Source organism: Mustela putorius, unplaced genomic scaffold (assembly GCF_011764305.1).
Source record: "Mustela putorius furo isolate JIRA1106 unplaced genomic scaffold, ASM1176430v1.1 tig00003875_pilon_pilon_pilon, whole genome shotgun sequence".
NCBI lineage: Eukaryota > Metazoa > Chordata > Mammalia > Carnivora > Mustelidae > Mustela > Mustela putorius.
This window is the reverse complement of record NW_025422026.1, coordinates 1,641,126-1,742,606: the sequence shown is the minus strand read 5'-3', so window position 1 is coordinate 1,742,606 and position 101,481 is coordinate 1,641,126. Positions and strand designations below refer to the sequence as shown.

Sequence of the window (101,481 nt, the reverse complement as noted above, 5' to 3'; positions counted from 1 at the left end):
CTACGATTTCCTGACAAATGACCTGGTCAGGTTTGGCTGATCTGGGGGGGATGTGGGCGGACGGCACTGCGTCCTGCTGTAGGTCCATGGGCTAGCGGGGTATTCTGCCTGGGACCAGCGGATGGGCGAGGCCTTCTCGCGCCTGGGGTGGTGGGGCACAGGAGGACTAGCAGAAAAGAGCAAGGACGTTTGAAGGTCAAACTCAGAACTGATATCTTTTTATGTCAGACAACGTACTCCTAGCCAAGACAAGTCACACGACCACCTCCAAAGTCAAGGGCGGGAGAAGGGCACCCCAACCCGGAAGAGTCATGGCACAGTTGTGGGCACGGGGAGGCGTGCTACGGTACCCAGCTCACTCCGTTCCCCCCGACCACCAAAGAAACCAGTCCTGTTAAAATTAGGACTCTAGGAAGAGCAGAGACCAATAATAAAACACGTGATAATAAACCTATGAAATGGGTAGTTAGGTTTAAAAAAATCCCATTAACGTGGGCATTAAGTTAATGCAAACATTACGTACCCACCCCCGCAAGGAGGTTGTAGGAAGAAAAGCTGTTAAGGCTACCGCCATCTAAAAGCCCAGATTATTCCAAGAAAATAGAGTGTTGAATGGGGACAGGAGGAGAGATTTAAAGGCATATTAAATTTCTTGCTTTACTTAGGGAGAGGAGAGTTATTTTTCATTTCAGTAGAGAAACAATTTCAAATTTATGTTTTTTCCTTAAAGGTAATAACTAGTGTAGTCGAGCAAGACCTATAGCTTCTAAAACACGGAAGGGAAGAAGCAGCAGGAGGAAGATTCGCAGCATCACAAAGAATGATTGGGGAAAGTTGGGGAAGCGTAAGGACCTAAGCCCAGAGAGTCCCCGCAAGTGCACACGGAGGGTGGCCCGCTCGGGGCTCAGGGCGCCAACCCCCTAGGTCCAGCACTGCCTCCCTGACCAGGTGCTGCTCTGGGGACCCCAAGGTGTCAGAGTAATGAGTCTGCAAGTTACGGACTAATTAATTCTGCAGCGAGAAAGAGGCAGAGGTGGAACCTGACGTCTCAGCCCTTACGAAAGCGCCGTTTGGAATCGCAGACTTGGGACCCTTGTACGAACTAACCCTGGGCCTGCTTCTCGGGCGCTGTGAGGAAACAGACTCCCAGGTGCCTGGGGGCTCGTCGGTGAAGCCTCTGCCTTCGGCTCAGGCCATGATCCCGGGGTCCTGGGATTAAGTCCCACATAGGGCTCCCTGCCCAGTAGGGAGCCTGCTTCCGCCTCTACTCCCGCTTGTGCCTTCTCCTGCTCTGTCTCTCTGTCAAATAAATAAATAAAATCTAAAAGAAAAAGGAAAACAGACTCCCAGGGCCGGTTATAAACAATGACAAATGGTAACAACCAGCCCAGCTCCGGGTCCCGTCTACTTTACATCATGGAGACTTCCCGAGGGTCCCCTCTGGCCCATCTGTCCACTGCCAGCCCCCAGCCCCAGTAAACTCCAAATTCCCGGAAGGCAGGGTCACCGATGACTATATTCGTTCACTGTTGCATCTCCAGACGTAGACACGGAGCCTGGCCCGTGACAGGCACCAGACGCGCGTGTGTGTGGGCTCCATGGACGACCTTGCCTGGTGGGGACAGGGGAGAGGAAGACATTCTCCAACCAGCAGGGGTTTGGAAGTGGGAGACGGGCTCCAGAGCAGAGGTGGGGGGCCAGGAGCAGGAGGAGGACACTCAGCCCCTCCTGTGAGGCAGAAGAGCAGAGCACGTGGGTGCCCTGCAGGTTGGTGTTTGCAAGGGGAGGCTGTCCCCGGGAAGCTCCGTATGACCTTCAGAATAATACTTGGACCTCAGCATCTGCAAGTGACATGGGACTCGGGTCCCCTGCGGTCAGAGGACCGCAGTCCGGAGGGACTCGTCCGTCCCACTGAGCACGCGCACAAGGACTCCTGCGGACGCACACGCGTCTGGGAGTCCAGCGCCCAGCGTGTCCCCCGCTTGCCCCCACCCCCACCGCAGGTCACACTCCACAAGGCCTCACGGGACGAGTTAAGACAGGGCATCGCTCTGTGCCAAACCCCTCCTCCCCCTGCCAGGACGAGAGACTGCTGGTCCTGTTTGTGCGCGGAGGTGAGAGCGCGGCCTGGGGCCCCCGCCGGGCCCCCCGGGGCTGCCGTGGCCCCCCGGGGCTGCTGTGGCCCACGGAGCAGGGCACAGTGGGAGAGGCTGGAGACGCGTCGTGTCCCGGATCTGAGACTTGAATCAACGGGGCCCATATGGGCAGGAAATTATTTTTTAAATGGCTGAAATGTCTAATTTCCATAACCTGCATTTCTCATTCACATTTGCGCGCGGGGGCGTTGGATGAGCCCGGGAAGAGTTGGCGACTCATTCATGAAAGGCGCTCAGGCCTCCCGCTGAGAAGGGGTCCACCCAGGCGTCCAATAAAATATTTTTTAAAAAGAGTTTTGCTTCCTGGCGCATCACAGAGCTGGTTTTACTAACCAAACCTTCGGACCAACCATGTCTCCCTCTGCCCCCCGCGACGGCCTCTCGCCGTGTCTGTGGGGGGTCCTGTGCGGGTGCCGGCAGCTCCCCGCAGGCGCTGATTCCTGGGGGAGGGGAGACGGAGGAGGTGTTCGGCCTCCGTGCACCCCAGCCCCTGAGACAGTCCGACTCCCCTGCCCCCCGCCCCAGCACCAAGCCGCGGGTGTCTACTGGATCGTCTCTGGAGGAGGCAGGAAGGGCTTGCAGGGCCCCCAGCCACGTGGCCTCACCGTGGGCAAAGATCACTAAAAGTAAACTTGGCCAAAACGTGACCATATACGCTCCTGCGTTTGAAAACTCACTGGAGTGACTCGCGTGTACAAAGACAAGCCTCTCCCTTCACGCTCGCTGGGGTGTCCACGGCCCGCACAGCCCCGTGCCCTGACGAAGGGGACTTCCCGGCTTGGAGCCCCTCCGCCCCTCCTGCTCCCCACGGCCGGTCGGTGGTCTCCGCAGCCGGGCAGAGCACCCCGTGGACTGGGTCAGAGGACAGGCGTCGGGTTTGTGCCGCTTCCCCAGCAGCCGCGCAGATGACCGTGGGACAGAAGTGTGGCAGCCTGTGTCCCTGTGCCGTGTGCCGGACGCGGGCTCCCCAGAAGCAGACTTGGGGCAGGGGTGTGTGTGTGTGACATGTAGCAGGGGAGACTGGACTGCGGGCCTGATGGGCCTCTGGGGCAGCAGGGGGGGGTCTGAGGCGCATCCCCGTGCTAGGGACAGTCCCCACGTGCCCCTGACAGACACAGAGGTGCCTTGTTACAATGTCCTCTCTCCAAGCCAAGTCCCTTCCTCAGCAAGGTGGTCTCACCCCGGCCCTCCCCGGGCGGAGGGAGAGTCTGACGGATCTTCCAGAATGTGCTCTTTGTCCCACGCTCCTTCGCCGAGGGCCAAGCCAACTCCTCGGGCCTCGGTCCCCAAGACTGGGGACAGAGCGTGTCCCACGGGACACACAGGGCTTGCCTGTGCCATTGGGTAGTGGAGAGGGGTCTGGTGGGCAGCACCTCCGAAACCCCTCCAGCCCACGGAGCATAAGGGAGTACAGAGGGAGACGAGGCCGGGGATCAGTTCACAGCATCCGTAGGCTTAGCTGAACCCCCAGGCCTCAGGAAGGGCAGAGCCACCTCGATGTCAATGGCCTTGGCCCCGGAAGCCTGTGATCCTCTCAATGTCACTGCCATGGACAGACCCTGCCTGCATGTCTCTGAGCCTCAAAGTCCCAGACGCTCCCACGGAGGGTCAGGGGTGACCAACACACCCATCCATGGGTGGCCGGGACTGGTCGTGGACCCACAGAGCCCTGGGATGTTTCTCCAGGGAGAAGGGCCATGAGCCAGGCCACCTGCCACACGGTGTCGACGAGTGAAGGGGCAGTGATGACTCGTCTCTGGGACCACGGAGGTTGAATCAGGTTTCATTGCCCGGGAGGCCTTGCCAGTTGGGCCATGGCGGGTGGTGGGAAGCCTGAGACCAGGAAGTTACTCCGCTGCCTGAACACAGATGCCGTTAGAACCTCAGCTCGGCTTCCTGCCAATACGTGTCCTTGGTCACCGACAGAATGTCCCCCACCTCCTCCTGCTCCAAATCCACCCTCGGCATCCTGGCTGAGAGCCTCCGGCCCGGGAGGGCACGACTGTCCTGTGTCACCCGTGTCCTCAGGACACTCCCCAGGCCCCCCACATGCCCCTGTCCTCTGTGACGGTCGCCGGTCCCACCGCACACCGTGTCAGCCACACTGTCCTGCTTGCAGTTTCTGTTTGTCTCCATAGCCCTATCAAGACGGAATCTGGGGGCGCCTGGGTGGCTCAGTGGGTTAAAGTCTCTGCCTTCGGCTCGGGTCATGGTCTCGGGGTCCTGGGATCGAGTCCCGCTTCAGGCTCTCTGCTCAGCGGGGAGCCTGCTTCCTCCTCTCTCTCTGCCTGCCTCTCTGCCTACTTGTGATCTCTGTCTGCCAAATAAATAAATAAAATCTTAAGAAAAAAAAAAAGACGGACTCCGCCCGCCACCGCACTCACTTTTTCTTCGAGGTATAAAATCCGGTGTTCGTGTTCACGGAGCTGCACCCACCACCGGGTTTAAGTTCCGCGCAGCCTCATGGCCCCAGAGAGATCCCAGCCCTAGCGGCAGCCACTCCCAGCTCCCCCGTGCCCCCGGCTTCTGGAAACGACTCCTCCACTCCTGCCCCCACGACTCTCCTGCTCCGGATGTCTCCGCTCAGCGGACTCCTCGCATCTTCAGTGCGGCAGGACGTTTCCAGCGTTTCCGTGTGTCGCCGCGTGCATCGGGGTCGGCTTCCTTCCTGCGGCAGGATCCCGCGTCATCGTTCTCCGGCCGGGGGCGGACAGCGCTGCTCTGGACGCCCGTGCGTGAGTTTTGCAAGGACTTGTGTTTCCTGCGCTCCCTGGAGTGGAGCTCCCCGCTGCACGTCACCCCTGTGAACCACCTTGTGAGGAGCTGCCCAGGTGTTCATCGAAGTCCCTCCCGCAGTGCCAGGGCCCCCGTTTCGCCCCATCCTCCTGACCCTCCGCACCAGCTCCTTCTCCCGGGAGCCGTCCTGGTGGCTGTGGGGCCTCAGGTTTGCATTTCCCCCACGACGGATGCTGTCAAGCATCTCTTCACGTGCTTATCGTCCATCTGAAATACTGTCTTCAGAGACACCTGTTGCCCATTCTTTAATGGGGTTGTTTGTCCTTTTATTGTTGGGTCATGAGAGCTCTTTACATATTCTGGATACAAGTTCCTTATCCAGTGTAGGACTGGCAGAAAGGCCTGAAACTCTTCCTGAGAGACCGTGGCCAGCCGTGTGGCCAGCCCCCCCCCCCCGCCCCAGAGACCTGGTCCTCTCTCTGACACCTGCCGCTAACCCTGGTGTCTCTCACATGAAACAAAAGGCCTTGCAGATGGCGCTGATGAAGAGAGAGTGGTGTGTTCGCCTGTCCGAGGGAAGGATGAGCTCAGACATCAGCAGAGCGTGTACGCGGGGCTTGGGAGAATGTGGCGGGCAGCTGCCGCGCTGGTCTTCTGGGGACGGTCTGGCCCGGCACAGCTCCCCACCCTCCACCCCTCAGCCCGTACTGAGCCCACGGCCTGGGATGGACGGGAGGGATCGTCGCATCCCAGCATCCGCGAGCGATGCCTCCGGAGGGAATGAAGGGATTAGAGCGTCAGCCTTCCCGACGGCTGCAGGTAAAACCCTCCGGGTGCGATCACCCCCTTCAAAGTAATAATAATAATAATAATAATAATAGTGTCCAGAACTCCTCGGGCTACAAGCAAACACCATTCCAAAGGCTGAAACCAGGGAGGCTGCCATCAGAACGGCCTGAGGTCACTTTGGGGACGGGGGTGGGGGATGGGGGGGGCGGGCAGCAAAACCCTTTCTCTGGTCTCCCGTCCGTGTCTTAAAATTCCCTCCAATTAGTTCTGGGACAAAGAAAGGACACAATGGATTTCAGTGGGGTCCCGACGTGCCCCCTGCCCCCCTGCTGTGGCTCAAGCCCGGGGGTGGGGGGACCGTCTCGAAGCTTCCCGCAGGAGAAAGACGAGCTCTGAGGTGCCTTCTCAGAAGGTCACATCAACCACGCGCTGAAGAGCAGAACGAGGACGGGCGCCCGCAAATAACAAAGGCCGAGGCGAGGGGCCGTGCCGGCGAGGGTGACGGGGCGGAGGGCAGGTCCCGGGGCCGGGAGTCAGGTCTGTGGCGTGAGGACGCAGCGGGCCTCCCGAGCGACTCCCACATCGGACTGGGAAACCGGCGGGACGAGGAGGAGACACACGGGGAGGGGAGTGCGGAGGAGGGAGGCGGTGGGCTGGGCCCCGACGGCGGAGGCCGGGCCGCCCCGTGACGGGAGAGGGGGGCCCGCTGGTCAGGAGGGGCACGGTGATCCCGGAGGAGGGGGACACACCAGCCAACGTGTCACGTGTCTTGCAGGGCAGAGAATGTGGAGGCAGGGGAGGAGGGAGGGCCTGCGGACCCAACGTCTGTGTCTCCCCCAAATTCACGCGTTGCACCCCCATTCCCAATATGGCGGGACGGAGAGGTGGGACCTTGGGGGGTGACTCGGTTCGGATGAGGTCACGAGGGGGAGCCCTGCGCTGGGGTTTGTGCCCTCACGGGAGCAGGAGGAGACCGGAAAGCTTCCTCCTTCCGGCGCGCAAGAGCGGGGCGGCGAAGGGGCGGCCTGAAGCCAGATCGAGGTCCTCCCTGACCCCCGGAGGCCTCCGTCTCGGCCTGCAGCCTGCTTCCCGTGACAGATCCGCCCGGTCTCTGGGCTCCAGCTGTGGCATTGGGTACAGCAGCCCGAGCAGCCCAGGACAGAGGCCGCGCGGCCTGAGCCGAACGCAGGCATCAGGCAGGGAGGGGAAGGATATGTCCAGAGGCGCCCTTGGCATCCGGGGTCCCTCGGAGTCACCTCACCCTCGGGAGCTTTGTGGGGCTCTCGGGGCCCTGTGGAGGGGAAGCCCGACTCGACAAACAGGGGAGCGAGGGCAGCCTGCGACGGCCAGCGGAGACACGTTTGAAGGCCGGGGCAGGGCGGGAGAGAGGTCGCCGGAACCCGTCCAGGAGCTGGCAACGCCCTGCCTTGGGCTCCGCTTCTTGGCTGTCCAGAATTCCGTGCTTGGCTGTTAAACTTGACTTGATTCTGCGTCTGCCTCCCCGAGTGGCCCTTAGACGCCCATCAAACAGGGACAGCCGGCGTCCCTTCTGTGGGCGCCGCGTGGGGGAACTCATCCTGCTCTCTGCCATGTGGCCTGGCGCCGTGACGGCGAGCTCCCTGCAGCCCCAGGATGTGCAGGACGTGGGGCAAGTGGGGACAGGAACGCAGCGGGGCAGAGAGGGCCTGGCACCTTCCTCGGCGCGGCCGTGCCCCAGCGGCCTCAGCGGCCCTCCTGCCATTCCCAGGGATGCACTTGCCTCCTTGCCGGTCGAGGTGGTGGGACCTGAGGTCCTGCTCCACCGGCCCAGAACGTCCTTGGAAATGGTACCACCACCAGTGACCTTCACGGTCCCCAGGGCAGCAAAGACCATGACCCATTGCCACGTTCTTCTCCTTGGCAGCCGGCAGGACAGAGGACGGCACCCCGGGTCCGGGAGGGAGACAGACTTGACTCAGCCCTGACTCTGAGCTCGGGTCACACCCAGATGGAGTTGTCACTGGGGGACGGGTTCTCGGTGGACTGGAAGGACATGGCTCCACGCCACGTGTCGGTGCTAACCCTCCCCTGCCCCTCCCCACTCCCTGCTGAACCGGCAGCCGACGCACACCCCTTCACGAGACCGCCGGTCCCTGACATCAGAGGGTACCATCGGGAGGCGGGAGAAGCCTGGAGTCTCCCACGTTGTGAATCTTGGAGCGTACGACAGTCTACCTATTAGAAGGGTAAGTCAAAAGCAAATAGGTTGTGAGGGCAAGGGTTCTAGTAACGTGTTGCAGTTTTTAAGGAAAAATCAAGGCCAATGTGGCAAAATGTCTGTATTCATTCAACGAGTGGCAGGGGCTCAGGGTCTGTGATACCAAGCTCTGTACTTGCCTGAGATTGTTTTAAATGTTCTGATGCAGAAGGAAGAGGGTAGCGCAGTGCCAGATGGCAAGGAAGGGGGTAGGCGAGCCGAGGTATGAACTAACTGCCCTTGGTGGCTGGTTGCTGTCGGGAGGTCAGGGAGGCGTGAGTCAGGCTGTAGACCAGCCATGGTGTAGACCGTAGAAATCTGCCTTTGGTACAAGGATTGAGATGAGGAACCTGGGGGAAGTGGGCATGGGAGGGCGAACCTGTGGCTCATGGAGCCTCATTACCCGCCAAACCTTGCTGCTGTTCCAAAGGCAAAGCTCTGACAACCACCTCTCAGGAGTAATGTGTCTTCTCCTCTCTTCTGAACCCTGACCGCCCCCTCCCTCCTCACTCTGGAGCTTACCCTGGCCTCACTCTTCACAGAGAAGATAGAAAGCAGCAGAAGGCGCCCTCCTCGGCATTCACAAAGTGGCCCTTCTCGGCAGCCAGGCGGCACCTTTCCTCTGACAGGATAGGGGAGGTCAGCCCTCCTCCTGGACCCCACTCTCAGCGTCCCCAGGGCTCGAGAATCGGCCCTTATCCACACCAGCCCCGCTTCTCCCTGCTGTCCTACGAGCATCCAAACCGCTCAAGTCCCTTCCCTCTGGAAAACAATCACAAGCAGTAACAAAGTCCGGCAACGGCCAAAAGCGCGTCTGCCAACCCCACGTGCCGCATGCACCCCCGCCTTCTCTCCTCGCAAGTCCTCTGACCTTGGTCTGACCTCGGTCTCCCCCTCTCGTCCCCTCCTGCCTCCTCCTCGGCCAGTCTGAATCCCCTCCGTGCCCTCGGCCACCCACGTTCCCAGGAAGGTTACCCCAACCCTTGACACGGCCAAGTCCCAGGCTTGCTTTTCAGCCCTCATGGACGTGGTTTCTCGGCTTTCGATATGGGCTTCCATCCCGGAAGGAGCTTCCCTGGGTCAGGAAGCCACTTCTTCCCAGAGGCCCCGCCCCCTCACACGTCTGCGACTGCACTTCCCTCTTCCCAGCGGGGCCGTCCCCGTCTTGCGGGAGGTGAGAGCTGGTAGCCGCGGGTGGGTCCTCCGTCCTCCCGCCTCTGCTTTCTCCCAGGCAGTCCCAGATGCTGTACGACTTCCACTACCCACACATTTCGCGTTTCTTCGTCTGAGCTGGATTCCGCGTACCCAACCGTACTGCAAAATCTCCACTCGAACATCCCCAGACATCCCAGATTCGACACATGAAGTCCCGACCGATGATCGAGTGCCCCCCCACCAATCTGCTTCTCCCCTCAGCAAGTCCCTCACCCTCCAGCCCTACGCTGCCTCGTCCCGCGGCTCATCCTGAGCAACGTCCTGGACAGGGCTCTCTCCCCAGAGTCCTAAAACTAGCAAACTGCCAAGTCCCGTTAGCTCTACCCCCAAATGCGTCTAGCAGTCCCCCTCCCTCTGCGTCATGGGTCCCCACCCTGCCCTGGCCAGGCCCTGGTGGGCATTCACGCACCTGGAGGCCTTCCCCCCACGCTACTCTAAGATGCAAATCTGACCACATCCCTCCCTCCTGAGAACCATCCTCAGGCCAAACATCGCCTCTGAGGTCCTTCACATGCGACCTCTGCCCACCACTCTGGCCTCGCTTCCCGCCAGGCCCGGCCCTCCCCGGCTCTCTTCCGGTTCCTCCTCGGCATCCAGTTCCGTGTTACTTCAGGGACTTTGCACGTAGGCCCTCTTGGTCGGCTTCCCATTCTCCCGCCTTCCCCACCCCTGCTCCTGCTCTAAACCACAGCCCGTGCATCCCCTCCTGCAGGGAGCCTCCCCACTGCCCAGATCCACTCGGGTCTCCTCTCCTCGGGGACTTTGGCCTGATGTTTCCGGACTCTGGGCCTCCGTGTCCTGCATCATTTCCCACCCGCTCTGCTCGGCCCGGAAGTGGGGTGACCAGCGTGGCCGCCACGTGAGAACGGGCTGTGGACACCCCCAGCTGGGCCGGCCCACAGGCCCCGCCCCTCCCCTTGAGCCTCTGCTCTCAGGACTCGGTGGCCCCTCAGCCCTCCCCAAAATGCTAAAGGGGGATGGGCTGTCGCCGAAGTCTGCCCCCGCCAGCTGCCTTCCCGGCTCACCGAGAGCACGAATGAGCCCGGAGGTCCCGGCCCCGAGGAGCGGGGTGAGCGGGGGAGAAGGATGAGCTGCCCCGCAGTCGTGCTGCGTCATCTGGCAGGAGGCCGGGAGCCCGGAGCACACGCGTCAGCAGCGCCACAAGAGCCCAGAGCTCGATGCAGATGACAGCCAACAGCTGGGGATTTTCCAACAAGCTTTCCCTCAAAAGCCGCCTTGAAGCCCATCCAGGGACGGAGCGGGCAGTGCCAGGGCAGACAGGGTGCCCCGAGCACCACAGGCCCAGACCCGGTGGGGAAAAGGAGGCCAGGAAGAGAGAAGGGCGGGTCCAAGGTCATGGGCAGAACCCTGTCCAGGGCCTTCCACCCAGCCCGCCCCTGAGCCGGCCCCCTCGGGCTTTTCTGAGGGTCGTTGGGGGTCTCCTTCCTGGGTCTCCAAGGCAGTGAGCTGGGCTGGACTGGGATGTGGCCCATCAGGCAGAAGCTCCAGCTGCGCTTCCCCACAGTGGAGAACCATCCTGGGAGCCAGCGCCCCACGCCCAGCGCACGCAGCCGAGGCCACAGGCTCCCCTGCTCCGCAAGCCATCCGAGCATCCGTGTCCTAAACTTGGGCCGGTCGTTAAAGACGCAGGATCTAACCAAACCAAGCCCGGCCCACATGGACGGGCACCCCAGTGGAGAGAGACCACGGACATCCCAGTAGGCGTGTGCTCTGGCCGTGGGAGTAAACTGTAGCGGAGACAGAGGCAGAGGGACAGAGTTTCTCCTTTGCCCAGAATGATCACAGAAGTTAGCTGACATTTGAGCCAAAGAAGGAGAGAGAGAGAGAAGCTACTCGTGTTCAGATCTGGAGGAGAGCAGTTAGAAAGTACAGAGACGCAGGGACAGGGGTGACCGGGGATGTCGGGGCAGGAGAAGCCTGGGGGGTGGGGAGCGGGAAGGACTCTGGAGAGGGACCAGCTGATCTCCTGGCACTTGTCACTCATCAAAAGACCTTGGGTTTCACGCTGAGCGAAATGGAAAACCACTGGAGATGTTCAGGCAAAGCAGGAGTCAGGTTTTAAAGGGACAGCTCCGGCCGCCGTGGGGAGGAGTGGTCCAAGGGTTCAGTCACGTTCTTTACAGATGGGGCAACTTCATGAAGCAGGAGTTGTACATGGAGACTCCCAGAAAGAGCCTTAAAACGGACTGCAGGACAGGGGGCGCCTGGGTGGCTCCGTGGGTTAAGCGACTTTGGCTCAGGTCCTGATCTCAGGGTCCTGGGATCGAGCCCTGCATCGGGCTCCATGCTGGTGTGGAGTCTGCTTGAGGTTCCCTCTGCCCCTCCTCCTCCCCCCCCCACCCCCCGACGGACACATGCTCTCTCCCTTAAAAAAACAAATAAGTAAAAATTTTTAAAAACTGCAAGCTCGAAATGGAGTTGAAGCCCGCGGCTGACACCTCCCCACACGGGGCAGGGCTGGCCTCTGTAGGTGGGCTCCCTCGGGGGCTCAAGAGAAGGCCGTGGCGGACCCAGGAACCTGCCTGGGACTCTGACCAGCATGACCTCAAGACGCGGCCTCCCCAGCGCGGGGCTGAAAACACTCTGGGGTGCTCACGCTACCAATGGCTTAAGGACTGAAAAAATCAAAAAAAAATTAAACTGGCTCTTGTACTCCGGGGTCCTCTTGGTGAATATCCCCCTGACAGAAAGTGCCCCCTGTTCAGCCAGCACCCACCCCAAGCCGGGTTAGAGCCAGAGACTCTGGAAATATTTTCTCTGAGCTGTCCCTTTGCGAACTTCACCCCTGAAGTAAAGGATCCCTGGACCACCAGCGGGAACTGGGGGTCAGGGAGCTATATGGCCGCTTTGTGATGCCATCGGAGATGTGCGGCAAGCCCCTGGGGACAGATTCTAGGCCCCTGGTGGCATCCCTGGGGCACCAGCTGGTGCCAATGGGGACATCTCCAAGCAGGGAAGAGAGAACAGAGGTAGGGTCGGTGCACCCGCACCTTCCGTCCCTATCACCGAGAAAGCAGGCTGCCCCGTTCGTTGGCAGCAGGGTTCAATGTCCAAGTCGGGTGCACGTGAGTGACGCTTAACTAATTCTGTTGAAATCAACTGTTTGGAAGTTTCAAAGTGAGAGGGGAGGTTCCACCATTACAAACTCTGACCGCAGTCGGACCCCCTTCCCCGGGCTCTGCACGGCTTTGCTCCCAGCAGACACGGAGCAGGAGCGGGTGGGCAACGTCCTCTCTTCAAGGGTTAACAGCAGGGCTGAGCCCCCGAGAGACGCTGTGCTGCGTGGCTCACATTTTATGCTGCGCTGGCCCCTGTCACAGCCCCGCGAGGACTGTCCTCTGTGCTACGATGGGGAAGACGTCCCACGCTGCGACTCGGCCACGGCGGAGTAAAAATCCGAACTCAGGGCTTGTCTGACTCCGAGCCCAGCGTTCCTTCCTGTGCCCCCCAGTGGCCCCCAGCGGCCCCCAGTGGCCCCTTAAGCCCTTTTCCGGCATCACACGGAACTCATGCAAGGACCGCTGGGGTCAAGATGGGTGCAGCTCTCTGCTTAGTGTTCCTGTGCCTTCTTCCTTGGGGGGAGACGTGGCAGAACATGTCACCCCTGCCCGTGCCATCAGTGGCTGGGGGGATCGATCCCATATCTGGCTAGGACACCCCATGCGCTGGTGGTGGGGGCGGGATCCCTGCTCTGGGGGAGCTTCCTCCCCACTGACCCCGGGCTCGGCCGTGTGACTTTGCCTGGCAAAGCCCAAGGCTTGCTGTCCTCGCCTTCCCGCTGCCACTAGGACCAAAACGCTCCATCCAGAAACTGCTTCTTCAGCCCCAAATGGGATTCGTGACCTGGAGCCGAGCCACAGCCTGTCCACGATGCGTGCACGGGGACGACACTTGTCCCCAGCTGAGCCGATGAAGCCCTGACTTCATCTTCAAGCTAAGGACCAAGAAAATGAATCTCTTTGGGTGACCAAAGCTGTTACGTGACGCTCAGGAGGCTGCCGTGTTTCTGCGGAGCGAGGAGCAGAGGAAGCCCGTGCCGCAGGGGAGAGGCGGGCACGGATGCCCCGAGAGGAGCAGAGGCAGGGAGGAGAGAGAAGTCTTGGACGCAATGCTCCCCGCAGCTGTGTAGGCTCACACGCGTCTCCGTCCCTTACGCGGCGCTGGTGGCCCTCCTCTGCTGGGATTCCTGGATTCTCTGACCCTTCTGGGGAATACGCCTTACTTCTCAAGCTGGCTTCGCTTGGATTTCTGTCCTCTGCAATGATAACGCTAACTTACCCATGTCATGGTGCAGCAGAGACACCGGGGCCCAGTAGGTGCACAGCATGTCCCCGGGCTCTCCGAGTCCTTTGTGACGGCACCTAGATTTGACCGGAGAGGTCCAAGGTCCACAGTGCCGCCCTCCTCGCTCAGCTAGGGGCCAGGCAGCCGGTGCCGGAGGGACGCCTGGGATTTTCCTGGCGGAGAACTGAGTCCTCAGCCAGGATCCGAGCTCCCAGAATTCTGACGGAGAGACAATGAGCTTGGGAAAACCCTAGAACTTCAAGATCCTGAAGGACTGGATCATAAGACAGGAAGACTTTGTTTTCTGGCTCTTCTCCCCCCACCCCGGATATTTCAGTCATACACGTTCATAATTTAAAAACCTGAGTCATTTAGAAAAGTATCAAGACGAAAGTAAAATATCATCAGAACGCCCATCAGTCAGAAAGAAAGCCGGCTAATACGTCAGTGACCATTCCTCCAGGCTTCCCTCTATGCCTCTACGCAGCCATAAGTAAGTATTTTCTATTTTACATAAGTGGGATCATACTAAACCTGATACAACAGATTCCATCAGCTGGGGCGGGGGTGGGGCTTATAAACAGCAGACATTGCTCTGGAGGCTGGAAGGTCCGAGATCAATGTGCCGGGCAAATTCTGTGTCCGGGGAAGACCAGCTTCCGGCTCACAGACGCATCCTCACGTGGCAGGAGGGTGACTGAGCTGTCCGGGGTCCCTTTCCTAAGGGCACAAATCCCACTCAGGAGGTCTCCACCCTCATGACCTGATCCCCTCCCAGAGGCCTCCCCTTCCAGTACCTTCCCATGATGGACTAGGTCCCAGCACAGGAACGTGGGGGACACAGATATTCAGCCTGTAGCAATGTGGTTTTGGAGACTTCCTTTTCCACTTAACACTGTGCCATGAACGTTTTCTGCGCCAACACCTACAAAGCCGTGTTGTCATTCTGAGGGACCATACAGTCTCCGATCCCATGGATGAGGTCACCGCGGCATGCCGTCCCTGGAGATCCCATCAGGTACCCGGCAGAGAACAGAGCTGACCTTGTGTTCCCTGATGACCAACTACTCTGTTGAAGTCCCCGTCCCCCGCTTCCAGCTGTGGGACCTCAGGCAAGTTGCCTCCCTTCTGTCCTGTCTTCCTGTAACACGGGGACACTCACAGTACCTTCCCACTCGGGGGAAGTGGGGCGTGGGACGGGTCTGTTTTGCTTTTGTGTCTGCAAGAGGTGCTTAGACCAATGCTTGAATCACAGTAAGTTTAGTCATTACGTCATTAGCCTCTCCCCCCATATGGATGTTTAGGTCCTTACGGACTTCTCCCTCTTCTACATCTTTGTGCAAAGTAAAAGCATTGACTTTATGCCTTCCGTCCACTCGTAACATTGTATCTTCAGATAAATTCATGATCGTGGATTTGTTGGGTGGATCTCTCAGCACATAGGGGCTCAGTTGCATGCTTGTTTTCAAACTGCTTTCTGGAAACACTGTGCTAACTGCCGCGTTCATCGTTCATCAACAGCGGGAGACAACGCCTGTTTCCCCCCCAAGCCCACACCGGCACCGAACTTTCTCGGTATCTTCAAATTTGCAGTCTAGTGGGGAAAAGCATCGCTTTCTGAGTGTCTTCTCAGCAGCAGGATGGTTCTTTTGTTCGTCTTTTGGACATTAGCATTTCCAGTTGCCTGCATCTCTGTTATTCCTTGCTCTAACGGGAAGGTCATATTTTATAATGATTATAAGCGATCTTTGTGAACTTTCTACCTTCAAATGTTTCTGTAATATCAGGGGTACCAGGGTACCGGTTTCCCTCCTACTCTTAGCCGCGTCCCCCAGTTAAACTTGACTCTCCTATAAATAAGGAACGGGACATACTTACACTAAAAAAATTATTTGTTGTCTACCTGAAATTCGAATTCAACGGGTGTTTGTATTTTCATTGGCTGAACTTAGCAATCCCATGTCATATACACAGTTTTTTTTTTTCAGTTTGTCACTTTTTAACTCTGCTCATGTTTCTTTTTTAAACAAAGACGTTTGTTCATGTATTTTATAATCCCAATAATCCTATTGCTCTTCTCCTTTATGGTTTCACAATATACACTAGAGAGTGTCTCACGATCCCGGCTTTGTGACAAATACTTACATCTATTTTTTGGCTTCAGTTTTTTTGCATTCGCTCTTTGATGGATTTGGGGATTTATTTTGCTCCAGAGACCCGGGTAGAAAATCGGCCCCTGCTAATCACCATCTAGTTATTGTTACTGGTTTGTTTTTTGTTTTTTGAAAATAATGTTTTTTTTGACATATTCAACCATCCCATCTGCTTGAAGTGTCCCCACAAACACCACTGCTGACTGGTCTCTTCCCCCTTCTGCGCTGAACTCTTGTTGGGCTGGGAACAGGCTGTTTTCAATACCGATGCTTTGTGAGAAGGCCGTGTGGGGGACAGAGGGCTGGCACAGATGCCGGCTCTGGAAGCAGGGTCCCTCGGGTCCCTGGTCCTCTACGGCTGGCTGCATGACGTCCCTATGACTTTTACCCTCGGGGCCTGCACTTCCTTACCTGAAAGTGGGAGCAAGACGCAGACGGCCTCACAGGGTTTCCGGGCACCCCTGGCAGGGGTGCGTGTGCTCGTGCTGGAGCAGTAAGACCGAGGGGCTCTGTGCTATTTATTAATCTCTCCATGCCTGCGTGTTCTCCCATCATCTCATCCAGCCCGGCCGGTTTCCCTCCTACTCTTAGCCTCGTCCCCCTGACTGTTGTCTACACTTCACCAGAGACCTAGAATCATCACCGCAAGTCGGAAAGAAAACCCCACTTGGCATCTGAAGGAGGTTGGGCCGAATGCATCAGGACCATGTGATAGGATGATGACGTTCACTTCTTCTGGGCCATGAGTAAGGACTGTGCCCCGGTAGACTCAAGTCTCCTCTAGTCCCCCAGTCAGGAGCAGGTGCTTTGTCTTACAGACTAGACCGTATTCCCTCATCGGCCTGCGTCCCAGAGACAGCGGGATTCTCCAGCTCCTCTCCCCACTGGCTGGCGAGCCCCCGAGCGCAATGCTACTGTGACACGTTTCCCTGACCGCGGGCCAGTTCCTTGGAAAGGCTACTGTTTCCATCTGCACTTTGGATTTTCCAGACGAACCATCCCATGCATTGCAAATACCGATCCCTTACCCTGCTTTCCAATTTTTAAAAAGGCAAAAAAAAAAAAGGGGGGGGGGGAGTTGGCTTTGCAAAGGCAGGATCAGGATCTGAGATTTTCACACCGTTTTTCTTCCCTTGTCTGATCGCATTGACCGGACTTCTCAAACCGGCCCGGTCTCGCTTCCAACTTCGATGAAAACGTTCGTCTCGCTCTTAAGCATAATGCAGGGGGAGGCTGCGAGAGGCCCCCGCGTCCCCGCCCAGCGAACACCCAAGGCAGCGCGTTGGAGGAGCCCTGAGATCGCCCGGCTCCGCGCACCTGCCAGGGACCCGCCGCCTGCTCCCCACCTCGGGCCCCCTCCCCGCGCCCTCGCCTGGACGCCCCCCACCCTGGCGGGAGCCCGGCGGGAGCCCGCCGACCCCCCGCGCCCCCCGACCTCCCGCCGCCTGCCACCCCCTCGCCTCGACGCCCCCTCCCCAGCGGGAGCCCTCTGCCACCCCCGCGCGCCCCCGTCTGCGCCCCCCGTCCCCGCCGGCCGCCCGCTCCCGCGCCCCCTCCCCGCGCGCCGGCGCCCCGCCCCCACCTCCCCCGGCGCCCCCCGCGGGCCAAGTTTCGCCCTGCGTTTCCGCTTGAACGGCATCCAGCTGCCTCGCCTTTAAAATGCCGGGGCGGCCGCGACTCCGCTCTCAGCCCCTGTCGGCGGCCGGGCCGGGCTCGCCGGCTCCTCCCGGGCGCTGACTCAGCCGCAGCCGCCCGCCGCCCCCGGAGCCGGGCCTGGACTGCGCCCCGCGCCCCCGCCCCGCAGCGGGCGCCCCGCCGGCCCGGGACCCGCGAGCGCACGGGACGGCTTCGCCAGGTAAGGAGCGCGGGGCTCCCCGGGACCCGCCGCAGCGGCGTCCGCGCCGCCGGCCGGGCCGTCCCCGCCGGGCCCCAAAGCCAGCCCGCCGGCCGCGAGCGCGGGTCCGCCCGCCGGGGTCCAGCCGCCGCCGCCGGAGCTGCCCGGGACCCCTCGCGCGGCCTCTGCGCCCGGGGCGCGCCGCGGTCGGCGGGCAGGGCGGGCCCGGGGCGCGGAGGCGGTGGAGCCGCGGCCGGCGAGGAGGCTGCGGGCTCGGGGCTCCTGAGTCGGGAGCTCGCGCGGAGCCGGGGCGCGCCCCCCACCCCCGGACCGAGCCGCCCCTTCCTCTGCATCCGGGCCTCGGCCCTCCGTTCCGGGGTGGGGAGCCGGAGGGGGTGTGCGTGGAGCTGGATCGAAGTTACAGACGCCTTCGCGTCAAGTTCTGTGTCCCTGCTCGGGGCTGACAGTCACAGCAAACAGACATTTCTCAGTGTGGCTGATGAAGGTCACAACTGATGTAACTTCGGGGAAAAGTTCTGTTGGTGGCAGCTTTTCTGAAATGCCAGGTCTCAGTCGGATTTTGTCCCGATCTACAACGAAAAGCCTGAGGCAATCTCTCAGATCTGTCCCGGGATCCGTGTGCCGAATGCCTCCGGGAGGTGTTTTGGGGAATGTAATATGGAACCGAATTCTGTAAGAGACTCTCTGTTGCCCACTGGGAAAGTTCTGGAAGGGAAAGACTGTCAGGAAGGACCAAAGGGACGCACCTTCTCCCTAGATTCTCAGGTCACGGTGTGGCTTCGGACCCAGAGAGAAGCCCCCCATGCAGGCCTGGCTGGGAACGGTTCTGCTCCCGCCCAGGTCTGCATCAGCGCCTTCCTTCTGTGGGTCTCCCTGGGCCTCCCTGGAGCCCAGCAGAGGACCCGAGTATCCGGCTCGGCCGGGCCATGCCCTCGAACTCTTTTATGTCACGCCTGCGTCCAGGGTCCGGTACTACACCTAGGGGCTGGGGGGCTCAAGCCTGCAAATCCTTCTGCCTCCTGAAGGCTCCCTCGAGAGGAACAGTACGAACCTGACGGTGGCCCTTGCCAGCCTGCAGAAAGACATCATAAAGCCACACATCCGAGCCTGTACAATGTGACTTACAAACTGGATTCGGGGCCAGGTTCCATGCTGGGGCGACTCCGCAGAAGACCCACTTTGAGGACCCACTAGGAGGGAGGTTGTGCGAGCAAACGCTTATCTCTGGGAACCTGCTCTGAAACCCGTAGCTTCACATTTGTCCGGAAGAGAAATCGAGGGCCAGCTGTTCATTTCTGAAGCGTAAATCTTTGCATGAATGTGCTCTTGTCCTGAACAATTAATTCCCAGTCATTTTTTTCTGGCCGTATTTATTATTTATGAACAATACGCAGGCAACGAATGCATGAGGTATAATGGGTCTCTGAAGTCAGATGAATTTGGAAGATTGTAGAGAACTTCTGCCCGTTACATATTTAAAGTATAAATTTACATTGAGCAAGGTCATGGTGAAATAGAAGCCTTTTTTTTCAATAGGAAGAACCTTAATTAGCCTGGAAAAAAAAAAAAAAGTAACTTGTCTGGATGTTCAGTGACTGCTTGTAAGTTGTGATGTAGAGAAAGGCTCATCTTTCCTGTTTGTTTCCTTCCTGGGCTAATGAGCGAGGCAGCCATTCCGAGTACACTGACTTGCTAGTTAATCTTTCTCCAACAAATATTTACACAACCAGATTGCACTATCATGGCACAGACTGAAAGGCTGTCGTCCTACAGTGGTTTGTGCACGGTATCTTTGAAATTCAACAGTGCTGCCATGATTGGAGTGGAAAATAAAGTGATAGCAAGGAAAGTGTCCTTAAATTCTCCTGTCCGGCCACGCTAGAAAGAACAGTGTTTATAAAATTGACAAGGTTCCAAGACTCTGAGACTAATACTTCCAGTAAGTTCTGGATTGAAGGAAGACCGTAATGGCTCTGAATGTTGGTGTCGAAGGCTCTGGAACGGGTCCATGTCAATGAATTGTTTAGATCACTGAGGTCCACGTGGGAACGTTAGAAGTGACGCTTCCAACTATTTTAATTGTTTGGGGAGAAAATATTCCTCAAGTGCATCCCATGTTCCTACAGTCAGAGAGCTGGCTCACGGGCATTCAGACATTTCCTGACGACTCCGAGTGGGCCCTGACTCTGGGCTTCGTTCTCCAGGGTCTGCAGGGAAGGATTCTTGAGCTCAGCACTTGCTCCCGGCTCTGCCTTGGTCAGATGACCGTGACAAGTTGCTCTAAAGCCCAGGAGGTCCAGTTTTGCAAGCGCTCGCCGCGGGCTGAGGGCTGTCAGGATGCTGCCGAGTTCCCGGGGCCGCAGTTCTTACCCTTGCTTTCCTGGGAGCAGAGAAGCAACTTCTCTGGGTAAGAAGTCGCCCAAGGTCGGCTCAGGGTAGGGGAGCTGGTATTCCTGACGGAGCTCCTGGGATTGTGAAGTCTGGGTCCTTCTCGCCTGTGCTGCCCCTGTCCTGGGGGAGGACATCCGTGACCGAGAGTCCGCACTCAACACCACCGAGTGCATTCGCCCGGAGCCGTGATTACCAGTTGCGCTTGGGAGGGGGATGTGTACAGAGGCTGCAGGCAGGGTCCCTCTCTAATCGTCTCTATCATGGCTGGCTGGTGCACGGGAGCTTCTAATTCCTTCTGAGACTCGGACTTCCCATTTGTAAACTGAGAACCCATTTGACTTCTTGGCCACGCTGTGGTGGGAAACATGGCTGAGGACATAGCACATAGTAGGCGTTTGATAAAGGAAGTCCCGTGAGCCGTCCCGTCCGCAGTCGGCCGCATCTTCGCCGTGGACATCAGAGCTCAGGGCAGGGTTCTCTGCATGCTCTTGAACACGTGCCCCGATGGCTGGACATTTCTGGACGGATCCTTGCTGTGCTCCCAAGATCAAGGATGTTTCAAGCCCTTCTAGGCAGAGCCCCTTCGGGGAACTTATTTCAAGGGAAACCTGGAAGGATACTGTCCTTGAGGGGAGGAGATGAGGTTGGGATTCCTAATCCCAGCATCCCCAGCCCACCGCTCACCCCCGGGGCCACACGCTTCCGCGGGGCCCCCGTGGCACAGAGGGGCTTGCACACCAACGAGCTCCCCGGAGGGCACCGGCTGCGCAGCCTCACCCCTGCAGTCCGGTCCTGGCCGGACGCCGCCCAGAACAGCTCTTGCCTCTCGCTTACGGTCCAGTCTGAAAACAGTACATGTGCCTCCCTGGCCCTCTCCTCGGGGCCCACACCGTCACCTTGACCTTCAAGTGTTCACCATCCCGAAGGCAAGGACAGGTGCAGCCGGTGCGTTCCTACTCAGACTAGAGCTCCTTCCGCTTCCCTGCTGAAAACCACTAAAGACCCCCTAAAGGAGTGTGCCCTGGGGCCTCAGTAGAAGGTCTCAAGGCACACATTTCATGTTTGGTTCATAGGACTACACTCTATTTTTATGTTCAACGTTTTAAAAAATCACTTATTTTTTAATTAAAAATTTGTGTTGTTCTACTCCAGAATTTGTCTTGGCTTAATATAAAGCAAGGCAGCCCAGGGACGCCTGGGTGGCTCAGCGGGTTAAACATCCAACTCTTGATTTTGGCCCAGGTCGGGATCTCAGGGTTGTGAGAGGGAGCCCGGCGTCTGGGTCTGTGTTGGGTGTGGAGCTCGCTTAAGATTCTCTCTCCCTCCGCCCCTCCCCAACCAGTGAAGGAAGGGGGGAGGAAAGAGGGAGGAAGCAGGGAGGGAAGCCCAGTAGCCCTCTGAGAGGCATGCCCTTGGCCTCTGGGCCACACTGCTGTCCCCTCAGTGGAGGCGTGCCCCAGGCAGGGAGGCCCAGCCCTTGGCCATCGGTCTTTCTTCTAAAAGATCCGTCTCCTTGTCCCTTGGCCCCACGGAACTCATGGACCCCAAAATGGCATTTCGTCCGTGTCCTTGGGATGGTGTGATGGCAGAGGTCCCCGAGCTCCCCGGAGACTGCGACAGGCTCAGAGAGACAGGAAGTTGTGCCTCTACCCCCACGGTCCAGGCCCGGGGCAGTGGGGACTGAACTGCGTTCTTTCCATGGGCATAAATCGTGCCATGCTCGAGTGGCCACAGTGAGTTGACCGGAGGTCGCAGTCACGCTGACATCTGTTTGCCGTCCAGCGGTTGGCACGTTGGCCGGGAAGTGGCCCGGGGACTGTTCGGCCTTTAAACCGTGCCCAGCACGCTCTGGCTCCCCTGACTTCTCCTTGGCGCGTGTGGGGCTCCCTGTGTTCTAGAAGACGGCAGATTGATGGTACCCATCTGTCACGCCTCCTTCCCTTGCCCGGAACAGCCTCTGCTCATCAATCATGAGGTTCTTTCCCACGGAGCCGGCATGGGGCCTCAGGGTCTTTCGCAACAATTGCCTGGAGTCGGCTTGTGACCTGGCTTTGAGCTGGGACTGGGGACCATGGGATGACGAGGGGACAGGTGCCCGCCTCTCACCTTTCCCCTTGGCCCCTCCGATAGCCATTGACGACGGTGCAGCTCTGACAACCGGGACACCGTATCAGCTTCCGGGTCCGCCCTAGCCCCGCACCCCAGGCTGGGGGCTGACACACAGGGACGGACCTGGTGACGGCGCTGGCAGCTACACATCCAGGATCGAGGGGTGGGCAGGGCCGGTTTCTTCTGAGCCCCCTCCTCGGTCTCTCTCTCCTGTCCTCACACGTCCCTCCTCGGGGCCCATCTGTGCCCGCCTCTCTTCTCATAGGGACCCCAGTCGGCCGTATGGGGTTGGGACTCGCCCGTCTGACTTCATGTTACCCTACTCACCTCTTTAAAAGACCCTTCTCCCAGGGGCGCCTCGGGGGCTCTGTCGGTGAAGCGTCTGACTCTTGATCTCGGCTCAGGTCTCCGTCTCAGGGTCATGAGTTCAAGCCGTGCGTCGGGCTCTAGGCTGGACGTGAGGCCGACTTAAAAAAAAAAACAATCAAAAACAGCAAACGGCCAGGCCCGTTTGGAGAGTGTGTTCTCCAGTACAGCCGCGCTCTGAGGTATGGGGTGGGGTCGAGCACCCCAGTACAGGGGGCGGGGGGACACCGTTAAGTCCGTGACAACAGCAGATGGAGAAGAACTTGAGCCTGGCCTGCTGGTTGCTGAGAGGGTGTGGTCCAGGCTGACACAGCAGTGAAGCCCCATGCCTGGGGACAGCCTGGGGACAGCTTGGGGACAGCCATAGTACCAAGTCCCTGGAAGGGACATCTATCAGTGGTTTGCCTCAGTAGTGTGGCCGTGCGGCTTCCAAGACGACCGTCCTCTCCTCCTGGAACAGTCCGTTCCCCATCCTATGAACGGATGCTTGAGAGACGCCCTTCCAGCTGTGGGCTGGACAGACGGACATCTGGACTCAACCCCCAGCGTGTGACCCAGGTCCCAGGGCAGTCACAGCGAGGGTCCCCCTTCCCTGCACGCCGGGTCAAAGGCTGCTGCATTCCTTCTTGGTGTCCACAAAAGAATAGAGAACCGTGGCCACTTTTGGTGGACTGAGCTTTGAAAATCCTGCTCTTCCCAGAGCCACATCTGCGGCAGAGCAGGGCCATTGCTGTCCGTGAGTGGGCACGCACAGGGACAGCTGACTCTCCTAAAATTGTCTTTGTGCTCGACAACGTGTCTGATTCCGAGAACGCTCCTCAGATGCTGGAAGTCTGCGTCCGTGTGGGGAGAGTGGATTTGCACAGTCTCAGGGCCAGACCGCCGCCCAGAACCGACTTCCTCCTCCTGCCGCTCGCCCCCCCACCCCCAAGACCACCCCCTTCGGAGCAGGTGTCCCCCACTGTGACTCTGAGGAGAGAGCCTCTCGCTGCTCCGAACACAAAGGCGCCCCTCTTGGAGGAGTCTCAGAAGCAGAGGTGGTGGGAGATGAGGTCTTCCCGCATGTGGCATGGGGCCGGGTGGTCAAGAATGACAGTGACCGGGAATCAGTACCTCAGCTGGCTAGAGTCACAGGTTACAGAAGCCTGGAGATACTCTGCCAGGGGCCACGAGGGCCTCTGCCTCCGGATCTTCACTGAGCCGCTCATGGCCATGGGACCCCCGAGAACCAGCCCCCGATGCTCCGAGCTCCGTGTTCTCCCAGGCGATGGACGTCCGAGTGCTAACCCCCTAAACCAGGGGGAGAGCTCACGGAGAATAGAGCCCGACCGGACGAGGCACCCTGAACTCGAGAGGCCGAGGCTGGGGAATGGCCAGCCCTGCCTGGAGAGAGGAGGCAGCCGGCGCACTTGCCGGGTTTAAAGGACGCCTCCCTGGACGGCCCCGCCAGCAGGACCCTGTCCCTCCGCGGCTCCGGAGGACGCACGTTAACCCCCCGCTTCCTCCCCTACGGGCCTCCTGGGACACGAGTAGTTCATCAGTTTGCCACGAGAGTCACGACGCAGCGGCCAGAGCCTCGCCGGCCTGTCTGCGCCGGCCCTGCGGCATCACAGGAGGACGCACTGTGACCCTGGGGACGGAGAGAAACCCGCTTCTGCGTGTGCTGCGATGGCATCTTTTAATGCTTCTTGTTTCCCCACCAGAAGCCCAGGATTGCTCCATTTTCCGCCAGTGCAGCGCAAGGTCCTCTCCATCCGCCTTTGATCTGTCGTGCGGTATTTTTGTCCCCTTTATTGAGAGTGGACTTTGGAATTAGAGACAGGTTGCTCCTTTGGAGGACAAAGATTTTAAGAGCTTAATAGCCAAGGGCTTTGGATTCAGGGCAAGAAGCGCCAGCCATCTATTTTTAAAGTGTCCTCCTCCCAGCAAAATATTTTTCTAATGATTCAAGTTATAGATGGACTTTGTAGAAGTTTCAGGAAATTCTGAAAAATGTTGCAGAAGGAAATGTCTCCTACCTACGACCCCAGGCACGCAACAAACCTTTCCATGCTTCCCGCAGGTTCTCCCCGCGCTGGACCATTTCTGGGGCGGCTGCCCAGCTGCTCGTCCTCCTCAGCGGACTCCGTGGGGATGAGACCCGGTGAATCATGGTCGCGGGAACACAGGAGGCTCGGGGGCGGCCGGAGGCAGAGAGGGTGCCCAGGGCTTGGGACAGCGGGCAGGATTGACGTGATGGGGGCCAGCAGGTGGCATTTCAGGTAGAGCAGGTGGCAGAAGGGAATCAGGAAGAAGTCGAGGAGCCTCGGGGTGGTTTTAAACACGCCTGTGGTCTCCTCACCCTCACCCCGCCACACGTGCCGTCCCCGGAGCCCCCGCCTGAGCCCGGCTGGAAGCTGCGGCCACCTCAGTGAGTGAAACGGGGCTGGAAGCGACGCTTCTGCCTTCCACATCCCAGGCTGGTCTCTCTCTGGGGACCCTCTGTGCTGCCCTGGAGTCTCCGTGCCCCGGGACAAAGCCCCACCGAGGCTCCCCACCGAGCCGTCACCCTCCAGATTCAGAAACAGCGAGAGTGGTTTTCGAATAAATCACGAGAGCCTGCCCAGGAGCAGGGTGTGTTTCCGTCTGGAGGGGAACATGAGACCCCACAGGCAGCGGGAGGCAGGCTGGGGGCAGAGCCTAGAAGGGCCTTGATGACCAGGGCCCGACCCGCAGGTGCTCGACCAGGCTCCTCCCGAAGAAGGGATACACTCACTTGCAGCGGCTGAAGATAGACTATCTTGTGGCCGGACGGAGACCTGGCTCCAAACCCAGGTTCCATTCTTTGATGTTGAAAATCAATATCTGAGAGACAAGAGAGAAAGCTTTCTGTATTCAGGGAGCTGGCCACCTGGGAAGACGGGGGACTGACGTCTCAAAGACCAACCTCCTGCCCAGGCAGAGCTGGCAGGTTTCAAAGGGGAAAGTGTGGGAAGAGGGAGGGGGCTACGAGCAGGGGAAGCAGGTGCTGGGGCCGTTAGTCGGGTGCCGACCTGACCCTGCACGGGCCTGACCCTGCACAGACTTGCTGGCATCCGGGCTGCTGTTTGGGAAAGTCTGGGTGCTCCCTGTGCAGGCCAGGGTCTACAGATCTCCAGGAGAGCAGGTGAACCTGCCGCAGACCAAGGCACTTAGTCGGGGAGCAAGGAGTGTCCGAGCTTGTGGCCGTCTGCCTTCAGCCCGCTGCAGTGCCATCAGCATCTCCGCGCTCTGCACGAGACTCCGGGAGGCCAGGGCCCTCCTCACCGCCCCTGCTCTGCCCCTGGGGAAACGGAGCCACAGGTTAAGCCAACCACCCAGGCTGCCGGCGAGTCAACAGGATTTGGGCTGGGATTCCAAGCCCCGCTCTCGGCCCTGAACCTCTCTCCCTGTCCACGGAGGCCGCTAGAATTCACCTGGCATTGTGGGGCTGCAGGTGTAGGGCCTGATCATGTGAGGACCCAGGCCTCAGGGCTCCCAGACCAGCAGCAGCAGAGCACCTGCTGGGAGCATAGCCCCCATCCCTGGGGTCACCGTCACCCGCCCTGCGGAGGGCGGCCTCATTCAGTCTGTCCGACAGCCACAACTGCGCAAAGTACCCGCCCACCTGACTCCCTCGGCGGGGGCCCTTCTGCCCCGACTCGGAGGGTCTGCCCCAGCCTCCCCACGGGCGATCTCCCCTCTTCCTGCAGTGGAGGCCTCTCTCTACGCCGCAGGTGCTCCAGAGAGTGGGGTCTGGCTGTGCTCAGCCCTCGTCTCAGCCGGGAGGCGGCATCTGCCAGCCCAGTTCCCACGGCCCACCCTGATCAGGCTGCCCCTCCCGACAGCTGCATTTATCAGGAATAATAAAAGGACGATCCTAACACGTGGGATTTCAACACTCCCTTCCCCAGGGGATCCCTGCTGTCCTGAACTCCGGCCTTTGCCGTAAATTCTCTGTCTCATCTGTTCCTTCGCTGGCCGGGCTCAGAGGAAAGACGACGTTAGCAGAGGATGAGAAGACGGCGTTAAGTTCAGCAGAAAACCAGCCGACGCTTCCGAGTACGCTAGACAAGGGAAGGCGGTTAATCACGGGGGGCGGGGGGCCCCTCTGTCTCCCACAGCCTTGGTGACGGGAACAGGACACCAGCCGGGTCCCTCTGGCAGGCTTTGCGCAAAGGCACCGAGAGGTGGCCCAGGAGCAGGGATGGCGGGGCCCGTGCATGGTGGCGGACGCCCCCGGGGCCCCACTGCCTCCTGCTCCCAGCAGGTGTGATGCGTCCCGAGCCTGCAGACCCACGGCTCTGTCCACTTGCGCGGACACGTTCGTACGCGTTCACCGCTCCACCGACGCCGTCCACCCCGAGAGAGGGAGGTCGCTGCCCCAGCCCGGGAAGAGGCACAAAGAACCCCAGTGACCGGCGAGCTGAGCTCTTTCTGAGACTGGGCGGCATCTTCCTGGCGCTCAGCCGGGAGGCACTATGAACACGTGGGGGCAAGGAGAGACACTTCTGTACCGGGAACTTGACGAGAAAAAAAGAAAAAAACTTGACAATAACGCCAAACCCCCTACGGCTCGGCACTACCCGCCTTGCCTGATTGAACAGCTCTGGCCTTGGGTGCCGGGCATTTGCCACAGCTGCCGTCCCCCATCCCAGGGACTCTGCCAGGACAATGTGCCACCCACCCCCGGCCCCCATCACTCACCCCCGAGTGGCTACGAAGACCTCCTTTCAAGGCTTCTCCAGAAAGCTCGCCGACATGACAGCGGGCACGGGATCGCCTGGCTGGTCACGCGTCTTGGTACGTCCTTGGACAGGGCTGACCTTGCACCCAGCAGGCCGGGCTTGCTCACCCCAGTCCCCAGCCACCAGCCGCAGAGGCCGCTCTCGAGGCTCCCGGGGCCCGGCCTCATTGCCGTGCTGACCTGTAGCCATCCGGGCGGTGAGGCCAGGGAGCAGGGCAGGTGCGGTCGGCCCAGCCTCCTTCCTGAGGAGGGGGCAGTGGTGGAGGCAAATCCAAGGATTGGCAGGTGGGGGCATGGATCATGTGACCGCAGATCGATGGGGCCAAGGCTCTTGACCTCCCCGTGTAGCCCGGGGACACGGGCTGGGACAGCACAATCAGTTGTGAGCACAGGCAGGCAGGCGACAGGGTGCGTGGGGAGGAACCAGGGGAACGACCCCCACGACCATCGGGGGTGGGGCACTGGCCGCCGACCCCGCGGCACCCGCCAAGCAGAGAGGGCGGCACTGGGCTCCCGGCTCTCACTGCCTCGCGGGAGCCGAAATGCCCAGTTGCACCTAATGGCTGCCAGGGGCCAAGCTTGAAAAATTAAAACAAAATCAAACTGTAAGTCAGTCTGTCAGCCAAAGGGAACATACCTGCCCAAGGCTGCCGGAGGACCCTGCGTTGTGAGCTCCGGAGGAGACGCTGCCGCGGCATCACTGTGTGGTGGCCTGGGAGGCCTGCTGGGAACACAGTCTGCCCCAGGGTTCTGAGGAGGACGAGCCAGAGGAGCCGCCCTGCCGGCCCCAGATTGCGGGGACCTGAGACCGTCTTCTACTCTGACTTCTCCCCCAGGCTCACAGGAGCCCCCCGCGGGCCCCGAGAGTTCCTTCAGGCTTTGCAGGAGCCCTGGGTGCCCCCACATCCAAGCCCGAAGACAAGGAGTGCAGGACGTCTCGGGGCCTGGAGCCACTTTGGGGCCCCTGCCTGCCTCCTGCTTCTCTGCAGAGGGGACAGGCCCTCTTCAGAGTGACCACGATGCGGTCAGAGCGCTCCGTCTGCTGGGCTGGAGGGGCTGGGCTGGTGCCGAGGACGGCATCTGGCCCGGGGGGTTGGGGTGCCCGCGGGGTCTCCCCCTGTGCAGGTCTGTTCAGCGCCCCCGCCCGCCCCAGGACGGAAGTCTGTCCTCACCGCGCACGTCCACGAACACCCACGTCCACAGGCAGAGACGCGGAGGCAACGGGGGCGGGTCCCTGCCTTCAAGGGGGGAAGAGGAGGGGGATGTGGGCTCCCAGCAGCTGAAGCCGGTCCGTGTTTGAGCACAGCACACGCTTGGCACCGAGGGTGACAACCCGATAGGGGGTCTTCAGATCCGAGGGGGTGACGTCTGAGCTTGACCCGAAGGGTTTCCTAAGAGGAGTGGACTCTCCCGGCAGAGGGTCTGCGTGAACAAAGGCCTGGAAGTGGGAAAAACCCCCGTAATGTCTTTGAGAAACAGGGAGACGATGGGAACATAACGCAGGGAGGGGAGGGGAGGGGCAGGAGGGCAGGGGAAGCGGGGGGGGGGGGACGGAGGGGAGAGGCGGGAGGGGGGGAGCAGAGGTTGACCCGTCTGCCTGGGGAGCCCAGGGCCTTGGGGAGTCTCCTCTGAAGACAGAAATGTGTTTCTGGCTAACCCCGCCCCCACCACCCCAAATCCACTCCAGGCCCTGGGGAGGGGGTGGGCAGGGGGCTACACGGGGGAGGCTTTCTCAGAAGCCCTCCCTGTGGACTGCTCCTGCCCGGGGCACTGGGGAGTGGGGCCCAGGGGCTGGGCTGCCCAGAGAGGACGGGTCCGCGCCCACCTGCCGTCCTCACCTTGGTTGCTGTTTCTGAAGCAGGGGTGCGTGACTTCCGTCCCAAGGCCTCGGCGAGGATGCGGCGAGCGTGCGCCGGGAGGCACGATGCCAGGGTAAAGGTCCTGGGCCCGGCAGCTGACGTTTGCCGTGTTTGGGTACTTCTCCCACCGGGGGTCTCGTCTCCCCAGCAGGACGCCCTCGGGGCCTGGCACCGAACAGGACAGAAAGGCAAAGGAAGCTGGCTCTCCCGGGACCTCTCATGTCCCAGGAGGTCCCAGTGCCTTGATTTCTGATCCCCACGCCGCCTGCTTCAGAACAGACGAGTCCCTCTTCAACGGCCGCTTGCGCTTCTGTTCCTCGCGCGCTTTTTGTTCCGTTCAAACATGACATTTGCCGCTGATTTGTGTATCTTGTACAAAGTGTCTCCAATAAGCAGAAGCATTTTAAAGAGTTCCAATCAACGCATCGGGGAACAAATCGGCGTCTAAAATCCCGTCCCCTTAACAGATGTCTGGGACTTCCAGAAGGGAGTCTTCGCGGGGGAACCTTGACGGCGCACAGCCATCCGGAGTGGATCTCGTCGCGTCGCCGGGAGAGTCTTGCATCGGGACGGGCGGCGGGTGTTGGCGGGGAATGTGACCCTCAGCGGATGGGCGGCTCTGTCCCACCGCAGAAGCTCACGGGTCAGCTTATGATGGGGTCCGAGCCGCGTCCACCTGGGTCGTCCGGCGGAACAGGCACAGCACGAGGAAGGTCTAGAGATGGAGAAACTAGTCCCCTCAGGGGGTAAAGGACAGGGCCAGACCCAAGCTTTGGGGCCCAAAGTGGGAAGCCTCCTTAACAAAGTGATACAAAATCATGAAAACAAAATGTGTCTTGTGAGGTCCGCTTGGTCCCCGTAACTGTCCGTGTAGCACGTCGGACCGTCAGGACACCAGTCAGACGCGCACCGAGGATGGGGCTGGACGTCTTCTGGCCGACGGGGCGGGGAGGTGGGGGGAGGGGCTGAAAGACGAGCCTGCCTTTCACTAGCGAACCGAGGGCCTGACCGTGAGCCTCCAAGCATATGAGGGCAATAAAGCGCATTCTTTTTTTTCTAGATTTTTTTTTTTTTAAGATTTTACTTATTTGAGAGGGAGCTGGACGTGGGACTCGATCCCAGGACCCCAGGATCGTGACCCGAGCTGAAGGCAGACGCTTCACCGACTGGGCCCCCCAGGCGCCCCCGGTAGAATGAATTCTGAAGAGCCAACAAGCCCGACAGACTTAGGTCTGAATCTTTCCTATGACCCGGCAGCCGGTGAAGCCCTCACTGCGGTCCGCGCCGAGACTAGTAGACGGTTGTGCGCTAACCACCTGGGATTCGGACAAAACTGGACACGAGAGATCTGTGCGTAGCCTCTCCGTGCAGAAGCAGCTGTGGCCCGCGGAACCGCCCCCTGAATCCAACCTAGATGTACTCCCGACTGAACTTTGTCTTGGCCTGGAGGGGGAGCGAGCCCAGAGGAGGGGAGGTGTCCCAGAGGAGCGGCTGGGCTTCGTCTGCAAAGCGCGCACTGTCGGAGCGCTCGCCTCTTACGGTCGTGGGAAGAACCCACTCGAATGAGGGGCCCTGAAACTCGAGCCCCTTTTGCTTTATGGTAAATACACCTCTGATGGGGGACCCAGAAGGTCTGGGAAGGCTTCCTGGAGGAAGTGGCAGGTGAGCCAGGCCTAAGAGACTTTGGTCAACGAGGGTGGGCCCTTTGAGTACAGTGGACAAAGGCTGGGGTGAGTCAGGAGCAGTGGGGAGTCGCGGCTGGGCTGTAGGGCCTCACAGAGCGGGGGAGGCCGGGAGGCCAGGACGGGCTGGGTCAAGGTGGTGATGAATGCCGGGCTGAAGGGCTGGGGACTAACATGGTCGTTTGGGATGGTTAGTCTGGCCGTGGGCCCCGGACAAAGAGGGGGACAGCGGGAGACATGGGGGCCTGGGCGCAGAGTGCTCGGGCCTGCGGAGAACCCAGAAGGACCGAGCTCCATGGGGGAGGGTGGTCGGAGGGACAGGCTCCAGGGCTGGGTTGCGGGAGAGGCACGTCGACGGTCAGGGACAGCTCTGAGGCCGTGTGCTGTCCCCGGGTCATGGCTCAGATCCTGAACGGGCGTCTCTTGAAGGAGAAGGCCCGATGAGAGCAAATACGTGGAGGGCAGGCTGGGAGGCAGCGGAGCTGCGTCTCGGAGCCCCGTCCCTGGGAGCAGCACACGTGTCCCACGGAGCGCCGGCCGGGGTGGACTCGGGGCTCCACGGGCCTGCGCTCCCGCAGCCGACACCCCGCTCTGCCGACACCACGGGCACGAGGAGACATGCCTGAGTTTCGGGGCACCGCACGGCGCGCACTGCCGGCTCTCGGATGATTGTCACCTCTCATGATTTCCGTTTGTTTCAACTATTTGCAAATGCTGAAACCACGCTTGTCTCGTGGGCCCCACGAGAAAAGGCAGTAGGACCTGTGGGAGCCCAGTGGGCACATCCCAGAAGGGCCAGGGTGGAGGGGGCTTCCCACGCAGCTGGACCCCAACCCTGTTCCGTACGACACTTTCCGGAACCGTCGTGCTGAGAGTGTGAATCTCCGGGACTCGGGATGGTTCCCAGCTGCTCGTCTGAGTATCCCCCTGCCCCCGATGCGTATGCTGAAATCCTAACCCCCAGGGGAGGGTGTGAGGCAGTAGGGTCCCTGCATAGGGTCAGTGCCCTGATAGGACCCCGCAGAGCTCCCTTGTGGCTTCCAACACATGAGGACGCAGGCGGTCTGCACCCCGGAACAGGGCCCTCGCTGGCACCCTGACCTCGGGTCCTCACCGCCACCCTATGGGGCCCCATTCTGCAGACAAGCAAGCTGAGGTTGGGAAGGTTGAGCCGTTGGCTGCAGGCCATCAGCGTGGAGGGGGCTGGCTGTGTGGGCAGCGCTGGAGGCTGGGGAGGGTCTGAGCTGCAGAGCTCCGCGGTAGTGACCCTGCGGGGCCAGGAGCGGGCCTCCCCGGACATCCCGGTGCAGATCCCAGTGCAAGACTGGTCCTCGGCCATGAGGTCTGGCTAAACTGGGAAACTGTCTCTTGGCTACTCCTGCAGCCCTCCCAGGGGGCGCTGCTGGGACGCCGAGCTCTCCGGCACGATTCCGGAGCCCTGCACAGGGCTCTACAGGGCCAGCTGTGCAGTGGTGGGGTGGGGGTTGGGAGGAAGGTTTGCGGCGCTCTAGATGAACCAGCACAGGGCCCCTTCCCCTGCCTCGCTGCCTCGCTGTGGCCCTCTGGAGAAGAGCAGGTGCGGGGCAAGGGGAAGACTGTGGTCGCCCAGCACAGAGAGGTCGTTAGACCGTCTCAGCCGCACACAGCGCCAGAGGGGCAGAGCATTACCCTGGCTCTGGGGCTGCCCCTCGGCCTGCTGCTCTCAGCACGTCCCTGCTCCCGCCTCGTTGGCGAGGACCCCAGTCAAGAAGCAGGTTCGAGTTCAGACCGACCCCTGGTGACCGCACACTGTGGGACTTCCAGGGGCTGGGAGACCATCCGTGCAGGGTTGTGACCAGGGGGACGTTTTGACAGGTGGTTCACCGAGACCCCTTCTAAGGAGCACGGCCGAAGGGCGGGGCCGCAGCTTTCTTCCCAGAGGCACAGCAGGAGGCCGTCTCCGCGCCTCGTCTCCTGCCCCAGTTCTCAGGCACCCGACCCTCATCCGGCCTCTAACTCAGCACATGGCTTCGTTTACAAAAACGTCCAGTGATTTCTCATCCCTGATCTCAGAGGAGCAGCCTCCCGCCTGTCAAGTCTCCAGAATGTGACCCTCCCCTCCGGAGGTCTGCCGAGGCACTAGGGTGACAAAGCCGGGGGTTCCTTGTCACCTGTGTTCGGCACGGTGCCCTGCCCACAAGGACCGAGCCTTCCAGGACAGTCTGTTCCTTCCGCGGCCCAGGACACCAGGTTCGGTGCCGGGCTCAAGGTCACTCAGCGTCTCTACGGCAGGCCGGCTCCTGCTCGCAGGGACACTCTTTTCCTCTGTCTCTGGGGATGAAGGAGGTAGCACGAAACCCTGCAGTGGGGACCCTATTCCTGAGCACTTGCAGAACCCACAGCCGGCCCTGTGGGTTCCTGACCAGCGTCTTCGCTTCTGCAGCCCAGTCCCGCAGCTTGGAGCAGCACAGCCTCTGCGGCTGCCTGCCTTGGAGGGACCATTAATTTCAGGGAGACTCATCGGTCTCGAGGACAGCCAAGCCCGTCCCTTGCAGCTCTCCCCTGCTGCTGTGAGTTACTGTGGGGGAAGCAAGCACGTAGGGCTCCCCCGAGCCCCGTGTAGCTGCAGATGCAGCTCCCAGCCCTCTGATCTCCCTTTGGGTGGAGGGCAGTGCCCCCAGGGGACTCGTCATTTGTGGGGCGGCCCCCTGTCAGAGGACACCAAGTCCTACTGTGTCATTGGCCATGTTCTGGGGAAGCCGGCACCGAGAGCCAGGTGGAGGTTTGTGGGCCAAAGACAGGAGCATCTCGTCCTTCTGCGGACAGCTTGGGGGACAGAGTCCTGGGGAGGGAAGCCATCAAAACAGAAAGAAATGCAATAGCCAGTTCTTCCACTGCCCGCTTACTCGGTGTCCGATGCTGGGCGTCTACTACGGGCCTCCGTCTTTGTTCTTTCTCAGATCCGGGAGGTGCGTGGGGACGGGACTACCCTGTGTTAAAGATACGGAGGCTGAAGTTCTGTCGCTCGTCTGGTGTCACATGGCGGAGCACGGTGGGAGCCTGGACACTGTGTCCCAGGACGTGCACTCCAGCACGTCCAGCTCTCCAGCCCTCCGGACGAGCGAGCTTTCTGATTTCACCTGGGCGGGTGCTGGGCAGCACGCGTGCCTGTGTCGTGGAAGGAGCTTCCTGCTGAGGCTTCTGGGTTGTATTTGGGGGAGGAGGGGGCGCAGGGAGCGGGCGCGGGTCCAGGGAATCCTGTGCCGGAGGCAGCTGCGAGGGCTTTCACAGGCTGGGAAGGCGGCTGGACAGAGTTGCCCACATGCCCTCCCCAGACTGCATTCCGTTGTTTGAAGAGGGTTGATTCTTTCCATGTAAAAACTCTGCTAGAGGCTCCTTGCCCCTGGGTTAGCAAAATGTGGAAGGTCAGTCATTACATTGGGGCACGAATGGAACTGTCATCAAATTAGAAGCATTAGCTCCGTTTCCTGGAAATGTCTCTGGCCACCTGTCTGGAGGAGAACAAGCAAACGAGAGCCTGGACCCTCCTAGATCTAGGGAGGGGGCGGGACCCAGGAGCCAGGCCCCGCCCCCCTGCTCCCGTAGCCCCGCCCACGAGCCCCCTCTTTCCCGCCACCATCTCAGCTCCCAGCCAGGGCACCTGGCTGCTGGCCAACTGTGCGTCTGGGCCTTTGATATCACGGTCAGATTTCACCATTCCTCCAGCCTGGCCGTTCCCACGCCCACCCCGCCCCCGTCCCTCCAGACAGAGGAACCCGCGCTCCCCAGTACCACCGCGGATCCCATGCCCAGGTCCCACTGCGGTCCCAAAACTCCACAGCATCCCATGCCTGACTGACTGGGAAGCCACGTAGCTCGGTAACCATGGCAACCACACGGTTCCTGCTTCCCCGGTGCCATGAATGGAAACCCTTTTCCAAAATTCAAATCGCACACAGGTATCCGCAGCTGCCGCTCTCCTCGTGCACAGAACTTTCTCTTGTAAGGTGGGGAATACTTTTACAAAGCGAGTGGGCCTTTCTCGTTCCTGTTCCTGGGTGTGTGACCTTCACCTCATTCATCCTAAGCACCAATCTGCCCGGCAGGAGATTAGAATGCTACAGGAAGCAGGCGGCAAGAAAGGCCATACTACTATTCAGGTCCTGACAATCAAAAATATGATTATGCAGCAGAATAATAGCCTTGCAACTCAGGCTATTTTCTTGAGAAGAGATTTTCCAAATTCCCTTATTTCCTTTTTTATTCAGCATATCACAAACCGACTTGGAGGTGTTGGCACATGAATCTCTCCCACGGAGCTTTGCCTCTGTCCTTACTGAGATACTAGCTGCATTCAACAAGGTAGCACTGGCCCAGGGGAAAGAAAAACAAGGCAGGATGAAAACGGCAGAGGGTGGTGAGAAAGAGAAAAGGTAGTGAGATGCGTGTCTTCCCATTTTTCTTCTAGCTGAGGCCTGAAGGAGCAAAATGCTTCAGACCCATTGAAGGGACAGTGCGGTCTGGGGTCCTTGCCCCTTAGGGATGAGAGAGCTTTGCTGGAGACTGTGTGGCAGACCTGGGGCAGTAGGGCTCAGACAATCACACAGTGATAACTGGTAACTACGCAAACAATGAAAACTACCCGCAGGTCACAGACGAAATCACAATGTAACTCAGAGACTGCGTTGAACTGCGGGTTGCAGCTAACTCAGTGCTAAAGGGCGGGGGTAGCTCTCAGCGCATTGGTGAGGAAAGAAGGCGGGTCCAGCATCAGCCATGTGTGCTGCCAACAGAACCAACCAGAAAAAGAAAGGCAAGTTAAACCCAAAGAAAACCAGAGGGAAAGAAGAGTCAAAGTGAGGGTAGAAATCAATTGAATCGAAAGTAAACACACAACCAAGCTGAGAGTTAGATTTTTGCAAGTATTGATGAAACCTATGAACTAGTGAAGAAAAGGAAAGAAAAGGAATGCAGATCGCCAACATCAGCAATTAGAAGACCGCATCACTTCAGATTCTTGGACATTAAAAACAGTCGGGGAGCAGCACCCACAACTTGATGGGGCCAGTTGGACTGTTTAGATGGAACGCACACATTTCTTTAAAACCTCTGTTCCCCAGAAGCCGTGGCGTCTGAGATCCAGGGAGGGGAGGCTCTGCCCTCTGAGGCTCCTGGCTTTCTCTGTAGCCCATGAGCCAGGCCCGTGGCGGGGACACGAGGGCGCAGGTGCTGCAGCCAGGAGAGCAGGTGAGAAGCCGTGTCAGTCACAGAACCAAAAGCAAACCCCGAGGCACACAGTCCCCAGCCTGTGCCAAGGAGCGCCATGGGGCGCATAGAACAGCAGACCAGTGACCTTGCCCTGGAGACCAGGGCACGGGGGCCACCGGCGCACCCGCGGGCGTCTTCCCCAGGACCCGGGGCACACCACCCATGTACACAATGTGTTTTCCCTCGGATTGCCTCATGGTGCTGGGATAAATCACTGGGTCAGATAAATTCCAAACCATATGTAACATTCAGAAAAAGATGACTTAAATCACAGGTAAAATAAAGACCCTGCGTTTTCTCTGCACGTCAGCGTCCCCGTGGGAATGATTGTCCATTTTGTTGTCTGGTTCCCAAGGGGACCACAGAAGTGTCCAAGTATGATTTCAGAAAGTTGGAATCTCAACTCTCATGAAAACACGTGGAGTGAACAGTGAGTTCTTTAATCCATGAACGACGGGACCATCGCCGTGGAAAATCAGCTCTAAGAGAGTTGGAAAAGGGACTCACTCTTTAAGAAAACCCTTGAGAGAGACGGCTCATTGACACGGGAACTTCTCGGTGTTCTATAGAGCAACGAAACTGTCACCTTGGGGGTGGCCTTTGCTGCCGGACAAAGTTCCCTGCCCTGCCGTTGGGAAGGAATAATATGAATTATTACTGGTTTCCTGCCAAGGCCTCTCAGCCCACCATGTGGAAGGAGAATGGAGAAGGGTTGTATTTTGGAAGCTTATTTGAGCCTCAGCAGAACGGTCTTGCCTTGAGATACAAATGCAAGAGAAACTATAAAGTCTGTGTAGGTATCACTCGTGTTTTTGTGCCCCTAACCTTCTCCCCCGATCAACCGAAAGCACATGACAACGGGACTGCAAACAGAATGGCCCGTTCAGCTTCTGACTTTGTTCGCCAAGTCGATACAGAATCCCTGGGGAGCAGAGGACGCCCTCACACCCTCTGATTTCCATTAGACTGTCGAGGTCACACAGTTCTTCCGTCCTATGGACAGGAGGGTCCCGCAGCCCCGTGTGCAGCCAGGGGCCAAGGCTGGAGGCCCCAGGACGGAAAGGGACTGTGAGGGAGAGCAGGGCTTCGCAGAATAGCCGGCTGGTTTCCCGTCTACATTTCTAATCTGTCCCGGACCCAGCCGTGGTCTTGTGCATGATCCGTGCTCAGCACGGACCGCGTGACTCAACCGTCTGCGTGCCGTTCTGAGGAGAGTCTGTTATCACCTTTGGATGTCACTGCAATGTCACCTCGCTATGAACGTTTCCTAGCACGGCCTCTGAACGCCCGTGCTTCTCCCGGCGTGAACCGGAAATTTCAAGGGCGGGCGTGGAGCACACGTGCAGAGGAAGCAGCGAACCGGATGGTCCCTCTGGCCCAGGAGACTTTGGGAAGGAGAAAGGGGACAAGGAGGCTGAGCGTGTCCGCGGACGGGCTCTCGGGTCCCAGCCTGTCCTCACCTCAGCCTAGGGGCTCTCAGAGCGCACGGTTACACATCAGGGACTTGGGAACACTGACCCAGGAGCTCACTGCTGGGGGTGACCTGAGGGAAGAGGCAGGACCCCACCGTGAGCCCACCCCTGGCCGGCACATGCAGGACAAGTAGCGCAGAGGGGGCAGGACGACAGGCTCCCGCTTCCGGCCGTCTATGCACCCAGACATCCCACGTGTCCCTGGACATGAACAGGACAGGGACGAAGGTCCAGCATTGGGAGAGAGGGGTTCCGCGGACAGACTCCTGGAAACAGGCAGAGGGCCGGCAGTCATCCTTTGGGGAACAGAAGCCGGGGAGGATCCTGAGGACCGTCGGGGCCGACCGCCAGGGATGTCTGCCAGGGGAGGCGGGAGCAGGCACGCCTTCACCTCTGGATCCAGGAACCGGCCACCGGCATCATCCCTGGGGACTGGGAAGTGGGACACGAATGCTGAACCTCGAAGCAGATGTTTTAACGTCGAAGGACGCTGTGGATTTACTTCCATCCGTCAGATCGGTGTCCAAAAAAGACATTTTTTTCTTGAAAACTTTTTTCTTTCATTCCTTCATTTATTCAGCTGTAATTAATGTAGTCGAATTAGTGTGAAGCGCGTGCTGTAATGATTTAGCAATTCTATACTTAACAACATGTTAAATGACATCATTCAGTTTACTTTTCTCGGTAATTACGCCTAGATTTCCCATGAAAACCTCAAGCAACCTCGAAGTCAGTGCCCCTCCCAGAGCAGTTCTCTTTTTTGGAAAAATACGTTCTGTAACAGGGATGACATCAACGTACCGAAGTGTCGGTAAACCCAGGCAGAATAAAAATTTTAATGCTGATCGATTTAGAAGATAAGTGTGAAACAGCGGAAAGTGGGAGCCGTGGTACAGGTAACCAATGCGGGGCCCCTCCTGCTCCCGGGGCGGGAGCCTCTGCAGGACACTGCATCTGCCCCAAGAAGCAGAGCACGTTTCCTCTACACGTCCAGGTTACCGTGTTTGTTTTGTTTTTGTAACATTAAGGAAGAAGCTGAAATTTAAAAGTCAGGGGAAACGTGTAGGAAAAGATGGACTGCACAAAACAGAGGTAAACTTTTTGAAGATTTTACTTCTTTATTTTTGAGAAAGAGAGAGACAGAGAGAGCACGCACAACAGGGGGGGAGGCCGGCAGAGGGAGAAGAAGCAGGCTCCCTGCTGAGCAGAGAGCCCGACGTGGGGCTCGATCCCAGGACCCTGAGATCATGACCTGAGCCGAAGGCAGAGGCTTAACCCCCTGAGCTCCCCAGGCGCCCGACAACCATATTCCAACCTTCTTTTTGCCTTCACTGGAGGTGTTCACTTGTTTCCCGCTAAAACATTCTTCAATCCTACCCCAAACACACTCATAAGACCTTGAGAGCATTGGGCATTGGAGAACCAACAAAGGGAGTTCAAGGTCTCTACCCTGAGCCCCGCACGGAGCTTCTGCTAATGCAGGACGTCTCCCCCAATCCTGCTGGAGTGGCTACAGTTGAGGACTTGTTTCCCATCTTACCGTGTTGGGGGGGGAGGGGGAGGGTTAATCTGCATCAGTCTCCGCCCTGACCATCCCTGCCTTGCGAGCCCCCTCCCGCCCCGGCACCAAGTGGACTCTGCTCCTACAGCAGCTGGCTCAGGGGCCAAACCAGGGCAGCGGTGGAAGGACCCATCAGCCACCAACCCAGACGCACCGGCTCCTCCATCCTCCGTCCCAACACCACGAGCAGTTAGAAGACATGGTCCTTAAATTAAAAAAAAAAAAGAAAGAAAGAAAAGAAAAGGCAGTGAGGGAACAGGAGGAAGAATGAAACGTTAGTGGATGTCCTCAGGAAGCCTGATTTATGAAGCAGAAGTACCACTTCATAACGGAAGAGCAAGCTACTCTCACCTGAGGACAGTATAAGAAGCGGGGAACGTCTTTGAAATTCAAAGGACGCTAGACAAACCAGAAGGGTTAACAGGGGCCATGAGGAACGGGGTCAACCCGGCTGGAAACCAGGTCACCAATGGAAAAGACCCCCCAGAGCAGCCTTCGGGGTCACTAGTGTGGAGCAAGGGATCACCTGCCGGACCGCCAGAGGCGCAGAGGACAGAGCCCCGAAGTCAGTATCCGTATAATAAAACCATGAAGGTAGAGTCCAGAGGATGTGGAAAGGAAAAAAGTAGGAAAAAATTTCTCAGAGCTGAAGAAAGGCTTGAACTTGAACTTGAGAGAGTAAATCTTCAAAGTCCTCATCACGAGAAAATAATTCTGCAGCTCTGTCTCGTGACAGATGCTCCGCTCGACAATTTGTGGTGACCGTTTTGCTATAGACAGACACCGGATCTCTGTTATACACTCAGTAAAAATGTTTTCTTACTTTTAAAAAAAGTGCCCAACTCAAGGAAAAGAATATGGAAAAAAAAGACACACTCATTAATAATCTTTTTGTAGAACCTTTCAAATGTTAGGAACAAAGGTTAAATCCTATAAAACTTCCGGACCAGAAATTAGCATATTTGTTGCCAACAATGGAAAGAAAAATTAGATGTCTCACTTCTTTGTTTTTTTAAATGGGCTCCATGCCCGGTGTGGAGCCCATCATGGGGCTTGAACTCACCACCCTGACCCCAAGACCTGAGCTGAGATCAAGGGTTGGGCACTTAACTGAGCCACCGAGGCGCCCCGAGGTGCCCCGAGGTGCCTCATTTCTAACCTTAAGTGCTACAATGTCAGACCGTAATCAAGCAGTGTCTTTAAAGTTCTGAGAAAGGACCCCCTTAAGCCTAGAAATCTGCGTTCAGCAAAACAACAGTCTGGGAAAGGCAAAAGACAGTTATTTGAGACATGCAGGAAACTTCAGTCGGTGCTCAGAGGAAATGAAGCCTCAGAGAACTAGAGCTCTGCCGCGTGCGCGGTCGGGACACGCAATGCTGTGAAGACACTGATGGTCTCCCGTGGACCCCGATGGGCCCGGTCCAGGGCGAAATCCCGGCGGGTGTATTTCTGTGCAAATCGATGAGCTGATTCCAACATTTACGCACGCAGGAACAGAACCAGGAAAATCCGAGACAATCTTGAGAACACGTTAGGAGAACGGACCCCAGCAGATTTCAAGACTCACGCTACAGTTGGCACGGAGAAAACGGTGTTGGTAAAAAGAAAAGAGGGTTTTTCTTAGACAACAGGCCAGAGGAGCGCCGGTACGGGCTGTCCTGGCCATCGACTGCTGTGTAATGGACCACCCCGATCTTGGCTTAAAACAGTAAACGTTTATTTTGTTCACGCAGATGGGGGTTACGTGGGGGCAACTAACAGCTAGTCAGGGGCTCTCAGTGGCCGAAGGCAGGGGGTGGCTGGGGCTGGGGTCCACGGGAAGCCGTCCTCGCCCACACGTGGGGCGCCGAAGCTGGGGAGGACGTGCTGACCGGGCAGGACCCCCAGGGTCTCCCGCGCCCTCCCCAGGGCTCCATCTCCCTGAAACCTGAAAGAGGCTGTGTTTTCTGGCCACAATGCAATGAAACTAAAAATTAATACATTTCTTAAAATAACTAAAAATTTCTAACTATCTAATCATTTTCGAGAAATCACACTTCCAGACAACCTTTAAATCAAAATAAAAACCAGAGACTATGTAAAAATCGATAGCAGTGAGGAAAACGATCTATAAAATCCACGAACCATAACACATTTTTCCATGCATGCAGCAAAAAATCGTATTCAAAAAATCCAGAGCTTTAAAAATTATCGTTATATTTCACAAGAAAGATTGGAAATGAATGTATCAAACTGTCGTCTTGTGAAGCTAAAAAAAGATCAACAAAAACTAAAAAAAGAGAACAAGGTAAGATAAAGGTGAAATCAGACCTAGAAATCCCATCGTTTTTATGATGAAAGATTAGATATATTCCCTTTGAAATAAGGAACAAGACAAGGGCGCCCATGGTCCCCCCCATAGTTGGCCATTTTGCTCACAATAAATTCGACAGAAGAGGAAAAGCAATCGTGTGCAAAGAAAGACACTGTTCCTGGCAGACACTGATTTTCTTTCTTTCTTTTTTTTTTTGTTTTTGTTTTAAAGACTTTATTTATTATTTTAGCAAGAGAGAGAGCAGGAGGAGGACCAGAGAGCGAGCGACAAGAGGGCTCTGAGCTGAGCTGAGCACGGAGCCCGAGGCGGGGCTCGATCTCACGACCCTGAGATCATGACCTGAGCTGTAATCAAGAGTCCGGCGCTTCACCGACTGAGCCCCCTGGGCGCCCTGACTGATTTTCTAAACAGAAGTCAAACGCATTATTAACAGAGCTCGGGAAGTCGGTGGGGTTTAAAATTCATATATAAAAAGTCTCTGCCGTTCATTTATGCAGAAGACGGCCAAACAGAAAATGCAAACAGGAACGCTATCGCAAACCACAGAGAACCAGGACTAGACAGACAGACAGACAGACAGCAGCCACAGGAAGGGAAGAGTGACGAGGGCACTGAAATGTAAATCCCTAAACAAGAATAAGTAAGATTCTTTGAGCAAATTAATAGACAAACCTCAAACTGGGGGGAAATTTTCTGAAGCACGAGACCAGGGAAGCGATGATTCTTAGAACAGGATGAAGTCCAAACAACAAACATGGATGAGACCCAAGACCCACAGGAAATAGAGCCCAGTGCAGGGTACGGACACCTGTTCCTACAGTAAGAATACAAGAACGGGGCACGGGCCTTCGTTAAAATATGTAATTGACTCTGTTTTGTTTATTTTTGAAAAAAGGTAAGGAACGTGGCAAAACGTCAATATTGGTTAAAGCTGGGCAGTACAGACATTCGTCCTAGTCTCTCTCTCATTTTCAGAGGGTGACCTGTTTCACAGAAAATAGCGACAGGGAGAAATGCCACAGATGGTAATGACTTAAAAAGGTAAAATATGCGTGAGGAGGGTAATGCATTGGGAAGCAGGAGGAATCACACAGTTGATCTGCAGCGTCAGTGATTGTTAAATACCAGCAAAGTGGAGACATTGTGGAAGTTCTAACCAAGAGAAAACACAGCTAAGTAATGCATACAATAAGAAATTAGCATAGGGACGCCTGGGTGGCTCAGTGGGTTAAGCCTCTGCCTTTGGCTCAGGTCATGATCTCAGGGTCCTGGGACCGAGCCCAGCATCGGGCTCTCTGCTCAGGGGGGAGCCTGCTTCCCCATCTCTTTGCCTGCTATTCTGCCTACTTGTGATCTCTGTCTAATAAATAAATAAAATATTTTTTTAAAAAGAAAGAAATTAGCAAATAATTGCAACTAAGAATGACACACAAAATAATAAGAGAATATTGTATACACTTTTGTGTCACTGGAGTTCAGAATGTACATAATAGGAACAATTTCTAAAAAAAAAATAATAAATTTCCCAAATTGCTGTAAGAAGAGGTAGAATATCTGAAAACACTCTCATTGAACAGTGTTGTTCATCTCCTGTTTCCCTGCAAAATGACCCCGGTCACGGGCTGAGTTCAAAACCCTTCTAAAAGGAGTGCCTGGGTGGCTCAGTGGGTTAAAGCCTCTGCCTTCGGCTCAGGTCATGATCTCGGGGTCCTGGGATCGAGCCCCGCATCGGGCTCCCTGCTCAGTGGGGATCCTGCTTCCTCCTCTCTCTCTGCTGCTCCCCTGCCTGTGCTCTTTCTCTCTTGCAAATAAATAAATAATAAAAAACTTAAGGACTAGATAATTCGTCTTCCTTGAGCCACTAAAGAGCACAGAATCACAAAGAAATCCCCCCAATGTGTGCTTAGAAGTCAGCACAACCTTGATGCAAAAGAATGTAACAGGACGGCACACGTGAAGGCGTCAGCGGGTCCCGTCTTACTCCGTAATGGTTGTAATCGCCCCAGATGAAACATTCACATTCAGATCCAGCCGTGTGTTAAAAGGGAAGTCAGCGAGTAGGATTTGTCCCAGGAAATGGATCTGGAGCAACGGGAAGGTGTCGGTTGGGAGACGGAGGAGGAGACACAGGTTCGCCTTGGGAAATCTGGAAATCCATGAGCATCCTGGGATTCGTAAAAATGACTCATTTTGTCACGTGTTTACTGTGTGTCGGGCCCCGCGTTAGCAGCCGCGTGTGCTTTCTCCAATCCCGACAACGACGTTTTGAGCCCCGTATCCTCATGCCCCCTTCTCCGTAGGAGGTACTAACGCTGAGAGATGGTAAGCCCTTTGTCCCGGCGACGGAGAAGATGCCCGCAGCTTGGTTAAGATTCTTCACCAGAAACCGGCAGCCAACGTCGTCGTCGTCGGACTAGGCTTCCAACCCACTGCCCGCGTGGATCTCCACCAGACCCCATCCTTGGCAGTCTGGTCTCATTTCCTGAGCTTTCTCCAGCTCCCCGAGGAGCTGTGCTACATGCAGCCCAGCTTATCACTGGCACGACCAAAACACAAGATGAGCTTTCTCCCCCGTGTCCTGGCATCGGAGCCCAGCTTCTGCCCCTGGAAGCAGCTCAAGGACACCAGAGAGCCCAGTTGGAGGTAGCATGATGACGTCAAGGCCCTCGCTGCCTCCACAAGTCGAGGGCTTGCGTCCCTATGAGGATCCTGGATCCCACTTGCCTCGCCGAGCTTCAGGCTTCCTAATTCTGAATACAGGCTCCGGACTGAGGGACCTCTGAAACCCTCACTTCTGATTCTGTATGAAGACGGAAGATCCAAGCCCAGGCTCCAGTGAGGGAGGGGTCTGCCGTCAGCCCCCCACCCCCACCCCGCTGGAGGATACGTGCGAGCTGGCCAGAAAGGGAATGTGAGTGTGTCCATCGTGGCTGGGACCAAACGAAGTGCATTCTTCGGAAAAGACCTCTCCTCCCTGGCTCTCAGAACTGCAGGCTTAGGTCCGTTCACCCTTCAAACACAGGAAATCGATCTGTGCAGCTTGCAAAGGGGACGTGCACTAATTTGGAGGAAATACTATGAAAAGAAAAGTGTCCCTTTTTGCCACACGCCTAACATATGCCAAGACAGCAGACATATGCTCCGTGGGTTGGCTGGAGCCCCAGCCCGGGGGAAGCGGGGTACAGCCTTCGGTTTCCCAATGATACAGACATTTACAAATGTCGTGTGGGTTCTGTCGCAGGGTAGTCGAAAGGGGGAAGTCAGCGTTTCTTCCTGGGACACGCACTGCCGGTGAGCAGACCCGGGGAGATGCCTGGGAGAGGCTGGCGTCCTGGCCAGGAGCCCGGGAGCCTCCGGAAGGGAAACGGATGGGGACTCTACCTACCTCCCTGTAAGATGCAATTAAACCTGCTTCAGTAGATCCCGGTTTCCCTAAATGATGCCCAGAGGAAGGAAGGAGGAATGAAGCCCCTGAAATAAAAACCTCATGGGGACAAGGGCATTAGGCTTGGGGGCAGGACCCTGCCCGGAGTTGGGTTCTCTTGAGAGAGGAGCGGCTCCAAACCCTGACGTTCAGGGAGCCCAGGTCAGTCCCGGTCCGGTCATCCCGGAGGCCGGCTCCTGCCCCGGGGCATGGCCCACCTGTGGGGGTGTCTAGGAACTCCTGGCAGAGCACTGAGGAATGCAGGGAAAGTCCCCTGAACGACAATGGAGGGGAACAGTCACCACGGACACTGGAGTAGACGCGCTGTGTCCACCGGCTGCCCCCTTGGTCATAAATAAGCACCTTGGGGACTTCGGAATCACAAGAAACACATGCCAAGGAGAGGGTCCCAGAGCTGGAGCCGGGAAGTATCCACAGGACATGTGTCGTCTGGTGGCCCCTGCCTACGTGACGAGAACGGATGCGTGCCAGGGAAGGAGGAGCGTGATGGTGCCCGCCAGGCTGCCCCCGGCTCTCCGGCCAGGAGCAGGTCCTCCCATCCAGGGGACCTCCAGGGCTCGCCGTGACGGTCGCGCTGGACCCCGCTCGGCTGCCGGACACCAGACCAGCTCACGCCAAGTCGACGCTCTCCACAAGCCTTCCCGGACGCCGTGTTCGGGCTTCCAGTCACACTCTGGGTCCGATGTGACCGTTCACATTCCAGAAAACATATCATTGAATTTTGTATGTACTTTCTTAGCTTTGGGTTTTTAAAATGAATCGGCGGAATCTCACAGAGCCCCGCCTGGACTCGTTAATCGATTTCCTTCCTCCCCGGGGCCGCGTCCCTGTCCTTGTTCCCGAAGATGATGCCGGCCCTTTTCTCTCTCTTCCTGGAATGAACCCACCAGGCGTTTGTCCAAGCTCAGACTATTCCAGAGAACCTTTGTTCATGATTTACTTTTAACTCTGCTGGTTTTCCGTTCTTGGGTATTATCCGTTTTTGCCCTTAATTTTATTGATCGCATCTTCTGGATTTTCTCGCTGCTGCGAGTGTCTCCGTGGGTTCCGCGTCGCTGTATTTCGTTGTGTTCAGTCGTGAAAAGTACACGTTTGCCCCGGAGGATGGGGGACAGCTGCCGCGCACCTCACCCCAGAACTCTCAATAGGCGGCATTCTCATTAGAATGATTTTCTAAATGTGCCGTAACTGCAGCTTAAATTTTTAATGAACTCGGATTTTTATTTTTCATGCGTTTTTTTTAAAAAATCAAGTGGCTTGTGGTTGGTTTGTTTGCTTAATTTGTTGTGGTCAGAGAATACAGCCTATAAAATTTCCACCTTTAAAAACACGCAGACAGTTTTCCTTGTAAATTTATATTAAGTCCGTTTTCGTCCATGCCCCGTGAACGTGTGAAAATAATGTGTATTCCCTGAAGGCAGGGAATAGGTCCACTCGGCTTCTCAATCACACCCTCCAGATATTCCGTGTCGTTCTCCCGGTGCCGGCTTTCAGTGATCAGACACACACCCGTTCCTTCCCCATCAACAGTAAAGTAGTATTTACCGACGTTGCCCAAACAATGTAAAAAATGCATCGTGTTCTGATTTCCTTCCACCGCTACCCTACTCCTTTTCATTGAACTACTGTGGAATTCTGGCTGCACGTTGTATTTTTAAAGCCTTTGTGTTTTCATAACTTCTGTTTCAGATTTCAACGTTTGCGTTGTTTTGTATTTGTCCTGATTGTGCTGTAGACGATCGCCTTATTGGTCTTCTCCTCCGTCTGACTCCCTCCCCCCAATTCCTCCCTCTGATCATTTCACGGTGGCCGCGATGACTTTCCAAGCAATCGTATTTTGCTTGAAGGGCTTGTGGTTGACCTGCATTCATCTCGGAGTTTCTGTATTTGAGGGATACAGAAGTTTCCCTTCAATATTTCCTGGAAGCCTGGGAATGTGGGGGCATCCGAGGGGCACGGGATGTGGACGGGCCCGGACTCCTCCTCCCAGGGGTCTGGGGTGTCGTGGGCTGGCATGGCGGGGTGGGGGACTCACAGTGGAAGGCACAGACCGGGTCACCGAGGGGCGGCTACCAGAGTCTGTTGTCACCTGTGGGGACAAGCGGTGAGACCCCAGGCCCAGCTGGGGCAGGGAGTAAGGGGCACAGGAAGCCGAGGGGCCTCACCCCGGCCCAGCACACGTCAGGTGGCCTGGAGTCCATGTCCGCGTTTGCACACGGGAGCCACGGGCAGAGCACGTGACGGGGAACACAGTGGTGGATCAGCCAAGGGGGCTCCATAAGCAACCTCAGTCCAGGCAGCCTCAGGTCCATACCTGGGGAGATCAGAGAAGAGGCAGGCTCTTAGCTGGCCAGGCATCGGCGAAGGCCTCCGAGCGTGCTGTGTCCAAGGGAAGGATGGGGCCCCGGGGAGAATGGCTCTTTCAGGGGCCCCGAGGACACCCCCAAGGACCCACGTTCGTGGCTGCGTCTCACAGGCCCGGGCGCCGGGCTGCATGGGACAGGGTCGTCAGGCTGCTCCCGCCAGCAAACGGCACACCCAGGGCCGGAACCCACATCCACAATTTCCGGAGTCCAGGCTTCCTCCTGACGCTGCCGTGCCTTCCAGTACGGAGGACATTGTGGATGCTCCCTCCTCTTGTTGGAGCCCGTTCCTCCAGCACCCCTCCTGGCACCGTCCAGTGGGTGCCCTGCCTTCCAGAAGTGATGGTGCTTGTTCGAGGTGTTTCCTCCCGGAGAGGGATTTTATGAGGACCAGAAGTTCACCAAGGTCACCTCCAAGAACAGATCTTCTCGCGTAAGGACAGGAAGCAGCCTTGCCTGGTGCCCCTCGCCGTGCCTCCTGGGGTCTCCACCGACGCTGCTGCTTCGACCTCAGGCTGCTGGTGCGCGGCGGTCCGCAGGTTCGGGGGAGCCGGGCTCCAGAGCACCAGGGCCCCGGCCTCGGCCTCACCAGCGGAGCACCCCGTGTCTTTGCACCGTGTCCCCGCCCCCGTCCCCGGCTCTGCCGCCTTGTCCCCCTGCGTCAGCGCCCCATTCTGGCTGTTGGATCCCTTTTAAGGAAACTTCTTTTCCTGCCGGTCTGCCACTGAGTCACTCCCCGTCTGCCGGCCAGACGGCATGTTCTTGGCTTGCCCTTGGTTGGTTTGTCTCCGTTTCTCCGATCCTGGAGAAAGAAAGCAAACAGCCTGATGCCTTTCAGAGATGGGACGTGAGCGTCCACACTGGCTTCTCCTTGCCCGTGTACCCGGCGGCCGCAGACCGAGGTGGTTTGTCCTCAGCCAGCCTCCTGCTCCTTCATTGGAACCCAGAGGCGTGGGCTTCTCTGGTTCTGGAGGTCGGAAGCGGGGAGCAGCACGGTGTTGGCAAGGCCCTTCCTTCTGGTGACTGCAGGAGAGAGCTTGCTCTGACCTCCGGGCCTCCCACGGTCCCCTTCCTCCCCCACCGAGCCGTGCCCCCCCCCGCCCCCGCCTGACGCTCACAACACAGCCGCTGCGGTTCCACGTGGCCCTCGGCCTGAAAACCCAGGCGCGCGGCCCCATCGCAAGATCCGTAACTCCATCACCTTGAGAAGCTCCTTTTACTCTGCACGATACTGTCCTCAGGTTCGAAAGCTTCCCTGTGGGTTTCTTGTGTGTGTGTGTGTGTGTGTGTGTGCGGGGGGGGGGGGTCATTCTTCACCCTTCCCCAGCCCCCTCTCTGGCCTCCAAAGTTCCTGTCTCTCCTCTACACCATCAGCCCAGAGGCCCAAGTCCCATCTGAGTTGTCTAAACTAGGCACTGCTGACCTCTACATGTGCTCCATCCTGGGCAAAATCCCTCTCCGCCTGGGGGGACCGGGAAAAAGACGTTACCTGCTCGAAAAATACAGCGGAGGGACAGGCATAGCGTAACAGTTACGCACTTTCCCCTTCAAAGGAGGAAACATGAAAGAAACGGGGCGAGGGTCCCAAGCAATTCCTAAACTCCACCGGGAAACCTCCCTCAGTTTCCAGGCCTGGGGCCGGTCTGTGGCTCAAGGCTCCGCCCGCGGCGTCCACCTCCACCCACTGCCCAGGCTGAGGCTGTTTCCTGAGAGTCGGCCTCTGTGTTCCTGAAGGACGGGGACATGTTCACGGCGACAGTCCCCACCAGCCTGTTTCCTGCGTGCGGAGACTCGGCAGCGGCGAGCCCCTCTCTTGGTGGACGTGTGGCCTCGCCTGTTACCCGGACGGTGCTGCTCTCCGGCTGCTCTGCTCCGGGAGGGTCTCCAGAGCTCAGAGACACGTCCGCATCGCAGGACATCGCGTCCCAGCGGCGACAGCCCGTGAATGCCTTCCCCTCCCTGCCTCTCCCGGGCCCTGGAAGGCGTCGCGGTCTCGGTCACCTCTGCTCGCTGGCCAGCTGCTAATTGCGCTGACGAAGAGTGAGGCCACCGAGAGGGGTCCCACAGGACAGTGTGGCGGGTGTGAGGCCGAGACACTGCCCGCCGTTTCCGCCCCGAGCAAACGCCCTCTGGGGCAGGCATCGGGTGGGTTCACAACGGCTGTGCTGCTATTTATAGCTGCGGCCGACAAGGGTGCGGGACCCGCTCTGGCCTTTGACCTGTGAGTGACTTTACCGTGTCCACACAACCCATTGTCCAGCCCCATGGTAACAAGCGGCACGCTTTTTCGGTCACCTCGTCTTCTTACTCGCGGTGTCTGGAGGGCCACGGCCAAGCTCTGGTCCTCGTCTCGACATTCACTGTGCGCCCATGAGGGACAGGCCAGCCCTAGCCCCAGAGTGGCCCTGCGCCACTCTGAAGGGTCAGACTCAGACCCTTCTCCCGGGGAACTCGCACGTTGCCGCGAACTGACCTGTGTCCCCGCCGACTTCATCGGTTGAAGTCCCGAGAGCCGGGGTGATCGTATTCAGAGAGAGGGCTGTTAGGAGGTCAGATGAAGTCATAGGGTCAGGGTCTTACTCTGCTGAGACTGGTGACCTTATACGAAGAAGAGGAGGGCGTGATGTCTCCCTCCTGGCTTGCTCGCACGCTGAGGCAAGGTCACGGTGAGAAGGGGACCGTGTGCACACCAGGAAGAGACCCTGTGCTGGGTGTTAACCCGGGACTTCCAGCCTCCAGAACTACGGGAGGCGGGAGGACATCCTGATGCCGCAGCCACCCCTCGCAGCCTGGGACACACTTAGGGACAGAAAAAAAGAAACCCGTCAGCTCGGAAAGCGGGGACCTGAGCACCGCCCCCAGCCCTGGAGTAGGACACACACCGACACCCACGTCCTGCATCTGCGCGCCCTTCTGGCCGGTTCTCCCCAAAGTCCCCCCGAGGTACTGGTTCCCGGGCCCTGTGTGTGGACTGTGGCTTTGGGCAGGACTTCTCTCCGCTGGGATCCGATCCGCTACCCCTCAGCCCTAAAACTGTGCTCCGGGGAGTGTGCCAGGTTCCCTGAGGGTTGTTCACCACCCAGCATCCCTGACTCGGAGGCAAGGTCGCCTCCAGCCTCCCCAGGAAGTGGCCGGTGGGGCCCCCAGCTTGGCCACTGCGGCAGGAGAGCTCCGAGATGCAGGATGCCGCATGCCTCCGCCCCCCACCGAGCAGGCCTCCGGGAAGCCCCGCCCCTCCCCAGAGACAGCAGCTAAGGTCTGTGTCGCAGTGTCTCCTGGGTGTCGTGTCCTTGCTCTGCAGCAGAGCTGGACGGCCCCGTGCCTGCCCGCTAATCAAGGTTAATGAGGCTCCCCATCTGGAGGGCGGAAAGGCGAATCTGTTTTTTTGAGTCCACATCCTTGGCATCCCTCCCGGCCGGAAGGATCCAGAAAACACGGACGGTCTTCTTCTGGGGCCCGTGCTAAAGTTATAGAGCCCAATCCTGGCCCCAGACCAGACAGGGGGAGTCAGGTGGCAATTTTGCTGAGGTCTGACCTCTATCGGCTCTGCAGGAATCCGTAATAACTTAGGGCAGACCCTGCGCCTGGGATTTCTGAGTCTGTGCCCGTGAGGCCAGACTGAGTCCCGCTGTGACGGTCTGGTACATTCGTCCTTCCCCGAGAGCCACCGACAACCATGACACACCAGCGCCACGAGGCCCGTGTGGCCCAGGCTCCGCTCTGCCGTTGCTCTGAGATCTGTAGCAAACGCCTTCTCCCTCCTCCCAGTCTCTGTCTGTGAGGCGCAGGTGTTTCCAAAGTATGGCTCCCGGGACCCTCGGATCTGCACGGACGCCAGAGCGGAAGCTACGCGCCACGCTTGGAATCACCTGCAGGAGCGGGTCTCGACCTAGCAGGGCGCAGGGCGCTAACCCCTCACCCCAACACGTGCATGTGTATGTACGGATATTTCAAAGTTATCTTTATTTTATTTTATTTTAAAATGTATTTATTTATTTTGGAGAGTGACCGTGAGCGGGAAGAGAGCAGGAGACAAGCTCTCAAGCAGACCGTGCTGAGCAGGGAGCCCGACTCACGACTCCATCCCGGGACCCTGAGAAACCGCTCTGAGGCGAAACCACGGCTCAGATGCTTAACGGACTGAGCCCCCCAGGCGCCCCAGAGCTGGAACTTTTTTAAAGGATCCAGTGGAAATTATACAACTGGGAAGTGTGATTTAAGTGGAAATTGGAATCGACAGATTAGCAGCTAATTGCACAGAACGGGCGCGGAGATTACTGGGCGGCAGCCGCTTCCGAGGAAAGCATTCAGACCACAGCATGGAAAGGAAAAAAAATACAGAAATAAAGATTCACAGACGAATCAACTCAACCAGAAGGTCTGCGTGCTTTTGGAGAACCAGAAAGGGCAAAGAGAGAGAATGGGACGGGCGCATGCTTGAAGAGGGGAAGAGCCCAACGTCTGCAAAACTCACGGGACGGGAAGCGAGACTCCAGGAGGAGAACGCAGAGAGAACCGCACCCCACGGCCAGGCTCGTCTGCGGGAGAAGCAAAGATGAAGAGGAAGTCTGCAGGACGGTCCGAGAAAAAGGCGCATTTCCTTCAAAGAAGCCAACAGGTGAGGCCTCAGGGAATATGACTCCCACGAGCCCCTCCTTCCCAAAAGTCAGTGCTGGAGAACCCGTGAGCTCGCAGGAAAACCCCAGCGGCTGGACCAGTGGGGACTGAATGGGCCCAACGGGAAAACCGAGGCTAAATCAACACACAGAGGCCATGGGCTCTCACCGCGGGAAAATGACGGAACCGGTGGAAAGGTGAAGACTGGGGGGAAAGGCAGAAATTAGAGTGAGCTCCCTCGATTCCTCGTCTGCGCTGACGATTCGAATTACAGAAACAGAAATGCATCTAAAAGAACGAAGAACCCCTCAGAGAGCTCATTCTAGTGACTCCAACTTGGTGGGGGAGGAGAGAGAACTAGGAGAAGGAATCCGGGAAAAAGAAACCATGACAAACGGAAGAAAATAAAAATCAGATGAACAAGTACAATTCACAGACTGATCTCAACCCTCTGCCTCCAAGGCCAGAAAGGAGACCCCAAAGCCAAGAGAAAAATAGATAAAAGATGTAAACTGACTTTTTTCCTTCACAAAAAGGAAACACCAAAGAATCTTGAGATGTTTAACTTCCTTCGTGAACAGAAATGAAACAGGAATGTGCTTCCAAGAGTTACACAGGCACACGCTCTTGCCGGGTCCCAGCAATGGCCCTTGAGATCCGAGCGTCTCACCGTCGGTGAGTTTTACTTTTCAGAAAGCTTTAAGCAGGTATTGAATCCTAACTACTGACGTGGACCCGAGATGTCTTCAGTGACGCGTGCTAACCCCTGCCTCCTTCTCTGACCGGCGTCCGAGACACGAGGACGGAGAGACCAACCCGATGAAGTGAAATAAACACAGCAGAGTGTCAACCGTGGTAGAGCCGGGGGCGGGGGGCTCTATGTCCGTTCACTCTGTAGTTTTCTCAGATCCAGGAAAAAATATCTCTGGATCACCTTTCCCCCCTAAATTGGCAAAAACGGAAAAACTTGTGTTTTCAAGGTGGCAGGACCGTAGGAGACGCTGACGTAGGCACAGACTTGGGGAGAGAGGAATTCCGGTTGGAATTCAAACGGCCGTCCCTCAGGGAGGGCGGTTGTGCCCAACAGAATGTAGGTTGCGGTGTCGTCGGACGTGTACGGAGCGACACGAATGCCACCGCTGCCTGATATACAACAGAGGAGAAATCGCCCAGACGTCTACCCAACACAAGAACGGCAAAGTGTGCTCTAACACGCCCAAGCAAGAGACGTGACATGGGTGCGAACAAGAAACAGGCAACCCTTGTCGTGTCGAGGCGCAGTCCTCTCCCAGGTCAGGTATGTGAAAAGTAAGACGGGGACAGTTTCTGTGACAGACTCACAGTTGTGCAAATAACAGATCAAGATCTCCGTGCGCACGGAGCAGACCTTCAGATCAGAAGGCGCTCGGACCTGGGGCCGTCTCCCCCCAGAGGAGCGGGGCTGGAGGAAGCTTCCACTGTTTCTACTCGTGGTTTTTGAATTTTGAACTGTGCACAAGCATTATTTGAACAAAAATGTTAAATTTAGGCCTTGGGGCACCTGGGTGGCTCAGTCAAGCCTCTGCCTTCGGCTGAGGTCATGATCTCAGGGTCCTGGGATTGAGCCCTGCATCGGGCTCTCTGCTCAGCAGGGAGCCTGCTTCCCCCTCTCTTTCTGCCCTGCCCCCTGCTCCTGTTCTGTCCCTCAAAGAGATAAAATCTTAAAAAAAAAATTTAGTCCTCAAAAAACTAAAAATAGAATAACATGGACCCAGCCATTGGGCGTTAGGATTGAAGCAGCTCTCACAGACGTATCTACACACTCACAGTCTCGGTGGCACCGTCTGCAACAGCCAGGGGGTGGAGACCACCCACGTGTCCAGCCGAGGACGGACGGAGAGACCAGACGTGGCGCACACGTGCCCGAGAACACTACTCAGCCCGAACGGGAAGAGCTCCCGACACCGGCTACAACCTGGACGGACCCGGGGGACACCGCGCCCCGCGGAGTAAGCCAGTCACCGAGGGACAGATACTGCAGGAGTCCACTCGCATGAGGTCCCCAGAGGAGTCCGGTTCATAGAAGCGGGAAGGAGGTGGTGGGCCAGGGCCCGGCTGTTGAATGGGGACCAAGTTTCAGTTTTGCAGGACCAAGAGCTCGGGGGCGGACGCTGGGGACGGCTGCCCGGCAGTGTGGGTGTCCTTAGGGCGGCTGACGCGGGCAGCAACGGGGGCGGCGGCAAAGTTCCTGTCACGCGTCTTTACAAGAATAAAATAAGACGCTATGGTTTGTAAAGGAAGGAAGGAAAGAATAAAGCCTCCGGGCCCTACCGCCATGCCTGGGGAGGAGCCCAGTCGAGGCTGGGGCGCCCGGTTGAGGCTGGGGCTGCGTGTCTTGGGAAGTAACCGCCTCGGTCTCTCATCTCGTTTCAGCGGCCGCCTGCACAGGTGCCTGCGCTCTGACTGGGAGGCTCTTAGCGACGGTGACATCCGGCCTCTCGCCTGCCCCCCGGGAGCAGCCTGACCCAGAGTGGGAGCCGCCCGGTGGCCCTTATGACGTGCTGACCACTCCCAGCGGCAGGTCAGTGCCCCCTGGGGAGGGGCGGGAGAGATCAGAGCGAGGGGACAGCGTGGTCACCGGTGGTCACGGATATGCCAGGACCGGCTCACCCAAGGCTTGCCGCATTGTCCTCCTGAGGGCCCAGGCGGGGTGGGGGGCACAGAGCCCACCAGCCTCCACCCGCGGAGGGAGAGGCCTGCGGAGCTGGTGGCGCCTCATTCCCGTCTGGGCCTCGGTCGTCCCATTGATAAGATGGGCCCATGGCTAACCGGGGATTGGCCCCGGATGCCAAGGGACAAATACAGCTCCAGTGCTGGGGAGGTCCAGGGGGACGGGGAGGATGGTCACGGGCATGGGGGGGGCGGCAGCAGCCCTCGTCCTGCTGCAGGCGGCTTCCCGCTCCGCGCAGAGCCCTTCCCCACCTGCGGGCCAGGAGCCACGCCGGCCACACTGCTGCTGCCTCCCCACCCCCGCGGACTGGCACCTGCGTGCTGTCACCGCCCTCTGCGGGGAAGCGCAGGGGGGTCCATGGGGTCACCACCCGGGACTGCGGGGCAAGGCCTTGCCGGGCGGAGATGGGGTCCCTGCGGCTGCCCAAACCCATCTTCCCCTCACACCTGTGCTTTCCAAACCCTGTGGCGGGGGCTTAGCAGACGCCCCCGGGGAGGCCCCGAGGTCCCCGTGGTGGGGAGGGGATGCAGACCGTCCTTCCCCAACCGCAGTGTCCCCACAGCCCGTCCCTACCCACCGCTCCAGTCTGGCGTCTGCTGTCTCCCGAATCTACTCCTGACGGAATCTGGTTAGCGCTCTGCCGTCACCCGGGGGGAGGCTTGGCAGAGCTGAAAGCATCCTGAGACCGTCCTTCCTGAGGCTCTGGGGCAGGTGGAGGCCAAGTGCGGGAGCTCCATCCCTAGGAGGCCTCCGCTTGCACCCAGCCCCGCCCCCGCTGGCACCCCTCCCTCACCTTTCCCCCACCATGCCCCCAAGACACAGGCTGGGGGTCCCACGTGGCTCAGGGCAGGGTCCCTCAGGAGGGGCTGGGCCCCACGCTGTCCCCCAGGAGCCTGTGTCCCCACCCCAGGCGGGGGTGTGGCCCTGCCTCCCCACGGCCTGGCTCTCTGCAGGGGTGGAAAATGGTACCAGTCAACCCGGAGCCGGAGGAGCCCGCCGCCGCCGCCGCCCTGACATGGAGGAGCCCACGCCTGAGCCCGTCCACGTGGATGTGGACAAGGGGCTGACCCTGGCCTGCTTTGTCTTCCTCTGCCTCTTCCTCGTGGTGATGATCATTCGCTGTGCCAAGGTCATCATGGACCCCTACAGCGCCATCCCCACATCCACCTGGGAGGAGCAGCACCTGGACGACTGAGGTGGGGTGGGGCGGGGCGGGGCGGGGCCTCCGTGTCCCCCAGCCACCGGCCAGCCAGCCCGCAGAGCTGAGGATGCTCCCCCGACTCCGGGCATCACAGTCAGGGGCCGTGGGGGCTCCGCCGTGGGCTGGCCTGGAGATGAGAGCCCTTGGCCCGGAGTCAGGAGGCCGGTCCGCGCTGGGCAGTCCCTGTGGGATGATGGGGGGGGTCCCCTTCCCCGGCTCCTGTGCACCTTCAGGGACTGGGCCCAGGGCAGAACCCCTCCGTCACACGACAGTGCTCTTGCACTGAGGACGCCGTCTGCCCTTAAAATGCAAAGCAGCACAAGCAGGGCCCGCAGCTCCCCGCACAGACAGCATGGACATCCCGAGCCCGCAGCAGGGGGTGTCGACGGAGGACAGAAGGAGCCACACCCAACCCTTGCACAAGGCACAAGCCTGCTTCCCAGCTGCGTTTCTTAAACTAAGACATAGAGGGGGTCTGTCTTCCCGTCATCAGTGACATGTGCATTTTGGGGATGGGGGAACATACAGAAAAGGAAGGAGAGGGAGAAAAAGACAGAACCCCACCCCCCGGAAGCCGCCGTTTTGACCCATCTCCCCCAGACTTTTCTTACGCGTCTCCTTTTAAAGGTCACCTTTGTCCCATACGCGCGACGTGGCACCACTTGGTCGTAGGGCCCGGACGCTCTCCGGTCCCGTCATGTCCCGTCACCTCAGTGGGCAGGGAGGCTCTATCGGTGCCGCCCTCGGCCGCAGGCTTCGGTGGGGTCGGTGACGTCCCCGCACACGACCTTCTTCCACGCGGTACCGTCTCGGACACGCGCACGCTGTGGGGGGAGCCCTGGACCAGGGGCCCTGGGTCTCGTCCTCAGTCACCCAAAGTCGGTGTGACCATGAGCGAGTCCCACCCCCTGTGCCGGCCTTTGTCCCCTCACATCACCAGGGGCGGGGGTGGGGGTGGGGGAGGAGAAGCCTGGCCCTCCTGGTTTTGTGCGAGGCTCCTGCGGCTGAAGGACAGGAGGGCTGGTGGGGGCCAGGGACAGGTTGCTGATAGTGACTGTTCTGGGGCCTCCCCCTCCCCCATCACCTCTGTCTGTGATCTTGAGCAAGAACGCAGGCCCCCAGCGCAGGTCCCACGTCCCAGCTCCCCTGCATGCCGCTGTGCCGCCCCAAATAACTCACTCAGCCTCTCTGAGCCCCAGCTCCCTCCTCCATAGCTCGAGGGAACCACGTCTACCTCACAAGGTTGTTAGGTTGTTGTGAGGACGGAAGAAAGGAGACATCGGTGTCCTTCCTTGACTCCACCCCCTGGGAGAAGTCAGGGGTCTGAGCCCCTCCCCCTCCCAGCAGAGCCCGGAACCCCAGGACGTTCCTCAACCTCCCAGGACCCCTTCCCGGGCCAGCTCTCCCAGCCAGGACCCCTGGTCAGAGGGACGCTCACAGCAACCTCTCCTAGCACCTGACCTCAAGGGATAGGGTGCCTGTCCCTTTACACCACTGTCATCTGTTGAACCACACAGCGTACCCCTCGCTCCGAGGCATGACCTGCCCTCCCCATCAGGAGAGACCTGCACCTGTGAAGAAGGGCCACGCTCCCTTCCAGCCCCTGCGTCCCAGCCCTGGGTCCCACCCCAACCCGGGCACCGGGACAACAGGTTTCCAAAGCACTATCACCACTCACTGACCCTACACGTGAGCAAGGCCACAGCTGTTTAGGCACATTCCAGGCCCTGTGGGTCCAGCGGTCCCCCCCACCGCACACACAAGCACACACCCACTCTGTGGGAGGCACAAAGGGGCGGCTGGCAAGGGCAGCAGACCGCGATGCACTGGACTCTGGAGGAAGGACGGATCTAGAGCAACGACCCTGGGCATCGCCTCAGGCCCAGCAGCAGCCTTGGCTCTGCAGCCTACCTCAGAGACCCCCAGCACTGCTGTGAAAACCCAGCTGTGTGGGTTACCGTGGGAATCAGCAGTCGCTGGAGGTCCGTTAGTGACAGATCCCAAGAACGGGAGGGGAGACCTCTCCCGGAGATACTCTGGGGTCCTCTGGAGGGAAGGACGTGCCCCAGGGTCACATCGGCAGTGGTGAGGAGTTCGCTGCAAATCCAGGATCCTGGGCCCCATCCCGACCTCCAGGGTCCCGGTCTCGGGGGACGGTGCCCGGGGAAGCTGCTGGGGAGAGCCACCAAGCGGCGGGTGAGTGTCCTGGCGTTTGAGAACCACGGCTCTGGGGGTCCCGGGGTCCCACTTCATTCTTTTCCACACTTAGATTTGCTGATATTTCTCTGGACTTTTTTCTTTTTTTTTTCTTTTTGGTGGCAAGGGGAAATAACATTTCAGAAAAGATGCAAAATTAAAAAAATCACCCCCCACCCGAGCCTCTAGCGGAACAGGGATTTCCACTGTGTACGCACGCACTCTCTTCTAATCCTTGTCCAAATGCAAGATATATTTTTTATAAACGTCATCGGTCACATCACTGAGAGCCACAGTCCCTCCTGGTATCATGTCGTGCGCGTTTCTGCCACTCCTGTCTGTTGGGCATCTGAGTGGCTACGGGACGTGCCGTCCGGCGTGTGCGTTCTCCACACCCCCGTGATGACTCGAGGCTTTCGTCTTCCCCCTTACACGTGCACCACGAGACCAAAGAAGGGTGGAGACAGATAGGACGGACGCTGGGTGTGGGCTCAGACAGTGGGGAGAGACTCTTACACCCCAGCCCGTCGGCCTGAGACACACGTAGCCTCTGATCGCGTGAAAGGGCGTGGGGAGCTTCTGTGGCAGCTCTCCAGGGCTCGGGATGGAGGCGTGCGCTTCTGTTCAGTTCCTGGCGGGCCAGGTGTGGTGCGGGGCTGTGGACGGAGGGAGAAACTGTCCATCGAAAGAAATGAACAGAATTTTTGAAGCCTGGAAGCCGGCAGAGAAGCAGTGGGAGGATTCAGTGAGAACGGTCTGCCCCAGTCCAAGCCTCCAGGGAAAAGACAACCAGAAAGTCCCCGCTGCAGAGAAAGGACGGAGGACATTCCAGACGGTGGTGTCCGGTGGCCGCTCCGGGCTGCCATCCGCACTGTGCTTGGCTCAGCCCCCTGGCTCCCTCCAGACCCTCAGGAGAGTCAGCTCCCCGTTCCTTCCACAGCGGTGTGGCATCTGGGGACAACAGCGGCATCTGGGCGCCGGGCCGTGGGAGGGAATGCGGACTGGAAAGGGACAGGTGGGCAGCCCACGCAGGCCGGCAGTCGAGGGCAGCCCCCGAGAACGCCCCCCAGACAGGCCGATGGGAGAAACAGGACACGCGCCTCACCGGCCTAGAGTATCAATTCCCACCGTCTCTTGTTGTTTCCAACCAGTTGCTCAAATGTCGACCAAGGTTTTGTCGAACTGAAAAGGCCCACGTCTCCCTCGCCCATGACACTGTCCCCGAACTCCAGGGGCCAGCTCCCGAGGATGCTTCGAAAAGCCAGCCGGAGAGAACTCCACGGCCGCTGCGTCCACGGCTGGGGTTCCGCGTCCCACGGTCTCCTGTTGAAGAGCGGGCAGCCACCCGGGAAGGCGGACGAGGTGCATGGACTCTGCATGGGCTTCTCCGGCCCTGTCTGCTGAGAGGCGCCCTCCCCGGGTCCCCACCAGCATTTCCAGCCATTCTGTCCAAGCACAGGTTGTCTGCGTCCAATGGGGCCGACGGCCCCCACTACCCCAGATCCTCGTGTCCTCGATGCCCCCAGCCAAGGCTCTCCCTCCCTCCTGTGGAGCTTCTCTTCAGGACCTGAGTCAGTCAGCCTCCTAGCAGAACAGGGAAGGCTCGCCCAAAGCGTTCCATGCTTTGAGGGCGTCCCCAAAGGGTACTAAGGGGCCAGGCAGGCCCAAGGGAAACAACACGACTTGGAAAAGTGGCCCACGGTGGGAGACGGCGGCCTCTCAGGACCCAGCAGGACGGCAGCAGTGGAAGAGGACTCACCCACGGGGGCCGCCGCCACAGGGAGAGGACAGAACTCCTGCCCAGACCTCAGCCTAGCAGGGACCACGTTGGGTCCCCCATCGGCTGAAACAACAGATCCCCGTAGTCAGGGGAACCTGGGCAGAGCGGTTCCGCTGTCAGCATTCTGGGGCGAACCAGACGTAACCAGGACAAGCGGCCCCGTCAGCACTCAGTACGCGTCCGTGAACTTCGGTTGGATGGGAACAAGTGTATACGCGCCCCGCACAGGGCAGACATCAAGGTCTGTCACTCAGCACGTGTCTGGTGGAGGGGGACCGTGCCGGTGCAGTCCCGCTCCCAGCTGGGCTGAGCCACCTCCAGGTCAGTAAATGAACAATTCCTACACGGCACGGCCGCCAGCCCCCTCCCTTCCGTGGCCGGCCACCAGCCCAGCTCGATGACCACCACGTCGTTCCTCCGCACTCACGCCACATCCCCACCACCCGCCAGCATTCCCGTGGCTGCTGGAGTACTTTCCCCCGGCGGAATGTCCTGTTCTTGGTGTTCTGTCTTCACTGGGCTGCCGGTTTCTACCACCCACAAAGAACATGAAGAGTGTTTCAAGGCCTCTCCTGCTCAGAGAGAACAGGAGCCCTGGGACAGTGTCACTCCAGCTACGGTCTCAGGATGGGTAACATCGGCATCACCGGGGCGTGTGGGATGAGTCAGAAGGGGCTCCCCAGGGAACCTCTGGGTTCCAGAACAAGTCCCCCTGCTCCCCGCCCCCACTGCAAAGCAGCACCCCACTTCCCACTGGCCCTTGGAACAGATCAGTCTGACCGTGCAGTCATCTCCTCCTCTGCCCCCCAGGTCAGGAAGAGGAAGATGCAGGGACCACACGGAGAGCCCCCGCGGCACGCCGGTCACAAACGAGCTCTTTGGCGGAAGGTCATGTTGCTGAGACGCACGAGATGAATGAAACCCTGCACGTGCTGCGGACGTGGGTGCGGCAAGTCCGCAGCCAGAACGTGGAGCTCGCCCACCTCCCTCCGTGACAGAAGGGGTCCCGGGGACATCAGCCCACCCCCAAGCAGCTGGCCGGTTCCCACAGCCCGCTCCTGGGGAATGGGGTCCCACCGGGGCCGAACGTGAGCCTCGCTCATCGGCAGGTTGCAGATCTAGAAATGACGGCAACAGAGGAGGCTTAGTGGGGGACAGCCCCACTGCCGAGCCCCTAAACGGCCCCATCCGTCCACTGTGGCCGCTGTGTTCCCGCCACTGAGCAAGAACCAGGTGGGTGAGGGGAGGGCCGACCTCCGCGGCTGATTGCCGAGAGCCTTCCGCAGCGTGGGTGTCTTCTGGTGGGCACTCTGTTGGCACATGAGTGTCTCTGTTCAAGACCCGTTCAAAGACGTGCTTCCACGTGCGTCTCCCAGGATGGCCCTGAAACCTCTTTTCCAGAACCTTCCACAGCTGGGCTCCCGGGTTCTCCTGCCGGGGTGGTTAGAAGGTTGCACCATACCCCTGTCGGCCGCAGACCCTTCCTGCAGCACGTGGCTCCTCCCGGCCCGCGGGACCCCATCATCACGTGGCGCTGACCTCGGGGAACCTCATCCCTCACCACTGTCCCCGCCCCGAGCGAGAGCTGTCCCAGCACCCGTCCCCTCACTCATGCTTTCCTAATGTCTTTGCCATGGCATCGGCCTCAGGTTCCCCCGGAGAGGCTGGTTTTGGGGGTGACTGACCCAGGCAGTCGCGCGGAATGGCCTCACTCCAGCGTCCCACCTCCCTGAGCCGCAGACCCCTCACCTGGCGCCGCTCCCGGGAAAGTGCAGACGTCCTCCCCGACGGTCCTTCGTGCACGCAGAGGATACCCGAGGTGGGGCTTCGTTTAGGGACCATTTCCAGAAGCGTAGGCAGGCTTAAGAGAGCCAGCAAGGGACAGAGAATAACCCAGGTTCGATGCCGACCAGAAGCCACCACCAGCCCTTGCTTGGGGGTGGGGCGGGGGGCCCCCCCACAGGAGCTGTGAGCCACAGCTAGAGGGACCCAGCGGGACGCGCCTCCCCAGACAGCCCGGAAGGGAGGGGTGAGGAGACGAGGAGGCCCAGCTTCCGTCCCTTCCGTCCCTTCCGCCTGAGCCTCTGCCGCCCCATCTCAGCCAGCAGCCCGAGGCCCTGGGCCTGGGCACCGTCATCCCCAGAGGTCAGCCCCTCGCCCGCGGGGCACAGCAGGGCAGGGAAGGATGGAGAAGAGATCTGGGGAGGTGAATGGAGCGTCACTGGCGGCGTCGGGCCTTGGAGTTCTTCCCTGACAACAGATGTGAGGCTTGGCCCAGCAGGGCACGGTGTTCTCACTGAACATTCGGGAAGGAGGAGGCAGCAGCCGTCCTCACTGCCCCCTGGGCTTCTCGTGCAGTTTCGTCCTCTCCCTGTCTGTCTCGCTCTCCAGCCGGCTGCCCCAAAGCCAGGGCACCCTGGCTGAGTGCTGCTCTACTGCTTTCTCCGTAGTCCAGAGGGACCACGGGACCGGGAACCCTGCAGCCCAACCACACAGGGAAGTGGCTGGTCACTACCCCCCCCCACCCCGATCATCCCGCCCGATATGAGAAGCCAGCCCCGGCACGCAGCAGTTACCCGAGAAGGGGGCTCCCTCAGCAGGGCTGTGGGGACATCCCGGGACCGGTCGAGCACTTCTCGGATCTGAGAGACGAGCCTGGCGTGGCGCTCACAGCCACGAAGCAGGGGGCTTGGTGAGACAGAGCCGCCCACACTTAGGAGTGGCTCCCTGGAGACAGGGCTTGGCACACAAACTAGCGGTCAAGGGCAAAGTTCCAACCCCCATACCATAATCTGCTGGCCAGGGATTAGGGCCGCCTCGAGGCTCCACGTTCCGGAGCCTGTCTCAGCCCCCCACTCAGGTGTGTGGAAAGTCAAGTGTCTTCGTTGCACAAAAAATATCAGAAACCACGTGGGGCTCAGAGGGGGAGGCAGGGCGGCCGTGCTGCTCTCGATCCTGGGTAAGGGCGCCCTTCCTCGGGGTGCATGCTTCAGGGGGCCCAGCATGCTACAGACAGACACGCACACATTCACGTAAGGGTCACAGAGTCCCCTCTGTCCCTCGAGGGTCTGCCTGCACACCACGTGCCCCTCCCTTGAGTGACGCTGGCCGGGCCCCAGGCACAGCCTCTCCCCATGCCTGCATGCCGTCCAAAGAAACTGGCCTGAGTGCCGCGCAGCTCTGCGGTGGGTCGCGGCCACCGTGGGAGGGGGGCCTGTCCACAGGTGCAGGGGAGGCGGGGCAGCGGTGGAGAGAAAGTGAGCAAAGGCGAGACGGTGGTCAGCTGCGTCAACACTCCCAGCACGAACACGGCCGCGTCAGGCCCACACCAGGGCCCTTCCCAGATGCGCCCACCATCGTTTCCTGGTCTCTGTCCAACTCGTGCTTCCAAGACACAGAGTAGCCTTGTAGTCAGGACAGCAGCAGGGGCGATCAGGACACATTTTGCAACACTAACGGGTTCGGACTCATTTGTATAAGTCGAGCCTCGTCTCGGCACAGGAAGAGTGTTACTAAGTATTCCCTGTGGCCACTAGACAAACACCGAATGCTAGGCTAGCAAATCGTGTTATTTTTACAGAAAGTATATAAAACACTTAATGAAGTTTTTTAAAAATAAATTTAAACATTTCAGCTTGATTTAGATAACTTTGATATGCGATGTTAATGTTCTTCAATTATAATTTGTACCTTGCCTTTAACTCTAAGGGAGATTTTGAATCTTATCAAAGAAAAATGACTGAAAAGTGCATATAAAATAAATTTAATTTTGCAACTTTGAACACTAGTTTTGTGAGACTGCTCATATTTTGCACATTTTGAGTATAATTCACTTTACTTCCTCGTCATGTCGTCTCTCAGTAAAACCCGAGTTATGTCAAAAGCTTGGTTATGACAAAATAACTAGCTGTTCTAATGAAATTAAGGCAAGAACGATACATTTTAAATTTTAAAATTTTATTCAAAACTATTTTTAGAACTCACGAACTTGTAGGTCTCTCATGCTCTGTCCAAACTGTCCCCCAGCTCTGCTCACGCACAGTGACAGGACTGCTCCGCTGCCAGGAGGCCGGCCGGATGGTCCGAGGGCCGCAAGGGGGGGTCGGGGTGGCCCAGAGGCGGGGATCAAGAGGACCCCCATCGTGACGGGCACAGGGGAGGTGGGCCAGCGCTGGGTCTCTATGCTCTACACCCGAAACTGACAGAACCCTGTGTGTTCATGAGTGAACCCTGTGTGTAACCTTCAGTTACACAAAGAAAACCAAGCAAACTGCTGTGGTTGATGTCACACCAGTTTTCAATCCCACAAACACCACAGACAGTTTTGCAACTACTTCTGTGTCGTTATGAAAACATGCCACGTCGAGGCAGGAGCACAGGAGGACTTCTATTTCACACCTCTTAAATACGGAGGCAGAAGTGGGTCTCCGGGTGTCTCTGGGTTGGGGCAGATGTGGGAATCAGACGTAGCCCGCCCCTGTGATCTCCCAGAGGCTCATCCGTTCATTAAGCAGACAGATGCTGAGCTGGGCAGGCCCTGTGGGAGCTCGTGGGGAAGCTTTGCCGAGTGGCAGCTCACTGCCCTTAGGAGCTCAGCCTCTGCAGAAGGCAGGCATGGCTCGAATGATCAGACTACACCAGTCAGCGACACGAGATGCTCCATCCCGATCCTGCTGCAGGGACGGACCCTCTGCTCCAGCTGCTGGCTCAGTCTCGGAATAATCCTGGCCCCAGTCTTGGTCTCTGAGAGCACGAGAAACCAAACCCAACAAACGGAACAGCAGACTCTGCCAGGAAGCCCTGCCTGCTGCCACCTCCCTCAGGTCAGCGGCCCCTCTGAGCCCTTCCTGCCTCTCCCCAGGCCTGGGGGTCCTGCCGAGGGGACAGGAAAAGGCAGATACAGGAGATAGAGTCGTGCTTTGGAAGGCAACCCTGTCTCGGTAATTTTTCCCAACGGTGTTAAAAATACATGCTTCCAAACTAAAGAAAGAAAAACATAACCACTTTTGAGATCCATTTTGTGTCCAGAATCTTTGAGATAAAATCAATAAGGTACCTGAAATCCTAAAGCTCCCTTGTCCCCAAAAATTCGGTCTTGGCCCGAGGCTAGCCTCATCCTTGGACCAGCCCCTAGATCTGCCAACCCCATCCACAGGCTCAAAAAGCCTTTAGTTCATGCCAGACCTTTGTTAAAGAAAGAATATTTGGCCATCTGAGCGATACAGGATTGCCACTGAAATCAGCCAAGACTGGAGACTCTGGCCCAGGGCTCGGCTCTGTCAGAGTCAGCTGCGCGAGCAGGTCCAAGCCTGCGGGCTCTAGAGACGCCAGTGCCCCGCCCCCCCCCCCCCCCCAGTATCCATTCTTCTCTCCTTTAGCCACGGAGCTTAGTTTTAACTGAAGAAACAATGCATTCAGCTCAAAGATTGCTTCCCCAGACTTCCTTGCAATGAGGTGTGGTCTCGTGACTAAGTTCTTGCCCAAGAAATAGGATGAGAAGTGTGGTGTGGAACTCATCGCAGAGAGAGGGAGGCTGCTTAAACTGACATAACTCAGCCAGAAGGGGATGTTCTATCCGCCCCCCACCCCCACCCTCCGCCTCTTGATTTCCTTCCTCTGCCAGCCTGGAATGTGGGCACAGTGGGTGGAGCTCCAGCAGCCTCTGGTACCACGAGGCAGCCTTGAGGATGAAAATCACATGCTGAGGACAGGCATTGTGGGCTCTCCAGGACACTGTGTTGCCATAAAATCCAGACTTCCCGGCCCTGAATGCTTTCAAGGGAGAAACACCAGCCCTTTGATGTTCCTAGAAGCGACACACACACTCCATCCTCCGGACTTTGCTTGACTAGCTCCTCGGCCTGGAGCATTCTCTCTGCAGATAGCCATCCAGCTGGCTCCCTCCCTCCCTCTGGCTGCCTGGCAGGAAAGCACTGAGAACCTGAGACTTAAGCCTCCCTTGACCACCTGCTTATGACAACACCCACACCCCCCAGTGTCCCAGAGACTCACTGCTACCTCACACGCGGTCTGTCTTCCTTGTCCCTCTGCTTACGATCTGTCTCTCTCCTACTGGAAAGGCCCCCTACAAGGCTGAGGGTGGGTGGTTCTGTGCTCTGCTGCATCTCTTGTGCCTAGAACAGTGCTCGACACAGAGGGGGCTCCCGACAAAGATTTCAGGAATGAATGGATGGCATGATCTGACGGACAGCCTCTGAACGCTCAGCCCCGCTCCCTGCTCTGCCGTGAGGTCCGTCATCTCAAGAGAAGTCATCGTGGACCAGGAACCCAGCTGGGTCTGGGGCTGCCTTTCTGCCATGGGTAGGGCTCACTCTCCCGATTCTCGTGGGCTTACAAGGGAAGCAAAGCGAGCCACCAGCCCCTTTTCTGGTCTGAGTTTGGGCGTGTGTGTCCACAACCTGGGGGCTCTGCCCAAGGCTTATAATGTGCTGAGACAGCCACAGAGCCCGTGGACCAAGTCCTTACCTCACGTACCCTCATGAGTGAGCCCCCAAGGAATACTGGGTTTATGGGGTGCTGTGACGACTTTAGGTGTCGACCTGGCTGGGCCATGTTTGGTCCAACATTGGTCTAGATGTTGCTACGGAGGCGTTTTTCAGGTGAGATTAGCATTTGAGTGAGTGGACTTTTGAGTAAAACTCTCCATAATGTGGATGGGCCTCATCTAATCAGTTGAAGGCCTTGTGAGAAAAAGGCCCGATCTCCCCAGAGCAGCAGGGAATTCTGCTCCACAACACCTTCAAAGTCTTCACTAGGTCTCCAGCCTCCTGGCCCACCCTGAAAATTGTGGATTTGTCAGCCTCCACAATCACACGAGCCACATCTCTGTACACCTAGGTATCTTCCCGTTTGTTTCTCCAAGGACCCTAACTAGTGCAGGCGCCACTCTCTTCCACGCCCCAGGGGTCGTGTGATGGGAAGGACGCGGATGCGCATCACTCAAGAATGAGGAAACAGAACAGTGTCTCTCAGGAGTCCCCTGGAGCAGATCAAGGGCACGAGTGACGCTCACACACCACGACGGCACAGGCACAGAGTAGGAAGGCCGAGCACACGGGCTTTATTCACCCCTGCGTGAAGCACCAGTCCCACAGCCCCACAGACGGCCGCTGACGCCCAGACAGGGTGGGGAGCTCCTCACGTCCAGCAATGCAGAGACGGTCACGCGGGCGAGAGGGCGGGCAGCACTTTCCCGGCACACTGGCCAAAGCCGATGCGGTACCCGTTCCCCTGGCAGTGTCCTGGGATGGAGAAGGACAGGGTTAGCCACGAGGCTGCCGGGCTCGGCGGGAGCACAGCCCGAGCCCAGTCCGCTGGGCCCAACGCAGGAACGACAAACACATATTTTCAACGGAAGAACCACCATCCCCAGAAGCCGAGCAGAGCCACAGGGGAACTGAGAGGCACTCCAGGCATGGCCTGCCATCAGGGGCCCTCAGAAGCACGGGCTTCGCAGCTTTCCTGATGGGGGCCACCCCTCCCCCAAGGGGGCTTGGGTTCAAAGCCCCGGTCTGCGAATGCACCAGAGGCCACACTGCCTGAGTCCCACAGACGCCTGAGGTTCAACCGATGTGGGCTTCAGCCTCTGATCCCACTTCTACAGGAGGAGGGAAAGGCTGTAGGAGGGGGCATCTGGAGAGCGGGGAGGCCTGGCTAGATGGGAGTTAGAGGGTGCGGTGTGCACGGTTCCAAGAGGCCAGTGTGGAGGAGCTGGGAGCATCTGAGCTGGGATTTGAAGGGCCGGTAAGAGCTCACCACCGCGGGGACAGTGCTGCGAGGCACGGAGCCCCAGGCCGAGGGGCGTGTGCTGCTGCGTGAGCCCCAGAGAGGCTGCCTACAGGGAGCCCTGACGAGCCGTGTTAAGGACTCTGAGCCTGATTCTGAGGCCACTGCAGCTCACGGAGCAGTTTCCAGCAAGACATGACAGTACAGCTGTGTTTTAAAGGGACCCCGGGGGCAGCCCCAGAGAAAAGGCGGATGGAAACGCCCAGACTTAGGACGGTCAGGCCTCGGCCCAGGCCACTCAGCCTGCATCGCCTCCCCCCAGGCCCTGGGCCTCCTGGAGGCCAGAGCAGGTGAGGGGGTGGCGCCAGGGGCTCCCGCAGGGGCTGGCCATGACCTTGAGTCACACCAACCCACCGCCAGACACCCCCACCTGCTGGAGAGAGGCTCCGCGTCTGGGGCTGGGCCTTCTGGCGCCTGGCTGGGATACGAGGGGACAAGGGTCCAGCACCCGTGAGAAAACATAAACATCAAAGCGACCAAGTCAGAACGGCAGCCTCTCCCGAGGGCCTTCCCCCCGGCGAGCCGCAGGAACTGACGCCCATCCTCCTCCCTGACGCGGTCCGTCACACGGCCCCTGCCCTGGTCCCACGAGGGCACCACCCACCTCCTGGACACAGACCATGACTCCATCGTCTCCCTTCCCCACCGGCCGTCCCCGTGGGCAAGGCCGGCCACACCCTCCCACCGCACACTGCACAGCAGGTGGCCGAGATGGGTTCCCCCCCGACAGTGCTGCTGATGGCGTGGGCCGGGTGTCCCCACTAGCGAGGCTGGCTGTGCATGGCGGGACGCTCAGCGGCATCTCAGACTCCTGCTCATGACAACCAAGGTTATCTGTGGACCTGCGGGATGTCCCGAGGGCAGAGCTGTCCTGGCTGAGCCCACGGGGCCAGAGGACAAAAGGAGCCACACCTAGCCTGGGAGGGACCCCAGAGTGTCCACAAGCCCCCAGGATGCTGCTCCCGGGTCTAGAGAGGAGAAGCTGGGACAGGTGTGTCCATGCAGCATGCAGGGGTAGAGGGACCCGAGAGGTCAGAGCCAGCTCCCCTTCCTCTCCCCTGCCATCACCAATTCTGAGAGCGAAGGTGAAAGCATTACCCCCCCCTTCTCTGGAAGGGCTGGACCTCCCCAGCCCTCCCTGGACACTGAGCTGCGGCCCACTCCCCGCTCCATCCCACCAACGGGGGTGCAAATCCATGGTGCAGCCCAGTCCCCCAGCTTCCAAGAAGGCACCTCCAGGTACACACTGTCCCCGACAGCAGAGCCCGGGGGGCATGGGACCAGCCTCAGGGAGCAGCGCCGGGCCTGAAACCAGGGGTTTCTCTGCCAACGGAGCGTCAGGAGGGCCCAACCGCATCACGGCAGAGAACCAAACCAGAGGAAACGACCTCGGAAAGCAGATGGGGGAGGGTCGCGACCTTTGTGGAGGGCGACAGTGGTGGGCTTTGTGTCCCAAGGCCATTGGCTGCATTCTGGGACGGCCACCTGCACACCGTGTGGCTCTAGTCCAAGTCCTTGACCGCCCAGGACCTCCAAGGGCTTCTCTGTAAACCAGAATAACGGCACCGCGGGAGCCCCGGTGGCGATGCGTGTGGGGAACACGCGGCTCCTGGCCTGCGGCCCACGCCCCGTAAACCACCGCGCTGCTGTGTTCCTCGTGCAGCTCTGCGTCTGACGTCAAGATTACCCCCAAGAGCATTGGGCTCAGGATGGGGCTGATTCTACACGTCACGTTCTCCTTCTCTATGTTCCTGGGGAAACGGTCCAAGGTAATAGATACCAGGGAAGAGTCTGTATCAACACCAGAAGAAAGGAGATCCTGCAGGGGATGGGGCTATGGGGGCCAGGAGACATGGGGGGAAGAATAGCGGGGCACGGTCCATGGACGGGGGAGGCCTCCTCGCCCAAAAGTGGGCCACGGAGGGAGCACGAGGATGGACACCGTCTGCGGGGCTCACGGGGGTTGGGGGAGCCGCGGAGCAAGAGTGGAGAGCAAACAGACGCACAGCCTGAGCTGCGGGGCTGCAAGGGAGTGGTGTGGCTGCACCGATGGGGGCTGAGACCGTCCCACAGCCACATGGGCCCCTGGCTGGTGCCGCTGCCTGATGGCTGGTGGGGGCCCCAGGGCAGGGACAGGGAGCTGAAGCTGCCATCCCCTCCTCTCCCATTCCAACTCCCTCCCCACCCAGAACTCCAGAAAACGCTTCGGGCTTGGTGCTCTAGCCCCTAAAGGAGGACCGAGGGCCTGCAATGGGTCCAGAAGCATCAAAGAAACCCTGGAGATAAGACTGGCTGCAGACAGGACCGTGGCCACTGAGAGGTCCACGGCCACGGAGAGGACCGGTGCTGCACCCCAGCTTCCCGCCAGCAAGCAACCCGCCGGCTGTCAACCTGAGCTCTTTGCTCTATAACCCGGGGCAAGCAGTCCTGGGCCGGGGGCTCCCGTGAGTGTGACACGGAGTCCGGGCGGCGTGCACGCTACGACAGGGTTGGCCCCGGCAGGTTCTCAGCAAACCTCCGCGGAGCTGGAGTCCGGCCGTGACGGGGCCGTGGGGACGGTGAGGCCCGAGCTCTGCCTGCACCTTCTCTACCAGCTCCGCATCGCTTACTCAAGCAACAGCGCACAACTCCCGCTGTGCGTCCGCACACAGTCAGCCTGCAGAGACCCGCGGGGCCGCCGCCGGCCCTGGCAGCACCGTGCAATCGGCTGACCGATGACCCCGAAGAACTCGGGCGCTCGGCTCTGGAGCCCGGACCGCCCCTCACACCGCACTTTCTGCAGGCGTGAGTAAGTTAGGGTCCTGGATGTGGGGATGACCCTGGCGGGCCCTAAAGGCCATCACGAGCGCGTCACCGAGACGGGAGCCGCGGAAGAATGCGGGTGAGGATGGATGGAGAGAGTGGAGGGATGTGGCCGCAGGGGGCACCGGGAGCCACCAGCAGGCGGCTGAGGCCGGAGCGGGTCCTCCCCGAGAGCCACTAGAAGGAGGGTGCCCTGCCTAAACTTGGGTTTCAGACTTCTGCCCCCCGGAACTGGGAGAGAGTGAATTTCTGGTGTTTTAAGCCAGCGGGTGTGTGGCCATCTGTGACAGCAGGAAGGAGTCCAGGCTGCTAGTCCAGCCGGGACACACACGCACACAATTAACCGGAATCCGGTGTCCTAAGGGTACAACCCGGGCTGAGCAAGATGGGAGCCCACGGGCACGCAGGTGTCCGATGGGGCTCCCCCAAGGGCAGGGCAGCATCAGAGGGGCGGCAGGTGCACACCGGAAGCAAGAGGCCCCAGGGAGCCAGGAGGCGGCCCGGAGCAGATGGGGGACGGGAGCGCAGACCTGAGGCCGGTGTCCAGCGGCAGGACACACGCTGGCAGTCCCGGCACGGAGGGGTGGCTTGGGGCGGGCAGCTGCACAGAGGTGTGACCCTCACCAGGTCCTTGACCCTCCTGGAGTCTGCTGCCTCGTCTTTATTTATGGACATTTTATAAGATTTCATGTGTCTGTTGGAGACAGAGATCATGAGAGGGAGGAGGGTCAGAGGGGGAAGCAGGCTCCCCACCGGGCAGAGAGCCCCGTGCGGGACTGGATCCCAGGACCCGGAGATCATGACCTGGGCCGAAGGCAGATGTTGAATGACGGAGCCCCCAGGCACCCCTGTTCCTTCGTTCTCGCACACCTGCTGTGAGGCCCCTTCTGGGGGCCGCTCAGCACCCTATACCCACAGAAGGGGGTCAAGAGGCGGCCCACAGAAGAGACAGCGGCCCGAGGACGGGGCCAAGGAAGTAGGGCGACAATGTGGCACTCGGCGTGCGAGCACGGGCACTGGGCGTGCTCACGGACCCGCACGCAAGCGTTCTCAAACACGGGTCTGGAGAGACGCGCGATGCTGAGAAGGGAAGCAAGGGCTTCGGAGTGCGTCAGGGTCCCGACGAGCACTGCCGCGAGGGGACCTCCGTCCCAGCACCTACTGGCAGCGAGGCCCCCGGCACGCGATTGAACCCTGCCAGGGGCTCCCGAAGACCAGACCCTGCATCTGCCTTACTCATGACTGGACCCCAGAAGGGGCCTCACAGCAGGTGTGCGAGAACGAAGGAACAGGGGTGCCTGGGGGCTCCGTCATTCAACATCTGCCTTCGGCTCAGGTCATGATCTCCGGGTCCTGGGATCCAGTCCCGCACGGGGCTCTCTGCCCGGTGGGGAGCCTGCTTCCCCCTCTGACCCTCCTCCCTCTCATGATCTCTGTCTCCAACAGACACATGAAATCTTATAAAATGTCCATAAATAAAGACGAGGCAGCAGACTCCAGGAGGGTCAAGGACCTGGTGAGGGTCACACCGCCAGTGGGACCTGGGGTGCACTCGGGACAGAGGGCGCTGCGGGTCATCGTGGGGCCTTCCCCTTGAGTGATAACATCTGGCAGGCAGAGCGTCCTAGCTCAGCCCGGTCACAGGACACGGGGTCCTGGCATGGCAAAGCCCAGAACCCCGCGGGGGCCTGCCACTGCTCCCCAGTTCTGCTCCGGAGGAAGGGAGGCAGTGTGGGACTCCCGGGGTCTTTCCGGTCCCGGGATCTGAGGGTTAAAGTCCCCAGTGCCCCGGGGCTGGGGGGAAGGTCACGAGAAGCAGACGTGGCCTGGGAAAGCCAGAGAGGGGATGAGATCCGACGGAGGGGCCGTCCTCACCAGTTATGATGACTTCGTCGCCGTCCAGTAGAAACTTCCTGGTGTGTCCGTCCCCCAGGTCAATGGCCTTCGTTCCCCTCCACGACAGCTCCAGCAGGGACCCGAAGCTCTCCGGCTCCTTCGTCGCAGCAAGGGGAGGGAAGCCTCACATGTACTTACATCTCGGTGAGCGTGTCGGGGGCAGAGCGGACGCCTGGCAAAGCCGAGGAGCCCCAGGCAGGGACAGGGTGCTGTGCCCCTCAAAGACCCTGCCTCGGTGGGACCTCTGCCCCGTGCCCTGCTGGCATTGTTCGGAACTCGGGCAGCACTGGAACAGGGTGCCCAGGCCTCTGCCCACTCCGGGGGCTGCAGTGAATGAACCCGACGCCCTCCCACTGGGAAGAGATTTCCCATTGACCCGCAGGCTGCGGTCAGGACCCGGCAGGAAGCGACAGGCACAGGCACCATCCCCTAAGGTTCTATGACTCTTCCACGGGCTCATGGTGGCACGGGGGGGCCAGGGCAATCACAGAGGGGCCATCTCATCCTGGGAGGGTGCATATGAGCCAGTGATGGCCAGACGCCACGGCCACTCCCTGACTCCCCCATGTGTCACTCTGTCCCCCAAGCAGAGGAGACAATGTCTCTAGGTCTGCACCTGGCAAGGAAACCCCTCATGCACCGCACCCCAGATGAAGCTGTAGAAGGAGGAGTTGTAAGATGTGGCCCAGGGGTTGGGGGGAAGCTCCTTCTGCAGGACGTGCTCAGGGCCTCAGGTCTGTGTGCAGAGTAGGCTGTCTACGCGAGCAGCGCCCAAGGCTCAGAGACTCACCGGCCCGCTGATGGTTCCAGAAGCCAGCAGGTCCCCAGGGCGCAGGTTGCAGCCGTTGACGGTGTGGTGGGTCAGCTGCTGGAGCATTGTCCAATACATGTGCTGTGGGCAGGGACACAGGGACAGGGAGGTGGCTCACCCCAGTCTCCTGGTTGGCAGTTGCACAGTCACCCATGACAGACGGCCTCCCCTGGGCTCTCTCCCGGTGCCCCAACCAGCTCACCCCGGTCATTCACAACAACCACGAGCTGTCCTCCCGGGATCCCCCCTCCCCTCGATCCAGGCTGTGCTCTGGCCTCAGCTCCCCTGCTCCCTCAGGCATCCCCAGCCGGTCTTCTCCAAGAAGGCCGACCTTCTCCCTGCTCAGATGTTCAGTCTACAACCTGCCCATCTGCCTGCTGCCCTGTGAATACCCTGGGGTCCCGAGCTGGCGTGCTTTCGAACCTCAACAAGCAGAGGCTTCTCTGCCTACCCCCGCCCCCATACTCCGTGTCTACCCTGTCTCCCTGGCTCTGAAGACCAGAGCCAGCAGGATGTCAGGCGGGCCTGGGAACGAAGGAACAAGAAGGGGGCTCCGCCTGGGGAAGGGGGCCGAGGACCACGGGGCCATCCAGACGCTCAGAGGCAGTGCCCGCCCACGCCTCTCCGCGCCCACAGCCGCTGAGATCTGCCGCTCCTGGAACCACATGTCCAGATGCAGGAGAACTTGGAATGGGCTCTTGCCCCCTGATGTCTGAGCTGCCTAAGGAGCCCAGAACAAGGCCCCGTTAGAAGGGAGACTACAGGAGGCAGGACTCTGTTGCTCGGAGAATGCTCACGTGTTCGGAAAACACATGAAAAGGTGCCCAGCTGTGTGACTCCCTAGCGAGACGCAAATGCCTCGCTCAGGGCTTGGAGCAGCTCGAGGGCCAAGGTGCAGGGCAGCCCCACCGGGCTGGACGAGCAGCGAATGGCCGCCAGGAGGGGACGGGCTGCGGGGGTGTGCGGGCTGCCTCGAGCTCCTGGGGACTGCGTCTGAGTGTAGACACCTATGGGCTGTGCGAGCCAGCGGCGGCGCTCCTGGACACACCCCACCGGAAAGTGCCCGCGCACCCATTTCTGTACTGGATTGTTCCCAGGGAGTCTGTCCTCGCCCCAGAGGAAAACAACGCGTGCGTCCACCAAGCATGGAGCGGAGAACCGGTGCTGGGCTGTCTCCGGAGACAGAAAGTCCGGTGGACCTACAATAACGGACCACAGCAGACGGCAGCGCCACGAGGACCAGCCGCCCGGCCCAACCGCACGGCCACAACTCGGGAGCAAGGGAAGCCGGAGGGAAGAGAGCGCACGCTGTACCCTCCGATTCCATAAAACTGAACAGCAGACTGAGTTCACGGTCCCCTTGCAGGGGGAGGGGGTGAGATGACATGACTGGAGGTGGGGGGTGGCGTGGAGGGCCTGCAAATCTCCCGTTCCCCAGCCCGGCTGCTGGCCATGCAGGGATGTTGACTCTGAATTTGTAGGTTTTCCTGCGTGTGTGTTCCGCTTCGATGAGAAGCTCGGTTAAAGCAGATGGAAGTCGCTCGGATCAATCCGTTCCCCACCAGGACAGAAGAAGCCCATGGACCCTACATGAACATCGATCACTCCCCCAAGGAAATCACCAGTCATGTCCACATGGCCTACATCTGGAGGGGTCTCCGTGGCCTCGTGGTCTATTTGGAAAGGAATAGGGCCACAGAAGCTCCAGCCCCATGCACTGAGCCATCACCATATCCCAGCATGGAAGCAAGCCTCCAGTTCCTTCCCGGAAGGACGACCCCACCTCCCACCCTTTCAAGAAGCGGTCAGCCCGGCTTCAAAGCTCACCTTAAAATTGGACTTGCACACCGTGGCTGCCCGGCTCATTCCTTCTCCTGTTGGAAACACAAGCAGTGTCAACAAGGGGACGTGACTCCTTGGATCAGGGAGGGGGACCACTTGTAAGGTAAGTGGTTCTGTGGCCCGTGAAACAGGCAGCTCACAGCACATCGGAGCGGGGACCTGCCCGGAGGCGAGCGCCGGGACACCGTGTGCAGGTCGGAGCCTGTCTGCCTCTCCCCAAGACGGGCAGCGCCAGGCTCACGATGTACGTCAGCAGGATTTATGAACCAGGCCAGGACCCCAGGCCATTAGCCGTGCTCACACCTAGAAAACCCTTTACTTCCTCAGAAACCTTGGCCCTGGCTTCCCCTTGAGACTGCACAGAACAGGTGTGCTCTTTGGCCGAGGTCAGGTCAGGGTCCCCATGCCTGCCCTGGGCCAAACCTGTCACTCAGATCCCAGCTGGGGCCGTGAGAACACCACATTCAGGATTGCGGCAGGGACAGCGTCTTGGAAGCCATCCCTGAGCTCAGTTCTCCCCCTCTAGATCTTTCTCTGTCTCTGGACACCATGCCTCCTTGATAATCATCCCGACCCCCACTGGGCATTCCCCTGGATGTTTCTAGGCAGACAGATGAGCCCAAGACAGAAATGGGCCCCAGAGAGAGTCGGTGGGTCGGAAGAGACCAGCCTAGATCCAAGGACACCAGGTTTTCCTCTCAGCCTGGCCAGTAGCCCCCGAAGTGACTTGGAGTGAATCCCTTGTCCTCTCTGAGCCTCATCTTCCCGCAGTGTAACATGAAAGGACAGACGGCACCCTGGGGCGGACAGACTCAGCCATGACCCGCAGAGGCAGAGCCCCAGAGCGGAGCAGGGGCGGGGCGGGGTGGGCCTGAGCCACGGCCTGCAGAGCCCCACACCTGCCACTAATGTTCTACGAAGAGCCTCCAGGGCACGCAGGCCCCACCTGTGAGGCTTTGGGAGCGGACCCAGGGTGGGGTGTGGGGGACCGCTGTGGGGCCCCAGAGAGCAGGGCCGGGCTTTCCAACAGGCCCGGGATGGAGCGTGGGGCGTGCGCAGAGGCTGGGTGGGTCCTGTCTGGCGGGCGGCGAGGGGACTCAGGCAGAGGCGAGAGGACCTGGACTCTGTGCCGTCTGGCAGCGACAGGCCGCTGATGCCCTGTGGGTCCCTGTGGTGTCCTCTGAGCACAGGGTGCCCCACCGCTCTCCTCCCTTTGCAGGACCCCCCGCAGCAGGTGCTGCCCTCTCTCTGCCCCGTCCCCGCCCCCCAGGGGCTCAGGAGCGATTGGGCAATGGCACACGGCCACCTGAGCCCACCACGGCCTTGGACACACACACCACCCAACTCCATGGCAGTACCTTTCAGGGCGACGGAGAGGCTGATGTCGAACGTGTAGGGCCGGTCGTGGCGCAGATATGGGAGGGGCTTGGGGTCCTATGAGGGCCGAGCATAGTACAGGGGCTGCTGACAGATGGTGCCGGCCTGGGGGGCCCCCACAGTGTACCAGCACCTGCTCCCCCAGCACGGGGCCCCCCCCAGTCCCCCAGGTAGGAGACCCCCACACAGCAGGGACCAGGGTGGTCTCACAGTCCAGGCTCAGGAAAGAAGCCAGGGGAGGACCACCCACAGCTCAAGGGCACAGGGGTCAGACCAGAACTGTCCCCAGAAAGCCAGGGAGCAGGCCCTGTGGAGGCAGCCCCGCGGCCAGGCGACGGAGTCCACACGGCGCCCACCCACCGCAGTGTCCCCAGACTCGCAACGCACGAGTAATTTGGGGTGACTGTAACAGTTACGGGTTTCTTTTTATGATTAACTGGCTGGCTAGTGACACAGGCAGGGATATAAAGCAAAAACAAACAAAAAACCCTTCCTTTTCTAAACACATTACTTGAGTTTGAAAACGGGACCTGCTTTAAAAGAAAACTTCGAATAAGTAACAGGCCCCGTGGAGACCATGTTGGGCAGGGCCGGCTCCCAGGAAGGTGGACAGGAGAGGGGCAGGAGGGATGCAGCGGGGGCCGCGGGGGGGCTGCTTCAGGAGGAATCAGCTCGCAGGGGGACTCCAAGCTCTGAGCACAACAGATGTCAGTGCGGGAGGGCAGTGCGGGTGCCGGCGCCCCAGGAGGGAGTTGCGGGGGCAGCAGAGGGCTGAGAGCATTCGGGCCTCGGGGAGACATGGGAGGCAGGGGACAGAGCGCGGGGAGGGGCGGGGGGCTGCCAAGTGTCCAGGAGGGAGAGGTCACAAGGCGGGAGGCCTGGAAAGTGGGGCTGGGACAGGACCCAGGCTGGCTCCAGGCTGCACTCTACAAGTTGGGCTCCAGGGGGCGCCACCGCACAGAGAGGAATTTGGCGAAGTCGTGCAAGGTGGCGGCGTGGGCAGGACCCCTTCTCTCCCTGCCCACTGGCCTCCGAGGACTCCGAAGGGTGCCGAATTCTGTGTTTTCCCCCAAGAGCTGTGCGGGGAGCAGGGAAAACCCAGGCAGGATGCTTGGTGCCAGGCCTGCCTGGGGTCACAGCAAGGGGTCCCCCAGCACGTGGGCCCACGGGGGGCACCGAGCTTGGCTGCAGATGCCCACAGTGTGGACGGCTGGTGGGCAAGCAGCCGGCGAGGCAGAGGCCCCGCGGGGTAGCTTCCTGCAGAACCCACACCTACCTGCTCCGGGTTGGGCACGACGAACGGCATGAGGGCCTCCATGGGCACCACCCACGGGGAGATGGTGGTTCCAAAACTCTTCCCGAGGAACGGCCCAAGAGGGACATACTCCCACTTCTGAATGTCCCGAGCTGCAGAAGAAGGGCCGAGCAGGGCCCCAAGGCTCTGTTCTCCCTCCACCGAGGAGCACCGGACAGAGCCCGACCCCAGCCAGGCTGCCCAGGACCATGGGGACCACGGGCAACAGCGTTCAGGGCCAAGGACAGAGGTCCTTTGAGGTCACTGCGCCGGATTACAGCAAAGAGAAGGAGCAGGCAGGCATCCCCCCAGGAAGGGGCTGGAAGCTCATCCTTCCCCGGGGGTGAGGGGGTGGGAGGGAGGCTGGGACTCAGACACTCGGCACAGGGGTCAGGAGCCGCTGCGACGGTGAGCTGCTTTAGTCTGAAATCTCTGCCCAGCGACTAACTATAGTTAGTCTGAGCCCCAACCCATCCCTGTGAACGGGGGCACACAGGGCTGCAGCACCCAGTGGGGGTTGGGCACAGAGGTGCTCGAAAATGTCAGTTTTGTCTCCAGGTAGCTTCCAGGAACACCAGAGATCAGAGCAGGGCGGTAACTGGCTCGGGACTCAGAGCAGAGATGTCTGCGTGACCCCCGAGCCACGCTCCCAACCTCTGGCCAGCACCAGACCCCGAAACCAGCCACGGCTGCTGAGACACGGCCAGCACCCAGACTTCAGCCAGAGCAGGGCACGCACAGGGAGCCTGGCCTCAGGACGCGCCCTCCCCAGTAATTACCACTCCAGTCGTTCATAAGGACCATTCCAAAAATGTGCTCATGGGCCCTGGAAATGGGGATCGGCTCTCCAAAGTTGTTCCCAGGGCCTACAAAGAAAGCCTGACGCGGGGGAGAAGTTGATCAGTGGGGGCACTGGCCTGGAGGGCGGAGTCAGGCGTCTCCAAGCCGGGCCAGGGACCAGGACTGCCCCCGGGGACCCAGGTAGGCTATGAATCCGTTGCATTTCTAAGTCATGAATGTGCCTGAGCGGACAGCGGGTCACCCTGGGAGAGTGGGGACCACCCACGGCCTCCTGACCACTCTGGACCCTGTGACTGCCCTGCTCCCCCACCCCCAGCAAGCCCCCGGCCGCTGTGCCCCTTCCCCTGCACGTCTGCACCCACCCCCCACGCTGCCGTTCAGCTATGACGTGAAATGACAGGCATTTCTGCATCACAGCTACGCCGGGCTTATGGGGGACAGAAATCCCGGGGTGTATAATCGTATCAAAAAAATATCAGAAGCCGGCCTCCATAACGCAGCCAGGAGGGCCAGAGAGGGCATCCCCCACGGCCCCCACCCCGCCACCCTCCCCCTCTGCAGAGGCGTCCCCAACACGGTGCTGGGAAACCAGCAGAAGCCGGAGACACCATCACAGGGAGAAATGCGGAAAACAGTGGGCAGACACACACAGAACCGGCTGTGACATTGGCAAGACCTGTCAGTTTGATTTGTTCTGTGATAGTGTTTCAACACAGCAAATCTTTCAATCGAGATTCAAAAATTTAAAAAACCAGGGGCACCGATTTCTGCAGAATCTTAGCACCACTGAGAGTGGGTTGTCCGTGCTCCCCACCCTGCACCGTCTCCGCACATCGCTCGGCCTGGTGTCCACCGCCAACAGGACCAACACAGGCGGGGCGGCGGCCTGCAGGCCCCCTCAGACCCACCCTGTTCCCCCCTGCCTCTCTGGCGCCACCAGGCTGGCCCACTCCTCTCGGGGTCCGCAGGGCACCCTTGCCGCAGGAAGCAGGGGGCTGGCTGGGAAGGCCTTGCTGTAGGGAAGTGCCCACGCATTCCTGCCTCTGGGTGGAACCCATGGAGAATCACAGGGCAGGACCGGAGGGACAGGGATCCAGCTTGCCTCCAGCCAGCCCTGGCTTCCCACAGCCCCACCCAGTGGCCCCACAACCCCTCCTCCTCCACCTGCTGTCTCGGACACTCACAGGTCCCCAGGACGCCACCTGAAACCACAGGTGCCGACGGTGGGAAGGTGGGAATTCCCTGCCGCCCACCTGCCTGCGCGTGCCCCCACGGGGCTCCGCTCCTGCCCTCTCGCTGCCCACAGAGCTGCGCCAGAGTCTTCCCGCCTGGTCCAGCTCCTCCCCTGTCACTGTCTTCGTCCCCCCGCCGTGGGGACTTCCCAGAGTTCAGCGCCCCTGGTAGAGTGCCCAGCCCTGCAGTGTGGGGGGTGCTCGGGGACGCATGCCAGCGTCCGGGGGCGGAGACGACGGTAGGTGCCGCCCTGCGGGACGTGACCCCTGGGGAGAGCGTGTGGAGGGTGCTCGGAGGCTCTCCGTGTTATTTCTTACAACTGAGTGTCATTCTACAGGTGTCTCAAACAAAAAGCTTAATTTAGAACCTGCAGGCCTGAAACAGCCATGGTCCTGACATTACGTGGGCCCGAGCTCCACTGCCCGGTGGGTGGGGCCGGGGGGAGCGGGGTGGGGCAACCCCGTCGCACAGAGTCCGTCCATACAGAACACACACAGTTGGGATGAGCAGGTGCAGACGCCTGGCTCCTGCAGAAATACAGGGCCTGCCTCGGCCAATCACTCCCTAACCCTGCTTCCCGCGTGTCTCTGTCAAAGGGCACCTTGTCCATCGTCTGCTGGTGACTCAGGAACAGAACGCTGGAGCACCGCCCAGCGCTCTGATTCCCTCACTTGGGGCGTATCCGCCTGAGAGCCCTGCGACTCTGTGGGGACTGCGGGGGACGTGGCCGGTCACCCCTTCGCAAGTTCACGAACACGAAGGCAGGGGAAGGAGCCCGGGCAGCCCTCCCGGGGAGCGCGGCTGTGGTGGGACACCCACACGGAGACCGAGGCCCGGCTTACCATCTCCAGCTCCAAGTCCAAGAGCCTGCAGGCGCCGTAGACGGGCGGCTTAGCTGGAAGGGCAGCAGGAGAGAGAGGCTGTGGTGGGGGCCGGGCCCATGGAACCGGCCACGTGGGCACATGGAGCGGACACCAGTGAGGCCCGGGCGCTGGGGCCACTTACAGTCGTCGGGTCTCATCTGGCCCATGGGCCTGCGGATCGGGGTGCCGGACACCACGACGGAGGAGGCGCGGCCGTGGTAGCCCACGGGAATGTGCAGCCTGATGGGGGTGGGGGGGGAGGCCGACCGTTACACGCCACAGAAGAGATTTCGACAGTTTCCAGAATCAGAAACAAAAAGGAGTGCACACACATACACGTGGTTCCAAAGCCCAAAGGCCGCCCCAAGCATCCATCCACGGGCCAAGGGGTAAGCACAGTGTGGTCTACACACGCCGTGCACAGGGACCACCGTGAGCACAAACGCTGGAGGAGGGGCTGGCCCCCGCCCTGACTCAGGGGAGCCGCGGCGACACCGTGCTGCTGGCTCGGAAAGGCTGGCACGAGTCTGCTTCAGAGCTATCGCGGACAGCGGTGCACCCAGAGCCGGGGAGGGGCCGGCAAGCTAGTGCTTCACGGGGACTCAGCTGTCCCCGATGAGAAAGTTCTGGAGGTCAGCTGCAGCCTCCCAGAGCTGGAGAAGCAAGGGCACAGACTGTCCCCTGAGGGCTCTGAAGGGAGCACAGCCTGGCCAGAACCTCAGCCCCAGGCCAGCCCCCAGAGCCCCGAGGGCTCCATGTCTGTCGTCAGAAGCCACCGGTTTAGCGCAGTCGTGCGGCTGTCCAGGAAGCAGAACCAGGACCACAGGACAGAACCGTGCGGATAGGGACATTCCAGGTGGGCTGCACGTCTAAACCTGTGCCATATAAGGCTCCAGGAGGTGCACAGAGCAAAGCAGACTATGTCCCAAGTCCTTGGGCTGGATAAAGCCTCAGGACGGCAGGAAAGTGAATGTCATTTAAAAAGATGACGGACATGCTTTACGAGAGTGTAAAGCTTCTGTGTGGGAAAGACAGCCAAGTAAGAGGACGCCACGCCGGGAGGAAGGATTTACCCTGCTCCACAGCGAAGGGTCCGTGTCTATGACCTGCAGAACGTTCCTCCAGACTAATGAGAGAGCAGGGACTGCACCGAGAGGCGGGCAGGGAGAAGGCCAGACGTGTGGGAGAGTATGGAAAACCGGCAAGAGTTTGGCCCCTGGGGGAAGGGAGTCAGAGGGTGGGCGCACCCACACCCCGTGTGGTAAAGGACACGTGCAGAGAGTGAGAAGGGCATAGCTGTGGGCCGCCTGACCTCCGACACCGGAGAGAGGCCCGTTCGCTCCCACCTGCGGGCGGACACGGCCCGGCTGCCCCACTCGGCCCGGAGCCTGTACCCCAGAGCCTGGTCTGCCCCGGACTCGCCCGCCCTGCTCTGCGGCCTTGGCCTCGCCGCTGCACATCTCTGGGTCATTAACCTGCTGTCTCCGTCCCTCGGAATCGAGATGTCCGCCACCCCAGGGGACAACACAGCATCTGGCTCCCTGTTCCCAGTGGGGCGTGGCCTTGACCTGGGAGTCAGGAGCCGCCCCTGGCCCCGTCTGTCCTCGGGCAAGCGCACCCTCCTCAGCCTACTTTTGCCCCACGAAACGGGGCTAACAGTGGTCCCAGCCTCGGAGACCCCAGCAGCCCCCGTGCGGATCCCAGAATTGAACTCGGCTCACGCTGTGGGCTGACCACACTTTGGCAAAGAGCACGGGTGTGCCTGAGGCACGGAGAAAGCTAGGGTGCGAGGCGTGCCCACAGAGCCGTGATCCACGGCTTACGGAGGAAGGAGCCTAGAAGGGCCACACATGCTCCGGGACGGACCTCCGGCCCCTGTTCTCTGGAGGAAGGGGCCTGGAGGACAGAGGGGCGGTCCCTCTGAGGTGGGACGTGGTGGGTCCCTCACCCCACCCTGGTTTCTTGACCCTGGGAAACGGGCTGCTGGAAGGGGAAAGGCTGGCTGTGCGCTGGGTGCGCCCCGGGCCCCGACACACCAGTTAGGCATCAGCGCATTCTCCTTGCCGCGGAACATGATCCCCACGTTGGTGGCGTGCTGCCGGGACGAGTAGAAGTCCGTGTAGTCACCTGCAGAGGAGACACGAGAGGTCCCCAGGGTGGCCGGCTGCCCGGCACAGGGAGGGTCGGTCTCAGAGACGGGACCACCAGGCGTCTGGGCCACGCCGGGTCCCGGGAGCACACCCCAGCCGCGCAGTCCAAAGCCCGGCTCCAGATGCCGCACAAATGGGCCTCACTCACGGTTTGTTCTGAACCACGAGGAACAAGGAGCCAAGACTAAAAGAGACCACGGACACCCTCCCCCTCCCGGGGCTTCCCGCCTCACCGCTCCCGGCCCAGGGCTCTGCTCCCCACGCCTCTGCTTGAGCTGCACCTGCTCCCTGTTTGTCTGGGCCCAAACCCTAGCAACACTGTGAGGACCTTTCCCTTACTCCTTCTGGCCGGACTGATCCAGGAGGGAGAGGAGGAGGCGGGGGAGGAGGCGGGGGAGGAGGGACACGTGGAGGAGGGGAGGGAGGAGGGAGTGGGGGGGGACAAGGAACGGAGGAAGAGGGGGAGGGGGAGGACACAGGTTCTATGGCCCCGAGGCGGAGAAGGGGGCACACTGCCTTCACAGTCCGACCCCAGAGGTAACAGCCGAGGGATTCTTGGGAAGAAGAAATCCGTAACCAAGACCAAGAAAGGTCACACCCAGGCCCCACCCTACAGGGCACGAAATGACCAAATAAAGTGCACTATCATGGTGGGCGTCCGGCTGGCTCGGGGAGGGTACGCGTATGACTCTTGATCTCAGGGCTGTGAGTTCAAGCCCCACGTTGGGGAGTAGAGATTACTTAAAAATAGAATCTTTGGTAAATAAATACATAGATAAGTGCTTATCCCGATCCCGATCCCAGCCCTAAAGGGACATGCTCCCTTTGCCCCCGCGGGGGTCACCGTGGCCCTCGGCAGACATTCCAACAGTAATCCTTCAAAACGCTGTGAGACGGCGTCTTCTGAGCCATGACAAGGGACGGCCGCATGTCCCTGCGCCCACTCGGGAGGAACTCAGGGCTGCGTACTCCGCCGTAAGACCCCACCCAGGGCCCTGGCAGGAGCCCAGCACACAGTGGTCCCAAGCAGGTCCTCACAGAGCTCCCACTGCCTGCCTGTCTTCAGTAGCTGGTGTACGTCCACATCCTGATCGCGGGCGGGGGGCTGGCAAAGGTGGCGGACAGGAAGACGCCCCACCCTCCCGGGACAGGCACGCGATTCCAGAGGCCCCGCCAGAGTTGTGTGCACGATGCCGCTGAACGGTTCACTCCAACGTCACCCAGTTGGTAACTTGTGTGTTACATGTATTTTACCCCAATTCAAACCCATTTCTGTAAGACCGCCTTAATGAAAAGCTCGTTTCTCCTTAACAAAAAGTAAAGGCTCCAGGAGACACAGGGAAGGAGTTCGGGTGATGCTGGGATGGACAGGAAGGCTCATGTGCAGCGTGAGGCCGTCCCCGTGAAGCCTCTAGGAGAGGTGGCACTAGAGAGACGGCGGGCGCCTGGCTTGGGCGCAGGGCCGAGGGGCTGGTGTCTCAGGAGCGGGCGGGGGCCGGGCTGCAGCCGTCCCGCAGGCCCCGTCCTCACAGGGGGCGGGGACTTGCCCCCACAGGAGCTGCCCAAAGGAGCAACACAGGAGGCAGGAGGAGGAGAGCCCTTGGAAGGAAGCGGCGGCTGCGGAGCCAGGCGAGGCGGGCGGCTTGACCCGTGCACTGTGCTCTGCCCCTTCAGCTGCTTTAACCCGCACACCCTAGGATGGGGTAGGGCCTGACGCACGGACCCGTCCTTCGAAGGACATTCCCCACCAGGAAGGCCCGCCAGACGCTGTGCGAGGACGCAGGCTGCAGAGACAAACGGGGCAGGCACAGCACAAGGCCTGCCGCAGCCCCGCAGTCCTGGGTTCCCGAAGCCCGGAACAGGGGCACCAGCACCCAGAGGATGCAGGGCCTCTCTCTGCTTCAGCTAAGGGAGTCTGCACAAGGGCAACTGGCCGACTGAAACCTCCACCAGACCCCCTGCCGGGGGCTCCGCCGGGGGTTCTCCAGGACCCTCTTTCCTCAAACCCCCGACTCAGACTCACAGATGAGCTGGGAGCATGTCCTGTGGCTTCGAGGACAGAGCGATTTGCTGTCAAGGGAGCCAGTGCTAACTGCAAATTCCGGCAGCCGGCAACCCCCCACGAGGGCTCTGGCTTTCAGACTACCCTGGGTCCGTGAAGGGCAAGGGGTAGAGCCCTGGACCCCGCCCCATTCCCACCCCCGCCAGGCAGCCCTCCAGCCATCCTGGTCCCCTGAGCGGCTCCCGTGCAGGGACCCTACGTACCTATGGCGGCCGGCAGGTGCATCACAGCTGAAGCCTGGGCAGTGAATGCCCTGTAACACAGAATCGGGGCCTTCAAGGTCAAGTGCGAGAATCAGGGCCTTCAAGGTCAAGCGCAAAAGGAGAAGGGGGGTCCCTGCTCTGGCCGTCCACCGCAGGCTCGGACCGAACCAGCCCGGGAATCCTGCTCTTGGTCTCTGGCGAGCACCCCAGGCTGGCCAGGGTCCGAGCAGGCTGCAGCAGGCCTCCTGGGGAGGGCCTGGGCCCGTGAGAGCCACGATGCCTCCTCTCTAGAAAACGAGCCAAATTACTCCTTCTCTGAGAGCCACGCATGGACGCGGAAGGTGCTGATGCAGGAGTGGGCCAGACCCAGCCGGGACCCTCCAGTCCAGGCACGTGGGGCCTCCCAGTGGGCCCAGAGCCCCACCGCCAGCCTGCAGCGGTGGCTCACGATGGCCGTGACCGCACTGTCCCCTCCTCCCCACCTGCCCCCATCACATCCGCGTGCCCCTCACCGTCTCCGAAGCTCCGTGTCGTCCCGGAGCCTGGCGTGGCTGGCGGACAGCAGGTTCTGCAAGAACGCTCTCACCTCCTTCCAGGCAGCCTGACCCAGGCCCATGAAGCTGTTGAGGGTGGGCTGCACAGGGACAGAGAGGGGGGACGGCCCATGGGGGAGGCTGGGAGAGGGGCTGGCCACCTTCGGGGCCCTCACACAGCCAGGACTTTCTCTCTGGCCCCGGGGGAAAGTGTCCCCCGCCACCCCTGGTTTGCACACGATTGGCAAAGCCTTGGAGCCACAGTGCTGGGTGCTGCCAGGGACCACCGAAGGCGGCTGTGTTCCTGTCCCAGAAGCATACCCTCCATCTGCGGGGGCTCAGTCCCCACGCACCCCACCCCCTACGCGGGGCAGTTCTCAGCCCTGGCGCCGTGAGAGCAGCGGCACCATGGTCTCGGGGCTCCGATCCTAGTAGCCACGTGCCATGGGAGAATCGTGGCTTATTTCCGATGAAAGCCCCACCAGGTACCGAGGATCCGGTCCTGCGCCAGAGGGACGGGAGACGTGTGGAGCTTTCCGCACATGGGACGCGCTCGGTAAACTCTGTCCTCTTCCTGACCCGTGGGACGGACGGACGGCACAGCACCTGGCCATTCCCACGGCCGTAAAGTCATGTCCACCCCACAGGGCCGTGGACTTGAGACTGACTCCCGGCTGGTGCCGTCTGTCACAAATGCAGCCGACGCGCCGCTTCAGTGTCCTACCTGATCGAAGACATCCTGGTGTCTGGAGAGGACAGGCCCCGTGAAGAGGTGCTTAATGACACTGAGGTCCAGGATCTGGTCGCCAATGGCCACACCGATCCTTGGCCTTGGCTGGAAGGGAGACGTTTGGTCAGCGCTGGGGAAGGCCTTGGCAGGCATGATTCTTTACCTGAAAAATCTGGCTAGTCAGGAGCCCATGGGGCCCCCCTCTAGATGGCCCTCTAAGGAGAGGGACTGAGGAACTGGGTCCTTAGCGCCTGGGTCCCAACTCCCTTTGTCTCCCAGTGGACTGAACTGCCCCAGGGATCTCTGCTTGGGCAGAACCGGTGACCCTCTCTGCTTCCAGGACAAGGAAAGAATCTATGTTCACTGAATGGGAAATAAATCCAACATCCCTTGGAGAGGGGTTAGGTGCAAGAGGCCTAGTCCAAGCCCCTTACAGAGGCAAGTCCCCAGGGAAGTTCCTCGGGTACTGCTTGAATGCCTCTGGTGATGAGGAGCTCACCACCTCACTGAGCAGCAGGATTATTTCCCGGGATTAACTGAGGCCCTCCCTCAGGGGAATTTCTTTGCACAGCAGAGCAGAGTGTCCCAGGCACAGGGCTGAGGGCCAGGAGCTTGGATAAAAGAGGCCTGCTCTGGCTCAAATGGGACGGAGTCAGATCATGAGGGGCCACAAAGCCAAGCTGCTGAGAACATGTGGGCCCCGACAAAATCCAGCTGCATCTCTGACTCCTGGCCCTTGCTCCTGAGCTTTGCTGATCAACAAGGAACCAGAGACCCAAGCACCGCTGAGCTCCCAGCTCTCCCGGGTGGCCAGTTCTGCCATTTCAGCTCCAGAGAGCCTAGAGGTGGGATGACAGGCTGGCCTTCTCCTCACTGGCCGCTCATTTCAGCAGGATTCGAGGAGGTAGCCATCTCCTGGTACCCGTTGGGCCCTGGGACTGGGGCAGACAACAGCCACACAATGACCCAGCCCTGCCTGGGGGCCTGGCTACTCCTTCCAGGTGGCACTTCTGACTCCTCGGGCCCTAGCCTCCCCCTTCGGCAGATGGCAACGCACATGATGGATGAGCTCCTGGACCCCAGTGGCCACCCTCTGTGGGGTGTGCACGGCAGACCCTGGAGCCATGTTCTGACCTTGGCCCCAGGCCCATTGAAGGTAGGAAGGAGCCAATGCGAGAGCAACCTCCGACACCGGGTGACAAGCGCGGGGCCAGCTTCCTCAGCTGTAAGCCGAGCCCAGAGCGCCCTTGTATGCCCCTGACCTGAGGACAGGGGTCAGTCTACTTTAAATGCCAGGGAAAGGGGCACCTGGCTAGCTTCGTCGGTAGAGCTTGTGACTCTTGATCTCGGGGTTGTGAGTTCGATACCCACGTTGGGTGTGGAGATTGCTTAAAAAGGAAATCTTAAAAAATAAAAACTAAAAACAAAACAATGCAGAGAGTTGAACTCTTTAGTGCTGGATGGGAAGTGGCTCCTGGCCAGGATCCAGGACCCGAGTCCCCACCGCTCTGTCACTCACCATACTGTCCTTTGGGACGAGTCCCTAGTCCTCTCAGGGCCCAGGGTCCCCTGCCTCATGTGAGGGAGACAGATTGGGAAGAGAGAGCCCACGGGTCTGACTGCGAGAGAAAGCACATGCATTGCCTCCAGATTCTCTCCCACAGACCACGTTCAGAGGAAAGCTTTACCCCACGCCCAGGCTGATGAAGACAGAAAAGCACGGGGTTGGGAAACTCTCCCACGTGGGGTCCAGCCCCAGTTCTGCTTCTTACTGGCTGTGAGACCTGCAGCAGGGCTCTTTCCCGTTCAGAGCCTCAGTGCCCCCCTCCATGAAATGTGGACAGTAACGGAATGGCATGTTTGCTGTGGGAGTTCAATTCTTGTCTGTAAATCTCTTATCTCGAGGCCACAGGGCCGACATCCATTCAGATAAAAACAGTTAGGAAGCTTCACCTCCACACCAGGAGGACACAAAGGTCACTCAAGCACCGAGGACAGGGGAAGGATGGGTGCCAACTGTCCAGAAGCAAAGGCATGGGCTATAGGTTTGGCTGGGGGTGCAACAGGGAGCCGGATCAGAGAGGTGACACTGAGGCGGAGTCCTGAAGAGGGGGAGGGAATTAGACCCGCACAGGGTAGAAGGAAAAGTATTCCAGACAGAAGGGACAATCCCTGCTAAGGTCCCGAGGCAGCAAGATGCTCTTAGAATGTTCCAGGAACTGAATGGCAGCCAGTGTGCCTGGGGCCAGCAGAGGGCCAGCAGGCAGAGGCAGGGCCAGACTACAGGGAGTCTAACCACTCGGCCATGGGCTGCAGACCACCAGGGGCGGCGTCCCCATAGCCAAGGCCATCATTCCCACCTTCACAGACAAAGCCTCCTGCGTTCTACCAAAACCCAAGCACCCTGAGATGGCGGGAGGGTGTCTTGTGTCTGTGATCCCCGACCCCTTCCCAGAGTCTGGCCCAGAGTTGGGGTTCTCAGGTGTTCCCTGAATGAGAGAATGAATGCAGGAATGACAGGAGCCTTGACGAGCAGACCAATCTGGAGAGGCAGCCGTGACCCTGCCAAGCCCACCAAGGGCAGGACAGCTTCAGGCAGTCGGCCCCAGGAGGACGCCCTGAGCCTTCCAGAATGCCCGAGGGGCAATGTGCTTTTCAGAGGCCATGGGAAGGGACTCTGTCTCCAGCCTCTTCAGTGGCTGTCCTTGCACATTCTAACTGGCCAACAGCAGGGGCTCAGGTCCAAAGGCCACCAGCCACCCTCCAAGGGGCGTTCATCCCGGTCATCCCGGGGTCATCCCGGAGTCCTTCGGAGTCATCTGCCCTAGAGCTTGGAACGAGTGTGGTTGGCTAACATGGGTCAAGGGTTAACCTGCCTCATTGTATTCCTGTCCCTCCAGGGGACCAAGAGTTAACTTTCTGGGCCTTGCAATGTTTGCTCAGGCCTGGCCATTGTGAAACCACACATGGCCTCTTGTAGGCCATGCATTTGCTGCACACAGGCCCACAGAAGGCCCGTCACTTGGGGTCAAAGGTCTGCACTAGGGGAAGGGGCAGACTGCCAGCAGCTTCACTTAGCAAATATTTCCTGAACACTGCTGGGAGCCGGCAGATTCTGGGCTTCTGTGGTTTACAGAGCAAAACATACCGTGAATAAATTCAAGGGAACCTGCTGTCCCTCCATAGGGACCTTCTTGCAGATTTGCTGATAAACCCCTAGTTTTCAAAGATTTCTTTCTACCAATCCGACCACACTTACTAAGTGAAAGCTCCTTCTTCTGTCCATAAGGCTCCTTTTGATCAGCAAGGGAATGCCCGGGAGTCCACCCTTGAGCTTAAAGAATTCTAGCTGGAGGGAGATTAACTTGACATCTTCTAGCTCAAGGCCAGCAAAGGACTCATCAGTCTAAGCTACTAAAAATGCTGAGGACCTCAACATTTTCCCAATCCTAGTTTAAGGGTCTAACCTGCCAGATGAACAGTGGCCATAACACAGTGTCTCAGGGGACAGTTAACAAACCGACATGACTCTGGAGGAAGCAGTAAGACCTGGGGCTTCGACTGCTCAGCAGCACTAATCCGGCATTGGGGCACCTGTAAGGCCCAGTCGGTTAAGCATCTGCCTTCAGCTCACTGAGCCCCACAGCAGGCTCCCTGATCAGCCGGGCCTCTGCTTCTCCCTCTCCCCCTGCTCCTCCCTCAACGCCCCCACCCCTCGATCTCGTGCTCGAGCTCGCTGCTCTCTCTCTCCCTCTCTCAAAAAAATTAAAATCTTAAAACAACCCTACAAAACAACAACTGCACTTGCTCTGCTAGCCTGGGAGAGCCAGCGGCAGGTTCATTCCGCATTTAATCCCCGCACACGCCCGCACAAACTGAGGCCCAGAGGCTCAATGATGTGCCCATCCAGAAAGTTACCAGGACCCACATACGGACGCACATACGCTGGGCGCCAGAGGCTCCTCCAGAGACCGCCCCAAAGCCTCCACCCGCCCCCTCTCACTCCCTCCTGCCCTCAGTGACCTCGGGCAAGGGGCTGCCTCCGCGGGGCGCGTCCATCAGGGGAACCACGGCCCTTCCCCACCCCGTGACTTCGGGGCCCTCCGCGGGGCGCGTCCAGCAGAGAAACCAGAGACCCGCGTCCTGCCTGCTGGGCACTGGCCACAGGTTTCCCGGACCGGGGCGAGGGTCCCAGCGGAGGCGGCACCCTCCCGTCCCCGCCCGGAGGCCGAGTGCGGCAGCTCACGTTGCCTGGGGTGGAAAAGACGCCGTAAGGCAGGTTGTGGATGGGGAAGTCCGAATCCTCGGCCACCGCGACGAAGGACATGCTGGTCAGTAGTGAGCAGGGTCTCCGGCTGCACTCAGCTGGGTCAGGCGGGATCGCGCCCCGGGGCTTCTGCTCTCGACCCCAGGCCCCGCCCCCGAGGCTCCTCCCCCCAGGGCTCCGCCCCCGCGCCCCCCTCAGCTCCACTGCGGCCCCGCCCCCTCGACCCCATGGCTCCACCCCCATCCCGCCCTCGTGGCACCAAGGCTCCACCCCTGGCTCTCCTCCCTAGGCTTCACGACTCCACCCCTGGCCCCGCCCGCCCCCCCGCAGCTCCACGCTCCGCCCCCGACCCCGACCCCCGCCCCGTCCCCGCGGCTCCACCTCCCGCCCCCGACGCTCCGCCCCGTCGCTCCTCCCGAGCCCCCGCCACCCGCCCAGGTCCCGCTTCCGCCCCGAGCCCCGGGGCACCGCAGCTCCCCTCTGCGGAACGCTCCCGGGTCCTCGCCGCCCCGCACAGTCTTCCCCGCAGAGCCCCGGCCCCCCGGGGACACGCGTCCAGCTGCGGGCCCTAGGCCCCACGACAGCATCCCCCAACCTGGCACTGGCGGCTCCGCCCCGGGTGACCCCAGCCCGGCACACACCCCACCCCCCCTCCGCCTGGGCTCCGCGAAGTCCCGTGGGCGGCCGGGACTCGGTGAACGCCCCGCCCCGGGCTGGGACAGTCCAGCCGGCGTCCCGCGGACCCGGCAGCTGCGACACTCCCGCTCGGGGCCGCAGGGACCGGCGTGCCTCTGGAAGGCTGAACCTAGTGCGAGTTAAGGCTCAAGTGTAACTCACCTGCTATTTCACGTTCTGATGTCAAAACGACGCCGACAAGCTGACCTCGGACAGGCCACGTAAGCGCCTCCTGCCACGCGGGCTTTTCCTCCGCAGGACAGTGTGGATGTCCATGGCTCCTGCTCCTTCCAGCGGATCTGAGAAGTGGCGCCCGGCACACAGGACACAGGTGCTTGTGTTGCAGAAAGGACGGGAGAGAGAGACACAGACGACAGCGGAGTCACATCCCCACCCTCTGTCCAGGGCCGGCCGTCACAGCCCAGCGGATGCGGATGGCAGGCGGGCCTCCGATGGAACCGCGGTGCTTAGGCCTGAGCAAGCTCAACTCTGTCCTCATCAGTTTGCTCTTCTGCACAACAGAGGGCGAGAATCGTGCCCACTCTGGGGCCCGGAGGATGGTGCAGTTAGGCTGGCCCGAGTTCATCCCCAGTCAAGAATTTTGCCCTCCAGGGACGTCCAACCAGATTGTTAGCCACTCCTTTGTTCCCGAGTTTTGCTTTTCATTATGAAGAAGACCAGCCGAAGAGGAGAGAACACTACTATAAAAGCATCACTGACTGAAAACACATAATATAAATGCAAATTTCTTAGAAGATAATAGAAGAAATAATAAAATTATTTTTAAAAGAGTTAAAATTTGTTAAAAGAGAAATATCGGTTGCACAATACTTATCAGTGCACAAAGTGGTATTTAAAACACTGGCTTTGGGTTGATTTGCCTTGGAATTTTTACATTAGTCAAAAGCTAATGAATTAATAGAAAAAGAGTCACACACCCCTGCATTCACAGCAGCATTGTTTACACTGGCCAAGACAGGCAACCAAGGCAAGCGCCCATCCACACGTGAATGGATAAAGATATGCTGCACACACACACACACACACACACACACGGGAATATGACTCAGTCATAAAAAAGTAAAAAAGAAGGAGACTGCCATTTACGAGTACGCGGATGGACCTCGAGGGCGTTCTGCTAAGTGAAGTCAGTCAGACAGAGACAGATACCATATGATTTCACGCCTATGGAATCTAAGAAAACAAAATGAGAGCAGACTCAGGAACACAGAGAACAAACAGGTGGTGGTCAGAGGCGGGTGGGGGCAGGGAGGCGGAGGACATAGGTGAAGGAGACGAAGGGTACAGGCTTCCAGTTTTAAAGGGAAAAAGTCGCAGGGACGAAAAGCGAAGCACAGGGGATGTGGTCACTAATACTGCAGTCACCGGGGTGGCCGGCGGCGACCCCACTTACCTCGGTGAGCACGTGAGAATTATATAGGAATTATATAGAGCATAACATATATGAATATACATATAGTAGTATGTATTACAGTACAATATATCTAGTAGATCATATATATGGTGTATAGCTGTGTAAGCACCAGGTTTCACACCTGCAACTAATATAACATTGTATGTCAACTACACTGTAATTAAAAATGTTTCCTTCGAAGGTCTGGTGGTTACAGTTAATAACACTGTATTGCATGCCTGAATGTTGCCAAGAGAGTAGAACTTAAATGTTCTCACCGTAACAAGGACCCGCAGCTATGTGCTGGGGTGGAGATGGCAGCGAACACCGTGCTGGGAATCATTTCACAATTTATAAGTGTATCAGCCAGCACTTCCTAGCCCTTTGAGTGACACAGTGTCACATGTCAATTGTATCTCAGGGGCGTTGGGGGGAGATGTGTGTGAATTAAGCGCTACCTAGGCAAAGCTGCCTGAAAATAAATTTGAAAACAAATTCAAGCCCAAATCCAAGAAATCGTTTTTGAAGAACATTTAAAGGTTGTAGGAGCATCCCGAGGTGTGCAAGCAATTAGCCCTTTTCCTTCAAAAGCATTTTTGATGAGTAATAATGACAATCAGGTAGAAAGACCTACAAGGAAAGGAGTTTGCCCATAAAGAAGTCCTCTCGACCCTGTCGCCGTCCCGGGATCTGTGTCGGTGATCTTCCCTGCCCACAGCCAGGCCTGCCTCATGCCTCCCCCCGCGGCTGCCTGGCTCTTTCAGCATCTCTGCAGCAATTCTGCCTTTTCAGCAAGGTCAGCCGTGTAACCGGTTAGAAGAGGGTAAAACCCCCAGTGACTGATGTAAGTGAAGGACAGGGGGAGGCGTCAGAGGTAATGGAAGGGAGAGGAGGGGGGAAGAGAGGAAGTGTGTCAGGGCAGAGTCAAGGTGCCATCTGGAATCACTCAAGGGACACATACGGGAGGAGGTCATGAGTGCCACAGGGGCTCCTGACAGGATGACATCCCATCACATCCTAGCGCAGTGAGAAGTGACCCCAGGGACTGGTCCTCGGGGCTCCCAGGGGAACAGCACAGAGCAAGGGAGGCTGCCCCGCCTGGGCCTGGGGGAGGAGAGGCTGGAAGCTGGCAGGATTCCCCCAAGAGAAGGGCCCGAAGCCAGAAGGCCCTGGTGTGACCAGAGCTGACCAGCCATCACTCCATCAGGGGCTCCCGCTGGTCCCTCCCAGCCCTCACCCCGGACCAGCGTCCGGTCTCCATTTTGGTTGAGTCTGCCCTGGGGAGGGATAAAGGGCAGATCTGGCAGAGGAGGGGGTCTGACTTGCTCCGGGAGATTCCAGAAGGGGGAAAAGAAGAGCGCTCCAGCTGGGCTTGGAGGCCTGACCGAAGGTGTCCCCTTCCCTGCCCCCCGCGCCGGGCAGCACTTGGTTTCTGCCTGACTCCAGGTACGCTGGGGCTGCGGGACCGGGGGCCGTTTGCATGCTCTGTGCTGGCGCTGGCCCTCCGCATACGGGCAGGAACGGTCTTTCTCAATCTGTGCGCGGCGGTGTGGCCAACATCCAGACGGACACCCGGCCCAGAAGGGGAGCTCTGTGAGTGTCCAAGAAAGCACGAACTATGAAAGGGACAACAAAAGGCCGTGAATCCAGGACCCCAGCCACACGGTGCCGGCGGGGGAAGGGGGCGCTGCCGGCCGGTGGTGGGCAAGGTGCGGCCAGCGCACGCGTGCGCTAAGGAAGGCCTGGAGGATAGAGAAAACCAAAAACCTTTTTGGGGGAAGGGTGTGGGGCAGATGTGTGTGGGCGGGGGCGTGGGCGGGAGAGAGCTGAAGTGGGAGGAAGATTTCAGAGCTTTAAAATAGACTCGCCAACCCACTAATTATGGATGGGGCCTGAAAACGCCAAAGCTATTCCCTATTTGGAAAAAAACATGCGAAGTCACTTTGCAAACATATATGTTTCTTCTCTTTCTCCCTTTTGGGGAGGGGGATGTGCTGAGCATCTACAAATTACAAAAGGAATTTTCAGGGAAAACGAGAGCCTGCAACCCCGCCGTGCTACGGTCCTCACCCACTCTCCTCACTCCTCCCAACGGCAAGTAGTGATCTGTCTTCGCGAACTCTAAATAGAAGCGATTTCTCAGCCTTTCCCTAGGTTTCTCCCGAACGTTCTTCCATGTGGCCAAATCCATTTTGCTATTACCGGTTTCACCGGCTGAGGAAGGGGCATGTCTGGGACCGGCTTGGCAATGGAGCGGTGACGATCCGGCGCACACGGTATTTCCCAACACGGCTGTCGCAGGGGGAGTCCCGGGGAGGACGCGGTGGACGCTCCCAGGCCCGGAAGCGGGCTGGGGGGCTCTGCACACAGGTGTGCCGCTCCCTCCTTTGCTGGTGAAGTGGGAAGGGGCTTTCGGGAGAGGCCCCTGGAGGAGCAGCAGGTGGCAGTGATGGACCCCGTGGCGTCTTTGCTGTCACTTACACCCGAGATACTAGAGTCCAGGGCCTGAGGTCCCCTACCTCCTCTGGGAGAACATAACGTCCTTCGGGTCTGCCTAGGACATATACCCGTCTGACAACGAAGTGCAGGACCTCCACGGCAAACACAAGATGTCCACTCTAAGATGCGGGCAAGCAGCTCTCTGCCCCAGCAGGAAGGACAGAAGGCGTGCGCTCCGCCCGCGCGGGGCCCTTTTGCAGCCCGGCTCTTCCTGACCACCGGCGCGGAGCCCAGTCACCCGCCCTCCCTGCACTGGCGGGTGAGCTGCAGAGCTTCACCCTCCTGACCGTCAGTCCGTCTTCAGGCCGCTCTGTCCCATGCACCAGCGTGTCCCCGTGTTGATGGAACGCCACCCGACAGCCATGTCGGCGCCACAGCTGGATCTGGAAGGGCCGCAAGCGACCCGCGGCACCGTGCTCGGAGGGCCCATGGCTGGCAAGCAGCCTGGTGAGGAGACCGTGGGTCGGGCCGGGAGTCTGTCTCTCCTCTCACCGTCGCCACAAGGAAGTGGAATTGCCCTCTGTGACTTCAGCAAGGTCCTCCGCACCGCTTTGTTTCGCTCTCTCGCATGAACGTTCGCATAGTGAAGAGGAGCTTTCCCCTTCCAGACGTCTCTTTCCCCTCTGTGAGTTTTTCCTGCTGCGGTGACAGCTGCAGGTCCCCGTCCATGCCCAGAACGCAGAGGGATTTCGACACCTACCGGGCACTCCGTAGCAACCCGCTTGGTGCGGAGCAGAGAATGCCTGGTGCCGGGGCGCCTGGGTGGTTCAGTGGAACACATGGCCCGTCAACACCTCTGCTCCTTCTAAGATTCCCCAGGAATGAAGAAGCATCAAGGGGAGGCCTGTTCCTCTCTCACCTAAGGTTTCTAGACCAAAAGCTCTGCTCCCAGTCAGCCATCTGCCTCCTCTGCCTCTAATCCCAAGCCCCTCAACCCCACACATCCCTTTGTGCTGGACAGTCCACGGGATTCCTGAAATTTCCTACTATGTCTACGGTCCTTTTTGAGGGGCACGGCCAGCTTCCATGCTCTCCTGCATCCGTTCCTGGGGCTCCCACTGTGTGTCCGCAGAAACCAGGGCAGGTGCCCTGGACGCCATCACGGGGCTAGACCATCACTCTGGCAGAATGTCCTGCAAAGATGGTGTTCAGATCTGTGTGATCTCTGTCGGATCACACGAGAGCATCTGAAGGGTGATCAGGGACTGAGGAATCCAAGCCCTCATTTCACTGAATCGCCTTTCCATATGAACTTCTGAACCACTTTTATCAGTATCCACAAAACAACGTGCTAAGATTGTGATCGGGATTGTGCTGAATTTATAGACCAGGTTGGGCAGAACCTAGGAAACGGAGTCATCCTTCAATGAACATGGGATAGCTCTCCATTGATATAGATCTTGATTTCATTAATCTTACTAAATTTTTACCTAAGCATTTTGTGTTTTTGCCAGTGCTAATGTAAAATGGTGTGTCCATTTCAAATTCAATTTTTTTGTTGCTGGTCTTTATCAAGTCAGCTGATTTTGTGTATTAACTTTGTGCCCTACAATCTTGCTCTAATTGCTTATTCGTTCCAGGGGTTTTTATGTTGGTCCTCTGGAATTCTCCTCAGTCGACAGCCATGTCATCTGTGAACAAAGGTGGTTTTATTTTTTCCTTCCCAATCTGTACAATACCTTTTCTTTCTTTCTTCCTTTCTCTCTCTCTTTTTGGATTTACTACCTTAGCCAGGAATTCCAGCACAATGTGGAAAAGGAGTGGTAGTTACACAGGACATCCTTTTCTTGGGGGAAAATCTCTTATTTCTAAGCACTAAATATGTTGTTAACTAGGTTTTTCATAGATGTTCCTCATGTAGTTGAAAAGGTTTCTCCAAATTCCTAGTTTCCTGAGGGGTTTGCTTTTCTAATCATGAGTGGGTGCCGAATGTGGCTAATGTTTCTCCTGCAGCTACCGAAATGAGCCTCATCTCATTAGTCTGTGGAAGTGATCACATTCGTTGATGTTCAGATGTCGTCGGCCCCTCACGTGAAATAAATCCCACTTGGTGGTGGGGCAGCATTCTTTTTATACATTGTTGGATTCAATTTGCCAATATTTTGTGGATTTTTGCAAATGTGTTCACAGGAGATGTTAGTCTATGGTTTTCTTGTAATGTCTTTGTGTGGTTTTGGTCATTAGGGGAATGCTGGCCTCATAGAAAGAGTTAGGCAACATTCCTTCTTTTCATTTCCTGGAGGAGATCGCAGAGAATTGATAATAATTCGTTCCATAAGTGTTTGGTAGAACTGACCAGTCTGGGCCTGGAGCTTTCCTTTCTGTGAAGTCATTGTGGATTATGTTTCTTTTGATTCGGGCACGTTAGATTATCTTCTCCTTGTGAGCATTTTGGTAGACTGTGTCTTTCAGGGAATTGGTCCATTTCATCTAAGTTACCATATTTGTGAGGAAAGGGAGTTCAAAATATTCCGTTACTCTTCCAATACCCATGGGATAAGGAGTGGCTTCCTTTTTCTCGAAGAGCCACTGTTTGATGCTACAGATATCTGTGGCCTTCTGGGAGCCTTCTGGGATGGCTTCAGTTTAAGCCATCTTCACAGCAGGAAAGCCAGGTCTCCTGAGACTTGAGCATAAAGCAGAGGACTAATGTCAAGATCGCACTGCACAGCACGGAAGTCAGCACTCCCGGAAAACTAGGGGGAAGGACACTATGCAAGGTCTGAGTACAGAAATCCCGAACAAGGGACGCCTGGGTGGCTCAGTTGGTTGGACAACTGCCTTCGGCTCAGGTCATGATCCCGGAGTCCCGGGATCGAGTCCCGCATCAGGCTCCCAGCTCCATGGGAAGTCTGCTTCGCTCTCTGACCTTCTCCTAGCTCATGCTCTCTCTCACTGTTTCTCTCTCAAATAAATAAATAAAATCTTAAAAAAAAAAAAAAAAAAAAGAAATCCCGAACAAATTAGACATGAAGACCGAACTACAAGACAATCCGTGATTTATGGCTTTACTATTTGGGTGTGCACTGAAGCTGGAATACCCAGGGTGGATGGATTTTTTGTGAAAATTTTGTAAAAAAAAAAAAAAAAAAAAAAAGAATACAAATTGAACGCTGATTCAACGGCCCATTTCATGCACAACCCTCAATGTCAAAATGCAAACGAATACTTTGGAGCCTGGGTACAGAAAATGGGACTAGTCGTGATGTTTGGTTCATCACACTCTGCACTGGTTCACACGCGGTCTGGGTTCATCACACTCTGCACCGGTTCACACGTGGTCTGCCTTCAGTGGTGTCCCGCGGAAGCTTCCCGAGCAGACTTACTCTCAGGGCACGCCTGGAAGGCTCTATGGGCTAAGCGTCTGACTCTTGATTTTGCCTCAGGTCTTGATCTCAGGGTCATGAGTTCAAGCCCCACACTGGGCTCCACACTGGGCTCGGAGCCTACTTAAAACAAAGAAAAGGGGACTGACGTACTTTCAAGAGTTGGGGGGCTTGGCCACACGGCACACCCCCTGCCTCCGCCCTTGTAAGTGTGCCATCCTTAATTTTCATCACTTCATCTAAACCACAGGTATAGGACTTGCAAGTCAGTCTGTCTTACTAGAATTTGTACAGGTGAGCATGTTGCAGGTTTTGACTTTTTTGCTCACTACACCGTGCCTTCTGTTTTGTTGTGTCGCTCAGGATCACAAGCTCTGATTACTGTATGATATTCTACTGTAAGAATATATTGTATTTTATTTATCCATCCCTCAGTGGGACTTGGGTGGTTCTGAGATTTTGCGTTCTGTGAACAGTGCCAGAAAATTCTTGTTCGTGTCTCCTTGTTATCTTTGTGCAAGTTTTTCTGGGGTTACATTCGGGACTGGGATTTCTAGATTACAGGATGTGTGAAAGTCCAACTTTAAAGGACTATCAGGGGCACCTGGTTGGTTCAGTGAGAAGGGCAAGTGACTCTTGGGCACAGAGATTACTTAACAAAAACGTCAAAAAAAAAAAAAAGTTAACACCAAATCTTCTAAAGAATTAAATCCCCTTTGATTAATACCGGCAGCCTGTCAGAAGTTCTGCGGCATACTGCCAGATTTTTAAATTTTGTCAGTTGAGTGGGTATAAAATGGTATTTCATTGTGGTATTGATTGGCATTGTAATTTCTCCCAATTTTTAACACTCCTTTTCTTTCTCTGAAGATGATTTAAATAATATATTAGTGCATAAAATACCTCATTTTCCTTTCTTTTAAAAATTGAAATAGCTGACGCACGATGCTGTGTTAGTTCCAGGCGTGCACCGTGGTGACCGGACACTTCCACGCATTCAGAATGCTCCCCACCACGACGAAGTGCAGTGGCCATCTGCCGTCAGAGCGATCACGGCATTACTGTGTTTCCTGTGCTCTACTTTTCATTGTACTTACTTGTAAGTGGAAGCTTGTACCTCCTTGTCCCGATCACCGGCTTCACCCATCTCCCCTCTGGAAGCCACCAGCTTGCTGTCTGTAGTTAATGTCTGTTTCTGGGTTTGTTTTTGTTTTTTTTTTTTTTTTTTTTTTTTGCTCCAATGAGTAAAATCATATGGTATTTATCTTTCACTTATTCCACTGAGCAAAATAACCTCTAGGTCCACCCGTGTTGTTGCAAATGGCAGGATTTCTTCCTTTTTTCTTATGACTACTATCCCACTGTGCGCACATACGCACCACATCTTCATCCGTTCATTGACCGATGGCCACTTAGGTTGCTTCCATGTTGCACTGTTACACTGTAGGTAATGCTACAATAAACAATGATGCTGCTTTTCTCTTTCTGAATTAGCTTTCATTTTCCTTAAGTGAATACTCCGAAGCATAACTGTTGAACCATATGGTATTCTCATTTTTTTTTAAAAGATTTTATTTATTTATTTGACAGAGGGAGATCACAAGTAGGCAGAGAGGCAGGCAGAGAGAGAGAGGAGGAAGCAGGTTCCCTGCTGAGCAGAGATCCCGATGCGGGACTCGATCCCAGGACCCTGAAATCATGACCTGAGCCGAAGGCAGCGGCTTAACCCACTGAGCCACCCAGGCGCCCTGGTATTCTCATTTTTAACTGAGGACCCTCCATACTTTCCCACAGTGGCTGCACCAGTCTGTGTTCCCACCAGCTGGGCATGAGGGGACCACATCCTTGCCAACACCTGTGATTTCTTGTGTTTATTTCAGCCATTCTGGCAGGTGTGAGGTGGTATCTCGTGGTTTTGACGGGCATTTCTCTGATGAGTGATGTGTAGCATCTTTTTGTGTGTCTGGGAAAATCTGTAGGTCTTCTTCAGAAAAGTGTCTACTCCGGTCTTCTGCCCACTTTTTAAATCGAATTTTTTCTGGTGTTGAATTCCCACTAAGAACATTACCTTTTCATTTTGTTTCCCTCACTGTGTGAAAGCTTTTTAGTTTGATGAAGTACCAATTGTTTGTGTTTTTCTTGCCCTTGCTTTGTCAGAGTATAGTTTAAGATATTTTGGGGTTCTTTTGGGGTTCCAGAGTTTAGGATCACTTACTCTGATTCTGTGAAAAATGCTATTGACATATCAACAGAGATTGTATTAAATCTGCAGATTGCTTTGGATAGGATGGACATTTTAGCAATATTCTTTCTTCAAGTCCATGAGCTTGGAGTATCTTTCCACTCATTTGCATCACCTTCCATTTCTTCCACCAATGTCTTCTGAGTACAGGGCTTTCACCTGCTTGGTTTAATATTTTCCTAGGTATAAAATACTTCATTTTAATACCTAATTTATCAGTAACACTTCCAGTTAATGCTTTGTGTCTTAAGTAGGACCCTATCTCAAGGTCAAAGGAGATCTTTACCTTTCCCCCCCGGAGTTTGAAAATTTTGTGTCCCATTTAAGCCACTAACTTCCTCTGGCGTGAGAAGAGAGTTAATTTTCACCCTTTCCCACACAGATAACCAATTGTTCCAGCTCTAATTATCAAATTAACTTTCCCCAATGTGACAAGCCGCCTCTCACACCGAAATCCAGTCCATGTGAGCCTTTTCCGGGCCATCTGCTCTACCCCACTGGGAAATGTGAACACCCCTTAGCTACTACCAAGCTCTTTTAATTAACATGGCTTCATGTGATCGAGTCCCAGCATCTGCCAGGACAAATGCCCAACTCCCTGCCCTTTCGTTTCCAAGACACACTAAGCCTTTGCTACCTTTTACCTTATACTTTATAATTGCTTAAACGAGTTCCAGGAGAAAACCTGGTGGGATTTTGACTGGAATGCTTTTCATCTGTAGGTCTATCTGGGCACAGATGACATCTTTCTATTGTCTTCCCAGCTATTAACATGTCTTCCCAGCTATTAACAGGTTTTAGTTATTGTCTCTTGATAACACTCTAGAATTTTTTCTTAAAGAGCCCTTCAACATGTATTGAAGGTGCCTGGGGTCAGTAGCACCGTGAAAGGTGCCTTTTGGTTTTCTAGTTATTACCACTGTAAGGAATGCACCTGGTTTCTCCAAGTTAATGGCGTATCTAGTTGCTTGACCACACCCATTATTTTTAGTACTCTGTCTAGATTTGTTTGGACTTTCTCTAAGAACCAACATCTAACATGCAAATATTGAGTGTTTCTTCCTTTCTCCTCTTTGGACTTTCTGTTTTGACTTACTCTATTGAACATAGGATCTCCAACTCAATTTTGAATGCAAGCAGCGGACAGCAGGCA

General features: G+C 58.4%; 2 protein-coding genes across 3 annotated transcripts; one reads left to right on the top strand and one right to left on the bottom strand.

Moving 5' to 3' along the window:
• Positions 1–17,281: 17,281 nt before the first annotated feature.
• CTXND1 (cortexin domain containing 1) lies at positions 17,282–63,283 on the top strand. The gene is made up of 3 exons (XM_045067254.1): positions 17,282–17,445; positions 54,028–54,175; positions 55,279–63,283. Exon 3 carries the CDS (start codon positions 55,341–55,343, stop codon positions 55,518–55,520), a length of 180 nt encoding a protein of 59 aa, XP_044923189.1. The 5' UTR covers positions 17,282–17,445; positions 54,028–54,175; positions 55,279–55,340; the 3' UTR covers positions 55,521–63,283.
• Positions 63,284–66,560: 3,277 nt separating this feature from the next.
• Positions 66,561–91,159, bottom strand: FAH (fumarylacetoacetate hydrolase). 2 transcript variants are annotated; one of them, XM_013062036.2, is made up of 14 exons: positions 91,010–91,159; positions 85,900–86,010; positions 85,155–85,276; positions 84,643–84,692; positions 82,264–82,354; positions 80,370–80,467; positions 80,207–80,259; positions 78,110–78,209; positions 77,313–77,443; positions 76,018–76,093; positions 74,645–74,691; positions 72,797–72,898; positions 71,986–72,103; positions 66,561–66,764 (listed from the first exon to the last, which is right to left on the bottom strand). In XM_013062036.2, the coding sequence occupies exons 3-14, from the start codon at positions 85,256–85,258 to the stop codon at positions 66,685–66,687; spliced, it is 1,050 nt and encodes a 349-aa protein (XP_012917490.1). In that variant the 5' UTR covers positions 85,259–85,276; positions 85,900–86,010; positions 91,010–91,159; the 3' UTR covers positions 66,561–66,684. The 2 variants fall into 2 exon arrangements, with proteins under 2 accessions (XP_012917490.1, XP_004763686.1); XM_004763629.3 differs by lacking the exon at positions 91,010–91,159 and adding an exon at positions 90,152–90,342.
• Between the last annotated feature and the right edge of the window lie 10,322 nt (positions 91,160–101,481).

Coding starts and splice junctions, on each gene's coding strand:
- FAH (XM_004763629.3), bottom strand. CDS start 90,232: ATGTCCTTCGTCGCGGTGGCCGAGGATTCGGACTTCCCCATCCACAAC. Junction 77,444..78,109: donor CCTTATGAACGACTGGAGTG/GTAATTACTGGG, acceptor CTTCTTCTGCAG/CTCGGGACATTCAGAAGTGG. Junction 72,899..74,644: donor TGTGCAAGTCCAATTTTAAG/GTGAGCTTTGAA, acceptor CCCTGCCCACAG/CACATGTATTGGACAATGCT.
- CTXND1 (XM_045067254.1), top strand. CDS start 55,341: ATGGAGGAGCCCACGCCTGAGCCCGTCCACGTGGATGTGGACAAGGGG.